This window comes from Neophocaena asiaeorientalis, unplaced genomic scaffold (assembly GCF_003031525.2).
Source record: "Neophocaena asiaeorientalis asiaeorientalis breed wild unplaced genomic scaffold, Neophocaena_asiaeorientalis_V1.1 scaffold196, whole genome shotgun sequence".
NCBI classification, from domain to species: Eukaryota; Metazoa; Chordata; class Mammalia; order Artiodactyla; family Phocoenidae; genus Neophocaena; species Neophocaena asiaeorientalis.
This window is the reverse complement of record NW_020173929.1, coordinates 3,160,612-3,304,790: the sequence shown is the minus strand read 5'-3', so window position 1 is coordinate 3,304,790 and position 144,179 is coordinate 3,160,612. Positions and strand designations below refer to the sequence as shown.

At 38.1% G+C, this 144,179-nt stretch overlaps 2 protein-coding genes across 3 annotated transcripts; one reads left to right on the top strand and one right to left on the bottom strand.

Annotated features, from left to right (window-relative positions):
- Nucleotides 1-37,490: 37,490 nt before the first annotated feature.
- On the bottom strand, nt 37,491-113,495 carry PDHX (pyruvate dehydrogenase complex component X). 2 transcript variants are annotated; one of them, XR_003004124.1, is made up of 12 exons: nt 113,329-113,495; nt 99,388-99,468; nt 78,743-78,843; nt 70,869-71,068; nt 67,977-68,075; nt 60,880-61,054; nt 59,119-59,266; nt 49,441-49,499; nt 46,096-46,254; nt 43,618-43,682; nt 40,137-41,172; nt 37,491-39,053 (listed from the first exon to the last, which is right to left on the bottom strand). XR_003004124.1 is itself a non-coding variant. In XM_024752607.1 (11 exons), exons 1-11 carry the CDS (start codon nt 113,480-113,482, stop codon nt 40,914-40,916), a joined length of 1,500 nt encoding a protein of 499 aa, XP_024608375.1. In that variant the 5' UTR covers nt 113,483-113,495; the 3' UTR covers nt 40,037-40,913. The 2 variants fall into 2 exon arrangements, 1 of the variants encoding a protein (XP_024608375.1); XM_024752607.1 differs by lacking the exon at nt 37,491-39,053 and having other exon boundaries at nt 40,037-41,172.
- A 154-nt stretch (nt 113,496-113,649) lies between these two features.
- On the top strand, nt 113,650-132,269 carry APIP (APAF1 interacting protein). Its single transcript, XM_024752603.1, has 7 exons — nt 113,650-113,908; nt 120,911-121,011; nt 125,685-125,733; nt 126,930-127,047; nt 128,490-128,625; nt 130,813-130,980; nt 131,591-132,269. Exons 1-7 carry the CDS (start codon nt 113,852-113,854, stop codon nt 131,688-131,690), a joined length of 729 nt encoding a protein of 242 aa, XP_024608371.1. The 5' UTR covers nt 113,650-113,851; the 3' UTR covers nt 131,691-132,269.
- The last annotated feature ends 11,910 nt before the right edge of the window (nt 132,270-144,179 follow it).

Here is a 144,179-nt window from a genome sequence, read left to right as displayed (position 1 = left end):
ACCACCATCATAGAGATGGCTATGCCAACATAGATGACTCTTAAGGTCTTGACATGAGTGTGTAGACAGAAAATGTCTAGGACTGAACCTTTGGTCCTATCATTAGGATATTGAGGGAATGAGAAGGGTCAGGTGATGAGGTAAGGAAAGTCAGCAGAAGGAAGCATTCCAAGGAGCGGATGCTCAACTGGGTTGATAAAGAAGAGGCTAGAAAATTATGTCTTGAATTTCAAGGTCATCAGTAACTCTGATAAAACAATTTCATTTAAGAAGTGGGGATGGAAGCCAGAATGAGTTGAAGATGAAATAGAAGATACAGGACAGAGTATGTTGGAGCTTTTCAAGAATTTTGGCTAAGAAGAGCAGAACCGGTGGAGGACTGTTAAGTTAATGAAGGATGGGAGTTTTTCTCTTTGTTTTTTAAGGTAAATACTATTACATTATATCTATGTAGTGATGGGAATAACATGGTAGAAGAGAGATACATTAGAAATATAGAAAGGAGATGAGTAAAGTATCCTTGATAAAATGAGAGAGGACAGAAAGAGTGGCCCTTGGTTAGATGAGACACTTTGTGCTCTGAAACAGGAAGTTTGGAGAAGAGGGACAGCATGTAGACAGGATTGTAGCTTTTATGTTATGTTAGGGAAATAAAGGTTGTGCATGTCTGGCCACTTTTATTAGTGAAGTTTGGGGGGAGGGACCCCAGAAATAAGGAAAGGAAGACAGTGTGTTTTGAATACTAAATAGTCACCTTGGAAACTGGGAAGGCCAGACTTCTATTCAAAAAGTGGATTACTAGATATCTTTTAAAATTGTGATCATAAATTTATAGTGAAACCAGTGAACTGCATTCTTTGATTTTTCTCCTGCAATGTCCAATTGTTCACATATAAGCATAGAGAAGACAGAAGATAGAAAGCTGGATTAGTTAAGGAGTTTGAGTTGTGTCAGGTGAATAGGACAAAGGATGAGACAAGGAAGTTTGAGAGTATTTGCAAGAGAGATTAAAATGGTGGGCCATGAAATCTAAGCTAGGATAAGATGGGATGTGAATAAAGGGAAGAGCTGCTGAGTAGGGAGGGGGTGGTGGGGAATAAAACATTTGTCTCTGAGATAAAGTATGATATCTCAGGTAGAGGAGGTGAGATGGAAGGTAAGAGGTGATGGTCAGAAAGAGTGATATTGACAGATTTCAGAGGTGGTATACTCCCTGGTGATGACAGTGAAAAGATGGGTGGGTGGCTGAGGTGGGATGGAGGGGTGGTCATTGGTCATGAGGGATTCAAGGAACCAAGGAACTAGGAACAGGGTAACTGTCCACCTGAAAGTTGCGTCGCTGAGATTAACAATGGGATTTGACTTAGAGAGGAAGGCAGAGGTTTACATCCTCAGAAAACAAGGCATGGCCAGCATTGAGGGCAGAAATACTGAGAGACAGACAGAGAGACAGAGAAAGGCAAAGAGAGAAAGAGAGGGACAGAGAGAGAGAAAATAGCACGACAGCATACATCTTAAAGGGACAGGTGGGAGGGCTTCCCTGGTGGCACAGTGGTTAAGAATCCAAAAAAAAAAAAGAAAGAATCCGCCTGCCAATGCAGGGGACACGGGTTCGAGCCCTGTCCAGGAAGATCCCGCATGCCGCAAAGCAACTAAGCTTATGAGCCACAACTACTGAGCCCGCGTACCGCAACTGCTGAAGGCCACTAACCTAGAGCCGGTGCTCCGCAGCAAGGGAAGCCACCACAATGAGAAGCCCGCGCACCACAATGAAGAGTAGCCCCAGCTCAACGCAACTAGAGAAAAGCCTGCGCGCAGCAACCAGGACCCAATGCAGCCAAAAGTAAAATAAAAATTTTGAAAAAGGACAGGTGGGAACAACGGGATGCTTCCTTCCCTCTTTGACCTGAAGTATGAGGGGTGTAAGTGAACAAAATCTCTGGGTGAGAGACCTGGAGGTGAGTGGTGGACTCACAGACTGCCAGTCCCAGTAGGGTAACAAGTGTTCAGAGAAAAGCTTGCGCCACCTTCAAGCCCCATCTGCACACAGCAAAATCTGTTACACAATATGAGGTCCAAGCCTGCATGGTCAAAGCTTCTTCACTCCCATCTCCCCCCCACCCCCCAATTCCAGTGCAGAGGGAGGATTTTCAAAAGTTTGAAGACTAAAGATAACCAGAGAGCAAGCCAATTAAATGTCACGACTGGTTTAAACAAAAACCCACACTTAGCACCAATGTGGATTAGGTGGAGGCTGCTTTTATGAAATCCACATTGTTTTAAGAGCATGCCCACAACCCAACCCCCCCGTCCAGCATTCAGGTTCAAAACATACTTTTAAGTTTTGTTTTAAATACTCTAGACTCAAAATGCCTTATAGGCATTGTCAGAAAAAGTGAAGTTGTCCAATTAACCTCATGTTCTTTGTGGCCTTTTATATCTGATCCTCATCCTTACATATTATGAACACCCCAAACCTGTTCAGGGCAGTGGTCCAAGATAAGGGATAACACTGTAATAACGGTTAACATTTAGTGAATGCTGCCTCCATCTCAGGCATTGTGCTAGGTAATATACTTCCATTATTGCATTTAATGTTCACAAAACCTTTATGGGTTTTTAATCCCATTTTACAAATGGGGAAAATAAGACACTGAAAAGGTAAGTGGCTTGTCCAAGGTCACCAGCCATAAGGGGTAGAGATGAGAAAGTCTGGAGAGTTCGCACTTTTAACCAGCTGGCTACACTCCCACATACTGGAAATACACTGTGCTTGACGTTCAGAGCAGACATCACTGGTCAATTACAGAACAATCCCACCAAGCTTGATCCCTAATCCATTGCTCTAGTAGCTCCTATCAGTTGATAAATGTTGGCAATCTCTCTGCTGAAGTGATAGGAAATCTCTCTGCTCTTCCCTCCATAGACCCTTCTCCTTTGCTCGCTCCTATTCTCTTTGAACCTTGTCTTTGCCTTGCTCCCAAGTTTGCATCGACTTTGACTTTGGTCCTTTGCACTTAGCGTATGGTCTTGGTCTCTTTCAAGTCTGACTCAGGCTGAGACTTGCCCCCAGGTCCCTCTTGCCCTTTGTCTGGTTCCTCTTCATCCCCACCCCATAATGAGCTGTCTCAGCTATTTGGTCAGGGTTGGATGAGGCATCTGAGGGGCAATACGAATGACAGAAGAGGAGAAGTCTCTGCAGATTCATCCTCCAAATCCTGAGCTCTGAGCCCACTATAAAAATTTCTGCGTGAACCATGTAGATACAGAGCTTTAGCCATGGTGTCACATTCTGAAGATCCTACAGTTGGAAATATACCACTGAATTACACTGTCCATGTTTTTTTAAATGACCCCAACTTCCCCCCCACCCAGTTTTAGTCAACTGAATCAGAAACATATTTTAATTTTGGAGGAAAAACTTAGATATTTGTTGTGCATCAAAAATGCTCATTGGGAGGACTTCCCTGATGGTCCAGCGGTTAAGACTCTGTGCTTCCACTGCAGGGGGTGTGGGCTCGATCCCTGGTCGGGGAACTAAGATCCCACATGCCGCGCGGTGCAGCCAAAAAAACACACAATAAAATAAAAAACTAACTGGGGGCTTGAAAAGTAGTGGCTCCTAACCAGCCCGTGTAATGCTGGAAAATCATTTAGCCTTTGTGAGGTGTGTTTGATCTGTAAAGGGTGACAATTAAATGTTGGACCTCTCGGGTCCCTTTCAGACACAGCAGTGTGTGGCAATGTAGCCTATGTTTCAGAGGCTGTTGCTGTCTGCTTTGCAGGGCTACTAACTGCTGGCAGTGTCTCCCCAGTTACTCCCAAAAGTCACCAGGAGGTGCCCCACAAGTACACGTTCTGTCAGTTTCCACAGGTCAGATGACACTCTTTCCTCTTCTGAACCTGCCTTCTATTCGCCCTCTCTAGTGCTATTGCCTCTGTTGTTCCCTGAGTTGCTGCATCTGTGGGGTGTAAAGTCTATCGCCCATCACCACCATCACAGCCATGGGGTATTGATGTCCTTGTGATGCCAAAGCTCTTTCAGGATTTGTACACTCCTGTGTTGAGACCTGAAGCAAGACTACCAAACTCCACCACTGACATCTGAACCCTGGGAGCACTTGCTAAGAGGCATTGTCAAGTCACTGTGAAAATTTTGGAGACACCACTTAAATTCTGGACAGCGTGTCAGACTCTTCTCTGTTTCCACAAAGAATATCACGAGTTGGTTGAACACCCAAGACCCACAAAATATAGGACTGATCTAATCCGTCCCTGGAAGCCATTGAGACAAACCCATTATCTGAGAAGCCATGACAAGTTATACTTAGAAGCCCAGTGAGTCACAGCTCATGGGAGTTAGCTCAGAAGCTCTCACTCATAAAATGACACACCAGTCTGACGTCTGCTGAGGCTCATCCCAGGTGTCAGAATTCAGCCTCATACAAGGACCAAGGGAATACATTAGAGACGAGTAATATTCATGGAGCACAAGGACTTCATGCTGGGCCCGGCCTCACTATGAAGACAGGGCATCAGACACAGGAAGTCCAAAAAAGTGATAACAATTTTTACTAGGAAAAAATTTCCCTTCACCACACACAGTTTCTCTTTAATTTTTCTTAAGGTGGTACAGTTGCTAATTTCAGCCCTTTACATACTTTCCCAGCAGTGAATTTAATTTATGACTTTACTGTACATCCTTTCAGGCCCAGTGGACTCAGAAAGAATATGAACTTTAAAATCCCAGCTCCCTTACCTACTTGCTGGCTGTGTGACCATGAACAAGACTGTCAACTTTCTAAACCTTAATCCCCTTATTTATAAAATGAAGTTTTTAAGAGGATCAAAAAACAATATCTTTTAATGCAAAGCACCTGGCTCAGGATCCTACATATGATGGGTGTTCAATCAGTGTCACTTTCCTTCCTTCCCAGTAGAAGTTATCAGATGATACAAGCTTCAGGTCTTCTGCCAGGCACAGAACACACCCTTCAAAGTGTTAATGCCATTTCATTTCAGCAGACACCTTGTCTCAGGAAAGCCATTAGAAACCCCCAAAGTACTATATTTTTCTCCTGGTAAGTAGCTCACTTCCCACAACTTCCCACAACTTTATATTAAGTGAGCCCAACAAATGAGTCACACTAGTTACAGAAGCAAATTTGGGAGCCACACCCAAAACACAGGCATTTTGACTTTTCACAAGAAGCTGTCAGTACCACCGAAAAGAGGGCTCAGGGGACCCACAGTTAGGAAACCCCAAATTCCCAGGCTACTTCTGAATTCATATGCAAACCAAAACCCTTAGTTCCTCATTTATTTTTTTTTTTTTTTGGTGAATTTCTATCCACGGTATTTAATGACAGCTGAGAGTCACTGAACAATATTCAAATTTCTGCTGAATTTTCTGCTTTGTAGCGGGGTGGTGTGAGGGGTACAGGGGGATATATCAAGATGGCCCAATCACTTTTTAAATGAGCAATACCAAATTAACTTAAAACAACCTCCTACTTACTGGGCCCTTATTTACGTTTTGGTAGAGTAGAAAGTGATTATTTACTTTTTGAAAACATCTACCATTGCATTTAAAGTATGATTTTGATATTCATGAAAAATTTCAAGAGTTTATCCATTGTGTGAAAGTATAATGATTTGTATAAAAGTAAAAAAAAGAAAAAAAAAGATAAAGGAAGCCTGTCATTTGTCAAGGACATAGGTGATGAATAAATTTGCACTTGAGATATAAGTACTCCAAAACTGTAGAAAGCAAGGGTATGGTGATTGGATTTAAACTACCTGTGTCTTGCAGAAATCCTATCCAAGGAATTAACATAAAATTGGTGTAGAACTATTGAAAGCCCTCTTCCAAAATCCAGAGTACATGGGCCTCCTGCTGAAGACAAGCTCACAACATCAAAAGCAGTAAAATGAAAAACTACGTGAGTAAATAAGCTACCATAGGAGTCATAAGGCACCATAAACAAAAAGTTAGCCTCCTAGGAGCTGGACCTAGTAGAACAATCTAAAAGAGACAACAAAGCAAGTATGTTTCAAACAATTAAGAAGTTTTAAGAAGTGCAGGGGAGGACGAACTATGATCCAAAGTAAAAGAAAAGGACAGTAAAATAAGATACATTGACAAAGAACAGAAAGGAAATGCAGTCAATAAAATAAAGAATTAATAGAAGGCTAGACAAAGCTGCTGAGAAAATTAGTGAATTGTGAGATAAAACCGAGGAAACTGCTTAGACTGTATCACAGAGAACAGGTGGCAAATACAAATGAACAGATAGAAAATACGGAGGGCAGATATAAAATCGGGCTGCTATGTTGTACAGTTCTAAAGGTTACTCTTCACAAGGTGTCCAACATAAATGGTGTTGCTTGAATTTTTACATGTCATCCTTTATTTGATAGGAATTCAAGAAGATAAGACTAGAGAATACAGGATAAAGTGATAATTTGAAAAAGATAATAAATAAGAAATTTCCAAAATTGAAGAAAATCACAAGTTCTCAGTTCTCAGACAGAACAAGTACAGAAGAGTCCTGGATAGTATAAATAAAAATAAATTCACACCTAAACAATTTGCGAGGAAAATGAAAAACACCAAAGACAATGAAAAACAACCAGAAATAAAAAAGATTACTTGAAAAGTAATGAACAATCAAAATGACAATACTTTTTATCAGCAACAATGCATGCCATAGAACAATGAAATCATTATCTTTAAAGTGCTGAGGCAACAGTTCTGTCATTTAAAAATTCTAAACCAAGATATGTTTTCATTCAACAATAAAGTATGATTTATTCACGCAAAGGAAGCTCACAATGGAGAGAGCCTCATAATACATTCTTAAATAGAAAATAAACAAAAGCAAAAGGTGCTTTTGTGTTAGGAAGGAGGAAAAGTAAATATATACTTCAATTCATAGTAATGGTATATAAAACACTGGAGCACTATCCAAGGAATAAATATAATTGGTTACCTGTGGAGGAATGTAGGAACTGAATTGATGAGGATAAAAGTGAGAGCAAACTTCTCACTGATTATACCACTGATTACCCCTTTAACATTTTTGTTTAATGGGCAAATTCCTAAAACACAAAACCTACCAAGACTGAATCATGAAGAAATAGAAAATCCGAACAGACTTATAATAACTAGAAAGGAGACTGAATTCGTGACAAAAAACCTCTTAAAGAGAAGTCCAGGACCAGATGATTTCATTGGTAAATTCTACAAAACACTGAAAGAAGAATTAACATTAATCTTTCTCAAACTCTTCCAAAAACCATAAAAGGAGGAAACACTTTCAAACTCATTTGTGGACAGCATTATTCTGATATCAAAACTAGACAAATCACTATAAGAAAAGAAAACTACAGAGCAATATCCCTGGTGAATACTGATATAAAAGTCCTCAACAAAATACGAGGAGACAGAATTCAACAGCATGTTACAAGGATTTTACACTAGGACCAGTGGGATTTATTTTTGGAGTGTAAAGGTGGTTCAACACATGAAAAACAATGAATGTAATCCATCACACCAACAGAATAAAGGAAAAAATCCACATGATCATTTCAAATGATGTAGAGAAAACCTTTGACAAAATTCAGCACACTTTCATGATAAAGAAAACATTCTCAAGGAAGTAGGAACAGAAAAAAACTACTTCAACATAATAAGGGCCATATATAAAAATCCCACAGATAGCAACATACTAAATGGTGAAAGACTAAAAGTTTTTCTTGTAAGGTCTGCAACAAGACAAGGATGCCCACTTTTGCCACTTTTATTTGACATAATACTAGAAGTCCTGGCTAGAGCAATTGAACAAGAAAAAGAAATAAAAGGCATCCAAACTGGAAAGGAAGAAGTAAAATTATCTCTATTTGCAGATGACATGATCTTTTATGTAAAACCCCTGAAAATCACACACACACAGACACACAACTGTTAGAACTAACAAACAAATTCAGCAAAGTTGCAGGATACAAAATCAACACACATCTCTGGTCACCAAGATGGCAGAGTAGGAAGACAGTGAGCTCACCTACTCCCATGGGCCCACCAAAATTACAACTATTTACAGAGCACTATCTATGAAAATGACCTACAGAAAAAAAACTAGCAGAAAAGATCTTCCACAACTAAAAATATAAAAAGGAACAACAATGAGATGGGTAGGAGGGGCAGAGATGCAATATAGTCAACACCCATACTCTCAGGTAGGCAAACCACAAATGAGAGGATAATTACAATTGCAGAGGTTCTCCTCAAGGAGTGAGGGGTCTGAGTCCCACGTTGGACTCCCCAGCCCAGGACTCATGCACCAGGAATATAAGGTCCCAGAACATTTGGCTTTGAAGGCCAGTGGGAATTATTTTCAGTAGAGCCAGAGGGCTGTGGGAAACAGACTCCACTCTTAAAGGCACACACAAAATCTGACATGCTCTGAAACCAAGGGCAGAAGTAATTTGAAAGGAGCCTTAGTCAGACTGACCTGCTGATCTTGGGGAGCCTCAAGAAGGGGTAGGAGGCAACTGGGACTCCCACTGGGGACATGGATGCTGGCGGCAGCCATTTTTGAGAGTTCATTTTAGTGAGAACACTAGTACTGGTAAGCACCATTTTGGAATCCTCCCTGTAGCTTATTAGCACTAGGACCTGGCCTTGCCCACCAGCCAGTAGGCACAAGTCCTGAGACACCCCAGGCCAAGCAGCTAGCCAGGCAGGGAAACAGTCCCATCCATGAGCAGGCCAGTTTCCATAGGACCCCTGAGCCCCCAACAACCCCGTGGACATGGCCGCACCAACCAGTGGGCTGACACCAGCTCCAGGATGCTCAGGACCCCACAGTCAGCATGTCAGGAATTGGCCCCGCATACCAGCAGGATGATACTAGCTTCAGGACCTCCAGACTTGCAGCCAGCTACCCCAGGACCCGGCTCTGCCTATCAGTGGGCCAGAACTAGCCCCAAGACCCCTAGTGCTCCACAGACCTGCCCAACAATGAGCTGGCCTCAGGACCAGGACTCCCAGGGCCATGCAGCCAGCTGTGCCAGGACTTGGCCCAACCCATCAGAAGCAGGCAGCCTCTGCATTAGGCAGGGACTAGCAACCAGCCAGACCAGGGGCCAGTCACACCTACCAGCATGCCCACAGTAGTCAGTCCACCACAACAGAAGGGTCATGCAGTCCACTTAGAGGGCATTCTTAGCGCATATAGCTCTGGTGACCAAAGGGGAGTGCATTGATGGGTCCCATATAATATCTTCTACATAAAGCCACCTCTCCAAGATTATGAAGTGTAACCAACCTACCAAATACATAGAAATAAAAACAGAGAATTAGGCAAAATGAGGCAACAGCTGAATATGTTCCAAATCGAGGAACAAGATAAAATCACAGAAGAAGAACTAAGTGAAGTGGAGATAAGTAATCTTCCCAATAGAGTTCAAGGTAACAATCATAAAGATGCTTTACAAACTTGGGAGAAGAATGGATGAACCCAGTGACAAGTTTAACAAAAAGAAAATATAAAGAAGAACGAAACAGAGCTGAAGCATACAGCAACAAATAAAAATACACTAGAAGGAATCAGCAGTAGAATACAGAGGAACAAATCAGAAAACTGGAAGTGAGAGTAGTGGAAATCACTCAAGCTGAACAGCACAAAGAAAAAAGAATTAAAAAAAATTTGAACAGCTTATGAGACCTCTGGGACAACATCAAGCATACTAACATTCACATTATAGGGGTCTCCAGAAGGATAAGAGAGAAAAAGGGAAGAGAACAAATTTGAAGACATAATAGTTGAAAAGTTCCCTCACCTGGGAAAGGAAACAGACATCCATGTCCAGGAAGCACAGAGAATCCCAAACAGGATCAACCCAAAGAGGACCACACCAAGATGCATTGTAATTAAAATGAGAAAAATGAAAGAGAGAATCTTAAAAGCAGCAAGGGAAAAGTAACTAGTTATGTATAAGGGAACTCCCATAACACTATCAGCTAGCTGGCTTTTCAGCAGAAACTCTGCAGGCCAGAAGGGAGTGGCACAATATATTTATAGTGATGAAAGGAAAAAAACCCTGCAACTAAAAATACTCTACCCGGCAAGGCTATCATTCAGATTTTATGGAAAGATCAAGTTTTACAGACAAGCAAAATTTAAAAGAGTTCAGCACCACCAAATCAGCTTTACAAGAAGTGTTAAAGGGATTTCTCTAAGAAGAAAAGAAAAAGCCACAACTAGATATATGAAAATTACAAAAGGAAAAATCTCATTGGTAAAGGCAAATATACAGTAAGGGTAGTAGACAAACCACTTATAAAGCTAGTAGGCAGGTTAAAAGGCAAAAGTAGTAAAATCATCTATATCCACAATAAGTAGTTAAGGGATACACACACACAAAATATGTAAAACATGATATCAAAAACATTACATGTGGGGGTGAGGGGAGTGAAAATGCAAGGTTGTTAAAATGTGTTCAAACTTAAGAGATCAACAACTTAAAACGCACACACCTCATGGTAACACAAATCAAAAATCTATAATAGATACACAGACAAAAAAGAGAAAGGAATCCAAACATAAAGCTAAAGATAGTAATCAAATCTAAAGGGAAGAGAGCAAAAGATGAAGAAACAGAAAAGAACTACAAAAACCACCTCAAAACAAATAACAAAATGGCAAGAAGTATATATCTATCAATGATAACTTTAAATGTAAATGAACTAAATGCTACAATAAAAAGGCATAGAGTGGCTGAATGGATACAAAAGCAAGATCCATCTATATGTTGTCTGCAAGAGAGTCACTTCAGATCTAAAGACACACAAAGACTGAAAGTGAGGAAGGGGATGGAAAAAGGTATTCCATGCAAATGGCAACAAAAATAAAGATGGGATAGCAATACTTATCTCAGACAAAGTAGACTTTAAAACAAAGACTGTAACAAGAGACAAAGAAGGACATTTCATAATTATCAAGGGATCAATCCAAGAAGAAGAAATAACAATTGTAAATATATATGCACCCAACATAGAAACTTCTAAATACATAAAGCAAATATTTACAGACATAAAAGGAGAAACTGACAGTAACACAATATAATAAGGGACTTTAACGCCCCACTTATATCAATGGACAGATCATCCAGACATAAAATTAATAAGGCAACCCTGGCCTTAAACAACACATTAGAGCAGATGAACTTAATAGATACATAGAGAACATTCCATCCCAAAGCAGCAGAATACACATTCTTTTCAAGTGCACATGGAACATTCTCCAGGATAGATCACATGCTAGGACACAAAACAAGCCTCAGTAAATTTAAGAAAATTGAAATCATATCAAGCATCTTTTCTGACCACAAAACTGTGAGACTAAAAATCAACTACAGGAAAAAAACTTCAAAAACACAAACACATAGAAGCTAAACAAAATGCTACTACTAAACAATCAATGGGTCACTGAATAAATCAAAGACAAAATAAAAAAATACTTGGAGACAAATGAAAATAAAAACACAATGATACAAAATCTGTGGGGCACAAGAAAAGTTCTAAAAGGGAAGTTTATAGTGATGCAAGCCTGCCTCAGGAAACAAGAAAAATGTCAAACAAAAGAAATGAGTGGAAGAAGAACAACAAGCAGGAAAAAATTAAGTGGGAAACAATGATTTAAAACAAATCATGATCTTGACACATCTGAGATCCCGTTTCAGAAGATGCTGCCAAAACATAGAGGTCAGAGAGGTTTTGTGCCAGTATAAGGGTGACTTGGAGCAAGAGGTTGAGGAGAAAATGGTCCAAGTAACAATCCTGCTGACCCAGAGAATGACCAACAGCCCATCCCCATCTGCAGGGTGACTTGACTGTACAGCATTTGAGGCTACACTGAGAGGAGTTTTGATTTTCCTTTTTTTTTTTCTAAGAAAAAATAATTTTCAGGAAAAGTATTCTTCTGATAACTTTCATCACTGAACTTAATAATTGACTTTAAAATTTCAAATAGAAGAAGTAATAAGGACTTCTAGGTTTGGGTGGAGAACCCATAATGTGAACTTACCATTAAAATAACCATGAAGAGAATAATACTCAGCAATTTCAGATTGGAGGTTACCTGGGATGGGATGGAGTGGGAAAGAACCTGTCTATACCTAAGACTCCAACTGACTCAGTTGTTATTTTTAAAGTGTTCTGTAAAAGGATGATCCTTCACACTTTTTTTGCTTGGAATATTTCATAACTTTTTACTTTTTTGAGGATTAATTTATGTGCAGTAAAGAACAAAAATCTTAGCTGTCCAAATTGGTGAATTTTTATATAAGTATACTTCAGTGTAATCCACTCATATCAAAATATAGAACATTTCCAACTCCAAAAAAAGGGGAAAAATACCCCCAAATCACTCACAAAAATCAGTTTCATTTCTATATACTAAAAAGGAATTTCAAAGGAAATGAGAACAATTCCATTTACAACAGCATCTAAAAGAATAAAATACTTAGGAATAAACTTAACCAAGGAGGCAAAAGATTTATACACTGAAAATTACAAAATGTTGCTGAAAGAAATAAAAAAACACCAAAAAGTGGAAAGACATTCAGTGTTCACAGATTAGAAGACTTAACATTGTTAAGATGTAAATACCATCCAAAGTGATCTATAGGTGCAATGCAATCGCTCTCAAAATCCCAATGATGTATTTTCCAGAAATAGAAAAATCCATCTTAAAATTCATATGGAATCTCAAAGGACCCTGGAGAGCCGAAACAAACTTGAAAGAGAAGAACAATACTGGAGGCCTCACAATTCCTGATTTCAAACTCAGTGATCAATAGTGTGGTTCAGGCATACAGACAGACATTTGACTAGTTTAGTAGAATAGAGAGCCCAGAAACACTCACATATATGGTCAAATGATTTTTGACAAGGGTGCCCAGACCACATAGGGGGAGAAGGACAGTGGTTTCAATCCATGGTGCTGGGAAAACTGGATTTCCACATGCAAAAGAATGAAGTTGGACCTTATCTTACACCACCTGCAAAAAAATAACTCAAAGACCTAAATATAAGAGCAAACTGTAAAACTCTTAGAACAAAACATAAAAGAAAAGCTTCCTGACATTGGATTTGGCCATGATTTCTTAGATATAACATTAAAGGCACAGACAACTCAGGAAAACATAAATAAATTGAACTACATCCAAATTTAAAACTTCTGTGCATCAAAGGATACAATCAACAGAGAAGGCAACCCACTGAATGGGAGACAATATTTGCAAGTCATATATCTGATAAGGTGTTAAGATGCAGAATATACAAAAAATGTCCATGATTCAATAACAAAGAGACAAACAACCCAATTAAAAGAATAGGCAGAGGACTTGAATAGACATTTCTCTAAAGAAGATATAAAAACTGCCAACAAGTACATGAAAAGATGCTCAAAATCACTAATCAAAAAAAAATCACTAATCATTGGGGAAATGCAAATCAAAACCACAATGAGATACCACTTCACATCCATGAGGATGCTGCTACAAAAACAAAACAAAATAGAAAAGAGCAACTGTTGGCAAGGATGTGGAGACATTGTAACCCTGTGTGCTTTTGGTGGGAATGTAAAGTGGTGCAGTCACTATGGAAGCTGACATGGCAGTTCCTCAAAAAGTTAAAAACAGAATTACCATATGATCTAGCAATTTCACTTCTGGGTATATACCTAAAACAATTGAAAGCAGAGAGTCAAGGAGATATTTGTACACCTATGTTCATAGCAACATTATTATCAACATTCAAAAGATGGAAGCAATGTGTCTATGGATGAATGAATCGATAATGAAAATGTGGTATATACATGCAATAGAATATTATTCCGTCTTAACAAGGAAGGAAATTCTGACACATGCTACAACATGGATGAACCTTGAGGACATTATGCTAAGTGAAATAATCATACAGTCATAAAAGAACAAATACTGTATGATTCCAGTTATATGAGATACTTTGAGTACTCAGAATGTATTGAGACATAAAGCAGAATGATGGTTGCAAAGGGCTGGAGGAAGGGGAGAATATGGAGTTGTTCAATCAGTACAGAGTTTCAGTTTTGCACAATGAAGAGCTCTGAAGATGGATGGTGGTGATAGTTGCACAACAATGAGAATGTACTTAATACCACGGAACAGTATGCTTAAAAATGGTTAAAACGGAAAATTTTATGCTATGTGTATTTTACCATCACTTGCAAAATTATCCAAGTATTTTCCACAGAAAAGTAATTCAAGAAGTAGAGATTAAACTAAAAGGTCAAAATAAAGTATTTATACACATATGGAAAAATTTTGTTTGTTCTTATTCAAAAGCATTTAATAATCGCCGAAAAAAAAAAAAAAAAAAAAAAAAAAAAAAAAAAAAAAAGTATTTATACACATATGGAAAAATTTTGTTTGCTTTTATTCAAAAGCATTTAATAAAGAACATCTTTGAAAATTTACAACATGGCATAGGAAATAGATGTTCCTTGTAGAGAATTCAAAAAATATGGGCAAACAAAAATGAGAAAATACATTAAAAAATTACCCATAGTGCCATCCAAAGGTAACTTAACTATGGCTAACATTTTGGTGTATATCCATTAAATATATATATACACACACACACGTCTGTGTGCATGCACACACACATATGTCATATACATATGTATATGCATACTATTGAGTAGGCAGCTGGTTCAGCATCTCCCGGGAGCCTTTGAAAATGCGGCTTCCTGCATTTTCTCCATCACTCATGGAGATTTGGGATCAGTGTTTGTTTAAAATATTCCAGGTGATGCCCACACTCTGGTTTGTAGGATCTACTTTAAGACAAACTTTTCTTTTCAGACAAGAAAACAGAGTCAATGGAACCGACCTTTTCTTTTTTTCTGCTGGGTGTTCTACATGACTACGGTCCTTCATCAAGTGTCTTGCTTCAGAAGTGCCCTGGTTATCCCATTGCCTTTGCTCCCTTTTGAGGACTGCTTTCAGGATGCATAGTATTCTTTTAACTGCCCTCAAAAGTAGGATGACAACATATTTTAGAGAGGAGAAAGGAGTGTTAAAATAATTTGTTACATATTTTTGAAATATTTATTGACTGAGAAAAGTTTTGTTATATTGATAGAATGACAACTCCTGTTCAAAAATATTTTCAAAAATTATTTCTAATAAACTGAAAGTAACATGTACCCATGTATATTTATGCAAAAACTTTAAATGTCTAAATATTGATTATATGACCATTAAAAATAATAATTACAATAGTTATTCTTGGTACATATCCTTGTTCTTCAATCAGTTTCTTAGTGATTTTTATCCTTTAAAATATATATTTTTTATTGAAGTATAGTTGATTTATATTATATTATTCTCAGGAGTATTGCATGTGGGATCTTCCCGGAACTTGGCACGAACCCGTGTCCCCTGCATCGGCAGACGGACTCTCAACCACTGCGCCACCAGGGAAGCCCCTATCTTTGTATTTTATTAATGTTTTATACCTAGAAGTTTGTACCTCTTGACCCCCTTCCTCTGTCTTGCCCCTCCCCCCAACTCCTCTCCCCTCTGGTAACCACTAGTTTGTTCTCTATCTGTGAGTGTTTCTGTTTTGTTATATTCATTCGTTCGTTTTACTTTTTAGATTTCACATATAAGTGAAAATACAGAGTATTTGTCTTTCTCTGTCTGGCTTATTTCACTAAGCATAATACCCTCCAGGTCCATTCATGTTGCTGCAGATGGCAAAATTTTGTTCTTTTTTATGGCTGAGCAATATTCACAGAAAAACTGAGCAGAAGGTGTAGAGACTGCCCTTATACCTCCTGCCCCCCACCACATGCACACATCTCCCATTATCAACATCTCCCACCAGAGTGGTACATGTATTGCATTGACACATTGTTACCACCCAGAGTCTATAGTTTATATTAGAGTCCATTCTTGGAGGCATACATTCAATGAGTTTGGACAAATGTGTAATGACATGTATCCACCATCATAGTATCAGGCAGAGTATTTTCACTGCCCTAAAAATCTTCTGTGCTCTGCTTACTCGTTCTTAGCCATTTTAAACTCTAAAACGGTGTCACCGGTATTTTTCCAAAGAATTTTTCAGTATATTTCTTTTTAAAAATATTTATTTATTTACTTATTTGTTTGTTTTTGGCTGCTTCAGGTCTTAGTTGCGGCATGCAGGATATTCCCTTGCAGCGTGCGGGCTCTTCATTGATTTGTGGTGCGTGGGCTTCTCGGGCTTCTCCCTAGATGTGGCGTGCAGGCTCCAGAGTGCATGGGCTCTGTAGTTGCGGCACGTGGGCTCTCTAGTTGTGGTACGCGGGCTCAGTAGTTGCCCTGAGGCATGTGGGATTTTAGTTCCCTGACCAGGGATCGAACCTGTGTCCCCTGCATTGGAAGGAGGCTTCTTAACCACTGGACCACCAGGGAAGCCCCTTCAGTATATTTCTATTTTTGCCCGGATTTTTTCATAAGATTTTTGAGATCTTCAAATTGTAATTTATGGTTAATTTGAAATTCTTGACATATTCAGCTGAGTCATTTGTAGTAAAAAAAATATTTTTAATTGAGAAAATAACTTATAGATGCTGGTAAGAGCAAGGTGATTTTTGCTGGATGAAGGATATTCTCAAAAATATTTTTCTATATTGAAAGAACTAAATATTTCAGCCTAAATATTTCAGATACTATCTTTCAGCTTCCATTTGGAGTAACTTTTTTTGACAACTATTTTTAAAGACAAAATTTACTGTAAAGATTGCCTGTATTTATTATTATTTTTAATGCTTCATCAGATTTAAATGGTGAAAAATCATAGGTTTTTTTTTTACTTTTACTTCATTCTGGCACAGAATACCAATTTATCTAATAAAAAAAAACAGAAGCCCCATCAAATTATTCTTCCTACATGTTGAGACATTCCAAACTCAATTACCAATTTTCCAAATCAAATCTCATATACTGTTTGAGTGATCATTAGTTTATTTGTTTAGTTCCATCTTTGCTTTAATAAGAAAATATTTCAGGATCTTCTTGTTTGCAAGCTTTGCTTTTATTCATGGCAGTTCTCCAAAAGTTTCAAAAGTTGCACTTTGGGAGCTTTCCATTTATTGCATACTTTAAAGATTTCCAACTGATTTTAAATTGAGTTCAATCAAATTTTAGAGCTGTTATTTTTAAACAAACAAAAATTCAATACATTATAGGGCACAGGCTGATTTGTAAAATAAAAATTCAAAGACTTAAAAATGTTTTAAATCTGATTGATTACGAGCAGCAAGGGGATAAAGCTCATATAACTGTGCCAACGTGTTGGAGTTTCTTAAATTTCAACATTAACCTTGTCACAAAACGTTTGGTAGTTTAGCTGTTGTGGGTGTGTACGTGTGTGCATAAAGTTTGACAATTACAGCTTTTTTTTTAATTGGTAAAATACTGTGACTTGTTTGTACAAAATTATGGCTTATGTGTTCACTCAACCAATTTTGAGTTCAATTTGGCTCCACAGGCTGTTTTCACTCAGTAAGAACAGTTTTTACTATATGGCTATGCTTCACCAAAATTTGCTTTTATATTATTAATGGAAAAGCAAATAAGTTTATCCTCGTTGTTAAGCATTTTAATTGAATTTACAGTAACATTCAAAAAATCCTCAAGTGTTTCCCTTTGGACAGGATGAACTTCCAAAGCTTCCCTTGGACTCCATGAATTGGATTTTAAAAAGAAATCCAATATCAGAAAATAACTGAACTGATTTTCTATCTGAAGTATCAAGTGACAGTGGTAAAACTGGAATTACTTAACTGTTTGCAAAGTTCTCCATTTTTTCCCTTCTCAGTTGCCCAATACTTTACTTTTCAAATGTGCACAAGAAATCTGAAAGTGAAAACAAGTAAAATTAATTTAGGACAATATTCCATTGATCTAAGTGACAATGCTATGCTTCGTAAAGTGACTTGTAAACGCACGTCCTGTAGCTGCAGTCGTATCTATGGACACATTCTTTAAATACCCACTTAGCATTAAGCAGATGCTGATGCGTCTTCTGCGGCAGATTTGTGCCTTCTGGTTTTCAAGTGGTTGGTGATATGGCTATGACACCCTAATGAAAAGGGATCTTACCCTTGGTAGTGAGGGATTTGATAGTAAATGCCAAGCATATTTTGTGCACGTTGCACTTTCATCATCATTTGTCTTGAGATACAGAAGCTTAGTATTTAATTGTTCACTAAATGTATACTTTTAGTTTAGTTATAGATAGCTAGTGGGAAGCAGCCGCATAGCACAGGGAAATGAGTTTGGTGTGACCGCCTGGAGGGGTGGGATAGGGAGGGTGGGAGGGAGATGCAAGAGGGAGGGGATATGGGAACATATGTATATGTATATGTATAGCTGATACACTTTGTTATACACCATTGTAAAGCAATTATACTCCAATAAAGATGTTAAAAAAAAAATCGGCTCATTGTTGCCCAGAAGATTTATTGCAAAATAAAAGTATTATCAAACACTAAGAGAGTTGCAGATTTGCACTCCCTGATTAATGACAAAAACCACTGCGCCAGACTGTTTTGACTCCTCCCTATGTACTCTCCAGTAGGATTGGGCAGTGTCTGTTTCCTGCACGCATTCCATAAATGCCTAACTTAGGATTTCCATTTTCCTCTGATCCCAGTGAATGGTGGCCCGGCACTATCATCAGTTTCACAGACTGTGGCAAGACCCACAACTAGCTGCTACGTCAAGTGTCCAGCCGGGGTGGCAGCAGCAGCAAATGAGTGTCTCACCACACTGGAGACCAGAAGGAAGTTAATTGTCCCTACACTCTTCTATCTGAGCTCATTAGTAAGAGTGTTAGTTATGCTGAGTGGAAGCATGATCCCACTTGCATAAAATTCTACAAAAGGCAAAACTAACCTATGGTAGAAAAAAGATGACAGCATTTGTTGCCCTGGGGAGTGAGGACAGGGGCGATTGGGAAGAGGCATGAGGAAACTTCCTGGGGTGATAGTAATATACTGTAGCCTGGTAGGTTTGGATTAAACAGCTGTATGCATTTGTCAAATCTCAGTGAATGCCCACATAAGATTTGTGCATTTCATTGTATATAAATTTTACCTCAAAGTAACAAGTTAAAAATATGCATGATGTAATATTTAGGGTGATATGTATTGACATTTGTAATTTACAAAATAAGATGGATTGATGGATGGAGAGAAGAATAGATATACATGGGATAAACTAAGCCTAACAAAAAAGGTTAATGGTAGAACCTAGGTGGTGGATACAGAGTGTTCACTAGGAAATTATTTCAACTGTACTGTTTGTTTGAAAATGTTCATAACAAAATGGGGGGAAAACAGCCTACATGTGTGCAGTGCTCAAGAGGGTAGAAAGGGCCACTCTTTTCTGTTTAACCATATCTGTACCCACAGATAACAATTCTCATTGTTAATACTGTTTTTGAATATGTGTAGACATCAGTATAATTATAGGTAATATTACTGTGACTACAAGTACAGTGGCAGGACCAGTGTGGGCAGATAAGAACCTGTGATATCTTTTCATTTTGTAAATGAATATCTTATGGTAAATCAAGTTTTCGTTACCTCTGTGTGTGTAACACACACACACACACACACACACACACACACACACACACATATATATATATCTCTGCCTGTTCCTCCTGAAGCTTCCACTCCTCAAAGCCTTCCTTGGGGAGGAAGATTTGTTTAGACTCTTTCCATTGCAGAAGCTGCAGGACAGCCAGAAGTCACTCCTGGCCATCGCAGTAGCTATTGTCACAGGTGCACTGTGTTCTTCATTTGCAAAGGGAGCAATGAAGCCTGAGACATTCCAGCACTAGAAACGGTCTAGCTGTCACATGTAGGGGCATATTTATATTTCTTTTTCTCTTGACACTTAAACATTTCTTGTATTTTTTCTCCTTTTAAACTAGTTATATAGGCTTGTTACAGGGAAATTTGAAAACATAGAAAAGTTAAATCAAATAAAAATCATCTAAAATATCACCTTCAAGAGAAAATGAGTCACTATGAACATTCTGGTTTGTATATTCTTCTAGCCTTAATTGCATTTATACACTTTTTTTTTAGACAAAGTGGAATTATAGTAAAGCTTTGATTTTGTAAAAATATCTTGAATGTGTACAAGAAGTGTTTCTCCAACTGCTCTTTCTGTTGTCACTTTTCCTAGAGATTAAAATCTCAAAGTAGATGTATTAATTTAGCAGAGGGAGAGTTGAGATGTCTCATTAAAACTTGGACAAACTCCCTCTGTCGTAGCTTATTTATCTAAGTAGCTTTCTTAAAATCAACAGCTCCCACTAACAAGACATGCACATTAATGTCCCACAGCCAAATACACTGAGAAGCGGCTACTCCTTCTTTATATTTTGCACGTACCACAAACATTGGCTGAGATGTGTCAGCTGCTCTGAAGGGCAAGATTAGAAAATTAAACTTCATTTATAACTTCCACGAACCAAAAGAAAACAATCAAAGCAACAACCATCCGTGTTACATTGAACTTGGAAGGGAGCATAAATAAGATATGCCTTGCTTTTAACAAAAGCTGCTGGAATCTGGAAGAATCTTTCCTAGCCAAGGATCGCCTTTGAGGTTCACTCCAAACACCAGGCAACCACTAAGGACAGCTGGTCTCATAATTTTGAGTGTTTAAAGTGGAGCAATTCCAGTTCATGAGTGCTAAATATAATTTGTGAAAAAAATACATGCATCACTGGCATGATACTCGAAGCTTAACGAGATCTCTTTGCTCCCTTAGTGTATTGTTAGCTGATTGCTCTTAGTTATTAGGTCAGAAGAGACATACAGGGAGAATACTTTGGAGGAGTACACAGAACCAGGTGATTTAATTATTCCTAACATTTCTCTTTTCTTGGTAGCTAATTAGCAAACATTCCTTTCTCTTCCTTATCTCTTTTGAGGTCATATCAGCAATTATCTGCTCTCCAGTTTATGCAAAACTACCTGAATAACTCAATGCAGAAGAGCTTATCAGCTTTCTTCCATTTCCTTTTGCTCAAGAATGATTAGCCATGAAATATTTCAAACATACAGAAAAATAGAGAGGTAAATAAAGCCACCTGGATTTAACAGAGGTTAACACTCCACTGTACATACTTAATATATTTTTAATAAAACCCTTCAGTCATCACTGCCACATTTACAAGAATATTTGGTTTTTTGCTATAACATGTCTTAAGAACACATCTTTGGTTGTAAATCTCTGACATACCTCTCTGAAGTGGTTGCATAGCTGTCAGCTCCATGGTCTTTATTGTTCCACTGTGGTCCACTCCACAGGGCAGGGGTGAGACAAAGTGGTCTGGTGGTTGCAGCACGGCTTTGGGGCCATACAGATCCAAGTTCCAATCCCTGCCAACTAGCCGAGAGGATGTGGACAAGTGTCTGTACCTAGTCTCTCATTTGTAAAGTAGGAATAACAATGCCGACTTTGTAGAGATGTTGGGAGGTGATGTACTAAAGCCTTAGAAGAGTACCCAGCACACGGTAAGTAGCTGTTATCAGGTTATCTGTTGTATGTACCGAACAATCCTTATAAAGCTTGGGTCCATATCCAACTGAAACTGTATTTACCAGGAACCAGCCAACCACTATCCAGATAATTAACCACTCCTTATTTGGAGACTAATACATGTCACCTTGGTATGTGAGGCCAGATTTAGCCCAGTGAAATGGCAGTCTTTTTTTTTAATGGCTCGGGGTGACTTTTTCCCATGCTTTTGATTTCAAAAACATAATGGAATTTTATAGTTTGATAGCACTTACCTTTATGTAAAGTCAAATTACCCCACGAGATAAGGGAGCAGTTGGTTATAAAAGCAAGATGCCTTGTGACCACAGACATTATTTGGCTGTCTTTATTTCTGTAAGCATCTCCTTCTTTTTGTATCCTTAGGTTTATCTATTATTTGTCATTCAAGCAAATTGCCTTTAAAAAACCCCCACATTTTTAAACTCAGTTTCTCAACCATGGCTGAGGCTCAAACTCACCTGTGTTTAATAAAATCAATCAGGCTTCCCTGGTGGCGCAGTGGTTGAGAGTCTGCCTGCCGATGCAGGGGACACGGGTTCATGCCCCGGTCCGGGAAGATCCCACATGCCGCGAAGCGGCTGGGCCCCTAAGCCATGGCCGCTGGGCCTGCGCGTCCTGCAACAGGAGAGGCCTGCATACCGCAAAACAAACAAACAAAAAAAATCCAATCAATCAGCCTATCTATCTCTCTATGTATTTATCTACCTATCTATCTATCTACCTACCTACCTATCTATCCCAAGGCCCCCACCCAAGACAGACTGGGACTCTCTGGAACTGGGAGTGATGTGGTTGGGCAGAATAAGGGTGGGCAGGATTAATGTTGCACTCAAGTGAGGTTGTTGTAGACCCAGAATTGAGAATCACACTGGGTTAACTTCTTGAAATGGTATCTATCTGAAGAGCAGTATTAGATTTTGGAATTAATCGGAAAGTTCTTCTTCTTTTTTTTCCCTCCAATAGCTTTGCAAGCAGGATGCTGCCATTCTGAGTCTTCTGTTGCAAATTATGTCTTCCATAGGAATGAAGTATACACATGGTCCATCCAAGCACAATGTAAATCAAAACACATGTCTACCTCTGGAACAAAAGCATTTGGACCATCTAACTGGATTCCACTGGAATGAGTCTGTGCGACACCACGCTGAAGTAATTGAAAACCACCCCCCTAAAGAAAGTTACGTGAAGGATAGCCAAAATACAAAAAAAAGATAGGATTTAACTCAATTAAAAAAATTTTTTTAAATTGTACAATGCATGCACCACATCCTTTTGCAAACAAAACCACACCAAATGTCAGAAACGGGCCTAAGAGTACACTGTTCTCCAGACATGAATGTATTACCTAGTCCTGCCAATACTCACCTTCCCTCTCCCCTTTCTTTATTCCCATGAGCTACATGCTCTGATGTAATCAGGCAGAAAAGTGCATCTGAAGATGAAGACCATTAAGAAATCACCCTTCTCTTTATTTATTACAGTTTCCATGGCAAGAGCAAAATAAAAGACAACTGTGTTTCAAAGCAACAACAATAAAGGAAGCAACATCTCTCTCAGGCAGGCACATCTTTAAGTAAAAGTTATACTGTCCAGTGTGAGACGATGCCATGTGCCCTTCCCCAAACTAAGAGGCATGATTCCTCATGGCGCTGGCCACGTGTAGACACAAACTCCAGAGACCAAGAACCCACTGCTAGAAGGTGCTGACTTTTATATTTTCTTTCGGGATCCTGTTGCTAAGTTTCTCTTTCAACTGACTTCCAGATATCAGACGTGAAATCTCTGGGGCTTTCCAGGCCACCTAATTCAAAGTAATTAGGAACCTGAGTAGGGTCAGAATGCTGGCTGACTTCTTTCAACAAACAGGGACCTAGAATTTGGGCTACTGAGATATTTAGCCAGTTCTATCTCTCTGGACAGAGTCAGCAGGTAAAATGTTTTCTAATGCTTGAGGCAGGCAACTCCAAATCTAGATGCCCTCTCCCTCTAAGAAATCGGGACCGCCAGACTCATTAGTAACATAGTGGTATACTCCCTCACTGCAGCCTCATCCTTATTTTGTCACCTTGGCCTTGTATTCAAGCACCTTGGCCCATGTCAACTGCAGCAAGTTGCTTTCCCCTTCAATAAAGGCTCCAGATATATGGTCATTAGTTTCCCCAACCATCTAACCCAATGACAGTATTCTCCTTGATTAGCTTCCAAGACCCCCCCCCATCCTACCCCCCCACCCCACCCCAGAAGAAAGTGGAAAATTAGGCATAGAGAGAATGGTGAAAGCAGTAGTTTCTAATAGCTTGCTCTTTTTTTTTTTTTTTTTAAAGGGAGGAAATTCCCTTTGTGGATTTACTTAGAGCAAAAATGGTATCTTGGCTTTGGACTTGCCCCTACATTCATTCATGTTGGTACTTTTTATTTAGTTTTGATAGTAGATAGGTTCCCCCTGCCTAAAAACCCAAAGGAAAAAAACCCAATTCTTTAATTTACTCACATCCTGCTGGGCTTTCTCAGGCTAATCATTTTCATACCAGCTTCACCTTCAACTGCAACATCCTAGTTTGAAGGAAAGGGGGAGAAGGTCTACTGGGAGGTTGCCCCAACCTCAGAGGGAAAGAGGGAACCCTATATGCCTCTTCCTGGGAGCCAACACCAGGGCTGCCCTAGGCTATTTCAAAAGGTCAGCAGGCTCAGTTCCAGAAGAAAACACTACACTTACTTCCCAAGCTGCCAGGGCTCAGAGAGGCATAAAGAATTAATTAAGTAAATTAACAGACAAAATCTGGTAACTGCCAGTTCCTGAAAACCCGAGAGATAAACGGTAAGTTATCCTCACCCTGCAGGTGGGTGAAGAGACTATCTTGATACAACAAAAATAAAGGAACGCTGTGCTCTGCAGTCTTGGAGAGGAACTCTCCTCCTGTCCTTGGGGGTAACCCCTTGTCCCTGGCTCTGGGAGACCACTTGACCAGCAAGGTTGACAGCTCCCCACACACAAAAAAAGCATAACCCTTGTAACCACTTGCAACTTGGGCCTGTGGACTAGTTTTATTTAGAGGGGGATTTTTCATTCTTTTTTTCCTATCATGGCAGTTCACACTGTGCTTCATCCTGCTCTTTATATTGAGGTTCAGTCACACTGAAATGGACACTAAGGTGGTCAAGAAGCCACAAACGGGGGAAGGGGGAAGACGAGGCAGTAAAGAGGGCCATAATGCCTACTTTGACTGATTGATAAGGATAGTCACGATCTTGGGAGAGGGATGGTGAGGATTTTGTGTAGGTAATATGTGAGACAGGACTATAAAATAAAGACACTGAGTTTACTGCCTGGATGCCAAACTGAATATGTATATGGACCACAGGTCTTTTTATTTTAAGCCCCGGCTGGCAAATCCACTTCCCGCTCCTCCTATGCAGCCCACCTTGGTCCCTATGCAGCCATCAGTTCCTACCAAAGCAGAGTTCCAAGGCCCTCTAAGTATGGGAGTCCTGGCCACTGGCTGTTTGTAATTTTGCCCTCTGAAATCTTTGTGTCTCCTGAGTTTGCACCTTGACTCTGGCATTATATTCTTAAACTATAAAGTCCTCCCCTTTACGCCCATTCAGAAAGCCTAAGCAAACAAGACTAGTTAGTCTGAGAAATAGCCAGTTTACTCTATGGAAGTCTGATCCTCTCACTGCCCAAGAGCCATGGACCACTAAAAAGATGCCTCGGATGTCAGAGAGCCCAAATGCCAGTCCTCCCTCTATCCCTAACAGCCATTTGACTTTAGGAAAGGCCCGTCTTTTCTTTGGATTTAAGTTTTCTCCTTTATTAAAAAAGAGAAGCTGTTTAGACAATCAGCCCTATCTCTTTCAGCTATAAATTCTATGTTTTGCAATGGCAAGGCTGAAGATCTGAGAATCTGTGCCTGCCAGAAGGGCTTAAAAATGATAGTACCTAACATTCAAGTACTTTACATATATTAACTCATTTAATCCTCTTTAGAACCCTATGAGGAAGGTATTATAATGATGACCCCAATTTTTCAGATGGGGTAAAAGTCAGAGAGGTCGAGCAGCTTGCCCTGTGTTACACAGTAGTGGTGGAGTGGGGGTAGGAACTCGGGCAGTCTGGCTCTAAGGTAAGTGCTTATAACCATGGATACACGATAACTGGCAGATTGGAGGACTCAGCTTCCCTCTTCTTCGCTTGCTTAGGTGAGAAAGGAAGTGTGAGAATCACAGTTTACCTCAACAGCATGTACAAAGAGCCAGGACAAAAGGTAGAGGGTGCCCTCTCTACCACCTGCTGGATTCCCCTGCATTATTTAGCGCACACATTACCATAGACAAACACAAGCACTTCCTGGCAATGGTGTAAATTAGGGTGATTCTGGCAGCGAAGCCTAAAATCATTAAAAAGTAAACTGATCAGCCTGGGATCTCTTTGCCACCTACTGACCTATCAGTGCATTGATGTGGTTTGGGGGAAACAGTCAAATGATTAGATGAGGGAACACAAGAGGCCAGGCAAAGAGAGCTACTTTCCAGACTAGTTTAGAAAAAAGAGCTGTCTCCAGGGGTCTTCCAAACAAAGCCACTGAGGTCCTAACTGCCCTATTCTGGACTCCTAGCTTTAGCCTCCCCAAAGGCAAGTGCCTTTCACTGAGCCCAACACCAGTCCAGCAAGATCTTTGCCGAGGAAAAGCCAACATGCTTGATCATTTTTAAAGTAGGTCCGGTAAGAAGCGTAAGACTCTCTACCAGTAAGACTCTCTACCAGGAAAGTTCTTGTCAATTCACTGCAGAAAGGTAGTGATGAGAATTTATCCTATCTTGATTCTAAGCTCATAGGTGAGGGCCCAAGATCCTGAATTGGGCCTCTTTTCAATGCTTAATTGCTATAGAACAGTTTCGTTAAATGGAGTGTTGTTTATTTCTGTGCCCTTGGGGTTTTTCCATAATTAATCCTTTTGGAGCAGGGTGGGGCTGGGCTGGGAACAACACAATATAACTCTGGTTGCAGCTGTCCTTATGCAACCCAGCACATCCACAAGTTAAACACTACCTTTTGGGGGAAACCAACACAACTATGCTGTTTTATGCAGCTTCAGGCTGCTAGTGGTCATTGATAGGTACTATCACCAACTTGGAAAAAGTCCTATATATTGATACTTTCTGTGACCTTATCAACCAAATGGCCATGTGGCATACATGCTATCATACTGAATAAAATACCTTTCTTCTCCTGAGCTAAAAGTACACCGTAATAAGAAGCTGTAGGTTCTTTGCTACCATGTCATTGATTTACCTCCTGTACTTTGTCAACCCAGGAGAGCTATGAATCACTCTTCCCTTTCCAGCTAACGAAACAGGTTCCTTTTGATACAATCTCTTCTTAATCTAGATTTATTTGTTCTGAATCCTGATGCATTCTTAGAGCATTACTTCTTATCAAAGGTGGCTCTCCCTCAGTGTTTAATGATAATTTTTATTTCAAGCTCTTCCTGACTAGTGTGTTTGCCCTTTCTCAGGGCTTTCTACTCCTAGGAATACCTGAGTCACATTGCCAGCACTCATTAATCACAGGCGGGGGTCACTCCCACGGCTCACTGAACAGTGTTAAAATTCTGATGTCTTTTAGGAGTTGGGCTCAGAGATAATCTCTTATCTTTATTCTTTCTTTCCTCTCTTCATATTCATTAATTTTAATTTCCAGGTACGCAACAGGACATTTATTCATTCAGCCACTAGTTGAGGAATTACCACGTGTCTGGCACTTCTGCCTGGGTGTTGGAGATAGTTAAAAAAAACATGGTCTGCTTTTAGGAAGCTCACAATATGGTGAATAAGAAAGGTCATGATTAGACAAAGTAAGAAGGGCTCTAAGGAAAGATCCACAAGGCATTTATAGGTGTGCAGAGAACTGTTTGACTCCACCTGGAAGATCCCAGAATACATCCAAGAGCCAAGAAGTGATGCTTGCCTGAACTTTACTTTAAAAGGCAAGTAGTGGGGCTTTCCTGGTGGCGCAGTGGTTGGGAGTCCGCCTGCCGGTGCAGGGGACACGGGTTCGTGCCCCGGTCCGGGAGGATCCCACATGCCGTGGAGCAGCTGGGCCCGTGAGCCATGGCCGCTGAGCCTGCGCGTCCGGAGCCTGTGCTCCGCAACGGGAGAGGCCACAGCGGCGAGAGGCCCGCGTACCGCCAAAAAAAAAAAAAAAAAAAAAAGGCAAGTAGTGGTCATTTCGGGGGAATGCAAAAAACAGATGGATCTATGTGGATGCAGCAGAGGGACATAATTAAGGGAGAAGCTGGAGAGTCATGGCCAGATCATGAAGGGCTTTGTCCCTTAGGCTAAGAAATTTCAACTTTATCTTAAAAAGGAGCCACGGAAGGAAAGGGACAGCAGGATTGTAATACAGAATGGTATCATGAAAGGACAATATCCCTGCTAAGTTCATGATAAGATTCTGTGTCCCCATTTGCTTCATCTGGCATTGCTTCTTGGCCCCAGGGACAGCATACAGAGCATGTGGAGACTAGTCAGGACTTACCACCAGTTCATGGCATCAGTCTACCTCTCCAAGAGACTTATAGCAATGACCTTCCTCAGGCTCTCAGGGAGAGCTGTGCTTGTTCTGTAGTCTGGTCTGCAGAGGATTACAGAATAGTGATTATCCTGGAAGCCTTCCTGGAACAAGATCTCTTTGCATAAGGTCATGAAATGAGGGATCCAGGATCCATGAAATGAGGTTGTAGATGGGAAGATAGGGGATGCACAGTGGCAGAGACACAAGTCAGCAAGCCCCACGTGTGACATGTGAAATACAGAGGGGTAGGGGAAGAGGTAGGAAACGTGGTGAAAGGGACCAGATCTCTTGGTTCCCTTTGTCCCACGACCACATTGCTGCACAGAACATTACACATTTCCAAGTTGGAGCAGCTAAGGTAGAAGGAAATAGAGTAAATGGTCTCAGCACAAATGTGAGGCACCAGCAAATCAGTAAAACCAATCACAGTTTGCTTGCTTTTGTTTCCAATCTCTGTTCTCCATGCCCAAGAGCAGCCTGCCTGTCATTATCAGGTTAGACATCCTCCCTTTGAAATTATGCATTCACAGATCTTAAGGAAGCTTTTAGATAGAAATGTCATTACTTAAAAAAAATGTAATGCCCTAATCATCTCCTATTTTCGCTTCTATCTGTAGCATAGCTCATGTGCACTAATGTACTTAAGGCTCACCAGAGGACTTGGGAACTGATGAGGAAAACATTTGACTCCTAATGGTCCCGGACACATCACGCCCCCCACCCCTGGACACTGGCTTTTTAAATTGTCCATGAGAAGTTCTGGGTAAAGTGAATTAATAAATAACAGAATTATATGAGTACATGCAATTTTAGGTTTATCTGACTTCATGCACTGGCCTCCCTGCTCCACAACCCATAATCTTTTCCCTCATATATATGTTTTATGATGGATTTTTCAAGAATTTAAAAGAAAAGTTTAAAACTTTCACTCAAGCTAAGGTTCCTTAATTTTCATTAGTAATTTCATTGGCCAGGATGTGTTACAGGGACAAAAGCAGTTTCAAAATTGATGGCTCAGTCTCGTTGCCTGCAAATAACTCTCAGCCTAGCAAAGAAGAAGGTTTTGGTGTTGTGACTGTCTCCAAAGATACACTTATGCTAGTATGTAATTCCCCTATTCTCCCCCTTACCCCCACCCCGCCCCAATTGGACCATATTTTCTATTTCCCAGCTATAAGAAAACAGGTTCTGGATACTGTACAATGAACATAGGTTCAGTATGCTTAATGCTATAGTATTTCCACAAATATATACATTAGCGAGGATTTTGTAAGCACCGTTTAAAATTATCTGAAGGGTATTTTCTAGGTGACTTTCTCCTTTTCATAAAGCAAAAGCCCTTTTGAAACAATGACATCATTCCCTACTTCATGTGTTCTAATTTCAGGTTTTCATGAATTAATTTCAAAAAAGTGATGGAGGCCACGATTGTTTTACATTTGTTTGAGCAGGCTCCACGCCAACACAAGAGCCAATCACACTTTGCTGTTAAGCTTTACTAAACAAAGACATGAAAATGGGGGCTACTGAGACAGAACTTCCCCATGAGTCAGCAGCCAGCCAAAGATCTCATGGTTCCAACTAATGAGCCCACGGCCTTTCATATCTAGTTCTGCTTTTTGAGTATCTTTTAAGAGTCTAATTTCTGGTCAGGAACTGAGAAAGCGGGCTAGAATTCTACTTCTGTAGGATCCGAAGTGGTGCTAGCCAAGATACCCCGTGTTAACAGGGGAAGAAAAAGTGGCTGATCCCCAGAATCTCAAAAAAGAAAACTCGCTTTCCTCAGACCCCATTCTCCTCTCTCCCCGCTGAGGTTCCAAAGGGAAACAATACATGAGCAGAGAGCAAGGCCAGGCAAAGAAAGACATACTGTTAACAGGACTCCTGACTCAAGGCTCCCCTGGCGAGCTGGCTTGAACTATAAGCACTCTTGACAGAGGGACAGTTCTTAAATGTAGTCGCACATCAGTGTCACCCGGGGAGGTTTGGTTTTGTTCTGAACTGCAATTTCAAGTCTCATCTCAGACTTATTTCCAGGGGTGGGGGCCAGGATTCCGTATTTTAAACAGCATGGCGTATTGGCATGTCTTCTCCTGCCCCATCACCACTGGCATTAGGGGGCCACTAATCTGAGTTGGAAGGTGTAAGGCCAGTAATGTGCTGAAACTGGCTTGTACCAGCTCACAAAAGCTGACTGGAATTTTCAGGAATTTTGCAAACCCTTATCAAAAGTTAATTATATAAGCTTACTATTAAATAAATTATATCAAAAACAAAGCTAATATGCAAAGCTCATCATGTCCTAATCACTTAACTACATTTTACTATTATCTATGTTCTTGAGGTATTTACATCTGTTGTATATGCACTGGTGGGAAATGCTATATAATGGTGCATGGCCATGCATCTCTTCCCAACTCCATGTTCAGTGACAACACATTGGTTGCTTCAGATCAGAACACTTATATCATGGAAATCGGCAAACGCTAAAAAATTGGGGCTCGATTTATTGTTGTCTATAGACTTAAAGTGATGGAAAAATATAAATAATGCAGATTAAACTTTAAAATACGTCATGCCTGTAGCTGGCACATTGTGAATAGCACAAAATTTGAGGAAATGTTCTTTAAATACTTGAAAACTGTCTGATTTTAGAAAGGATGCTACTCTCTTCATTAACAAACAAGCGAAATTCCAAAATATGACATCTTTGTTGTTTTAACTATCATCTTACTCTTTCATGTAAAGAAAAACATCAACCAGCATTCATGTCAGGAACCAGACTTATTCATCAACTGCAATCATAGCTTGGCTACAGATACAAGGCTTCCATAAAATCAATGAAAGCATTCTTTGAGAATTGGTGACCTATAAAACATTTACAATAGAGTATTGTACATTCTATTGTGTGTGAACTGTATATTCTATTGAATTCTTACTGTATTTATAATATACTGTTTAATAGTATTGTATATTCCATTAAATTTGCAAATTGTATAAATTATTTTTTGTATATCAGTAGCATTTCTAATAGACTTACATTTGATTATATATGTATATACATTTGTTTTCCAGAGAGCTGGTTGTTAAAACATTTACCAGCACACCACTGCCTAACCCAAGAACAAAAACAGGTTGAACAGCTTCTATGCCTTCTATCCTATAGGTCCACGCCCTTATCTCAGCTCTTGAGTTTACCATTCCCCTGTCAAGAAAAACACAAAGAATTGTACAAGAACACAAATCAAAAGGAAAAGAGATTTTCCTGAAGATGCAAAGCAGATAAGTGAATCCGCCTAATCCAGCCTTTCCTAAGGAGGCTGCCTTCCAAGTAGGGACGGCTTTAGGCTGATCTGACCACACATGCCATGTGGAAAGAATAAGAGAATCCTAACAGGTGGCAGGCAGTCTTGGCACCATAGCCTAATAAATGTCCTCCCCCTTGAATCCACATCAATGGCTCCTTGGGAGCAGAGACGTGGGTAGAGGTGTCAAAGTAGCGAACAAGGAGTTTGATCTTTTGTCAAATTTGGAACATGTTTGGGGTACATAAGGGTCAGTGAGCATCTCCACCTTTCACCAAGCAAAGTGTACACGAATATTGTCATTGCTTATGATTTAAACATATCTTTCTAAAGGTGAAATAAAATGCAATTACCAAGCCAAGATGTATAGAAATTTAAAAAATTCTCTTGTGTGGTAATCTTGTTGTTTGAAACTTTAGGCCACTGCCAATAGCCAACACTAACTACTAAGGAGTTTCCTTCGGTGCTGGAAAAAAAAAATTGCAATGAAACTTTAAAGGTTTCTTTTAACAAAATTTGTCCCTAATCAAATCAGATCTCTGACTGTCCATGTTACTGGTGTGTCCTAGTCCATGAATCTATCCAATATTATGAGTACTTTTACATTTGTCACAGTCTTATCCCCCCTCCAACTTCTTAATTTTTCTTTAAAAACAAAAGAAGCAGAAGTCCACCGAATATCTGTTATTTTTATCTGAGTACCATGTGGTAGAAACTGCTACTGAAGAGTCATCCTCCAATTAAAGTGTAATTTTTCAATTATGAAAAAACACAACTGATGCAGATAAGGAGTCTTCCGGTAAACTCCTTTTGAATGTCTTATGGTATTGCAAATATAAATGCACAAAAAGACTTCTCTAACCTCTTAATAAAAGGTGAGTCAATGCTACCGTCATAAAAATGTTCACATATTTACCCACCATAAAAGGGAAACTGGCCTCAGAACATCTTAGAGAAAACACAAGGTTATGGGCTAGTCCTGACAAATGCTAATACTTCTACTTAATCGGTATGTTCTTGAAACTTAGGCACAGAACTGCTCCAACAAGATTCCTCAGGTCCTTAAAAAAGGAATGTGTTTGGTGAAGGTTAAACTGACACATTTAGAAGCTGAGACAGGTGAAGAGTGGGAGAAACCCAATCAGCCTGGCATCCTACAAGGTATGAGCCTTGTGTTATATTTTACAAACTAATAACTGCATTGGTGGTAGTAAGGATGAGGGTGGAGGAGCAATACACTTCAAAGAAAAACATATTCAAGACACTTGCAAAACAATCTGGGGAAAATCGAGGAGATATTTCTACTTACCAAGCTCTGGTATCTGTATAGAAAGAAAATGTACTTTCAACCACAGAGACATTTATTAAATTAAAATTTATTAGACATTTCTTTTTCCATAGCTCGTTATCTCATAGCAAAACTAAAGAACTTTTTGGTCATCACCCAATAACTTGCCCTCTAAGTGAGAACACTGAGGTGTTTTCCTGTTGGACCCTTAATTATTAATCCACACCAGTTACCACCTCTTTGTGAATCGGAAGGTTAAAGGAATATATCATTCATTAATATTAAAATCTAGAGGACATTAAGATTTCTGAGGCTTTAGCTACGGACTTATTTCTGTAATATTCTTATTTCTATAGTCCTGTAGCAGGTGATACCGAGAAGTTCAGCAAGGTGTTTTCACTACATTAATAGAGAGGCATTTCCCCAACTCGTAAGTCTTTTTAATGTGCTAACCTCCAGGATTTCCTTTTAAATTGATGTTTTTAAAAGAAGAATCTCTTGTGAGGCTCTGGGACCAATCTGCTTGTCTGAATCCTGTCATTGCCGCTTGTTAGCTGTGTAATCTTAGACAAGTTACTTAACATGTCTTTTGTGAAATGCTGGTAATACTAATACCTATCTTACAAGGTTATGATGAAAACTTCTGAGTTAATAATACATATATAAAACATGGAGAACAGTGCCTGAAACACACTAAGTTAGCTATTACTATTGTATTATTATATTTTCATGGTCAGCATATGTATAGTTTGAAGAAAAGGTCTGTATCTACTTAGTGGGAATGAAGTTAACTAGGTAACTAGAAAATTATATTGAAATATCTACCTAGAAAATAAGAGTACTGTAGAGAATGTCTCAAACGATCCTTTTAAAACATTATTTTACCGGTTTTTCCATTTTTAAGGCTTTTTAGGAAGCTATTCCTCCCAATATTTTCCAAAGTCGTGATGACTCATTCAGGAAACAAAACATACAAAAGCCCTGTGACCCCACTGAATATTAAGTTTCCAATTTTGCCTAATTCATAGGCTCATATACTCTCACCTGCAAGGAATAATGACTTTAAGCATTCTCTGAAAAATGACTGAAATTTTAAAAGGACAGAGTTTGCTCTCAGGAACACTTACATCTATATATCTTAGCATCTATTTCCATTCTTCTTAAGTTGCATCAAAGCATAGGTATAAAGAGAATACCTGGAAACTCATCATGATATTCTAATTAGTATTTAATTAACAGGTTGAGATGATACATTCTTATTAATTCATCAATAATTAATAGATGATTTGGCGTCAAAATGGAATGCCCACAAATTATTTACTAAGTAATGAAACCTAGTTAACGGTGGTGGCTGTGTAGCACGGCAAAAGCTACATGTGCTCACTGCCGAGTAAAGTTGGCTTCCACTTCACAAGCACTTGTTCTCAACTAATGCATTTAAAGAACAAACTAGCTTGATATTTAGCATTAGAAATACCGAATGGTAAAAGTTAAACTTGATTTTTACCTGCTCCTATGTTTTTGCTCAGCTGGAGAACTCAAAAGATAGGATCCTGATTCTCTGAAAATAAATTCGACTGATGGTCCCTTGAGAAGCAAAACAATGGGCGTGAAGATTTACCTAAAGAAGTGGCTGTCCTGGCAGATGACTTATTCTATTAATAAAATGCGTTTGCACACACAAGACACCTTCAAAAAAGTCGGGCCTGGAGAAGAGGTAGGAGGAGTGGAGGCATGAAACACATTTCCATCATACAAAGCGTGACCATTTCTTCCAAACTCAGCCTCTTTCTTTAGGCATGATGAGCTGGCAAAGAATATTTTCTTTGCGAGCAGTAGGGTGTAAAGCTCTCTCTGCCCATGCAACTTGCCACTAGGTAGCTTTCCTCCCAACTAAGTTTCTAAGCTTTGCTGGGATTAAAGTTATTATAGTAATAGGTACAGGTACTGAGTCAAGGTCATGGAAAATGAACTGCTGAGCTTGTATAACAAGTGCTAAATATTTGGTTACTAAAATTAGAGAAACCAGAAACCGTAAGGAGCTGGTCATAACCAATAATGTAAAAACCTGGTTCAAATGTTACCTCCTCTGTGACACTGGCCTCTCAGCCCAGGTCCTATGCACAGACTCTGATTACTGCAACTCTGGATTGCATTTCATTTATCTGTAGTTTAAGCTGCTTGAGAGTAAGGGCCATTACTATGAATCCTCAGTGCCGACACACAGTAGATGCTCACCATTGTTGAATGAATAATATCTCAACATCTTCTTTTGTTTCACATTTTAGTCAATGTTTCACCTAACAGGGGAATTTATTTGAAATAACTCCTACCCACAAAGTAGATCTAACATAGACTGCTATCCCTTACTAAGATGTCTTATCATTTGGAGTTATTCCAAATTACAAGATCGCATTTTATTTCCCAGCCTATCTGGCTGGGTTGTTGTGCCAGCCACTAATTAATTTCTCAGATTCAACTGTACCCTTCAATGCCTGCTCTGAACTTCTGCACTAATCGATGATTCTTCTAAGCATTTCTCCTTTACAGCAAGCACAGTAAGTTTCTCAGAAGGCGCCTGGGAGACACTGCCAAATTCTAGCTGCTGCCGGACTGCTCAGTGGGCGTAGAACACCCAGTGATGCTTTGCCCCTGCCTTATGCCCAGAATGGCAGCCCCAGCTCAGCCTGATGACTACCTTCCCACATGGCTCTCCCCACACAAACAGCAGGTACTCCAGGCCTCCCACCCGCAGTGGCACTGTGACCCTCTCAGCGAGGCTGACCCGCGCCCTGGAGGGTGGCTTCATAGTTCCCTGGCGAGTGCAGACAGATCTGTCCTGGGCAATGCAATGAACTTCTCCAACACCCAGTGGGCTGCAAATACTGGATGCTGACTGATAAGGTGGTCAATATAGAAGGCTTGACCCTGAGATACAGTTGTCAATATAGAAGCCTGGAGCTTCCAAAATAAAAACTGAGGTAATTAATTACCTTTGGCTCTGAACTCGGACCAAAGATATTTATTAAAGTAAAATGTCCTATATCATGTTTTTTATCCTTAGAGAAACTAAGCCCCTATTTTTTTTTTAAGCTTCTATTTTCCTAAGCCTTCTATTTGGAGATAGAAGTTACAACCCTTAACTTCAGCATTGCAGGTTAATAGTTGTCCATAATGAAAACAAAAATTCCTCAGCACTTTCTGCATCAATCACCAGAAAGGCACAAAGCGAACTACTACACTACAGAGAAATATGAATTAAGAGTGGCCATGTAGGGAGGGCTTCCCTGGTGGCGCAGTGGTTGAGAGTCCGCCTGCCAGTGCAGGGGACGCGGGTTCGTGCCCCGGTCCGGGAGGATCCCACGTGCCGCGAAGCGGCTGGGCCCGTGAGCCATGGCCGCTGGGCCTGCGCGTCCGGAGCCTGTGCTCCGCAATGGGAGAGGCCACAGCAGTGAGGCCCGCGTACCGCAAAAAAGAGTGGCCATGTAGTAGACACATTTTATTATTGAAGAACAGGACCTTCCAATTACTGCAAGTAGAATATGCTATCTGTTAGTACAGAACTATACCTGCAGCAATAACACAACTTAGAAAGTTATATACTGCAGTGTGGTGAGCTTGAATTTTGGCACTTACAAAGACCTAGGTTCAAATCCCAGTTGTGGCGCTTCTGAGCTGTGTGCCTTTGGCCAAATAACATAATCCCTGAGTTTCTTTCCTTATCCTGTCTTGTGATGATGGTTATAAAGTAAGATATACCTACCTTATAAAATTGAGAAGATTAAACAAGGTAAGCAAACATTAGTGTGATTAATTTTCCCTCCTGTTTCCTCATTTTATAGGTAAGAGAAAATTGAGGCACAGAGATAAAGTTTTTACCAAAAGCACAGTAGTTTACAGATAAAGTTGAAACTAGGCTTAAAATACTCTTGACTTAAGCATGCAAACTTGGGAAATGAAGTATGTACTAAAGACCAGTAGCTCCATTCGATAAGGATAGTAATTTACTAAGTAAATAATAAATTATAGCTGCCTGATAAATGCCATAAGTGTAGAACAAGTGCAATTTATGTGATTAAAAATTTAACATATTCATATAATACTTTATGCTTTATAAAGTGCTATGACTAATATAATCTGACCACAGTAGCCTTATCTTTAAAAGACCTATTTTTTTAGTTATAGTAGTAATTTCATAGACTAAGAAATTTCAGAAAAAATAAATTACTTTAGGTGTGAATAAAGGAAAATCATGACTAAATAATGATTTTGCTATAATTTCTCAACTTTTAATAAAAGCCCAAGTTTCTCTTAACTGTATATATCATATATAGAAGAGGTTAAATTAGAGGTTTAAAAAGTAGCCACTTTGCTAGGAAGAATAAGGTTGCTTGGATTTGTTGCAAAAAATATAAGTAAGTAAATGTGAAAGTAAACTTTGTATGGTCAAAGAAATAAAAGACTGCCACTAACAGAGGCAAATGGTTTTTCAAAATACATCTTTGTACCCTACAATTTCAATTCAATGGTGTCTTCAATAATACAAGTCTAGACAAACCACACCTTCCTTCAGTCCTCCCCGGCCCCATCTCTTGAAATCAACAGACACTAGAAAATAAATTTTAAAAATCCACAAAACTATTTCAAATGATTTTATTAGAAAACTGCTGTGTTTCCCATTTACAAAAAGTTTAAATGTTTCCTGAAATATACCACTTGCTGTACATAACTTATCAGAATCTTAACCTTTTGTACACTGGTGATGGGGGCCATGGAGGGTGGTGTTTTGGACCGGGAAACTGCATCACTGTTGCTGCATTATCCTGATAGCACACACCCACCCCACATATTCATAATATACACAGCAAATGAACAAGTTAATCGCAAGTTATGTCGAATATTCTTAAGCTTCTCCCTTCTTTAAAGCCCCTGACCTGGTACAGAATCTAACCAATGGACACTTTCATTATAGCAAAAGCTTCCAGCTGGTCCTGCTGATGGCCGTCCTCTCCATTTTGACCTACCTTGCATATTGTGGCCAGATTAACCTGAAAGTAATTCTGCCCTGTTACTTCCTTTTTCAAAAGTCAACAAAAGTTTCCCATTAATAACGTCACCATTTAAAATAATGGTTAATTCTTACCAGCAATACGCTTGGTTCTTTCATTTCCTCACTTCACCTGAGAAAAAGTCCACCATGATGCAATGAGTAATAAGGACAAATTTTCCTTGAAAACTGAGAATTGTCAGTTTTATTTTTCTCCCACACTCTAACTACAATATATTAACTCACAGCACCACCTACCTTTCAATAAAAGGTTAGGAAACTAGTTTTACTTTTAGCATAATGCCCAAATATCTGGCCTGTACAATTTAGTGTGAAATTAAGTCTAAAATGCAGGAAGGAAAAAAAAAAATCTGAAAATTAGAAGTTCCATCTGACATGTATATAAAACACTTATACCAGTATGTATCAATTTCTTAGTAATGTTTCAAACAAAGGAGTCTGGCCAGCAGTATACTGAAGATTTTAATCTGCCACAAAATAGACAGTGAACAAACTGTGCCTCAGGATGTTAACTCGAAGTCGCAATCAGGGAGAAGCAGGGCCGTTCTGACTTATAAATTCTAATATTCATTGATATTTTCATGCCCAAGCGTTAACTAGAATGTGTGTTGCCTTTTCCTTAGAAGTCCTCCCAACATTTTGGTCATTTTCCTTGTTTAAATAAGAAAAAAAAAAAAGGTATAAAATTTCATTTTCATATGCTCTCAGTGTGATCCCTATCAGTACTACAAGTAAGTATAAATTTCTAACGTGGAAGACAGCCTGCTCATACAGCACACAGTTCATCCTCTGTTTAAGGATCCCAGTCAAGACACCATACCCCTTTCTCAAATCAGTGTTATTCTCACGCTGCAACAGAACTATTTTTAGAAATGACGATTTTCTTACATAAACCTAAGCAGTATAGAAATATTATAGAAAATATTTTTTGGTCAGAATGAACGGGCATTTGTACCAACAGCTGAGAAGTCAAACCATGAAAAGTCAAACCATGAGAAGCAACTGATTATATGAAAAGCCTGGCTGTGATGTCCATGAAGAATTAAAATGTCTTGAATTTACAGAGCATTTCTCCTGTGCAGTCCATGTCAGCTCTGTAAGGCAGGCAGGGGCGGGTATCACCACCCATTTCACCTACAGGGAAACAGATGCACTACAGTTTAAGCGTGTCAGTCCATTGGAAAAACAGAACTCCAAGCCAAGGGTGATTTACAGCTGTCTCACGTTCTATTCCTCAGATTTAAAAATTAGAAAAGAAAACTAATAATTTCAGTTAAAACTGATTGAAAATAATGTAACTCATGAAAGTTATTTTGAAAACAGCATTTGGTTACAATTTTCAGTAATATGACAAAAGTTTTGAAGACTATTTTTAAAGAATAGCTTGTCAAAACTAATTGGATTAAGCAACTTCTTAGCAATTGATATACTGGGGCTCTAATTATTTCAGAAAGCTCTTTTGTTAGAGCGTAAGTAGTTCATCATGTCATAGCATACAACTTGTACCACATAGGCTTTCTTCTGGTGATTCTCATCAGCAGAGAGTAACACGGCTCTGTGACTAGTTAATTAAATCACCATCCAATTCCAGTTACAGTCAGCTTGTCAGTCGTAGCAGAGTTGTCAAAAGAGAGAAATAAGCTCTTCTAACCTTTACAACAATTAGTCAAATTTTCATATTATCAATGGAATAAAAAGGATAGTTCTCACCTGCTTCACAGGCCTTCTATTCTTTCTGAAGTTTTACATTTCACATCCATTTCTTCCTAACGTCATATTACAGCTGACCCTTGAACAGCGAGTTTGGACTGTGCATGTCCACTTACACGTGGAGTTTTTCCAGTAAATACCTAGTATAGTACTACCTGATCCCCGGTTGACTGAATCCCCAGATGCAGAACCATGGATATGAGAACCAACTGTAAACCTAAACGCAGATTTTCAACTGCTTGGGATCAGCTCCCCTCACCCTCACAAGGGTTAACTGCGATTTCAAATGCCTTCTCTCCTCCTGTAGAATCCCTTTGAAGCTATTCCAGGGAAATTACTAATATGCGTCCAGGTACTAAACTTCTGTGACATGTAAGATACAACAGAAATTTTTATACCTTCTCATATTTTATTGCACTGTATAAACTTGATTAAAATGCACTAAGTAACAACATGTGTTTAAATCAACACTAATTAAAATGTTAGGCAGGAAATAGCATAACTTACTTTAATATATCCCAACTCAGTATGAAGGTGAGCAGTTTATTTCCGAAGGTTTAGATATTTTCACTGTAGTTCATCATCAAAGCAAACAAAATATTTTGGTCTCTTTCTTCACCTTTGATTCTTTTTAATTCTTCTTCTTTAGTTCACAGTGTCATAGAAGTGTAAAATGAGACTGATAGAAACCACTCTAAAACATATGGCTTTATATACATAAAAAATTCAATAATGTTGCCACAACCCCTAATACAGAGTGATTCTTATTTATCTGCTAGTATCCAGAATAAACTTCTGTACATACTAAATTGTTCAAGTATATCTAGAGCAGTGTTTATAAAAGTGACGTCCCACTGCTACATTAATGGGCATCTCTTTGAAGACCACTTCTAATTTCAACACAATTAAGGTAGAGTTCTAAAATTTTTTGCTTTTACAACTTATCATACATCCTCAAATATTCTAAAATGCTCCAATGAGCCAAATATCTAATTTAATTTACATCTAGCTGAACATCCCTTTTGTACAGCACCAGTGGTTAAATTAAAAATGCATCTGACTAACCAAATGTTCTCTTCCTTCCATTAGTTACAGCTTGTTATTTATTTATATAACTCTGAACCCAAACTGAAAATGAAGACAACTCAGGTCAAATTCTTTCACCCTAAATAAACATTTCATTCACTTTACACTTAAATACCTAATTGTTTTCCTATAGTGTATGTTTCTCAGTAACAATGATACAATTAACTAAGCCAAAGACCAACTTCTCATCTTTGAGGATTAGGCAAGTCGGATAGGATTCTCCAGGTTTGCTTTAAAACTTTCCAGAAACCTGGTAGCCAGTTCATCATCTACCACTCGGCTGTCACTGGACATTGTGACCGTTATGAGCTGGTGTTGCTGCAGTTTGGCATTACCCTCTTCATCCTGAGTGAGCTTCAGAACAGGTCGGAATCTCCCAACAGCCAAAATGCAGGCCTGAGGAGGGTTGATCACTGCAGTAAATTCATCGATGCCAAACATCCCCAAATTGGAAATACTAGGGGAAAACAAAAAGCTCTGAAGATGGCATGTCCTTAATCAAAGAACCCTTTCCCTGAGTCATATATTTTTACTTTATTAAAAAACTGTGCCACAGAACCTCATTCCAAGTTACTCAAAGACCAAAGAAAGAATACCATTTACAGTAGGATCAAAAAAACAAGTATCAACACACAAATATTGTATCTAATGTAAACATTTATTCAGCATTGAACTCGAAGTCCTAGGCAGAGGAATATGGCAAGGAAAAGAAATAGAAGGTATGAAGACTAGAAAAAAGAAATAAAACTTTATTATTCACAGATGAACTGATTGTGTACAAAGAAAATCTAAGCCTCTATAGATAAACTACTAAGATTAATAAATGGATTTAGCGTAGTCACTAGATAATAAGTCAATATAAAAATTTATATCTATATGCAAGTTGCTTTCATTAGAAAATAATACCATTTACAATAGTATACAAAATATCTAGGACTAAATCTAATGTAACATATATAAGACCTCTAAATAAAAAATTATAAAACACAACTGAAAGAAATCAAAGAACAAGTAAACAATGGTTTATACCATGCTCATTCACTGAAGACTCAACGCTATAAGGATGTCAATTCTCCTTAAACTTAAATTGATCAAACAATTCAATGCAATCCCAATAAAAATCTGAGCAAGATTAGTGTGTGTGTGTGTGTGTGTGTGTATGAAAAATGACAAGTTGATTCTAAAATTTATTTGGAAGTACAAAGCCAGGAAAGACAATCTTGATGGTGAACAAATTTGGAAGACTTTCATTATCATATATCAAAAGTTATAGTTTGCTGGTATTAAGCAAGGGAAGGACAAACAGGTCAATTGAAAAGGAGAGAGAATACAGAAAAGGACCAAACACACTTGGTTACCTTCTCAATGCTACAGAGAAGTAGTAATCTTTTCAATAATTGAGGCTTAGTCCATTAATTATCCACAAAGGGGAAAAAAAGAGAATCGTGACCTTTACTTCCATATCAAAGACAAAAATCTAATTTCAGATGAATTGCAACCTACATGTGAGAAGTTACAAAGCTTCTGAAGATAACACAGAAGAATAACTTCATGACTCTGGGATAGACAATAATTCCTAGCAGAAAACAAAGAGTACTAACTATAAAGAAAAATACTGATAAATAGGATTTTATTAAAATTCAGAACTTCTGTTCATTAAAAAACACCATCAAGAAAGTTTCAAAGGCAAGGTACAAAGTGGGAAAGGTATTTCAAATAATATATATCCTATAAAAGTCTGTGTATCAGGAAAAAGGAACTACTATAAAGCATTTTTAAAAATAGACACAAGACTTCAACAGGTATTTTATCCGATGAGTTACCAGATACCCAAATGGCTGACAGATAAATGAAAACAGTATTCAACGTCATTAATTTGCATTTCTCTGACCACAAAGAGTACCACTACACACACCAAGATTCATTAAAATTTAAAACCTAATACTATTAAGAGTTAACAAGAATATGAAGCAACGGGAATTCTTCATACACTGTTGATGGAAGAAAAAAATGGTAGAACCATTTTGGAAAACTATCTGGCAGGATCTACCAAAGCTATAAACCCAGCAATTCTACTTTCAGGTCTATACAACAAAAATACGTACATATAGTCACCATAAGACACTAACAAAAATGTTCACGAGCACCAAACTGTAAACAACACAAATGCCCAACAGTGAAACGGACACTAGCATATATACAGCATACTACAGAATACTATAACGCAATAACAAATAAATGACTGCTTCACACAACAACATGCATGGTTCACCTCACAGACATTAATGTTGAGCGAAAGAAGTCAGACACTGAAAAATATGTATTTATGTAAAGATCAAAGTTGGCAAAACAAGAACTCCGGTGATAATTTTCAGAATCATGGCTACCCTCAAGGGGGTGAGAATTAGGAAGGGTAAAGGGAGGCTTATGGGATGCAGATAATGTTTATTATCTTGCTTTGGTTGGTTACACAGCTTTCTTCACTTTATAAAACATTGCAGCTACACTCTGTGTACTGTACTGTAAGTTATAAACAAAAATAGAGCTGATAATAACTCAAGAGTCTATGTGTTAATATTTTACCCCAAAGGACCTTAAAATAAATCACAAGTAGAAAAAAAATAGTTGACGTTTATAAATCTATTGTATGTCAGACCCTGAATGTCATTCTATGAACATCTAAATGGGTTAACTAGCTAACCCTAATGGCTTCCTACTAGCTTTGATTCATATCAAAGGCTAACTGTCTGAAGAACATTTTCACATATTCTCTTGTCTAAATAAAGTATGATATTTAGCTTAAATTTTTAAAGAAATGCTTCAGAAAATAAATGAAAACAGGTTAACAAGGACTTCATAAGTCTTATGTCTGATGCTACAAATAATTAAGTTTAAATTTTACCTAAAAGATCCTCCTTGGTATTCTTCAGGTAACAATTTTCCATCTCTAGCTTTCTTTGATAGAGCCTGAGAAAAATACAAACAGAGCATGACAACCAACACTACATTATATGGCTGATTTTGTCACTTAAAAATATGTTTATAGGGTACACTCTCATCCTTGATATGCCTTGACCTGACTTTATAAGAGACTATATATATATACGTATGTGTATATATATATATATATATATATATGTTTTTTAAATTATATATATAAAATGTTCTCTAACACACTTAAAAAAATAAGTAAGTTAGAGCACAGATAATCCAAGAAGCTATACACATGTGAATCAGAACTCTAGAAAAATCATTTCCCTTTAAAAATTCTTCAAATATTGGAATTACCTTGTACATTATGCAGAATGTTTCAGTGGTTTTTATATATACAGTGAAATTTTCCATTTTGCCTATAAAATTTTTTCTTGTAAGACAAAGTATTAGAAGAGCCTTTCTTGTTACTCTAGTAGCTTTTAAATAAATTATTCAACGGCAACGATCTCACAACCAACGCATCGATTTTCATTTCAGTGTTTGCTTCTTTTTCACCCATAACATATATATAACTTCAAACAGTTGTTAAAAACAACAGAGAATTTTATAGTCACTTTTCAGTATTATATGCATCTTCTGTACTGTTAGTCTTTGCAACTGATTTTTAAATGCCTGTTTAACATTCTAAATACTGCACCTGCCACAATTTAGTCATTTTCCTAGTGTTGTAATTTGGTTCATTTGTTTCTTTTGAATTCCTTCATATAAATTCTCAGAAATGGAATTACAAAGCCCTAGAAAATGAACTTTTTTTTTGGTTCTTGATCCTATAGCTAAAACATTTCCTGTGAGCTAGTCTACCCTGATACAAGGAATGTAAAAATGTAGTAATTTCATTACACCCTTGACAAAACTGATGTCTAAAAACTTAGAGGGAAAGACAGACAACACTCTGAGAGCTATATGAGGAAAAGTAGTTGAATTTCCCTCTACTTGCAATTAACCACACATCTTAATTTTTATTTTTCAATGCTTCAAAAGCAAGGGGACAGAGACTGAGTCTTTACATACGAAAAATTAATGAAGAATTACTTTATGAGGGGGACAATAGAGATAAGCTACTGTCATTGGGTAGATGATATAAATCTGGGGTTTACTTAATATTCTATACTGTATAGCTAACAAAAGGTACAATTACAATCCCCACTGAAAACTACTTAATTTTGAACCATAGATGATTTAATTTTTGAAAAATAAAACATTCTTTAAAAATCAAAAAGACGATCTCAACATATCACTGTGACTTACTGCCAAATGAATCAATTACAGATTTATATTATTTGGATATAGCTACTTACAAAACTATTTAGATCCAGAATGAAAAAAATAAGAGATGAATTTAGACTTGTATAGTCCTTGGAATATCAGAAGTAGAGAGGACAATCTACAAATGCATTTCTCCTGCCTTAAGCAATATAACAGCTTCACATGATCTGAACAAGCACATATCACATGAACTTTAAAAGGCATTTCTCTAAAGGCAGATGATCATAACACATCCTGAGGAGTTACCAGGCTACAACAAATAAAAAACATATTCATTAAAAAAAAAATAGATGATAAGCACACGTAATAAATACACTTTAAGAAAATCTCTATAGACCCAAAACATCAGCAGGATATTCCTGTCAACGAATTCCTAAGAGTGTGGAATAAGAATAGATTCTGATGAGGATCATTGGTTTTGAAAGTAACTAATTCTCACTGGTATTTCCTGGGAGTGTGAACGTAAAAATCAAAGCTCATGTTTCCTGAACCATCCAGTTGACAAGACATAATACAAGCTGACTAGCAAATACTTCTAAAATATATCACATGCCTTACTAATTTATTCAACAAATGTACTGGGTACTAAGGAGCTAAACTTTGCCTCTGCCTCTTAAAACTGTTGAAGCTGGCCTACTGCCTGCGTTCCGCCTATTCAATGTGATGTTTTTGGTGAGAGCTGACTCTTCCATATTGGACCCCAGGAAAAAGAAAGCGTTTTCGCTTCTGGAATACCAAGTACTTCTAGTGGTCTCGATTGTAGAGAGGAAATGAATAAACTTTTAAGAATAAAATGCTGTGAAAAGTGAGGTCTGTCCATTACCACTTTGATAGAGATATAGTTTCAGCTTTAATCTTAAAATTTATCTAAAATACCATCTTTAGAGTTGCATTATAGACTCTGGGAAACAAAGCAGCCAACTTGAACACAGCTGGCCTTAACCTGTACGCATGTTATTTCTGAATTTTTAAATGTTAAATGTTCTTAAAATGGGTTGTACCTGGATAAAAGCTTAAAAGTCTACATACGTAATTGATAAGCACATGGAAATACCAAAAATATACATTACGTGCATGCACACACACCTATCTCACAGCGTGGCAGAGTATGCTAACCTACCTTCACAGAGTCAGCAATCTCTGGCAGACCCTTAGCAGCAACATCTTTGATGACTGGTGTAATTAACCCTTTATCTGTGGCCACAGCCACTGAAATGTCAATAAAGGGCAGTTGCTTTGGGCTCTCTCCATCCCAGCTTACATTAACACTCGGCATTTGCTAGAAAGCAGAAGTAGAGAAAAATGTTGCTAAAGAAGTAGCTTTAGACCAAGGTTCCAAGGTTGTTATGGAAAAATAACTAACATTATTATGTAGTTTTGAAAGGGAATATAGCTAGACTGAAGGAAATAAATAAAACTTCGATTTGAAAAAAGTGGTTTGGACCTCTATATTAAATATCTTTTATGTTTGGGAAGAATAATTAAACATACCATCCTTTTTGAAGCAAGCCTGAGGAAATTCTGATGATGTACGCATGTTTTGATCTCTTTATATCATGGTTAAGAAAAGGGCTTCCTTTGTTAAACCTAATTGCTAGGAAGTATTTAACGTTTGTTAACCTTCCTGTCTCATATGATGACCGACATAATCTTGAGGAGAAGAGGGGAGGGCAGAGGGGTAGTGACATCCAACCACATTACTTCTATGGCATGAGGAAGCCTGACTTTCTAGTGCAGCCCCGGGAAATATTAGCAGGCTCTTAATAAATGACTTCCCTATTTAAGAGAGATTTCCTAGGCTTCATAAACATATGCTATATACTATATATGAGCATGTATATATTTAATATACATACAACTACACTGAGGATGAAAAAAACCAGGAGATGACTAAATGCCTGGAAACAGTGTGTATTGATAATGTTGCCAGACATCACTGGAGAAAATGATGCTGAAAAACAGATATCAAAAACTAATTTCTCTTCTCAAAAATTCATTGCTTTCTGCAGAGTAAGACCCAAGCCTCCCAGCATGTCATTTAAGCATGGCAATCCACAATTTGATTCCATCCAATCTAATTTCACTCCTGACCACTCCCCTAAGATGAATTTCCACTTTACTCAGGCTTCTCATTCTTATGCTACACTCATTTCTATTTCACCACTGTTCAACTGCAATTTTCACTTCTTCTTTCAAGGCTCAACTCTTTCATTCAACAATGCCACTGTGTCAAAATAATAAAGTCCCAATCTCCCAGAAGATTTTAAATTCTTCATGGACAATGAAGTAAAAGAAGAAAACAAAACAAACAAACCCTCACAAATGAAGAACGTCTGGCAAATAAATTTAATTAGAAAGTTATGTAACGAAAACCTCTAGGATAAAGCCTAAGTTGTATTCAAAGGAAAATTCATCTTAAACTTTCTTATTAATAAAAAATAATTATAATGAATTACACATTCAAGTTTTCTAACAAGGTATTTCTAACCAAAATAAACTTAGGGAAAAGAAGGAGGGAACACATAATGAAACAATATAAAAGGAGTGATAAAGCAAATATGCAAGTGAGACAGAGTTCAGAATAAACCCAGGCATTGAGGACATTAAAATAATCATGAGAAACAAATTCAAATAACTCTAGGCTAATAAGTTTGGAAATCCAGGTGAGATGAATGATTTCCTGGGAATATGTAAATTTCTAAAATTGATTCAAGAAAAAGCTGAAAACCAAACAGCTTGATAATTATAGGGGAAAAAAATGGGAAAGCTGCCAAGGCCCCTTCCTCAAAATAGAACTAGGCTCCGATATTTTTACTGGTGATTCTATAAAACTTCAAGAAACACAAATCTTTGTAATACTGAAACAAGCACAGAGAAAGGAAAGGGAAAAACACAACCAAATTCATTTTATGAAGCAAATGATTTAGAAAAAAGAAAAGTCTGAAAAAGCGAGCACACAATTTAAATTACAATTACTTATGGTTTCTGATACAAAATTATAAAATGAAATCTTAAATAGTTAATGGACCACTAGAGACTCACTTGAAGAAGGCAAGAATGATTCATAATTAGAAGATTGTTAATATAAATCAAAATATTATTTGGTCAAAAGAGAAAAAGCATACGAACACTGAGATACCAAACGACTGAAAAGGCATGCCTTTAAAATTCTCTATAGTTGTACTCTCCAAGAACTACAAATGAACTCCTTATAAAAATACTTTAAATACAGCACTTAGTAAGCAGTGATGCAGAAAATAGCGTAGTTATAGAAAGAATGCATGACAGCAAATGGTGCTGAGCAGGGATTCAGGAAGCCTGGGCTTTGGATTTACATCTCCAGTCGGACACCTCGCTGAACTGCAGGCTCTGACGTTCACCTGCTTCTTGCCACCCCACTGGGACACTATGAGGTTTCCTGAACTTAATTTGTCCAAAACTGAAGTCTAAATTCCCTGCCTCAAACCTGCTCCTCTCCCAGTCTTAGCACATGGGAAATTCCATTCCTCCCACTGCTTGGACCAAAACCCTTGTCCTTCTTTCTCTCACATTCCACATCCAATCCACCAGCAAACCCTGGTGGTTCTGCCTTTGAAACGTAACCACTTCCACCCTTGCCTCTCCGCAAGCTGTGTTCCACACAACCGCCACAGCAGGCTCTCCTTTTTCTTTTTAAAGTTTTAAGTCAGATCATGTTAATCCTTCGCTCAAAACCCTCCAAAGACTTCCTTCTCATTTGTAATAAAATTCCTCCTCCTTCCCATGGTCACCAAGGCCTTGTGTACTTTGGGACCCCCTTAGCCCCTCTCCCTCTTCTTTTATGTTTAATCTCATCTCTTACCCTCCTACTCTCACTAATCCACTCCAGGCACACTTCATCCCCAGCACCATGTCTCTGGGTGACACGATCCACTCCTCACAGCCTCTGTGTTTGCTTTTCCCTCTGCCTGGAGCATCTTCTACCACATCTCTACATGGTTTTCTCCCTCTCTTTCCACGGGCTTTGTCTCAGTTATCATCCTGCCAGAGAAGCCTTCCTTGGCTAACTTTTGAAAATAACACCTCTAGTTCTTCTGTTCCCTTAACCTGCTTTCTTTTTCTCCTCAGCACTTTCACTATCTGACATATATATTTGTTTGCCTCTCCCAACTAGAATATAAGCCCCATGAGAGCAGAAAATATGTAGGCTTTTGCTCACTACTATATCTCTAGTATTTAGCAGATTCTAGGGGATCAATTAGTATTTGTGGAATAAATGGTCTTTATTCTGCTGTAATTAGTCGTAAGCCTTTGTGATTCTCAGTTTCTCCATCTGCAAAACTGAGTGAGATTAAATAACAGAATATTTTTAGCATTAAAATTGTAAAATTTTTGTCACTTAAAAATAAGAGTTCTATTTATTATATAAAATCCCAAGATGTGAGACTACTTTGGAAGCCAAAATTATTTGGGGTTTGCTACTTACTTTAAGGGTAACAGCTGCTGCCTTGATGATAAAATCGTTTACTGATACTTTGATGTCATCTGAAAGAAAAACAAGTGTATTAAAATTAATGTTCATAATAAAACTTTTAAATTAACCATTATGATTTCAAACTTTTAAATTATGGACTGCACTGACAAACAATGATAAAAAATATTACAGGTTTTGTTCGCTTAGTCATGGTTCCTCTGAGTAGAAAAACTTGCATTATATGAGGTCCTGGATTAATATTAACCATGAATATAAAAGTTTTCTCCTGATCCTGATTTAAACTGCTCAGATAGCATACACAAGAACTTAAAAGACACATGACAACCATAATCAGAGAGAAAAGATCCAAGTCCCATGTCTTGAAAAAGACAAATTGTCTGTCCATGGCATATATAGTCAGGAAGTTTACAAGATGATTCATTTTTTTTCCATATCCTTTTCAAACGTCCATATTCTGTGTATTCTTTATAATACATGGATTATATTAGAACAGTGGTAGCTGTAGTCACTTTAAAGAAACACATTTTAAATAGCGTTCAGAGCGGGGATGTTCAGAAATTTCTTTTTACTAACAAAGTGTACAATGAAAAAATTTAAGATCACTGCATTAAATAAGAGCTGCTTTTTAACTTAACAAAACAGGATATAGCAAATGCCAAAGATGACGCAATGCTGGCGTGGGTCTTAATGCAATGAATAAAATGAGGTTCTCTGTCTAGTTTTATGGTGAATCCATTTAAATCAATTTCCTTCCAGTATAATGTTTTAAGATAAAGCTGGGGTCCCCTCCCTTCCCAAAGAGCTGATCTTAATGAAAGCATTTGGTTTATACCTCTGCTTTTCCCAGTGCGTGTGAAAGTGTTGAAAATGTAAACTACATTTGATTCTTTATTGCAACGGCTTCTATAAAAAGACTTTAAGATGGTATCTAGTCAGTTGATGGTATGTGGTAGGATACACAAATCCTGTTACTCTACTACGGTGGAATTTTACATGAATGATATCTCATTCCAAAGGCATGCTAAGATTTCAGAAAGGGATTAGATGTATTACCATAAACCTAAATACTGTCAAACTGTCATGGTAACTGTCAGCTGCTCTTCTAATACACAGCTCTTACAATTCAGATTTCCAGAAACAAACATTTTTGTTTGTTTAAAACTCCTTTGGGAGCAGAAAAACAAACGGATTTCCAGTGCTTAGAGACTTAATGATACCCACATACAGAAAATTTGGTCTGCATAAATTCAAATATGCAGACAGAATATTTTATGAACACACTGTGCTTACCTCTCATGCCTCCCTCTGCCTCCTTCTCACTTTACCTACTATCCATAGGCGTCCACAGTGAAGACTTCCCAAACCATTTACCAGCTGATGGTTTCCAAATCTACTGCCCAAGTCCATAGTCCTCACTTAAAATTCCCTGCCCTCATCATACTACTACATTTGACCACTTTCTTCATCTTGAAACATGTTCTGTTTCTGACTTCTGTGTCACAGACTCTCCTGGTTTTATTCCACTCTCTGCTTACTTACTTTCAGTCCCTTTCTCTCAATGTTGACATCTCCCCAGGTGAGAACTTTCAGTTTGATACCATTTATATGATAATGATTCCTCCAAATTCTATCTTGAATCCTGGTGTATCTGGAGCTTCAGACTCATACACCCTCTTTCTCACATGACATTTTCTACTTACTTGCCTGATAGGCATCTCAAATCTAATATGTGCAAAGGAGATTTTTTTCAAGTTCCTTTATTTTAAAATAAAATATAAAACATACAGAAAAGCTTTTTTGTTTTTTTTTTGTGGACATTTTCAAACATACAGAAAGACCATTGGTAATATTTATTAAGAAGAGAGTAAGAAATACATTGTGAGGGAATATCAAATATTCTCCTTTGCATACTGTTACAAAACAAAGTGTGGAACATACTTATAGAATGTTATATACTATAACCTTAAATGTGGGCCCTTTGAAGACTCATCAAAAAAATCCCTAATTGAAAGGACATACCAAACCTGGCCCATGCAAAGATACTACACTAATCCATACCTCTAACGAAATAGTACTGTTTCCTGCCTCATGAGAGGAAGGAATCAGGAAAATTATTCCCACAATAACCTCTATATCATAACTAGCAAGTATGATTTGAAACCTGTAAGGGGAGCTTTCAGAGTTAACTTTTTGAACATTGATCACTCTAAAACAGCTTTCCATTTAGTTCCTTGGACTATTAAAATCTGTCAGGTTTGAAAGCCTGTACCTATACTGATTTTTCAGTTCTGCTTTCACTTAGGATATAGAAAGCCACAAGAGAAAGTTGTGCCCATCCAAATAGGGTGGGAGGAAAAGTAACATAAACTACAAAATCATAACTTTCTTGAGCTTATTAGGGAGCTGAGGTTACATCTAAGCTTTACAATTATGTCTAACATTTATAATTAGAGTTCCAAGGAGAAAACACATGAAGCAGAAGGTATAGTTAAAAATAACTGTATCTGGGAGTTTTCCAAAATTAATGAAAGACAACAAACCACAAATCCAAGAAGCTGAGAGAAACCCAGACAGGATAAATGCAATAGGGAAAAAACAAAAAACAAAAAATGTTAGGCATACAATAGTCAAGCTGCTATTGGAGAAAATCTTGAAGGCAACCAGAGAGAAAGAAAACATTATATACAGGGAAACACAGATTAAGAATGGCAGCAGATATTCTGCAAGTCAGAAGATAATGGAATGGTATCTTTAAGTAAAAATACTGGGGGAAAAAAACCTATTTACTCAAAATTCTATACCCAACAAAAGTATCTTTCAAAAATGAAGGAGACACACCCATTAGAATGACTACTATCAAAATCACAGAAATAACAAGTGTTAGTGAGGATACAGAGCAACTGGGACCCTGATTTGCACTGATGATAAGAATGTAAAATGATGCAGCCACAACAGAAAATAGTATGTGAGTTCCTCAAAAAGTTAGGGTTAGAATTACCATATGATTCAGCAGTAACACTTCTGGGGATACAACCACAAGATCTGAAAGTAGAGATGCAAAGAGATATCTGTATATCCATGTTCACAGAAGCATATTCATAAAAATCAAAAGATGGAAGCAACCAACTGTCCATTGACAGATAAATGAATACATAGAATGTGGTATATACATAAAATGGAATATCATTCAGTCTTAAAATGGATGAAAATTCTAACATATGCTCATTGTGAATGAACCTTGAGAACAATATGCTAAGTGAAATAAGCCTGTCACAAAAGGACAAGTACTGTATGAGTCCACTCAAATGAGATACAGAGTGGTCAAATTCATACAGACAGAGAGTAAAATAGTGGCTGCTAGAGGCTGAGGGGAAAGGGGAACAGGGAGTTACTGTTTAACAGGTGTAGTCTTCAGTTTTACACAGTGAAGAGTTTTGTGAACATGCATGGTGGCAATGGCTGCACAACAGTATGAATGTACTTAATACCACAGAACTGTAAACGTAAAAATGGTTAAGATGGTAAATTTTATGTTATGTATATTTCACCGGAATTCATAATTCAAGGGATGGAAAAAAATGAAGGAGAAATAGACTTTTCCAGACAAAAACTGAAAGAATTTTTTGCCAGCCAACCTGTATCACAAGAAACATTAAGAAAGTTCTTCAGGCAGAAGTATGATAGCAGATAGCTAGCACTCTGGTTCTGTACAAAGAAATGAAGAATGATGAAACTGGTAAAAATACATACAAGTATAAAAAGACATTTTTTTCCCTCATTTTTAAAACTTTAAAATATAGTTGATTTGCTAAAGTAAAAGAAAATTATACATATATTCTGCTGACATCATATGTAGAAGTAAAGCATAAGAATAACAGCATAAAGGATGAGGGAGGGAATACAGGCATACTGTAAGGTGCTTACATTATACATGAGGTGGTGCAATAAAAATATGAAGGTAGATGTGATAAAGAATTATACTGTAAACCCTAAAGGAACCACAAAAATAAACAAACATGAATAAATAAATAATGAGAGGAGAGAGAGTAAAAAGAAATAAAATAGAATCATAAATAATCCAAAATGAGATAAGAAACAGGAAGAATGATGGGACAAAAACAAAGGACAATAAATGGTACAAAAGAAAATTTTACAAAGGAAAAACAAAGAACAAATCATTAAATGTGAATAGTTTAAATCTTAATAAAAAGAAACCACAGGATTGGATTAAAAAAGTGAGAACCAATTATATGCTGTCTGCAAGGAACCATCTAAATACAGGCATACCTCATTTTATCGTGCTTTGCTTTACTGCCCTTTGCAGATATTGTGATGGGGTTTTTTTGTTTTTGTTTTTTTTTTAACAAATTGAAGGTTTGTGGCAACACTGCTTCAAGGAAGTCTACTGGTGCCATTTTCCCAACAGCATTTGCTCGCTTCATGTCTCTGTCATATTTTGGTGATTCTCTCAAAATTTCAAACTTTTTCATTATTACTATATTTGTTATGGTGATCTGAGATCAGTGATCTTTGACGTTACTATTGTAATTGTTTTGGGGTGCCACGAACCACACACATAGAAGGTGAACTTAATCGATAAATATTTGCGTGTGTTCTGACTGTTCCACTGACTGGCTGTTCCCCTGTCTCCCTTTCCTCAGGTCTCTTTACTCCCTGAGATTCACAATGTTGAAATTAGGCCAATTAATAACCATACAATGGCCTCTAAGTGTTCAAGTGAAAGGAAGAGTCACACATCTCTCACTTTAAATCAAGAGCAAAAAGTGATCAAGCTTCGTGAAGAAGGCATGTTGAAAGACAAGGTAGGCTGAAAGCTAGGCCTCTAGTACTAAACAATTAGCCAAGTTGCAAATGAATGCAAAGGAAAAGTTCTTGAAGGAAATTAAAAGTGCTGCTCCAGAGAACACATAAATGATAACAAAGCAAAACAGCCTTATTGCTGATAGGAAGAAAGTCTGAGTAGTCTGGATAGAAGATCAAACCAGCCACAACATTCCCTTAAGCCAAAGCCCGATCGAGAGCGAGGCCCTAACTCTTCAATTCTGTGAAGGCTGAGAGAGGTGAGGAAGCTGCAGAGGAAAGTTTGAAGCCAGCAGAGGTTGGTTCATGAGGTTTAAGGAAAGAGCCATCTCTATAACATAAAAGTGCAGGGTGAAGCAGTAAGTGCTGGAAAAGAAGCTGTAGCAAGTTATCCAGAGGATCTAGCTAAGAACATTAAGGAAGATGGCTACATTAAACCACAGATTTCCAATGTAGATGAAACAGCCTTCTATTGAAAGATGTCATCTAGGACTTCATAGCTAGAGAAAGTCAGTGCTGGCCTCAAAACTTCAAAGGATAGGCTGACTCTCCGGTTAGGCAGCTGGTGACTTTAAGTTGAAGCCAGGGCTCATTCACCATTCCGAAAATCCTAGGGCCCTTAAGAATTATGCTAAATCTACTCTGTCTGTGCTCTATATATAAATGGAACAAAAAAGCCTGTATGACAGCATACAGTTTACATACTGTTTACAAAACAGTTTACTGAATATTTTAAGCTCCCGGTGGAGACCTACTGCTCAGAAAAAAAGATTCATCTTAAAATATGATTGCTCGCTGACAATGCACCACGTCACCCAAGAGCTCTGACGGAGATGTACAACAAGATCAATGTTGTTTTCATGCCTGCTAACAATCCATTATGCAGCCCGCGGATCAAACATAATTTCGACTTTCAAGTCCTTGTAAGAAACATTTCATAAGGCTACAGCTGCCATATATAGTGATTCCTCTGATGGACTTGGGCAAAGTAGGTTGAAAAACTTTGGAAAGGATTCACTATTCTAGCTGCCATTAAGAACATTTGTAATTCATGGAAAGAGGTCAAAATATCAACATTAGCAGGAGTTTGGAAGCTGATTCCAATCCTCATGAATGACTTTGAGGGGTTCAAGACTTCAGTGGAGGAAATAACTGCAGATGTGGAAGAAACAGCAAGAAAACTAGAAGTAGAACCTGAAGATATGACTGAATTGCTGCAATCTCATGATAAAACTTGAACAGACGAGGAGTTGCTTCTTACTGATAAGGAAGGAAAGTGGTTTCTTGAGATGGAATCTACTGGTGAAGATGCTGTGAAGACTGTAGAAATGACAACAAAGGATTCAGAATATTACATAAACTTAGTTGATAAGCAGCAGCAGGGTTTGAGAAGATTGACTCCGCTTTTGAAAGAAGCTCCACTGTGGACAAAATGCTATCAAACAGCATCGCTGCTACATAGAGTCGTTTGTGAGAGGAGAGTCAGTCAATCAATGTAGCAAACTTCACTGCTGTCTTATTCTTTTAAAAATGCCCACAGCCACCCCACCCTTCAGCAACTCCCACCCTGATCAGTCCACAGCACTCAACATCAAGGCAAGACCCTCCACCAGCTGAAGGCTCAGATGGTGGTTAGCATTTTTAGCAATAAAGCATTGTTAGACATAATGCTGCTGCACACTTAACAGACTATAGTATAGTGTAACATTACTTTTACATGCACGGGAAAACCCCCCCAAAAAAAGTGTGACTTGCTTTATTGAAATATTTGCTTTATTGTGGTGGTCTGGAACTGAACTCATGATATCTGTGAGGCATAAAGATACACATACATTCAGAGTAAAAAGATCTAAAAAGACATAATATAAAAACACTAATCAGAGAAATCTGGAATGCCTATACAAATATCAGGCAAAGGAGGTTTGAGGATAAGGAATATTATACCAGGAACAAACAGGACATAACATGATGGGTCTATTCACCAAGAAAACATAAAAATCCTAAATGTGTATATGCCTAATAACAGACCTTCAAAATACACGAAGCAAAAACTGATAAAAACTAAGAGGGGAAACAGAGAAATTTACAATTATAATTAAGGATTTTAACACTTGTCTTTCAAGAATTAATAAAACAAAGAGACAGGAAATCAGTAAGTTTACAGAAGGTAAGAACAATAGTATCAACCAACTTCACCTAACCAACATTCATAAAACACTCCTCAAAAGTAGGACACACATTCTTTTCAAGGACACTAACCTTTGTGCTCCATTGCCTGTGCTTAGTTGTGCTGGCTCTGCACCTTTGTAAAAGAATATTGCCTAAAGCCTGAAATATACATAATAGCCCTTTCTCAATGCTCTGCAGGCAGAGGCTTGAACTTTAAAGGTGTAACACTTTTCCATTCACATAGAGATAAAAAGTTGCAGAGCAGAAAGCAATTGCCTTATTGGAGGTTTACAGGAACATTTTGACCAGACCCACCCTGGCACTGTAAGAACAAAGGATTCCAGCACATCCCCTACCCTTTTAGTATAAAAGAAGCCTGAATTCTAACTCGGGTAAGATGGTTCTTTGGGACACAGTCTGCCATCTTCTTGGTCTGCTGACTTTCTGAATAAAGTGCTATTACTTGCCCTAACATCTCGTCTCTCAATTTACTGGCGTGTTGTGCAGTGAGCAGTATGAGCTTGGACCAGGTAACATTATGACTATAAAATAAATCTCAACAAACTTAAAAAGATTTAAATCATACAAAGTGTCTTCTCTAAACACAGTGGAGTTAAACTAGAAATCATAAAAGAAAGAAAAGTGAAAAGTCCCTAAATATTTGGAAATTATACTTATACTTCTAAATAACTGATTAATCAAAAAAGAAATCACAAGGGAAATTTGAAAACATCTTGAACTGAGTAGGAAGGAAAATAAAACATGCCAAAATTTATGGGATACAGCTGAAGCACTGCTTAAACTTAAAAGTATCATATGCTTACGTTAGAAATAAAGTTTATTATATTATATTGACATCGATTTTCACCTTAAGAAACTAGGGAAAAAAAGGGCAAACTAAACCCAAAGCAAATAGAAAAAATGAAATAATAAAGATGAGAGTAAAAATCAATAAAAACAAAATTATAGAAATAGAAAAAGTTAGTAAAATCAAATAACTGATTCTTTAAAGAGATCAATAAAATTGATAAACCTCTTGCCAGACTGACCAAGAAAGTTAGAAGACAAACCACTAATATAAAAAATGGTAATCTCATCTCCTTTACAGTCATCCCTCCGTATCCGAGGGGAACTGGTTTCAGGACACCCCTTGGATACCAAAATCCGAGAATGTTCAAGTCCCTTGCATGAAATGGTGTAGTATTTGCATATAACCTACATGCATCCTCCCGTAAACTTTAAATCTCTAGAATACTAGTAATAGTTAATATGATGTAAATGCTATGTAAATAGTTACCAGTGCATGGCAAATTCAAGTTCTGCTTTTTGGAGCTTTCAGGAATTAAAAAAAAATATGGTTGGTTTAATTCACAGATGCAGAAGCTGTGAATATGAACGGCCAACTGTATACATAGATGTTAAAAGTATAATAAGGTAATATGATCAACTTAATGCCAATAAATTTGATAACTTAGAAGACATAAACAAATTCCTTGAAAAACGCAAGCTACCAAAGGTCATTCAGGAAAAAATAATAACTCTTAATCTATTTTAAAAGTTGAATTTGTAGTTAAAAATCCCCATAAAGAAAATGGCGGTCCTAAAAAGCTTCATTGGTAAATTCTACCGAACAATTAAAAAACAAGTAAAACCAATTCTACTCAAACTCTTCCAGAAAATAAAGGAGTAAGAAACATTTCCCAACTTATTCTGTGATAACAAACCCAGTAAAAAAAAAAAAAAAAAACTCAATAAAAGAAAAACGACAGACTAGTATTTCTCATGTACACAGGTGTAAAGATTCTTAGCTAAATTTTAGAAAATGGGATCAAGCAATATATGAGAAAAGTTATAATGATTAAATGAATTTTAATCTCACTCACTAATGAGGACTCACTCATGTAAACAAGGGTGATTCAACATTTGAAATCAACCAATGTAATTCATCATATTAACAAGGAAAGAAAAGGTTACTTCAAAAGATACACAAAAAGTATTTGAAAAAACTTAACATCCATTCATGCTTAAAATTCTTGGCAAATTAGGAATACAAATTTCTTCAACACGAAGAAGGGAATCTTCCAAAAAATCAACAGCTAACGTTAAAGACTGAATGCTTTCACCCAAGATCAAGAACAAGGCAGGAATGTTTGCTTTTATCACATACTGATCACTGTAACAGAGGTCCTAGACAGTGCAATAAGGCAAGAAAATGAAATAAAGCCATACAGATTGGAAAGAAAAAAATAAAACATCAGATCATTCTAAAAATTTATATGTCTCTCAGCAACCTTAGTTTTAATAGATTTGGAGAAGGAACATTACAAATTTAATAACATGAAAGTACATTTTGAAGAGGAACTAAAAGTTAAAATGTATAAAGAGTCATATCTAAGATATATTTACAATCTAAAACATTCTTAAATCAGTTTTGGATTTTATACTTTCTAAAATGTTAAGAACTGCTTCTTCAGATATCGTACCAAAAAGTATGACGTATTCAATACTATGTAACCAATTTATTATAGGAAAAGAGAACCAATTCTCTTCTAGGGCTAAAATATGCCCAGATGATGAAACTGATGGAAAAAGCTACACAATGTGCATTTCATAAATAAAAGATCTCATAATAGTTAGTTTAGCATGTGTATTACATTAAATAAACTCAACTTTACTAACCTCTGACCAGATTTTGCCTAACTTTTAAAACAGCTCCAAGGTCACAGTCAGTAGTAGCATATGCATGAGGTACAGTACGTTTAGATTCAGTTAACCTCTTGGCAATAACTCTTCTAATATTGCTAGTAGGGATTTCAGTGAACGTGCCCTGCAAAGAATAACATGTTCGTTAAACCATAAATAGAATTGGAAAAAACAAGCAAACAAACTGTAACTGAAATCCAGTCTCAATGACCTAACTTATGAAAATAAAAATTAATACAGTAAAACTGTTATGAAAAATTCTTAGTATAAGAAGAAATATAAGAAATCTGAGGAATTTTAACTTTATAGTATATGACTGTAGAAAAAAAGCAGAAAAATTCATGTTTCAGTTGTGAATGGAACATCTATGTTACCATGTTTAAGATGATTAAAAAGAAATGTACCAAATCATGAATAAACCCCTCATGGGTGTGCTTATTGAGATATCACCTACAAGCCTGTAAGTAGCTTCTGTTACAAACATCACTTCTTAATAAAACTCAAGGCAATCAATAAATCAACAACTACAGGCAATTTTTACTTGTAAAAATGGCACACATGAGAAAAAGGTAATTCAAAATACTAGATAATCTGCCAAATTATTTCTATTTTGGTTTGTAATTAAAAAATCACATGAGCATCTTATTTCCAAGAAACTCATAAAGTATGAATGGGATAATAAAATCTTCCTGTAACTTTACTGTAGCTTTTCCATTCTGTTCCTTGAACTGCTAACAAAAACATGATGGACCTTAAATTATGTCTAATTCCTTCTTTGTCCTTCACTCCATTCTGGGGCTGGATTACAATCACTTACGATAATACAAATTAGCCAAAAGTACAGCTGACTTCTTTTTTTATAAATGCTTTCTGTGGGAATTAAACATCTTATGTTAGCAAAATACTTGATCAAATAAAATAAATGCTGTCTACATACTGTAAGAATTTTAAAGGTTTATCTTTCAAATTTGAATAACTTACTTTTTAAAGAAATAAGATTTTATTACTCATAAACTTTTGTGTATGTAGTCACGAATCATTAATGTACATTTAAAAAATCTGTTTCTCGTGAAACTTGTACTGTTTTTAATTCTTTTAAAATACTATATTGGAATATATTTCTCCATCAGAAAAAGCAGTGTAGGTTTATTTATTTATTTTTTTCAGTGCCCATTCAGCTTTAAACAAACCTGATTATCTTGCATTTCTTCTGATGGGAAGCAAATGACATAAAAGGTACTAAGAAAGGGAGACAGAGAGGCAAAATGGAGTAATTTGAAAACAAAAAAGGGCTATTACATGTATCCAAGAAGTAAAGAATGATTAGCTATACAATCTCTATAGTTCTTCACAGTAAGACTATCAACTCCCTTAGTCAAAAAATAAAACGTATGCACAAAAGGGAGCTGGTATCAGCTACCAATTATTAGTATCACACCCAAGAAAAAAAAGACATGAAAAGTATCACGATTATACAGCATATACATGGCACTGACACTGTGGAACTTGTGGCAAATTTAAATTGAATCATAATTCTATTTGGAAGTTATTAGCACTGTACAAACAAATCTGGTTTATGGAAATGTGCAAAACAAAACATTTAGAGAATTTTTGTCTTCATCACTTTGAGCTACTACTATATGGACTGGTAAAAGAACTCATGAAACATAGAGTAATGGTTCTTATTTTCTCTCTCGCTTAAATCTGAAAAATAAAAATCTACTCAGATGACATTACCGCTACATTAGGCTGTCCAGGAGTTGATACTGGAGGGATCATTGGCCGGGGATAAGATGGCCTGGCTGTGGCCTGTGGGGGTAAAGACGCTGTGGGAATGGTTGGCAGGGCTGGGGTGGGTCTGGATTCAGTGATCTTGCCCATCTGTTTCAACTGGACCAGTTTAAGAGCATCCCTGGAGATAAGAAGGGAGTTAGATAACCATGATTAGCAACCAGGAATATAAGAACGTTCAGAAAATGGAGGCCAGATGTGAAGGGAAAATAAAGAAATATACTGATGGCAAGGCTATAATGCAAAACGATTTGAGCTAGACAAGAAAATCTTGTCTCTTACCTGTTCTACTGATTCATATTTGTCCAATGGCTACAATATTTGCACATTTTAAAAATAAAACAACAAACAGATTTTATCAAAGTATTGGGTGTAGACAGTTATTTTTTAAAGGAAAATCAGTCTTTCTTTCTGGGGGCAGTGTCTTTTGGTAGATGAGCAATTCATAAATTAAGCTATACCCCCATTCATGGTATTTGTGAAATAATTTTCATATAGCATTCAGAAAGTGTCAAGCTTACTGTACCTATGACTTTCATTAGAATATTTACTAAAGCATTGTTTATCCTGGTGCAAATTAAGCTTGTTTATGGCCAGGAAATCATACCTCAAATGCTATCAGCACAATCTAATGTAATAAACCTAAGCCATAGCAGCATTTAGAATGAAAAATAACTAAACAAGTAACAGACTTGCCTTTGTATTATTCTGCAAAACAAAGGTGTCTTTGTTTATTAAAAGGATATAATTAGACTACTATTCAAACTCTCAATCCATTCGAAGTTACAGTGGTATAAAGTCATGTACTTCCTTAAACAAAACAGCTTTTTCAAAAATTTTAATCTGACAATTCTAAAGTACTTAAAAATGTTTTAAATCTAAAAATTTTTTTAAATGAAAAAGGTTTTACATAGTCTAAAAACAACTTCAGGGTAACACAAATCTAAAGGCAAATTATATTTTTAAAATTTCTTAAACACAGTTAATGATTTGATATTATCACATACTAGGCAGAACTCTGAGATGGCCCCAATATTCCTGTTCCTGGTGTACATACCCCATATAATCTCTCTTGAGTGTGGGTGGGCCTGTGAATATGACAGATGTCACTGCCATGATTAGGTTACATTACATGACAAAGGTGATGGATTTTGTAGACATAATTAAGGTCCCAAAGCAGCTGACACTGAGTTAATCAAAAGGCAAACTATCCCGAAAGGGTCAGACATATCAGGTAAGTTCTTTAAAAGGAACAGGGAATTCCTAAAAGAAGAAATTTGAATGGCGATTCTCCTGCTTGCTCTGGAGAAGCAAACAGGCGTTTATGAACTGTCTATGGAGGTGACCTCGTGGCAAAGACCTGAAGGAGGCCTCCAGGAGGTGACAGCAATCCTTGGATGACAGCAAGCAAGAAAACAGGGCTCGTCAGACTCCTACTACCCCAAGGAACTGAATTCTGCCGACAACCATGTGAACCTGGAAGAGGGCTCCAACCTTCAGATGAGACCCTAGCCCTGGCTGACACCTTGATTTCAGCCTTGTGAGACCATGAGCTGGAAACCCAGTCATGCTGGACCAGGACTTCTGACCCACAGCACTGCTAGATAATAAGTGGGTGTTGTTTTAAGCTACTAAGTTTGTTGCAATTTGTCATGCAGCAATAGAAAATTGACACAGGCAGGAATGCTCTAGCTTGGGGAGGCATCATGGGAGGGATCTCCCAATGTGTACTGGTACATTTTTAAGGAAGGAGAGTCTATGGTTTTTATATCAGGTCCAGAAAGGGATACATGAACTTAACATTAAGTGCAAGTAAGTTACTTGTTTCAAAATTAAAGAGCTGACATTTAAGATAAGAGGTCAGACTGACAAAGAAATCTTAAAGGTTGTATCATCCTTGATCTTTAAGTACTGAAAGAGGGAATAGAAGTGGAAAAGTGAGTCTCTTGTGTATGTACTGTGGTTATGTTAATGTAATCTTACACCAGCCATGTGAGGGAGGTATTATTACTCCCACTTTATAAATGAGTAAGTAGGTTCAAAGAGGTTAAATTCCATTTCTAAGTCAGTAGTTCTCAAGCACCTACTCTACTCTAGGTGTTGAAAATATAATGTTAAAACACTTCCCAACAAGGAGTGTTATTCTATAGGAGAGTCATACATTAAGCAAGTAAACAAATGAACAGATAGTGAAGAAAATAAAGCAGAGTAATGAGATTGAGAGCCATGAGTGAGAGGAGGTGTTACTTTAAAACAGGGCGGTCAGGGAAGGACTGAAGAAATAATATTTCTGTGGACGGACATGAAGGACCAAGTCTCAAGAACAGCTGGGAAAAGCATGTTTCTAGGCAGAGAACAGCAAGTGTAAAGGCAGGGAAATTAGGGCTTCTAAGAACAGAAGGAAGCCCAGCGTAGAAGGAGGGCAGTGAACAAAGTGGAGAGGGTTTAAAGGTGAAGCTGAAGAGGTAGGCAGCTAGGAGCTGCCAGGGCTGGGACCAAACCTGGGTATGGCCAACTCCAAAGCCTGTGTATTTCCTACTACCTTTCTAATACCTGTGCAGAGTATGCCAATTAAACTAGGCAGAGTCGGAACAATTTTTTCTCAGAAGAAAAGGCTAGAATAGAAAGAATTAAATGAGCATATCTCAGATTAACAGCAATTCTGTGATTGAATGAAGAATAGTTATCTACCCAGTCTGAAGTAGCTAAAAGTAGGACCTCCAGACAAAGGCCCTTCACCTACCACACAAAAAGTAACAGGGACATAACTAGAGGCAAGCCTGGTTCTCCAAGGGTGAGGCACAAACCTGATGGTAATGGCAGAAAGACTGAGTGTCCTGGGGAATGAGCTTATGTGCTCTTAAGGCTTTTTAACAGCAAGCTTACTCCTATTTGGAAGTTAATTTTAAATTTACTTATGACATTTATAACCCAAAGCACCATTTTTCCAGTTAATTGTTATAACATTTACATGTGAAGTAAATGACTGCCCTACAATTCCTGGGGATTTATGTCATGAGTCAAAACCTTGGCCACATAGATAAAAGTGTGAGCATTGATATAAGATAAGGCCTTTTGTTTTAGAAAAATGCCTTTAACAAAAGATATTTCGCGTTTAAGAGCTGTTACAAGCCACAGTCTAACATTACTAGTCCCCTTTCACCATATAAGGTAACTAAATACACCTCTCTAACAAAATCTATTATTAATCTGGGTTTTAAAGTTTAGCATCAGAATGGCATATACAAAACACATTGATTTCTTTATACAGGGATCATTAGTGTACCCGCAGTAATCGGTTAAAAACAAACAAACCAACAAACAACAACAACAGAAAACAATGAACACTTGAGGAGACTAAAAAAATCTAAAATAATGCCTGAATACATTCTACTTTAAAAAAGGTTGGTCACACTAAATAGACATATTCTTATTTCACTATCAGCATTACTATTACTTACTATTTTTATCAAGAAAAGGCAGTTTAGGTTCATCCCTAAAAGTAAGTAGGAGTCATCAATCATAAACAAGCAGAAAAGCAATTCTGGCCATGGGCTCACAGTAAACTTTTATTGCTGATTTTACACTTATAAACCTCATAAAGTATGAATTTTAATTATTGTTTAATAACAGCCAATAATTTAGTTTCTGTAATGCAGAGAAAGATTTTTAATGATTTCTGTCCATTAAGTAATTAATCAGTCTAAGCTTGAAGAATCAGGTAGATATTAAAAGCTATAAAAATTAGAGAAAAACTGATACACCATTCACTTCTGCTTTGGGCATTCACTTAAGGCAGAACCTTCTCTACCAGATCCCTTAAGTCATTTGAGTGTGCTACGAATTAGTTTTAAAAAGAAGTATCACTGAAAACATACTAGACATGACTGTCATGCCTACTATATTTGTGATGCTGTGATACGAACACAAACATTAGCTACAAGTATGACTTCAGACGTAGATATGCCAAAGAAGTTAGGCTATAGGCCAAGAACCTCCAACAGTGTCCCTGGCACTTGTTTTCCTAAAACAGTTACATGTACAGGCAAAGCAAAGTCTACATGCTTTTGCACAACATATACTCTGAGCAATATGCTTGCTTTCATGCAACATTAAAATAGCAACCATGACACTTATGGTTTTCTTCATAAATACAATGGGTCAGAGACACCTCCTCAGTTCTTGCAACTGACTTTTCTCTTCTACTTGCACTTTCAGTTGACAAGGTAAGAAGGAAGGATGTCTCTCATTATTTCAAGAACGTGTGCTAAGGTATTTGGGGCACAGCTTATGCTGAAGGCTGCAATTTGTCAGTCTTACCAGAAGATGACATTTCTGTAGATGACACGAGGACAAATTTTTTTTCCAAAGCTCACCTCAGTGTTTAACTTGAAACAAGGTATCTTTAGTAGTATACAAAGTAAATATTCTCAATAATGCATGCTTTAAGGATCCATTTTCCTCATGATATCTTTTGTAATATGTCACATTTTAAAGACCGAAGGGTGACCCTCTTATAGTAGGGAGTTAAAGGGCAGGGAAAGGACTGGGTAATAGGCAGACAAAGATAGCAAAGATATCAAAATCATAACTCTGTAATAGTGCTTCCTTAGGGTATCCAACAAGATAACACCATTCTGTCCTCCTTAGGAGATGTCAGACTACTATGATAACTTTCAACTTGGGTTTAAAAAAGATACTTGTTCATCGTATATGTATTAAGCACATACGGAAAGAGAAGGGAAAGAAAAAACTCTACTTCTTTACCCCACTGCCGTCACACCACTGATTTGCCCTCTAAACGGTCACTAATCACCAACTTCAAGAGCCTTTTCTCAGAGCCCTTCCTCCTTGACTTATATCCATCTCCTAGGTATCCTCCAACACAGAAATTTTTGCCTTCTAAAATGTTTACCTACTGATGATCTCAACTGTAACTATCACTTTATTATCTATCAAACCTACCTCTCTAGTACCAAACTATCTCCCAAGATGCATCTTCACCTCACTGATTCTAATATCTGGATTGTCAGCACTGACAATAAGCTTCAAACCAAACACATTAGTTATTCCACAAAGACAAATACTTCTGCAAATCCCTTATGTCTATTTATGGGGCCAAAATGTCATCACCTGGAACAGAATCCCAGGTTCTTCCCTTGACTCATTGCTATCCTGGTCTGTGCTCTACATTCTATCCTTTACAGGCTTCTGGATTTTCTCCTTATAATGCTGTATCCATCAGTGATCTCTCTTTTAGGTTCCTACCCACATTTGAGTATTCATTCTCTCTTAGCTAGACTACTTTATGAGCCTATTAATTTATCTCCTTACCTCAATTTTTTTTTTTGCTCCAATTTATCTTTCACAAATTTGCAAAATTGATCTTTCTAAGTTACATCTATGGTTATTTTACATTTCACCAAATCTTCAACAATTAATGAATTAAATATAGACTCTTTATCTTATCCCTCAGATATATATCGGTAAGTCTACCATGTTATAAAGAAAGTTGTTTTCTCCCATTTTTACAGACAGAGACTTTTTCATAAGGTATGGACTGGTAGAAGATTAACAAAATTAAGATACAAGTAGTATATACTAAATAAGGATTAATGTGGGGAAAAAACTAGGCTTAACTACGTATCAGGATTCTTTATTTTAATTTTTTATGGCTAAGTGAAACTTTTAAGTCTTTTAATTAAAAATCCACAGTCCAGGATGTTGCCTTTCAGCCAGGGGTCAGAACAGCTGATTTCCAACTCATGTGAGTATGTTGGCACAAACTTCACACTATATAAGAAAACCACACACACCTGTCTGATTAACAAATCAGCAAGGCTGAAGTACAGATAAATGAGGATATCTAAGAATTAAAGTGTATTGCTTTCATTAAAAGAAATATCCAACAATAAACCAATGCTTTAATGAAGAGTAAAATAATCCAATGAAAAGAAAGAAAAGTCACCTGGTCTGCCACTTAATAATTTCATGACTTTGCTCTACCTCACCTCGTAAAAATTTCTGCCCAATACTACTGATCAATTTTATCAATAGTAGATAAACAGGGAATAAGCATATTGCTTTAAAACATTAACTCAATTTGAAAATTTAATATTACTCTAGTAGAAATGTGGCAGACACCACTATAGCAATTTCACATTAGCTCATATGCCTATTTGATTAACCTCTGTCTTCCTCACCAGACTAATTTTCAATAGAGCAGGGGTCATCTGTTTTAACATATTCTTGAAAGACACAAAAGTTAAACGAATAGAAACACATAGTGTTCTTGAACAGGAAGACTCAACATCATAAAGATTTCACTTCTCCCAAAGTTAATTTAAAATGTGCTACAATCCCAATAAAAAGAACATAGTCTTTTCCTGCCCAACCCCACCAGTAGGGCTAGACAAATTGTTTAAAATTCATTTGGAAGAATAGTAAAATAAAAATAAACCAAGAAAACTGGTTTACTGAAAAAGAAGAGAAAGGATAGCTCTATCAGATTTTAAAGCTTACTATAAAATATTTCTAATTAGGAGTGTGGTCCTAAAAAAGTGAGGTACTAATTCACGGACAGACTGAGAAACAGAATAGAAAAGAAAATCCAAAATGAGACCCAACTGCCTATGGAAATTGCTTTGATCGTACACGTGAGCAAAATCCAAATGGGTTAAGAATGAATTTTTTTCTTAAACTATGCTTCAGAAATTTAAATGTGATTGCATGATTATTTCATACAAACTTAAAAACAATATAAAGATTCACCATTTTGCACTCTAATTTTCTCCATTTATCATCATTTCTAAGGTTCTGGCTTAGTTATCAAATTAGAACTATTTTTCAGTAACGCTGCAATTATTCAAAAAACAACCCTTGCATAAAATACATTTTATGCTGACAAAAGCAATTAAAAGTACAAAAGAACAGTGTATTTCCTTTTAAATCTTAACACTAAATTAGCCCTTCTTTAAATACTTTCAGAAAAAGATGATCATGATAAATAATGGAACTGGTTATTACAAAAAGCACACACATACTCTTTAGTGAATATCCCCCGAGGGCCAGTGGCTGTGCCCTGGTTAGCATCCAGTGCGTGTTTTTCCAGAATATTGCGGGCAGCTGGACTTAAACGGAACCTAAAGAAAACATGAAAATTAATGGAACCAATGAACACTTATATTTGATTCAAATATATCTAAATGTCCACAGTTTTGCTGAGAATTAGAAAAATTAAAACATAATAAAGCTAAAATGACTCCCATAGATAGTGACAGTCAAATAAATTAATCTGTACTAACCTGGTTTATTTTACTATGAAAACATTTTCATACAAATTTAACTAGTTATTATTTCAAAACACTTTTAATAAGAATAAATATTCATAGGGAGAAAGCTTCTATTTTGACGAATCACTTTTCACATGGCTCCTCACCACATAACATACATCAATAAGAAACTATGTTGCTCCTTCATGGTTTTTTTTTATTATAGTAAAATGTATGTAAAATTTACCATTTTAAGCATTTTTAGGTGTTATAATTGAGTGGGATTAAGTACAATTACAATGTTGTACAACCATCACCACCACCCATCTCCAGAACTTTATCATTCTCCCAAAATGAAGCTCTGTACCAATTAAACAGTAACTCCCCATCCCTCCCAGCCCCTGGCAACCATCATTCTACTCTCTATCCTTACTAATTTGACTACTCTAGGTAACTCATATAAATGAAATCATTCATCATTTGTCCTTTTGTGATTGGTTTATTTTACCTAGCATATCTTCAAGGTTCGTCCATGTTACAGTATGTGTCAGCATTTCCTTCCTTTTTAAGACTAACATTCCATTGTATATATATAGCACATTTTAGACATACGGGATGTTTCCATCTTTTGGCAATTGTGAATGCTGCTGCTATGAGCATGGGTATATAAATATCTCTTCAAGACCCTGCTTTTAATTCTTTTGAGTATATCCAGAAAAGGAAGTGCTGGATAATATGGTAATTCTATTTTTAATATTTTGAGGCACTGCAATTCTGTTTTCCAGAGTGACTGCACCATTTTACATTCCCACCAACAGTGCACAGAAATACTAATTTCTCTATATCCTCAGCAACACTTGTTATTTTCTGTTTTGCGTTTTTTTTTTCTTGTTTTTAGATAACAGCCACTTTAATTAGTGCAAAGTGATATCTCATTGTGGTTTTGATTTGCAGTTCCCTAACATCTTTTTATGTGTTTACTGATCATATGTACATCTTCTTTGGAAGAAATGCACACTCGAGTCCTCTGCCCACTTAAATTGGGTTGTTTTGTTGTTGTTGTTGAATTACATCTTAACATATTTTTTCAAGTCCTTAGTATTTACATGCAAGCATTTTTACTTTATATATAAAGAAGAGAGGCAAACACAATTATGTTGATTCTACAGACAAGGAAGCTGAGACACACACCAATAGGTCACATGAATAAGTGTCTACTCTTCAAATAAGACCTTTAAGCCTAATAGCAAACACAAATAACTACACAGTCATATTTTTAAAAATGAGTAAAATGGGCTAGATCCAGAAGTTTATAACTCCGAAAAGGAGAGGAACAAATGTGGCATTTTCTGCATTTCTGGGAAACAGCTCTAGTTGATATGGGCTCAATGGTACCAAATCTTCAGATTTTTCAAGAGTCAGTTTCCAGATGCGCAGGCTCAGTGGCCATGGCTCACGGGCCCAGCCGCTCCGCGGCATGTGGGATCTTCCCAGACCAGGGCACGAACCCGTGTCCCCTGCATCGGCAGGAGGACTCTCAACCACTGCGTCACTAGGGAAGCCCTGAAATTTTAGGTTTTAATGTAAGATTAGCTAGTAACAAACCAACTGAAAAAAATTTTTTAAATCACTACATGGGCCAACACTGTTCAGGTTCACAGGTCAGCTGTTTTTAAACTACACCATGGGGTTTCAGACCCATGTAAATTTCTAACGCTGGATATTAACAAAATCACAAAGTATACTACCTTTGCAAAAGGGAAAAGAGCATTAAGTACCAAGCATCCATGAGCCTACCTTGTGATTTTCATGGAAAATAGAGGAGTCAAGGCAATGGAGTCAGAAATACTGTGTATGATAATGGAAAGTTAAAACTCAGTACTTCAAACACACTGGCAACTTCTTCTAACAAGAACTGACAATGGTAAACGACTGGAAAAAAATATAAAAATGAAAGCATCTGCATTTTTATTTACGCTCAAAAGCATTCTTAATAGGACCATTTTTCTAAAAAGAACTTTTTTTACAAAAAAAAGGAATTTCATATAATTATAGAGAATATTAAAATAAATAAATAAAACATAATTTTCAGAGTCCATCGATTAAAGTTATGGAAAGCTAAAGTGAAACGATGTTTACTAAGTATATCTGTTGTTACAGAACAACTGGACAAAATCGAGCTCTAATACATGTCAGAAACTCAAATGCAGGGTAGTTAGAAAAGGAAGGCATGTTAAAATGCTAATTTCATTTTATATCAGCTATACATTTGAAACTGTAATTCACATTACAGCAATTAGGATTCCACAAATGAGAACACAATATGAAGTTTGGTACACTGAATTCCATTCTGGAATCCTAAAACCTAACTCAAGCTCAGTGGGGACACAGGCTGTTTGTCTTTTTCTCTACAAGGTGTACAGGGCCTTCACAGTACCTGGAATATAGTAGGTATTCAATACTATTTGTCTGTGGAATAAACAATGATGGTAAAATAATCATTCCTAGACCTCAGTTTCCTAAGAGAAAAAAAGGGAAGAGCAGCAACTTCCTACTTAATGTACAAAGGAGTTTTAAAAAGGATAATGATTAAAATACTCAAAAAGTTGCTGTAACTTTTTTTTTTTTTTTTTTAAATAACATCATTCAAATAAACATACTCACTGTAGTTTTCCCGGTGTGTGTTCCTTTTTGACAGGGGCAGAAATCTGTGGTTCTGGTGAAGGGCAAGGCACTGATGGTTTTGAAGCTGGTGACGAAGGACCTATATCTTTGGGAATTTCAACATGTTTCCAATCTTCTCCTTCTTCAACTAGCAAACCAATTAGTGAACCTAGCCGTATATTTTTAGATCCTTCTGCAACCTATATTTTAAAAAGAAAAAAATTGCAGAGATGGAAAGACTCATGACTTCATGAAGTAAGTTTATTCCTTGGATAATTCTGTACCAGTTAGAAATCTCTCTTAACATGAGCTAAAATCTACACCTGAGCTAGCCTGCCTCCGCCTTTCATGTGCCTTGCCTACCTTCCCGCACTTACCCCTTTCTTCACTACTCTCCTCCTTCCAGTTACTGATTCTACCTCCTGAAAAAAAAACAAAAAACCAAAAATCTAGAATCTCTTCTCTTTCCGACAGGCTTCAAATATATAAGAGCTACCATTACCATCTTCCTCTTGATGTCATTCAGTACAAATCCAAAACAGGAGTTGGAGTAACATATCTTAACTATTGGTCTTTCCCAGACAGTTTCCACAATGGCTTAGAGAATTCCAAGATTTCATAAGGGATTAATTCCTTCAAATAAGTCATATTTATGAAAATTAATTTAAAGTAAGATCTTTTCAGTAAACTTAGTCTCTGGAAAAAAGGACGTCCCATTGTATAGACAGAATTGGTTGACTACTGTGGTTAATAATGTTAAATATACTTTCCACATTTCTCTATATTTAATTTCTTCCCTGTATGTATATTTGCAAGACCTAAGAAATAAAATAAAAACTTCATGAATTTTCTGTAAGTACATAAGAAACATGGTGGTGTCTCAGCTGACCACTTTTTCATAGATATTGCCAACTAAAAACATACATAAGATCGAAGATGATTTTTTTAAACTCAAATATATTTTAAGCATTTCAGCAGCATTAATTTATAAAGAAAGAGTTGATTCTTATTTACTTATTACAAGAAGTCCCTAGAGAACCTTCAGATGATAATATAAGTTCAGTACTGGAAGAAAATGTCATTCCTTCAAAGTTTTCTATTGTTCCCTTTCAATTACTTTAAATAAGGTTCATTAGAGATGTAATCTAATGAATAATAGAATGACAGACTGCAGGACAGTCACTAGTATAGTAATTATAAGTAAAAGCATAACTCTTAGAATGGGTTTGACATTTTCTAAGTAACAGTAATTTTCATGGTTATTAATATGTGCACTATTAAAATAATAAGGCATAAATTCTGAGAGTTAGGAAGCTTTCTAAGTTTACTAACTACTGATGGAGAAGAACAGTAAATATACGAAAGAAATGGGTATGTAAAACTAAATAAGGATGTTTAATGAATTGTGGCTGAGGAAAGAAAAATGCTAAACAACCCAAGAACAGTTTGTTTAGTTGTTCATCACATACTAAAAAGTTTCACTTCTGTGGACTGCTCATTTTTCTTTACTAGTCAAAAAGATGAGTTAAGATTACTAATGGGTTAATACTTTTTCTTCTTCTGAAAATGTCTATTTACCTGCTTATGAACTGCTAACTCAAAATCACAAAGTAAAATGATCAATTTTCTTAAAAAATTGATAGAAGAAAGCATTAAGTGATATGAAGTACACTTGATGTTAATTCCTATCAAAACTGAACCAGAAATAGGATCAATATCCAAGTTCAAAGAATCTCACTCAAATAAAAAGCATTATTTAAAAAAAGGAAAGTTTTATTTTAAAAATATCAATAGGTTTCTAAAACCTGAATCAGATACTATGTAGAATCTGAAACTGACACCTCACCTTGTTTCATTTACTACAATAAATCATATAAATGATTCCGTATATACCCTACTTATTGACACCTTCACAAGTGGGCAATAATGAGCATTTAGTATCATTTCCATTTTTACCATATCTAAGTATCAAGTAAATTTTATTTTTAACTACTCAATATTTTTCCATTAAAAAATGACACGATGAAACATGAAATCCAAATACCATGAATAATGATATACTACCACACAACCTGAACATATTAATAGAAGTTATAAGAAAATAATGCCTATTATAGTTCCATTTAAAGTCATTAAAATCACTATACAAATTTAAAATCACTTCTCTTTCTATTCCCTTAGTGCAATAAGAGATCTTTTAGAGGCGTGCTAGTTTCCTGTAGATATTTGCTTATGTTGCGGTCAGCAAATATTTAAAATTTGTGTAGACTCAGTAACAGAAGAATATGCTCTTTTCAAACCTGTGCTGAGAAACCAAATGAGCCTTTGTTACTGCTCCCTCTAAGATAGCACTGTGGATGCGCTTTGCTCCACTACAGCATCTGGAGCTTTGTGACACCTCAGAGGCCCAGGTCTTTTCCCAGGCATTTGACTTACTTGATCGAAATTCTCCCTTACTCTTGTGTCACTGATTTAATATTAAATGCAAGATTTTTTACACTTAGTTCTGCTAAAACAGCCCATTAATGCTCAAATATTCGATCTGGAGTCTGTCATTTAAACTACTAGCCTTCCCTCGCAGTTTTCTATAGGCTCCCTGGGCTTCAATGCTGGCTCTGCTACTTACTAGTTATGTGACCTTGGTGAGGTTTCTTTATCTCACCATGCCTGTTTCTTCATCTGTAAAATGGAAATAATAATAGTAACTACTTCACAGAATTATCATAAGAAATAAATGAGTTATATACAAGACACTCAGAATAGTACCAGACATCTAGTGAGTACCACATAAATTGGAAAGATGCTATTATTATGATTGCGGTGGTGTTTTCCTCCAAGTTATTTTTAAAACAAAAATATACTCAACATGGATCAAGACTGAACTACAGAGGACTGTCCCCATTTGGAAGGGCTGGAAATTCATATCGAAAGGCCCAGCATGAGGCTGGGTAAACAGCGACATGTGAGACATTGAGACAAACTATTTCTGCGACAAACTATTTCTCAATATACATATACCTATAGAGTCTGAATTCTATCCCTAGGCCCAGACCCCTGGTATGAGTCCTCTTTACCAGAGACATCCCCCAAAGCTGAAATGTATTATCTGCAAATGTGCTAAATACAGCCCCCTTAATAAGCTCCAGTGTACCCAAGGATATGAGATGCTAAAGACACAAAATATCTACAGCAGTATTTCGCAACAGAGAAATTGTTTGAGAGGGTTCATTCCATTAAAGGTGCTGGTAAATACTGTCTGCTTTGATTCTGGCATTAAAAAATAATCAGTAAGTTAAGAAATTATTTAAATATTTTTCTTCTTTAAAACAGAACAGTTTGAGAGCTGCTAAGTGAGTACTGAAGGAACATGCACAATGGTTAGTGGAGATAAGCTGAGTAACATGACTGGCTTAGTTGGTTTGCAAACAGTACAGATCTTCCATCATAGCTTGAACCATTATACAGTTTTAACTTGTTTTTATTCTTTAATATATATATTTAACTTATATACACTATGAACTTTGGTTTAAAAGGAAGACACATAGAAACAATGAAGCAGAAAACAAATCAATGACAAGCTAAAATGCAGAGGGGAGGAGAGACATCCACTAAGTCCTTGAATACCAGTTTGCCTGGTACTCAAGTGCTGGGCACCGTTCTAGCACAGTATTAACTCATTTAATTCTCTTAAAAACCTTATGAAGTGCTATTATTATTCCCATTTACATATAAGGAAACTGAGGCAGAGAAAGGTTAAATAACTTGCTCAAGGTCACAGGGCTAGTTAGCAAGGAGCCAATGCAGTGTGACACTAGAGACAACATTCAATATGATCAGTACCCAATCTGTAAATTATATTCGCTCAATCAAAATGATCATACAGCACCTCAAGACACTGCTACTATTTTTACAAAGAAGCTTAGAAAGGAAGAGTAGATTATAAATGATTTAGCTTTTAATTCATAGGGAACATAGACTCATTTACTACTTCAATGTCATTTACCCATTTCAGTATTAAAAAAATTAGAACTGAGAGTATCTCCCAATTAGTAGAATTTGCTCTGAGCTTTGAGAGGGTATTTTCTCAGTTAAAAATATTATGGTCTACAGAGTGGAATCAACTGAAGGTCTTACAATTTCAAATTTCAACCATTAACTTTCAAACTACAAAATGCAATGCTGAAGGAGACTGCAGGCAATTTAATAAAAAATAATGGAGGGGAGGAGGGAATCTAACAAAAAAATAAAACCTTATTGAAAAAATCCATTCTTTCGAAAACATCAGGGACACAGTACTGGAGTGAGAAACAAGAAATTGATTGAATTTGATGAACAATACCAAAAATAATTATGATCTGTTGTTTTTGTAATATTCAGATGATCAATAAAGAGTTTTTTAAAAATCTGTTTTAATATCCATGGCTGGTAGGTTTCAGAAAGAATTCTGTTTTTGAAAATTGTTTTGAAGAGTAACGGCCTACCAATAAAATAAAACTCTATCAATGAATGCATTGCCAGTCAATAAACTAAAATTTTCTAAAATTATGTAAGTTTAAATATTTTTTTAATTATATAAGTTTAAATAATCCTAACATCCTACGCCCTCCTCACCCTCAAAAGTATCCTGACTTGTACGACAAATTATATAGTAACCCTAAATACATTTGAAGCCAAACTACACAATCTCTAATAAACTCTCCAAAAATGTCATCCTAATATTCGATTATATTACCATGTAAAACACCTGCTATCCAATTTGCTGAATAAATTTAAGACTAAACTTATGAACTGATATATGTGTAATAATGTAAGGTTTTTGCATGACAACTTACTAGTGATTAAATGAGAATTTAACAACTCTCCAATTAACTTAATTGGAAATAAATCATAAAATTACATGGATACCAATTATTCTTTATTAATATTATTAAGAGCTTCTAAGCTTTTTTTCTGGCTCTAATTGAAATGTAATAATATTATTTTACATTTAAAATGGAATTCAGAGGTAAAAATTATGAGTACAAAGAAAAGAATAAGATTGGGAGGAGAGAGAGAGTATAAAAACCTCTCACAGACTATGGAAATAAATCCCTATGAATAGCAAAATAGGTTATAATTCCTAATCTTTCAAAATGTGGGCAAACTAAAAACTAGAGTTTTATATCATCACTTGCCTTTTAAGAAGCTCAATTATCCAACTCCTTGATGCTGAAAGTAAAAATCTCTTATATGTATCCCTTTAAAAATCATTTATTATGTGTGCTAAAATATGAGGATTATTCCACATTGAAAGACAAAGTTGTAACTTGCTAGTGGGGTGGTTGAGAATGGAGTGGGGTGAAAGGCTAAAAAAAAAAGACAAAAACAAAACACTATCAGTAAAACCACCATAATTTTTTTCTCCATTTTTTCCCCATAAAATTGCACACATTGTGACATGAATATACTCCTATTCCTATTATCCAAAATGCATGTGGAATAATAATAAAGCACAAAGCCCTAAACTACATACAGTCTTTGGCAAGGAAATAGCTCTCTGTGCCGCTAAAGCTGCTGTCAATCACACCCCCCACACCGCTTCAGAGCTCTGGGGCCAGATGAACAGTCACCACTGACCTATGACATCATTAATAATCTGAAATGCATTACTAAGTACCTGAGTGGAAAATGCTGTCAATTCTGGAAGACTTTCACAGCCAAACAATCCAGAACTGGGGCCAAAAACACAGCTTGCCAAAAGCACACACAATAAAATGTAGTTGCGTTTATTACATATGGTAATTCAAACAACCTTTTTCCATTTCAAAATGCTGCATAAATTAGTGAAAGAAACTACTTTTGGTATGAACATTTATTTTTTCCTAGTTATTAAGGTACAGAAATTTTAGCCTTCCACTCACATTTCCTCCTAGGAAGTATATGTTCAACAATGTGTTTTAACATGGCTATTAATATTGAAGATGACAAGGAAGTTTGACAAATTAGAATGTAAAAAATAAAATATCAAGTATGACATCCCAAGGTATGGTCTTTGAATAGAATGTATGAAGGAAGGCATTATATGCATGGTCAAAGCAGAGGTGAGCTGGTAGCCCAGAATTAAAACCACATCAACAATGGACTACTAACAGACGTGCAGTTTATCTGTACAAATCAAACTACAGAGGCACAAATGGATGCTTAGTGTCTAGTCAAATATACAGACTGAAATGGGGGCTTATGGTCCCCAAGACTGAATGAATAACTGTAATAATAATGGGAACAGTGATATTTATTGACACCTGGTGGGTGACAGGTCTTGTGATGAGTGTATATGCATTACCTCACTCAATCTCTACTACTACCCCATGACCTAGGTATTATAGTTATCTCCACTTTATTACGAAGGTTAAAGAATTTGCCAATCATGACATAACTAGTAACCCGCAGAACTTATTAGCTATATGAATCAGGCAGCAGTGTGACTCCAGAGCTTACAATCTTAGCTGTCATACCAAGCTGTCTATTAAATGTCCTACATGTTAAGAAACAAACATGCTCCATCAGTGAGTATACCATGTAACCTTAAACAGGCTTTAATCATTTCATTTTACTTTACTTTTCACATAAATTCTAATATTCCCTTATAAAAGTAACATGCCTATTATAGAAAATTTAGAATATAGAGAAAAACAGAAAAAAGCAGAGCAGGAGAATCACTTAGTTCCACTACCCAAAGACACATACTCAAATTTTTCTAACACTTCTTTCTAATCTTTTCTGTATTTATGTTTTTAAAGTTCTACAAGATTGTAATCACTGTCCACACACAATTGTAAAAGCATTTTTCCAAAATTTTTTTGAATTTTTGTTAACTTATAAAGAAATCACATTTTTTTCCTAGAAACAATTTTTCATTGGCTATATGATATTCCGTATTTCCTTCCATTAATTAAGTAACCTCTCTTGTATTGCTACACATTTTGGTTGAAGGGTTGTACTAACTTCAGCTTGTAATAATGCCACCAAAGTATCCAAGTTACAGCTTCATATTTTTAATTAGTTATAAAGCAAAGTCTGTTCAGAGAAGAGCCTTGAAAATTACTGCAATGTATTAAAATTTAGATCTAAAAGGAAATTACTTTGGTTTTGCTAGCCCCACAAGTATATTTCCTTTTGCTCATGAAACAGAAAATATGCTATCAAAAGATAAGATTGTCAACTACACTCAAGTATATGAAATATTCCATACACATATCTTTTTATATAATTGTATTTTTAAATAATTATAAAAATGTAAAGGATGAATAAAACTGCAAGAAAGAGTAAGAAGTAGACCAGGACACTGAGCGTGGCTATGAAACCCACAAGCAAGACTATGCATAGGACGACTTCAAATAGTCTCATCTAGAGAAAGGAGCTGAGCAGACAGTCACTTTATACACTTTCTAGGTTTCGGAGTCCTGGGGATAGATGAAGACAGGGTTTCTTGCTTTCATGAGATTAGAGTAAAACATTTCTTTTTAAAAATTTTACCAACTATAAACTTGGAAATTACTAGCTCTAAGCTTTAACCTATTGCTTTCTTTGTCTTCAGATTCCACCTCAAATAGACTTCTCTCATCCCTCAGGCCAGAATGCTTCTCATTTTCCACTAGGGAACCCAAAACACTGAGTATCTTTATCATGGTTGAAATAGTTCTATGTTGTTTGATCATTACTGGCTACTATTAGACCTTAACACTAAAATATTTTAAACATCTGAATTTAAAATGTATTATGTATACTGTAACACTATAAACAAAGAGGTAAAAATAAACAGTAACTCAATTTCAAGGAACTTTAACATTTAAGAAATCTTCATCCTGTTGAAGACAATCAAAATAAAAACTTACCACTATTTTGGCCAAGATGCCATCATCACTTGCATCTAAGGTAACCACAGCTTTGTCAGTCTCTATTTCACATAAGGCATCTCCAGTACTCACAGCTTCACCTACAAAACAAGACTGGGTTTGTTTTGTTTTTTAAAATATGAATATTAGTTATGTGAGATGGTGTGTGTAAAGTGTATAAAACATGATAATAAGTACCAAAACACTCAATAGCTATTTCTGGGCTGTGGAATTAAAAGTAATTCTCATATTGCGTGTGTGTTTCTGTGGTGTATATGTGTATGCTTTGTTGCATTTTCCAAAAGCTCAATAATGGACCTAAATTATATCTGTTATAATAAAAAAGTGATTATAGAGATTATTAAGCAAACATTAAAAATGAAATCGCATTTTATAGAGAATAGAAAGGGATGCGTATCTTCCTCCAAACAAATCAATTCCAGACCCCGTATTTCTTCCTTTTTAATATATTTTGATTATTATTCCTTAAGACAGTTTTACAATTAATAACACCTCTGGGTTAACACTGTACGCGAGTTCAGAAACCCTGTCTGCACCACAGAGCACAAATGAATAAAAACATATTAAGCATAAAGAGAGAAAATCAAAGACATAGCTAAGGTCAAGTAAGAAACACCTCTGTGCAACAGAAACAGTATAGATATTCAAAAATGCTGAGCAGGACCTGACTTGCTGGTTTCTGGAGCTAAAAGCAGGTTGTGGGGAGGAAGGGTGAAGTACAGTAGTTTCCTTTGGAGCAAAGGGAACTAAAAGTGGCCTGCTGAAGCAGGGGACTCAAATCGATTCTCTGCTTAAAGCTAGGGCTGGTTGCAACCAAAACCTTTGACTAGAACTATGGCTTTGTATCAGAAATGAGGGTCTAAGAAGGTAGGGGACAAAAACACTACCTCAATACCAGAACAGAGTCAAGCCACCCTCTGGTTCCATTACTTTATCTGCCAATATCCCAAATATCAATAGCAAAATCCCTGGATTGAGGGGCGGGGAAAGGGAGACTCAGGGGACAGGTGGGAAGACATCGAAACTAAAACAGAAACATTCCACTCAAAAGTAAATTGCAAAACAAAGTTCCAAAACATGAAGAAATTTAATGCTAAGAAAGAAAACCACAAAAATCAGTAATTGGAACAGAAATTTATTTCAGATGCAATCCATTTAGTGCAACCCACCAAAGATTTTAAAATAAGTATCTTAAGGATGTTCCGAAATAGAAATGAAGGTATAAGATCCATCATAAGAACAAGAGATAAAAAAGAAAAATAATGTACAGACATAAAGCACCATCAGGTTGAAAGAAAAAAAAACTAATTAGAAATCTTGGAAATGAAAGATACAATTAATGAAATAACAAGAAACAATCAATGGGATATATTCTACAGTCGACATAGTGGAAGAATGATTTAGTAAATTAAAGATAGCTTCAATGAACTACCCGGAACTTAATATGGGCAGACAAAACGACAAGTAGAAAAGAGCAGTTAAGGGACATAAATTGAGGCTGCAGTGTTTGTCCAATGGAGTTCCAAGGGAAGAGATGGGAGAGAATAGTGGACAAGCAATACTTGAAGAGATAATTGCTGAGAATTTCCCAGAGTTAAAAAGAGATATATATCCTCAAATTGAAAGAGCACTGAAAGAGTTTAGAGTGTGGTTATCTACAGTGTATTGACTAGGAGGGGGCACAGGGAGCCTTGGAACTTGCTGGAAATATTCTGTATCTTGACTAGGTATTAGTAACCTGGATATATGTGTATGTAAAAATTAATTGAGCTTACACTTTGTGCAGGTAATACCTTGATAAAAAGAATTAAACAGAAAAAAAGAGTATTACACTGTATAAACATGACTCCACGTCATACACTGTATAGAAATTACATACTTTCAACAATTGAAACACAATCTTAAAAGCTATCAGAGGGAAAAAAATAGATTACCTCAATGGAATGACAGACTGAGAGCACACTTCTCAGCAGCTGCAATAGGGGTCAGAAGACAACGGAGTAATATCTTCAAAAAGCTGAGGAAAAATAACTGTCTAGAATTTTATATGCAGCCAAACCATCATTCAAGAACGAAGGAAAAGTTCAGACATAAAAGCTAATAAAATTTACCACTTACTGATGAGCTCTTACAAAATGCAGTTTATCAAAAAGAAAGGTAGACACAGAGGGGACCCATGGGCTACACAAAACAAGTTACCATAGAAACTGATAAAGTGTTAACATTTAATCATTTAAAAGGTAATTTCTGAGGGGTTAAAAATGTTTACAACTCAAACATTAAAAAAAACAGTAAGACAGATAAGGATATTTTTAGGTGATAAAACATGCTAAGAACTTGGATACAGATAGGAGGAGAAAATACTGGATAACTCTAGACTGCACTGGCAAAATATAATTAAATATGTATCATAAAAACTTAATGGTGTATACCAAAAAATATAAAAATGGAAACATAACCTACAGCATTCATAAAAGCAGGAAATATAGAAAATAACAAAAACTATTATCCAATTGAAGGCAGATGCATGAAAAGAAAAAAGCAAAGGATAAAAACAGAAAACAAAAATGGTAGAAGTCCAAACACATCAGTAATTACAATTAACATAAATGGATTAAAACCACCGACTAAAAGAGATATCAAAATGAATAAAAAAATAAAATCTAGTTAAATGTTGCTTATAAGAGACAGACATAAACAAAAACAGAATAAAAAGTAAGATATAGAAAAACGTGAAGCATACAAATACACCCCCTCACATACACACCAAAAACAGCTGGTACAGCAATATGAATAGGCACACTCAATAAAAGAACATGAAGGAAAATCTAAAGCGCTGACCTAACAAATATGCTCTAAAAGTTCACTGTACTGAAACTCCTTCACTGTATATCAAGATTTTCACACAGATGGTTATACTATATCTCAGTTAAAATAGTTCAGAACCACCAATACAAACTATTTTAATGAAATAAACTTATCTGTTAGATATTTATCAAACACCTGAAAGGTGCTCAGTCTAACCCCAAAGAGATTTTCCTACTCAACCAATATTTATTGAAAATGTATTAGAGCACTGAGGATACAGCAGTGGGAGGAAAAAAGTGGTTAAGATTTCTGACCTCAAGAAGCATCCTCACTATCTTGTGATAAATTAATTGGAAATAACTGTGGAATTAGGTGAAGTCAGGATGGTATGGGAACACTCAGCAGGGGTATCTAATTCAGTTTTTGAAAGGTGAGAGCAGCCTTCCTTAAAAAAAAAAAAAAAAAGACATCTAGTCTGAGCCTGAAAAGATGAGGAGACAATCAAGTAAAGGGGCAAGTGATCCAGGCAGAAGGCACAACACACCCAAAACTCTCAAGGCGAAAGAAAACAGGAAACTTCGGAGGATCTGGCTAATACTACCTGAGAGAAGTGATGAGAGATTAGGCTGGTGAGGTAAGCAGGAATCCCACCCCAAAAGGAAACTTGTCTGTCATACAGAGAAAGCTACGGTGCCAGATTATACAATCTCACATCACTTCTTTATATGACAGATGTCCTAGGGCAGTTAAGACAGATTATATTTCAAAAGGAAAGGAATCACACCCTAATATGTTTCTGCTGTAACCATGGAAAAAACAATTGAACCAGGCAACCTAGCAATTAAATACTTCTTTTAGACACCTAGAAAAGAAATTCTGCCCATAGAAAAACAATAAAATAATGTTTTATCACTTGTGCTTGCCTATTTCAAATGCCAAACACCCTTTGAGAACGATTCACAAATTCTACCTCAGCCATAGATCAACCTAGATGATTTTGTTCCTATTCCTGAATTCCTATAGTAATTGTAATTAATTTGAAATGAATCACAAATTGTACTATGAAATGTTATGTTAACTTCTATTAATTACTTTTTTAAAAATTGGTTTTCTTCTATTTACCAAACTATGAGCTTCTTCATAATAGGAAGAGGACACAGTTTAAGTGTTTTACATTCTACCTCATTCCCTAGGACTCCAGCTATTGCCTCATACATAATGAGTTTGAGATTAAAACGCTTCAGAAAAAAACTGCAATAACATCACAAGTCCTCATTTCCTCATAAGGTATACATCAAACTGTCTTTTATGTTTCTTTCAGTTCTAACATTTGATTTGTAGCATGTTTCTGACATTTAAAAACTTAGGTATCCTGTTTCCTTTTTATTTTGTTTTAATTAAAGGTACACCTATTCACAAAACATATATATATTAGCTATATGAGAATCCTGAGAGAGAGATAAAATGTAAAGAAACATAGAGAAAAGCATCTATTGTGTGGTGAACCTTCCCCAGGAACCACAGCAAGGTTTAAAACATTGTATTATTATATAAGGCACATTACCCCTAATATCACAAAACTAGGGTTATATCTGTCAATAATCAAACATAATATGAATGCCAAAGAAAAATTTCGAGACAAATAACGAGCCATGAAGATTCCAAATAAACTCAGTTTCAGCCCTGGTCAACAATTTAGTGCTGTAACTTGGAAAACCTGCAAGGCACAGTAGTTACAAGGAGCTCTTCCAACTCAGACACAGGTTTATTCCAAGCTCTGACACTTACTGGTAATCCTGACCAAGTTACTTAATCTCTCTGACTCTAAGGAAAGTTTTGAATGTGCAGCTATTATAAAAAAAATCATGGAACTGCAAATGTTAACTTTTCACAAACCCCTTCAAATAACACTTCACAACATCTTTAGATTAAAAAGTTATGTATGTTATTAATAACCATTAAGAACCAAGACTCATTCTAGCTCCCTACTCCATACGCCATCATTTCAGACAGATCATTCAACATACATTAGTATATAAGGCATTTACAAGTAAGCACTGGGTATAAACAAAACAATAAGATAGGGTTCTGTTCACAACAAGTTCAGAGTCTAGAGGAGAAGACTTAAGAAGCTAGCACAGAGCATCATGGCTGGTGTGAGGTGACAGATGGCTCCTCAGCTGCCACGTTGAGGGCTGACTGGTTGTAGAAGGAGATGGCAGCCTTGCCGTGTTCCTGCGTGTCCCTGTGCCATCTCCTCGTGGTGCGTGTCAGCAGCCGAGGTGGAGCGGGCCCGGAGCGAGAGTGCGGGCCCCAGGAGGGGCCAGAGCAGAGGCCCGCCCGGGGGCCGCTCCCCAGCACCGAAGCCAGCATCGTCGTCATCCTGTGCCTTTGTCCAGGTGGGCAGCCGCCAGAGCTGAGGGCTGGAGTATACAGAGGCTTCCCTTTCTCTTGCAAATTCTGGGTATGACGTGTAGTCTTGATCAAACACAGTTAATGGGGATGTTTATCAACTAAACACATCCTATGACTTTCACAAAATAATCCTGTTCTGCCGAAAGTTAAGAATAAAAGTCTTTATTTAAAAGGTGTGTGTGGTGGTAATGGTGGGAGGCCAAGTCACAGCTACATGAACATTAAAGAAAGAAACCTCTTCTCAGTGCTAAGGTAAACCATAATGACACCTATGATTAGAGACAAAGATAATTCAATCGTATATCAACAAATATTTACCGGCTGCCCCTATGCGCATGACACTGTGCAAGACCCTATGGCAAAAATAATGATAAAATAAGACAGAGTCTGACTGAGGAAGAGCACAAACAAGCAGGCAATGCCAATCTCATCCAGTCAGTGCCTACGGCAGCGTGGAGGATAGAGAAGGGGGCCCTAGTCAGTGTTTGCCAACTCTTCATCACACACGAAAAGATATTACTTGCATGGCCCAAGACCCCAGGCAACCCGGCTCCTAGGGCATCCTGCTCTGAGGACTCAAGGCAGGAGTAGTTGTTTGAGAAGGAAACTGCTAGGCAAAGTTAACCTCCCTTACATCCTTCTGGCTCTTAAATTTCACTGCATTACCCATTTCAAGTGCCCAACACACGTGTGGCTCGTGGTTACTACACTGGACAGTGCAGACATGGAACATTTCCATCACTACAGGAAGCTCTATTGAATAATACTGTAATCTCACCAATTCCACTCACCAGTTCTATAATTATGACATAATAGAAATATTAACAATAAACGTAAAAAAGCATAATGACGGAATGCTATTCAGCACTAAAGGAATGAACTGTTGATACATGCTATAACATGGATGAACTGCAAAATCATGCTAAATCAAAGAAGCCAGTCACAAAAGACTTCATAATACATGATTCTATTTACATTAAATGCCCAGAAAAGGCAAATTTTTAGAGATAGAACGCAGATCAAGATAGGGATAAGAGAAAGAAGTGACTGCAATCAAGCACTAGGGAGTTTTGGGGGTGATATAAACGTTCTAAAGTTGTATTTTGGTGATGGCTGAAGAACTCTATATATTCACTAAAAAATCACTGAATTGAGCACTTAAAATAGGTGACTGTTAATAGTGTGTAAATTATACCTCAAAAGCTGTTAAAATAGTAGTGTACTGAAAAAACACTGAAGTTATTTGTGAAATGCACACTTCAGAAGTTTTCCAGAAGTTTTCCATTTTAGCATCCAAACATGTATACAAATCCCCAGAAATAACAGAAACCAAAGCCTCATCTACAATAGAAGCCAGAGACCCATTTAACTCTAGTAGCACCTGGTGATAACAATTCAAATAGTGAACAACACCTTTAAGACAGTTTTACTTCTGAATTTTACACACTGTATTAATTATACAATCTAAGATTTACACAAAATTGTTTTAAATATTCAAGATTCCCAGTCACATGAAAAAAGGAAAGCCCACATAAAATGACAGTCTCTGAAGGATAACAAACACCAAGGGCAGCAGCAGTAACATGGCTAATGAAGCAAGTTCTACGCCTGTTCCAGACAATGTGTGGCCAAGTACCTCATGTAACTATCTCAGTCTAATTTTGTTCCAGTGTTTCAGGATAAGCTCTTAAATATCGCAAGAAAGAAAATAATGTTTTTCATACCCTCAAATATTCTCTCACAAAAGGGTGGAACAAGAATATTTTCTTCCTTTTTGTTATTTTAACAGATATGACCTTACAACTGATGAAGAAACAATCTATATACACTTTAATTAAACTAAAAATAATCTGACACAAACTTCCCCCACCAAATAACAAGCTTGTGATAAAAATGTGGAATGTGGCTCAATTCACCTTTCAGGTTTTGAAACTGTACATGTTACCTGGCACTTTTGAACTGTTTTCTCTACTAAGTTAATAATTCATATTCTTTACTTAATCCTCTCAGACTGAAATTAAGTATTCTAATATTCATTACAAAACTACTTTTCTAACATTCATTAGATCAACGAAGATGGGAATAATTTACATGCTATATTATTGCATGTTTCCATGTGATGAGACAGACAGGTTATCAAGAGGACGTGACCACTTAGCTGGGCAAGAGTAACTGGAGGTCCCTCACCCCCTCCCCATCCGTGAAATGTGTGCTCCGCTTGCCTTCCCAGTGCTGGAAGCTGCCAAGGACATAGCCTTGAGATAGTACTGTGGTGCTGAGACCACCTGGACAGTATATGTGATCAAGCCCAGTTAAGGCCTCCTCCCATGAAAGTCCCTTTGCTTAATTAAACTTGCCACCTACCAACCTGGAGCCTCTTTCTTCCATCGCTCCCTACCCTCCATGTATGAGGCCGATTTCAGATTACACCCAGGAAGCTCCTGAGGAGGTTGTGATACAACACTATGACTTCAAAAAAGAAAAGGAAACTGAGTTATCACAGAATTCTAAAGTCAAGGATATATCTTAGAAATCATCTAATTCAACTCACTCCCAGATATTTCATGACAGAGTGGGAACCCCAAAGGACAAACCTAGACTAGAGTTCTTTTCACTGCACCCTTATTGCCTTGGCTTAAAACAGACACACACACACACACACATACATTATTAACAGTTGTGAATTACAGAGTCTCAGATTTTCAAGAAACCGTAAAGGTTTGTAAGACCGAACTGCCATCCACTAAAGGTTATCAGATCATTAGCATTAGCTTAAAAATAAACTAGATTCAAAATTAGATACAACACTACTCATTTTCATGAAAAAAATTCAATCCCCTTGATGTTTGAAGGTCTAAACTCAGTTTTAAATAACAGTGACCATACAATAAAGATCTCAAGATAAAAATTTTTAAAAACATAGCTAATAAGAAAAAAAGGTATATAAAAAGCTTTCTTAGGGGGCTTCCCTGGTGGCGCAGTGGTTGAGAGTCCACCTGCCGATGCAGGGGACACGGGTTCGTGCCCCAGTCTGGGAAGATCCCACATGCCGCGGAGCGGCTGGGCCCGTGAGCCGTGGCCGCTGAGCCTGTGCGTCTGGAGCCTGTGCTCCGCAACGGGAGAGGCCACACAGTGAGAGGCCCACATACCTCATCCCCAAAAAAAAAAAAAAAAAAAAAAAAGTTTTCTTGTAGAATATAAAGGTTTTTAATACATAACGACTGAACCAAGTTATGTACCAAGCACCAAACAAACTTAGACATATATAGTCATACCCATGTGTAACAATACATAAATGTTAAACAACTAAATTACGAGGGACTTCCCTGGTGGTCCAGTAGTTAATTAAGACTCCCAATGCAGGGGGCCCAGGTTCGATCCCTGGTCAGGGAAGTACATCCTGCAACTAAGAGCCTGCATGCTGCAACTAAAAGATTCCCACATGCCGCGACTAAAGATCCCACACGCCACTACAAAGATGCCGTGTGGTGCACTAAGACCCAGCGCAGCCAAATAAATAAATAAATATTTTTTTAAAAATCTTAAAAAAAGAACTAAATTATGCTCAAAAAAATCACAAAGGTGATGAACTAAAAACGAAGCCAGTGAATTACAGAGAACCAACGATTTAGATTGCTCTCAATTACTTATGTGTACTGGTAAACAACATTTCTCCTGAGTTGGCAGAACACAGAATTTTAAAAGCAACCTTCAAGGAAACAGGCTCCAGGGGCTTAAAGTACACCCTGGCTTGTCCTGCATGAAAATAGCACAAGTAATCAAAAGGAAGAAGAACAGAATGATGAAACCATTTGTCTCCTGGCTCTGCATTATACTCACCATATCCTAATGGGTGTGAATAACTTATCAGGCTGCCAGCGAGCCAGAAGTCTGAGATAAATGTGGTCCAAAGAATCCTCCTATCTACTTGCCTATCAAGGTCTCAAAGTGTGAAGAAATTTAATCATTTTATAATAATCCGAAAAGGCTGGTCTGTGTCTGAATCATTCTTTAATGACACCAACACTCTGTCATACTGGATATGGAAATAGCCAAAGCTCTGTAATTCATCAGGAAAAAAACTTAAAAATAGATTCCAACTGACTGCATTATTTATACAGGTGAAACTTTCTTAGATACTGATAATTATTTTAGAAGATGGCAGCAGCCATGCAGAGCCGATTGCTCAAAATGCTTCCTAATGAAGCACTGTCTCTTTCATTTATATGACATATGTCTTTCTCAAATTCTAGAAAACTCTGCCATTTTTTGGTTGAATATTAACCTCTTCCTCATTCTCTCTTTTTTCTCCCTCTGGAATTCTTCCTATTGGGTTAGTAGAGGATTCTCATTTTATTCTTCGTGTCTTAGCTTCTCTTTTATATTCTCTACTGCTTTATCTATTGCTACTGCATGCAGGCTAACAGGTTGGACTTCACGAATCCTTTGGTAAGACACGTCTAATCACACCTTAACCCAACCTTGAGTTTTTCATTTTCTAATTTTAGAGACAACATTTTTCATTCCTAGAAGTTCTATTTGTTCTTTTCAAACCTGTCTGGACTTTTTGGATAGTGTTTGTCTTTTTTCATATTTTCAATTCCTTCTCTTACACGTTTTGTCGTTTCAAACATATGTTTTTATGTATCTAGTAATTCCAATTAGCTGAAGTTCCTGGAGGTCTAATCCTGTTGCTTGTTATGCCTAATAACGTTTGCCCCTAAAAGGCAGCTTCCATGTCAATTATTAAATTTGGAACTGTGAATCTGTGGTTAAGTGGGACTTTATCTGGGAATCTTGTGTGAGTTGGATTAGAGACTATGTTCTTCCAGAATAATGGCTTCTGCCAAGTAACCAAGGAAGATTATCAGCCCAGGACCACTTTACCTCTACGTATGGGTTCCCAGAAAATGCAAATACCACAAATCTGAACCCCAAAGCCTCATGAAGAAATGCCGATGAGAGAACATTTTCAACAAGGTAAGCATTTTTATTCCAAGACAAATAAATATATTTGTCTGTTAGCCATTTTATGGCATTAAATTCCATCTATAGGGTGGTGACTCTAAAATGTCTATCAAGTCAGACTTCACTCCTAAACTTTAACTCCTATAACCAACTGTCTATTGAACACATTCCCTTGAATATCTAATAAGGAACTCAAACTTTACCACATCCAAACCTGAACCTAATTCTTTTTCTTCTCCAGCTTTTCTTTTTATATATACAGCAAGTTCTTATTAGTCATCCATTTTATACACATCAGTGTATACATGTCAGTCCTAATTGCCCAATTCATCCCACCACCACCACCACCCCCCGCTGCTTTCCCCTCTTGGTGTCCATACGTTTGTTCTCTACATCTGTTTCTCAATTTCTACTCTGCAAATCGGTTCATCTGTACCGTTTTCCTAGGTTCCACATATATGCATTAATATGCAATATTTGTTTTTCTCTTTGACTCACTTCACTCTGTATGACAGTCTCTAGATTCATCCACGTCTCTACAAATGACCCAATTTCGTTCCTTTTTATGGATGAGCAATATTCCATTGTACATATGTACCACATCTTCTTTATCCATTCATCTGTCGATGGGCATTTAGGTTGCTTCCATGACCTGGCTATTGTAAATAGTGCTGCAATGAACATTGGGGTGCATGTGTCTTTTTGAATTATGGTTTTCGCTGGGTATATGCCCAGTAGTGGGATTGCTGGGTCATATGGTAATTCGATTTTTAGTTCTTTAAGGAACCTCCATACTGTTCTCCATAGTGGCTGTATGAATTTACATTCTCAACAACAGTGCAAGAGGGTTCCCTTTTCTCCACACCCTCTCCAGCATTTGTTATTTGCAGATTTTCTGATGATGGCCATTCTAACTGGCGTGAGGTGATACCTCCTTGTAGTTTTTTTTTTTTTTTTTTTTGCGGTAAGCGGACCTCTCACTGTCGTGGCCTCTCCCGCCGCGGAGCACAGGCTCCGGACGCACAGGCCCAGTGGCCATGGCCCACAGGCCAAGCCGCTCCGCAGCATGCGGGATCCTCCCGGACCGGGGCACGAACCTGTGTCCCCTGCATCGGCAGGCGGACTCTCAACCACTGCGCCACCAGGGAAGCCCCCTCATTGTACTTTAGATTTGCATTTCTCTAGTGATGTTGAGCAACATTTAATGTGCTTCTTGACCATCTGTATGTCCTCTTTGGAGAAATGTCTATTTAGGTCTTCTGCCCATTTTTTGACTGGGTTGTTTGTTTTCTGAATATTAAGCCACATGAGCTGTTTATGTATTTTGGAGATTAACCCTTTGTCCGTTGATTCATTTGCAAGTATTTTTTCCCATTCTGAGGGGTGTCTTTTCGTCTTGTTTGTAGTTTTATATTTTCTCCCATTCTGAGGGTTGTCTTTTGGTCTTGTTTATGGTTTCCTTTGCTGTGCAAAATTTTTAAATTTTCATTACGTCCCATTTGTTTATTTTTGTTTTTATTTCCATTACTCTAGGAGGTGGATCAAAAGATCTTGCTGTGATTTATGTCAAAGAGTGTTCTTCCTACGTTTTCCTCTAAGAGCTTTATAGTGTCCGGTCTTACGTTTAGGTCTCTAATCAATTTTGAGTTTTTGTGTATGGTGTTAGGGAGTGTTCTCATTTCATTCTTTTACATGTAGCTGTCCAGTTTTCCCAGCAACACTTACTGTCTTTTCTCCATTGTATATCCTTGCGTCCTTTGTCATAGATTGAATTGAGTCTGGCTAATAGTTTATCAATTTTGTTTATCTTATCAAAGAACCTGCTTTTAGTTTAGTTGATCTTTGCTACTGTTTTCTTTGTTTCTATTTCATTTATTTCTGCTCTGATCTTTATGATTTCTTTCCTTCTGCTAATTTTGGGTTTTGTTTGTTCTTCTTTCTCTAGTTCCTTTAGGTGTAAGGTTAGATTGTTTATTTGAGATTTTTCTTGTTTCTCGAGGTAGGCTTGTACAGCTATAAACTTCCCTCTTAGAACTTCTTTTGCTGCATCCCACAGCTTTTGTGTCATCATGTTTTCATTATCATTTGTCTCTAGGTATTTGATTTCCTCTTTGATTTCTTCAGTGATCTCTTAGTTATTTAGTAACATATTGTTTAGCCTCCACGTGTTTGTGTTTTTTACATTTTTTACCTCGTAACTGATTTCTAATCTCATATCATTGCGGTCAGAAAAGATGTTTGATACGATTTCAATTTTCTTAAATTTACTGAGGTTTGATTTGTGACCCAGGATGTGATCTATCCTGGAGAATGTTCCGTGCGCACTTGAAAAGAGAGTGTAATTTGCTGTTCTTGGATGGAATGTCCTATAAATATCAATTAAATCTATCTGGTCTATTGTGTCATTTAAAGCTTGTGTTTCTTATTAATTTTCTGTTTGGATGATCTGTCCATATAATGCGAATGTTGTTGCGTTTAATGTTGTCCCAGAAGTCTTTTAGGCTGTCTTCATTACTTTCCATTCTTTTTTCTTTATTCTGTTCCACAGCAGTGAATTCCACCATTCTGTCTTCCAGGTCATTTATCCGTTCTTCTGCCTCAGTGATTCTGCTATTGATTCCTTCTAGTGTATTTTTCATTTCAGTTATTGCACTGTTCATCTTTGTTTGTTTGTTCTTTATTTCTTCTAGGTCTTTGTTAAACATTTCTTGCATCTTCTCGATCTTTGCCTCCATTCTTTTTCTGAGGTCCTGGATCATCTTCACTATCATTATTCTGAATTCTTTTTCTGGAAGGTTGCCTATCTCCACTTCAATTAGTTGTTTTTCTGGGGTTTTATCTTGTTCCTTCATCTGGTACATAGCCCTCTGCCTTTTCACCTTGTCTCTCTGTGAATGTGGTTTTTGTTCCACAGGCTGCAGAATTTGAGTTCTTCTTTCTTCTGCTGTCTGCCCTCTGGTGGATGAGGCTAAGAGGCTTTTGCAAGTTTCCTCCTGAACCTAATTTTCAATTTCCCCACCTGCCCCCCAAAAAACACCACTGTTTCCCAATCTCAGTTATTCCACCCTTCCAGCTCAGGCCCAGCGGGGCATGTAGTCAACTCCTGCTCACCGTTCTGGATATTGCTGGATTTGGTGATTCCTCTTTCCTGTGTTTAAGCTCAACTTACATTTAAAAAATCTGTCTTATAATTTTATACCCCGAAGTGAGCAGAACCCTGACCGCATCTGTTTAGATGGTCATACTGACTAGAAGTCCTCAGGACTGGCCTTTCCAATGTGAGCCTGTAAAGGGAACTACTTAAATTGCCTACAGTTAGCTCTTGATACCAGAGCACTCCTAGGGCCTGTTCCATTCAGTGCAAGGCTACTGTCAGGGCTCAAGAAAGCACGTAAAGACCACTTCCTACAAAATAACCATGAGTGTTGTTACCTCTTGGCTTTAGGATAAGGACACTCACAGACTGATAAACTGCAGCTTGATATTCAAGATCATTCCTATAACCTATCTTATTTCACATCCACCATGCCCTTAATGCAGCCAGAACTACCTACGGTTGCCAAAATACATGTCATGACATCTCACTTCCAAGATTTTGACAAATTGTTTACATTACTTATAATGTCCTTCTCTTTTTTTTTTAAAAAAAGCCCATGTATTATGTAAGGACCAACTCAAATAGTACCTCATCTGTAAAGCCTGCTTGATGCCTGTCACATCTCCTGCTCTTGCCTTACTCTCCCCTCTGCCAATATATTTACTGATCAGCCATTTACAGTGCTGCTGGGTCTGTTCTATTGATTATTAATATGCTAGTCATAACCACAAAAGGAAACATCAAAACTCAGACATGTTCACCACTAAGGAACAGAATTAAGTTGTGCTTCCAATCAGAGGTGGTACATAGCACATCAAGGACCAGTCATGGTCATCTGGATAGCCTCATTGTGCCATACCTCCTATCCTCTATATTGGCCCATTCCACAGTCCCAAACTCCTGCTGTGAGGCCCATTCTGTAATTTCTCTTGTTGAGTTTCCTAGCGCCCCAGCCCTGCCCACCCCACCTGCAAGAACTGAGACCTTCTCTCAAACTCCCAAGCTACTAAATACTTGCAGCCTTTTTCCCAACGCCCAACATTTGTCCTCACTGCCATGAACGGCTCATCTCCTAGAATCACAGCATAACTCTGTTAGACTCTGAACTCTTACTCACTGCCTAAGTTCTCTCTATACAATTTTTTTAAACATCTTTATTGGAGTATAATTGCTTTACAACGTTGTGTTAGTTTCTGCTATATAACAAAGTGAATCAGCTATATGCATACATATATCCCCATATCCCCTCCCTCTTGCATCTCCCTCCCACTCTCCCTATCCCACCCCTCTAGGTGGTCGCAAAGCTGATCTCCCTGTGCTATGCGGTTGCTTCCCACTAGCTATCTATTTTACATTTGGTAGTGTATATATGTCAATGCTACTCTCTCACTTCGTCCCAGCTTACCCTTCCCCCTCCCCGTGTCCTCAGTTCCATTCTCTATGTCTGCGTCTTTATTCCTGTCCTCCCCCTAGGTTCATCAGAATCACTTTTTTTTTTTGTTTTTTAGATTCTATATATATGTGTTAGCATATGGTTTTTATTTTTCTCTTTTTGACTTACTTTACTCTGCATGACAGTCTCTAGGTCCATCCACCTCACTACAAATAACTCAATTTTGTTTCTTTTTATGGCTGAGTAATATTCCATTGTATATATGTGCCACAACTTCTTTATCCATTCATCTGCCAATGGACACTTAAGTTGCTTCTATGTCCTGGCTATTGTAAATAGTGCTGCAATGAACATTGTGGTACATGTCTCTCTTTTTTTTTTAAGAAGATGTTGGGGGTAGGAATTTATTAATTAATTAATTTATTTTTGCTGCGTTGGGTCTTAGTTTCTGTGCGAGGGCTTCCTCCAGTTGTGGCAAGCGGGGGCCACTCTTCATCGTGGTGCGCGGGCCTCTCACTGTTGTGGCCTCTCTCGTTGCGGAGCACAGGCTCCAGACGTGCAGGCTCAGCAGCCGTGGCTCACGGGCCCAGCCACTCCGCGGCACGCGGGATCCCCCCAGACCAGGGCTCGAACCCGTGTCCCCCGCACTAGCAGGCAGACTCTCAACCACTGCGCCACCAGGGAAGCCCCATGTCTCTTTTTGAACTATAGTTTTCTCAGGGTATATGCCCAGCAGTGGGGTTACTGGGTCATATGGTAGTTCTATTTTAAGTTTTCTAAGGAACCTCCATATTGTTCTCCATAGTGGCTGTATCAATTTACATTCCCACAAACAGTGCAAGAGGGTTCCCTTTTCTCCACACCCTCTCCAGCATTTATTGTTTGTAGATTTTTTGATGATGGCCATTCTGACCGGTGTGAGATGATACCTCACTGTAGTTTTGATTTGCATTTCTCTAATGATTAGTGATGCTGAACAGCCTTTCATGTGTTTGTTGGCAATCTGTACCTTCTTTGGAGAGATGTCTATTTAGGTCTTCTGCCCATTTGGGGATTGGGTTGTTTGTTTTTTTGATATTGAGCCGTTTGAGCTGCTTGTGTATTTTGGAGATTAATCCTTTGTCAGTTGCTTCGTTTGCAAATATTTTCTCCCATTCTGAGGGTTGTCTTTTCATCTTGTTTATGGTTTCCTTTACTGTGCAAAAGCTTTTAATCTATACAATTTTATGAGCGCTAGCCTGGACCACTCAATACCAAGATTTGCCTGGATGACCTCCCATGCCCACTGAATCACATACAGAGACCCCAGAAGTCCTTGCCAGGGCTAGTCTCTGGAATCAGTCAAATCCTCCCAGACCATTTCTCACGCTGAAGCATAATAATGGCTATGGGGCACTCATCTGGTCAATTTCTCTGTGCATCTGTCCAATGAGCCCTAATAAGGGACTGGAGATTCATCTACCCAAAAGTTTAACATGTTGCAGAATGAGTAAAGCATAGGGAGATGGCTAAAAGAATCTATCCCACAGTCAGTACCTGGTTACTCTACAGACACATATGGCAATGACCAGAGGAAGGAAAAAGGAAAAGAAAGCAGCTGCCAGAAAAATAAAAAGTCTCCTTCTCCAGCTTCCTTCACAGTAATTTTTCCTCTGTCCTCCTTCTGCACCATGAGTGCTGTAGCATCCTTATCTCTTTGGCCTTCATATGCTTAGTCTTATTTTTTAAGCACCATACCAAGTATTAAAATCTGGGAAAATAATTATTTACAATAGCCAAGGTATGGAAACAACCTACGTGCCCATCAATGGATAAATGGATAAAGATGTGAGATATAGGGCTTCCCTGGTGGCGCAGTGGTTGAGAGTCTGCCTGCCAATGCAGGGGACATGGTTTCGTGCCCTGGTCCGGGAAGATCCCACATGCCACGGAACGGCTAGGCCCGTGAGCCATGGCCGCTGAGCCTGCGCGTCCGGAGCCTGTGCTCCGCAACGGGAGAGGCCACAACAGTGAGAGGCCCGTGCACTGCCAAAAAAAAAAAAGATGTGAGATATATGCATATATATAATGGAATACTACTCAGCCACAAAAAAGATGAAAATTTCGCTATTTGCAACAACATGGATGGACCTTGAGGGTATTATGCTAGATGAAATAAGTCAAAGAAAGACAAATACTGTAGAATTTCATGATATGTAGAATATAAAAAACAAAACAAAAGAAATGAACAAAGCAAACCAAGTGGGAACAAACACGTAGCTACAGAGAACACAGTAGTGGTTACCAGAGCAGAAGGGCCAGGGGAAGGAGGGGAGGACAAAATGGGCAAAGAAGATCAACTGTATGGTGACAGACGGAAACTAAGTTTTTGGTGGTGAGCATGCTGTAGCATATACAGAAGTAGAAATATAACGTTGTACACGTGAAACAGACAATGGTATAAACCAATGTTACCTCAGTAAAAAAATAAATTTAAAAAAATCTGGCAAAATGGTTGCTATAAACAATAGATTAATATAGCTTTGTAGGTAGTATTGTAGCAAGTATTTTCTTAGTAACAGCAAGATTCAAATTCACTTGGAGCTTATAAAAAGCTGAGGAAAGAGTAGTTTCTCACTCCAAGTTATATCCCAAAGACTACTGACTGGACAACTTTAGAAAATATACATTAGTACAGAAAGTTCAAACACATACAAAAGTTATAAGGAAAGTTAATGAACCAACTTTTACAACTATTACAACTGTCAACTGACTCATGAATACTTATACTCTTATCCTCCCACCAGAGGTATTGTGAAGGTAAGGCCAGACGTACTATCATTTCATATATAAATATTTCAACTCATATCTCTTATAGATAAGATTTTAAAAATTATTAGCATAGTATCATTAAACCTCTAAAATGATTAATTCCTTAATCTAATTAAACATATAATTTTCAAATTCCCCAAATGTTTTATTTGCTTGAATCATCAACAAAGTAAGTTCCCTACATTGGAACCGGTCTCTTAAATCTCCTTGAAGCTATAGGTTCCTCTACCTCCTTCCTTTCCCCATCTTCCCATCCCTTGACATTTATTTGTTGACGAAACTGGCCTGTAGAAATCCCCACAGTCTGGGTTATGCTGATATACTCCTCATGGTGTCATTAGATACATGCCTTTTCCCCCTATATTTCCTGGAAATTGGTAGCAAGAACTACAGGCTTGATCAATTCAGCTCAATTTTCTGGCAAGACAACCTTATAGCTGGTGGTACTATCTGGTTTTCTCTCTTACTGTGATATTAGCAACCACTGATGGTCACTGGCTATATCCCTTAATTCATTAGAGACTGCAAAATTGTGATACAGTGACATTCTATCATTCCTCCATCTTTTAAGAGTTGGGATATGCCAATAATTAGAAACTTATCATCACCTACTACTTGGTTGCTCTAAGCTACAGTTCATATAGGAAAGGCAGGGAAAAATACTTGAGTCTTTCCACCTATTACCAGTTTTCAAAATGAGTTAATTTACTAGCATCCCCCAAAAGCAGACCAACTATTAGTATTTTTCTTTAGTATTATTGTGAGCTTCAAATTTAAATATATTTAATGTGTTTCAATACACTGTAGATATTATTCTTACTGATCCTCAAATTGTCCCATTTTTGGCTCCTGAGTCCTTTAGGACGCCCTCAGGAGTTTTTGATAACTGTTTTCCTTTCTAAATTGACAAGATGTTCCAAGCTCATCTTGTACATTTCCTGCCCCAGACCTGGAAGTAGCTATTTTCCAAGGAGCTTTGGTTTACTTTAGTAGGAAATGACATTAGATGCTATAGTCTCACTGTTAGGGGTGCTCATTGCTAGTGGGTTTGTCATTTTTCCAGGCCCTGCCATGAAAAAGAGCTAGAAAATTTACCATCACAGGATCTTTCCTTAACCTTAGCTATCTTTCAGCTGTTTTTCCTTTAAACCACACTCAAATGCTGGATTCCCAATAATATCACCTTAATCACTCATTTGCTTTATCCCATAATTTTAAAAAACCTTAGAATAACAATACCAACATAACCACTATAATACTATTACTCTAAACAGTTTAAGATATTTTTAGAGATGTCATTGTCCTTTAATTACAATCTAGTAGCAATAGATAGTCAAGTTTGTTGACATCTGAAATAGCCCCTCCCTGCATGGTTGTTATATCAGCAACTCAATATATAATTAGGTTCTCCTATTTCAATTGGTTTCCATTTTTAGGGATCTTTTAAAATTAAATTCTGTGTTAAAATTATGCAAAATATGTATATGGTTCCAAGTTAAGGAGACAAAACAAGATGTATTCAGAGAAGTCTAGCTTCTGCTCCTCTCTCCACCCACCACACTGTTTCCTCCATCACACTACAAATAACCATTTTTTTGTTAAGTTTCTGTTTTATCCTTTTTTAAAAAAAATTTCCAAATATTAGTATTCCCATCCCTTTCTTCAATGAATGATACACACTATATCTATTAGTCACCACCCTGCTTTTTTCCCCTGAAAGTCACTCTACAATAGTAAAAAGAGACACTCTTCCTTCCTTTCTATAGTTGTGGATATAGTATATGTTATTCATCAAATTGTGTACTGACCAACAGATGGATTGTTTCTAACTTTTGCTATTACAAACACTGCTGCAATAAATAGCCTCATATGTGCAACTTTTCTTATTTTTGCCTTGAGATAGGATCCCTAGAAATAGAACTGCCTGGCAAAAGGGTAAATATAAATGTAAGTTTTCTAGGTATTGACAAGTTCTCTCACCTAGGTCTTATACCATTTTGCATTTCCTACAGCAATGTTTGAGAGTGCCTGCTTCCCCCCATTCCCTCCACAGTCTCATCAACAGAATAACTTGTCAAACTTTTTAATTTCTGTCAATATGATTGGTAAGAAATGATATATCAGTGTAGTATTAATCTACATATTTATTAGTACAAATATTAAATAGCTTTTCATATGTTAGAGGCAATTTGCAGTTCTTTTTCTGCAAACCATCTGTTCTTATATCTTGCTGAGTTGATAGTTTTCTTATTCTCTATTTTTTAGAAATACTAACCCTTTGTGATTAAAAACTGCAAATACCCTTCTCCAATTTGTCATCTTTTTTACTTTATTTATTATGTTTTCAGCTATAATAAAGTTATTATTTTTACCATAAAATTTATCTATATTTCCCTTATTGCATCTGGATTTTGAGTTGTAGTTAGGGTGTTTATCCACTTCCAGGTTCAGAGGAATTCACCAGCCTTTTTCCTAGTACTTGTCTGGTTTCATTTTTGTATATTAAGTGACTGATTCACTTGTAATTTATTATTGGGATAGTACAAAGACTAAATCTAATATCGTCTTCCTTCATTATTTAAACACTAAATATTCATGTCTACTTCCTCATTTTCCATTCAGTTCTGTTAGTCTGTCTTTTTAAGCACCAATACCACAGTTTTTATTATAAAGGCTTAATAACATGTTTCAATATCTAGTAGGTCTACAGCTCTCCTCTGCTGCTCTTCTTTAATGAGAGTTTTTCTTATTATTCTTACTTATCTATTCTTTCCAATGAAATTTATAATCAGCTTGCCTAGTTACAGGAAGCACACACAAAGAATCATTATAAAGTCACAAGTTAACTTTAGGGGATTGACAAATTTATGATGTTGAAACTAAAAGCTAAGAATAAGAACTAAAACTTGGAAAAAAGCATTAAAATAGTTTACCATTCTCTGCTTGTGAAAAGATACAGGCTGAACCCAGAAAACCTTTGCTACATTACCATGAGAAATTTTTATTTAAACAATTAAGATTAATAAGCAAAGGAACCAATCATTTCATGTATATCATGTATTGTGTAAACCACCTGATTAGGAAAACACCAAAATGATCAAATAACACAGGTATTAGAAATGCATTGCTCACCTTCCTTTTTCAGCCATTTCACAATGTTCCCTTCTTCCATTGTAGGAGACAGTGATGGCATTAGTATCGTAATAGGATCAGCTGAAATTGAAAAAAGGAAAGATTAAACACAAAAAATAATGCACCTCATGAGGCAGCAACAACAAGTTCAAGTAAATTAATATCTAATTCAATTTGAGAAAAAAAATATTCCACAGTCTGAAAGACACAAAACTGGTCAAACTAAGTGTTCAGTAATCTTTTCTGGAATATTTTCAACTCCTTTTTCATAGTTCCCCAAGCCCTCTATGCATATTTTCAAGCCAGGTGCTTACAAGATTAAAAAAAAGAAAAGCTGATTTATGTTTCATCTTCTCCTTCCCCTTTTGTTGCTGCAAAAAAATATTTACAAGTAGAATGACCAAAGGAAAAGACAGAAAAAAAAACAAAAAAACTAAAGTCCTGATAACCTGCAACAGAAGAATTATTAGACTTACAACAGAATAATCAAGATTAAACTTTAGAAACTGGTTGTGTTTTTACTTTAATCTAATATTACACTATTCAGAAATCAAAGGTTCTTGCTAAGTGTGAAAAGCAGAGGTTTGCTTTGTTAAGAATGATAGGGTAAGTGAACTTAAGTAGTTAAATTAATCTCAGATTGTGTTTCATACCACAGTTCAGCTAGGGATCCAAAACGATAGACTCAAACCAGGGTGACCTCTCAATAAAGCATAGCCACTTTTTCCTTAGGTATCAAAAAAGGAGACACGCTATATATTTGGCCAGATGTGCTTCCCGATAATTCCACTGTCCAGGACCATACTTAAAGAGTGCACAGCTGTTAGATTACAATTTACATAAAGTTTATACTAATAAAATAGTTCACAGAGTGCTCCAGTTCTTATTTAGCAGTAGCCATAGTAACAAATTACATTGCCTGAAATCTTCCACAAAACCTATTCTCTCCTCAGATTATTCAACTCTCTGACCCAAAAAAGCAAAATACACCACATCTGACATAATTCAAATGTGGAAAAGGGTAGAATAGGGCTTTTTTTCCCCATTGATGTTTTAGGGTTAAAAATAAGGGAATCGATATCAAAAAAACAAACAACCCAATCAAAAAATGGGCAGAAGACTTAAATAGACATTTCTCCAAAGAAGATATACAGATTGCCAACAAACACATGAAAGGATGCTGAACATCACCAATCATTAGAGAAATGCAAATCAAAACCCGGTGAGGTATCACCTCACACTGGTCAGAATGGCCATCATCAAAATATCTACAAACAATAAATATTGGAGAGGGTATGGAGAAAAGGGAACCCTCTTGCACTGTTGGTGGGAATGTAAATTGATGCAGCCACTACGCAGAACAGTATGGAGGTTCCTTAAAAAACTAAAAATAGAACTACCATACGACCCAGCAATCCCACTACTGGGCATATACCCTGAGAAAACCATAGTTCAAAAAGAGACATGTACCACAATGTTCAATGCAGCACTATTTACAAATAGCCAGGACATGGAAGCAACCTAAGTGTCCATCGACAGATGAATGGATAAAGAAGATGTGGCACATATATACAATGGGATACTACTCAGCCATAAAAAGAAACGAAATTGAGTTATTTGTGGTGAGGTGGATGGACCTAGAGACTGTCATACAGAGTGAAGTAAGTCAGAAAGAGAAAAACAAAAACCGTATGCTAACATGTATATGGAATCTAAAAAAAAAAAAGGTTCTGATGAACCTAGGGGCAGGACAGGAATAAAGATGCAGACGTAGAGAATGGACTTAAGGACATGGGGGTGGGGGGCAGGGTAAGCTGGGAGGAAGTGAGACATCAGCATTGACATATATATAAAATAGATAGCTTGTGGGAAGCAGCCCCATAACACAGGGAGATCAGATCGGTGCTTTGTGACCACCTAGAAGGGTGGGATAGGGAGAGTGGGAGGGAGGCTCAAGAGGGAGGAGATATGGGGATATATGTATACATACAGCTGATTCACTTTGTTATATAGCAGAAACTAACACAACTGTAAAGCAATTATATACTCCAATAAAGATGTGTTAAAAAAAAATAAGGGGGGCTTCCCTGGTGGCGCAGTGGTTGAGAGTCTGCCTGCTAATGCAAGGGACACAGGTTCGAGCCCTGGTCTGGGAGGATTCCACATGCCGTAGAGCAACTAGGCCCGTGACCCACAACTACTGAGCCTGCGCGTCTGGAGCCTGTGCTCCGCAACAAGAGAGGCCGCGATAGTGAGAGGCCCGCGCACCGCGATGAAGAGTGGCCCCCGCTTGCCACAACTAGAGAAGGCCCTCGCACAGAAACGAAGACCCAATACAGCAAAAATAAAAAAACAAATTAATTAATAAATTCCTACCCCCAACATCTTCTTTAAAAAAAAAATAATAAGGGAATTGAATGCTAATGTTAAATGTAGTTAAATATTTCCTTTGGGGAACTGAACTAATGTTATTGTAATTTCAAATGGAGAGTTCCTATGGCTTCATGGTAAAGAAGTGCCATTTCTGAAGCATTTGGAAGGAAGCTTTTATCCTCCCGTCACTGTTCATTCACTCCCCTCTAAAGGACTGGGAAAAGGATCCAGGCAAATACAACTGCCTCAGCCTTTTCCTCATTTTAAGACCTGTCTGCCTATAGGGAACCTGTATTTTCCTTTCAGTTCTATGCACTAGGCATAAATGGACCTGCCTTTCAAAGGCAGATAGTAAGCCCACCTCTCTCTATTCCTGCCATCAGGGCCCAGTGGGTGCTGGGAAGCAATTCAGGATGTGTGTTTGCTTTGTATACACAAACTGTCTCTCTCAAACAAAAGCCCAAAGTCTAAACAGGGGTTGTACTGAGGAGTCCAACTGCAGAAGGCCACAGATATAAGTCACATTTTCCAATACAACAAAACCATCAACATTAAAACTGTTACTCTGATCTCCATCTGTCTGGTTTTTGCCTTCTCAATTGGTACCAATCTACAAGGATAGAAATGTAGAATCATCACTCTCAATACCCCAACAATGATAGAGCCTGAACCAAATTCTAAGTCAACACGCCCATTTCATCAATGAGAAAACTACAATCCACTGATTAAGGGATTTGAATTCTGCCTAACTCTCAAGGCTGTCCTCTCCTACACTGTACCACTGCTCATCGTTAATTGATTATCCTTACCAATATGGATTATCACCTAATTAATCATTGGTTATTTATAGCCTATTCATCCAGAAATTCAAACAGAACCAGACATATCAAATCCATGTGAGCATTCTTCACGTGTCCAATCAAGCAGCCTAACAATCCCTCTCTATCAAAAAGTTCAAGCCTGGCGCTACGAGATGCAATATTTCAAAATCATATACACAGTAAATTTATACATCAAATAGAGTTCCACTACAAAGAAGCAAAATAAATGAACTTCTATGATTCTATGTCCAGATTCCAATTTATGACAAATATCAACTCAGTTCTCTCAAAACAAAGTCTCTCTTCAATATTTTTATACCTTGGTTCTAGTTGCCATGATACAATTAATATTTATTTCATGCTTCTCCCTCCTATTACAATCTCTCACCTACGAGACCGTCACATTTTTCCTGACATTAAGTACTTCATTATGAAACTTTTTGCGTTTTATGAATTACCACATCAAGAATCTTAAAATTTTTCATATTTAAAAAATAAAAAGAACATAATCACTCCTCATACAGCCACCCTTCATAGATGAGTTGAAACCGCTTCTCTGAATGACAATAAAATATAAAAATTCTGTAATAGATCATTATCCTTACTCTGAAATGAAGGTGACAAAAACCAAAGAAAGACATTTTGGACGTTTCCATTATTCGGTACTATCTTGATTGCTTATACTGACTTACATGGAGAGTACAACGTGCAGTGTGTTTTCTGCTAAATCTAACTAACCTATCCTCAGATGCTCATGCTAGAAAATTATTTTTAAAAGGAAGCATTAATTTACTAATAATAATGCATATTTCATTCTAGTATATCCTCTTTCAACCTGAACATTATATACATCTTTTCCAAATATTTTTTTTTCCAGTGGGAAAGTAATTATATAATCATAATATCAGTTTTGAATGACAGGGCTGCATATAACTAATATCTGGCCTTTATGGCTGCCATCAATTCTACTGAACATAGTGTGGGCTTTTCTAGATTCCTTGGAATTTTAACCTACACATAATGTTGTTTAATTTCATTAGGAATTATACGGAGCTTCCCTTCTCATTCCAATAAGCAGTACATTCTACTTTTTTCCTGTCAAACTGAGGAGGCCTTGAAATGGGCCCCAATTACAGTTCCTACTCATAACTGGACACAACTATAAGAATAAAGGAAATGCAGTTTTTTACTCCACTGGTCATACAGGTTATTTCAATTAGTACTCAAAAAATACCCCAAATTTTGTTAGACTTTAACCCTTTTGTAGTCATTTTAGTGTTCTATTTCTTTTCATCAAGCTAACAAAGTATACCTAATGGCTTATAAAGTCTGCCCTTCTAGAGCAGTTAAAAAACATATTTAAAAACTTGTAAGGTAACTACCGTAATGTACGTTGTTCCAGTTTATATTTAAATATACTTATTTTAACAGCAGAGTCTCACAAATCCGTCACAACTGTCTTAATCTCTTTTTTTATTGCCTCAATATAATGACACAATAAGCTGAAATTTTTCACTCAGTATATTGCTGCTTTACCTTCCTTCTCAGGCACATGAGCAAATGATCAATCACTGAATCTTACAGCAAACTACACTAATCTAATTTCTTGTTCTCTAGAGGATTTCTTTTATCTCAAAACACTTGTACTTCAGCAAAACCTATAAAAGCTTTAAACTGATGATCTATACATCAATTCTAAAAGGTTTCCAGATTAAAAAAAAAAGATTAATATAAGCAAACTCTTAAAATACAAATGCAGAACAAATAGCTTTGTGGCTAATAATGAAGCAGATCTAAGCCCCATTACTCTGACTGAATTAAGGAAATTCCACAATTTACTTATGGTACTGCTTGGACGTCATGCTCTAGTCCATTTATACATCCAAACACAAAAATCATGAAATGAAGACAGATAAATTGAAGAAATAAATTACCCTGTACTTTTTTAGTGCAGCTCTCTGTTCCTTATATTAATTTGCTTCTTTTTTAATAGGAAGAGATGCTGCTCATTTAATCACCTCTCTTTTCCAATGCAAGAACTCATTAAATAAAATTGACCTTTAAAATTTCTGCTTAAATAAAACAATTCTGCCACCTGCAGGCTGGATGAAATAAAGCCATAAGACGTAAAGGTAATTTCAAAATCAATACCAGGGCATAGAATAATATTAATACTGCAGTTTTGAATAAAGGTAAAGCAATTTTTGTTTTTTGTTTTGTTTTTTGTTTTTGCGGTACGCGGGCCTCTCACTGTTGTGGCCTCTCCCGCTGCAGAGCAACAGGCTCTGGACGCGCAGGCTCAGTGGCCATGGCTCACGGGCTCAGCCGCTCCACAGCATGTGGGATCCTCCCGGACCGGGGCACGAACCCGTGTCTCCTGCATCGGCAGGCGGACTCTCAACCACTGCGCCACCAGGGAAGCCCAGCAATTTTTTAAAAGATAAGTGCTTGTCATATGGGTCTTCTTTGTTCAAATACTTATTTTGGCATAAGAATAGATTGAAAATGTCACAAATACTTACTTTGGTATAAGAATAGATTGAAAATGTCACAAATACTTATTTTGGTATAAGAATACATTGAAAATGTCAATGAACAACAATAGAAAATGTATGCGTAATAGTTTGTGAGAAAATATCATTTAGAGTAATACATGTAATGAAAGACGCCCACAAACAGTATATATGGCATAATCCAATTTCTACCTGCTTAGCTTGTATGTACACAAAGACTGAAAGGATATACTCCAAAATGACAATAGTACCTATCTCTAGTTGATGGTTTTTATTATACCTGCTTTTTATTTCTTTGTTTCTTGTTACTTTTAAACAAAAACCCACAAGAACAGGGAGAAAAGAAGGAACAATAGAACACAATTTTGGAAGCAGAAAAGTAAATAATGTAGATAGAAATAATTGACTAGAAAGCTGAATGCTAAACTAGAAGTGGAGAAAGCTGAGATAATCAACCTGGTTTATACAAGAATTTCCCAAAGGCCCAAGAACTGGCAGTACTGAGGACCTCTGGAAACACTGGGGGCGGTGGGGTGGGAGGTTTGGGTAAATGCTATTTAAGTGCTGGGTAACACCACCCTCATTCAGCCGAAGACTGGAGGTTGTTTCCTCTGCAGAGGTAAAAGAGAAGACCTTCGGAACAGAGGTTGAACCTACACACCTGGAGATACTGTATATAGAAATTGCAAAAGTAAGTTAACTGAGAGATCAGCTGAAGTGACTGACAATAACAGAAATTGTGCTAAAAAGCTATTAGATGGTGTGGGATGAATCAGTAATAGTTACAGAGAAAACTGAAGAAAAAATTTTAAAGGCAACGACTTGAAAAAAAGCAAAAAGAAAGAAAGGTAACAATCATAATATGGGACGATATAGGACAATTCTCAGTTAAGCATTATTTGTTTGGTGTAAGCACTGAATATAGATTTAATTAAGAATTGCAAAATAACTACATTGGGTGAATGGTGGAAAGAAAACGGGGATGACTGATCAGAAGTCATACACAGATAATATACAACATATATAATATATAACATAAAATAGAGAGGTGAACAAATGTCAGAGGACACTTAGAAGCAACAAGAGACAAAACTTGTTGCTTCTAAGGAGGAAGATGACTGGGGGAGCAGGGAGAGATGGGTCAGAGACCCATCGTATTGTTATAAGCCTTTTAGTACCATTTGACTATTTAAACTATATGCATGCACGACTGTGTTAAAATATTTTATTATTTAATAAAATGACTTTTTTTTTTTTTTTACCTTAAGCAGCAGCACACCACTGTGATTTAGAGAACAGGCCCTGGAGCCAAACTGCCTAGGTTCAAATTATCAATCCAGCACCTACAAGTTACCTAGTCATTCTGTGCTCTGATTGCCTCTTCTGTAAAATAAAGAGTTTGGTAAGGTCTAAACAAGGTTACACATGCCAAGTCATTACGATGGAGTCTGGCAAAAAGTAAGTCTCAAAACTGTTAGCTGTTTATTATTAATAGGCAGCCCAGAAATGGTTAAGGGTAGACTCTGAAGGCAGCCAGACAGTTGGCTAGATGTATCACAATATCCTACTTTACAATTTCTTCCTCAGTAATGAGCCATGGATTCACAGGTTCCTTTCACCTTCATAATCTAAACATGAAGGTTTCCTTTCTACTCTTTACCTTATCCAGCCTTGTCCTCATTGCTAAAGTACACTAACTCTTGAACTCTCTTTTAACTGTACTGCACATTTGAAAACCAAACTCTCATTAATGTCACTGGCAAATGTTTTACTTTCTGTGGTACTGTCATATTGACTACCAAAGCTAAAGGGTAAAATTAGGCATTCAACAAATGCTTTCTGAGCTCCTGCTATCCTAGCCTCAGACCCACATAAGACCAGAATCTTGACCTCAAAGGATTATAGTTTAAATGGGAAGTCAAGACAAATACACAAGTACTAGAGGGTAGCATATAAACGTGCTGTGAGAATGCCAAAGAGCTGAGAGTCGAGATTCTAGCTGTTCAAAAATGGAAATCTTCATTTGTGTGCTAGTACCACTTTATACTCATTAGAATGGCTATTATCAAAAAATAACCAGAAAACAAGGTGTTGGCAAGACGTGGAGAAATTAGAGCCCTTGTGCACTGTTGGTGGAAAAGTAAAACAATGCGGCTTCTGTGGAAAAACAACCCAATGGTTCCTCAAAAAATTAAACATTGAATGACCATTTATTTGATCAGGCAACCTCACTTCTGGGTATACACCCAAAATAACTGAAAGCGGGAACTCGAACAGGTGTTGCACAGCCATGTTCACGGCAGCATTATTCACAATGGCCAAAAGGTGGAAACAGACCAAGTGTCCATGGATAGATGAATGCATAGACAAAATATTGTGGTATATACATCCAATAAAATGTGATTCGGCCTTAAAAAGGGATGAGATTCAGATATCTGCAACAACATGGATGAAACTTGAAGACATTATGCTAAGTGAAATAAGCCAGACACAAAAAGACAAATATTTTATGATTCTGCTTTTATGAGGTACCTAGAAGAGGCAAATTCACAGGGAAAGTAGAAGAGTGGTTACCAGGGGCTAGGGAGAGGGGAGAATGGGGAGTTGTTGTTTAATGGGTACAGAGTTTCAGTTTGGGATTATGAAAAAGTTCTGGAGACAGTGGTAATAGCTGCACACAATGTGAGCACTCTTAATGCCCTAGAACTAAACACTTAAAAATAGTTAAAATGGTAGATTTTATATATATTTTACAATAAAAATAACTTTTAATTTAAAAAATCTGCTGAGCAAATAAAACAAGGTGAGGGACCAGCAGAGATATTCCAGGTGAGGGAAACATCATATGCTAATAAAGAGGTGGGAATTACAGTTTAGTTTGGCTAAAGAGTAGAATGTAATGAAAATGAAAAGTAGGCCATGTAAGTTAAAAAAAGTATGTTGGGACTACTGACTTATGGTAGGTAGCCATAGTACCTTCTAGTACACTCTAATACCTAGTTAATGGGTTTGACATTATTTAAATAGCAATGGAAAGACATGAAAAAAATTTCGAGTGAGTAAAATAAATAACCACAATAAAAAAATTGAACTTGTTTACAGTTCCACAGACATGGCTATGTTCACAAAGCTCTAATTTACAAAAAAGAAAAGAAAAACTGCACATGCTTTGACACGGTCACAACTATAAACCCTGCAGAAAAGCTAAAATAATGGGATTTTAAATACAAAGTGAAGATACCCATGAACATGTTACCTGTTCTCCTTTACTGACTTAGAACACTTGTCCTGAGAGACTGAAAAGGCATGTTAAGGACCAGATCCTTCTAAGAAAAGAAAGGAAAGTAAGGGGACCCAGTTGCAGTAGAGGAACTATTTTATTGTTTGATCAGAGAAGGCGTCCTCTGACAAAGTGAGTAGAGCTGAATGGAGGAAGCCATGCAAATCTCTGAAAGAGAGCCTTCGAAACTGAGGAAACAGCAAGCACAAGAATGAGCAGAGGGCTTCCCTGGTGGTGCAGTAGTTGAGAATCCGCCTGCCAATGCAGGGGACTCAGGTTTGAGCCCTGGTCCGGGATGATCCCACATGCCGCAGAGCTGCTAAGCCTGTGCGCCACAACTACTGAGCCCGAACTCTACAGCCCACAAGCCACAATTACTGAGCCCACGTGCTACAACTACTGAAGCCCACGCACCTAGAGCCCATGCTCCACAACAAGAGAAGCCACCGCAATGAGAAGCCTGCACACTGCAATGAAGAGTAGCTCCTGCTTGCCGCAACTAGAGAAAGCCCACGTGCAGCAACGAAGACCCAATGCAGCCAAAAATAAATAAATTAAAAATATTAAAAAAGAACATAGAAAAAATAAATTGTATGTTTACCCACATAAGAAAAATAAATTAAAAATAATTTTTTTAAGTTAAAAAAAAAAAAGAATGTGCAGGGAGCATGCTTGGTATGTTCAGAACTCACCAAGGGAGCCTGTGTGCTGGAGTGGAGTGAGTGTGAGGTGAGGCATGGTCAGAGCTGAACTCAGAGAGGTGGAGGATTCATATCATATTGTGCTTTGTAAACCACAGTTAAGGACTTCAGATTTCATTCTGAGTTTAATGAGGAGCTCTTGGAGGGTTTTCAGCAGAGGAGTAACATGATCTGATTTATAATTTAAAAGCAGCACTCTGAAAGCTGCATGGAGAATGGCCGGCACTGGGCCAAGGGTGGTGGTAGAGACATCTATGGGGACACTCCTGCAATAATCTAGATTAGAGGTGGTGGTAGCTTGCACCAGTCTAGTTGGTAGCAGAAGTGGTGAGGAGTGGTCAGATTACATTTAAAAGGTAGAGTCAACAAGAATTTCTGATAGTTTGGATGTGGCATATGAAAGTCAGGAGTCAAGGATGACTCGAGTTAGGAGTACAAGTAAAAAAACCCCAAAATCCAAATTAGATGCCATAGCTCCAAAAGGAACATTTTTCTTTCTATAAAAAGTGCCCCAGGGGCTTCCCTGGTGGCGCAGTGGTTGAGAGTCCGCCTGCTGATGCAGGGGACACGGGTTCATGCCCCGGTCCGGGAAGATCCCACGTGCCGCAGAGCGGCTTGGCCCGTGAGCCATGGCTGCTGAGCCTGTGTGTCCGGAGCCTGTGCTCCGCAATGGGAGAGGCCACAACAGTGAGAGGCCCGCGTACCGGGAAAAAAAAAAAAAAAAAAAGTGTCCCAGAAGCCTACATATAGACTTGATTCCTATTCAGCTATTCAAATGTAGACAGAAAAATCCCATTAAAAATCAGGTCAGTTATAAAGAGCCTGTGCTTACTCTTGTGCAAAGCACTGGCCTAGGGAAACAACCCAAGGAAACTACATTTGATTCTTCCAAGTGTAGAAACTACAATTGCTCTCTTCCCCTCTCTTAGCATGAGACCTACCATACAGACACACACAAGCCAGGACTTGATCGTATCAGTGCTAAAGCTGAGGCATCAATATAAAGTGTAATGACTGATGGGTAATTCAGGTGGGTTGGGGAGGCATCTCCCATCTGCCCTTCCAGATCTATTCATCAACCCTCCCCCATACTACTATATGGGCTACATCAACAGGCCTCCTTGCTTTGGCCTCCAGTTGGGTTCTGCCAATGAGCAGAATACACAGGAGACTGAAAGGAGAGAGAAGAGTGAGGTCAGGACATTTTTTTCGCCAGCCCCCTCCTTGAAGGGTTGCCTGGCCTGGCTGGATCCTTTAACTGAAGGGCACAGCTCCATTAGAGGTCCTCCCACAGGCTCCCTCCTCCCCAGTTCCAGGAAGTGCTCGCTTCCCATGCCTCTTCAAGCCAAGGGGTGGTCACAGCACCTTACTCAAAACAGCCCATTAGGGCTTCCCTGGTGGCACAGTGGTTGGGAGTCCGCCTGCCGATGCAGGGGACACGGGTTCGTGCCCCGGTCCGGGAGGATCCCACATGCTGCGGAGGGTGTGGGCCCATAAGCCATGGCCGCTGAGCCTGCGCGTCCGGAGCCTGTGCTCCGCAACGGGAGAGGCCGCAACAGTGAAAGGCCTGCCTACCGCAGAAAAAAAATACAAAAAAACAGCCCATTAGTACAGCACCATCTCTACACCCTAAATTCACAAAAATAGTCACTTATAAAACTCTCCTCAAATTACCCATTTCTAGAGTGTCATCGATTCCCTTGCCAGGAGCCTGTAAAAAGATTTAAGAGGGTGGCATTGAAGTAATAAGAAAAATTTCAAACCACAAGGAAGGTCACTCCATTTGAAGGAACAATATGAGAAAAGAAAGGAAAGAGAAGTACAGATGTTTAGGTAAAGGTGAATGATCGGATGAGCCTAAATGCACAAACTTAACCCAAACCCAGATATGAATCAAAATTTCCAGATAACTGCCTTTGTTGTAGTCACCTGTGTAAATGTATCAAGAGTCATTTGTTTTTAGTTCAAACCCCTATATTAAAATGCACCTTTCTTGTTCTCAGATATGGCAAATACCCTTGCAAAGTAGCACAATTATTTTCTGTAGGAAATGACCAAAATGTTCATGGTAATAGCCTGGAGACTAGGTAGCATTTATAGATAAATTACAGGGAGATCTACAAGTTCCCTAGAATCACATACAAAATTTTGCATGTATGCATTTTTCTGAAGAAGTGGTATAGCTTTTATCAGTTTTCAAATAGGTTTATGCCTCTCTAAAAATCAGTGCTAGTAGATTCCCAAAGAAACTCGCCTGGATTTAAATTTACCAACCTTAATTCTGCCCTAGAAATGTTTCATTAACACAAGAAAGGCCTTGATTGAAGAAAAGTATCCAGTAGATCACCAGCTATAGTAAATGTATTCCTTACCAAGTACAAAAAATAAAGAGCCACCATACACTCCATTTTGTTTACAGAATCTGTTGATTCCTTCATACACTTAGCACTGAATGATACATTTATAAAGACCCTGCTGGAACTGTAAGGTATGTCAGAATGGCTGCAGAACTATTTTCTCTGGATGAAATAAACCAAACACTTCAGAAGAGGTTTCAGCTTGCAATATCGGTCTTCTTGGTATTAAACTATAAAATTTAAATTCTACATGAATCCCAGTTTATTCTGCAATCTTGGAACAAGGGCAAAAAGAAATCACCACTCAAGAGTGTAGGAAAAGAATGAACACATGCATAAGAGTTTGGGGATTTACACATTTTTTCATAAAGGGAAATGATGCTCAAGACAACAATAATGTGTATTTAAGAGTATATCATCTTAGAAACTTACAGCGAGGTCAGTGACATATACTTTAACTCTTAAATGGTCTTACCATCCTTTATACACAGTCTGGAATTTTAGTACCTTATTTAAAATAATGCTATCATGACGATTGCTGAAATACCATTTCACAATGTAGATATTACCAGAATATATCACTTATTAAAAAAAAAAGTCTCATCACTGGATCTTAAAATCTCAGTGAAATCATCTTAACATTAACTTCATGTAACATTTTTCTGAGCCTCAAGTAGCTCAGAATATGTAGGCAATGCCTACTGCACCTAATTTTTCATATTACAATTCATCCTGTGGAGTGACTGAATGATGCGCAGGTAATAATACACTCAGTACCTGCCCGCCACCCATGTGAAGAAAAATAATGCCGGGCACACTATATTACATAGTATTAAACACCGTAAGAATTATGTTAATTGTGTCAATACCACTCTTTAATGACAACTTTCTATAATAAATTTTGTGAACAAAGAAGAATTTCAATGACTATCCAGCTCTACAAGGGTTAATTCATAACCCACTCAAGTTGCCCAGCCACAGTGCGACCTGAGAGTAATTCAGGATGAAGCACTCTGCTCTGGATAAACAGGCCCTTAGATAGTTCGAAGCATCTCTCAGGAAGAATTTCAATGACCCTGGATTCTTACATCTCCCTATTCATAGAAATATACTAAAACCATTAACATGAGATATCTGTTCTTTGTGATTAGCAGTAATCTTTTACCAAGATATATGCTTGACTGTATGTATTTCCTAGACAAAAAAATTCATATACAATCTGGCTTCCCCCCTACCTCTGCAGAGCAGTTCCTCGGAGCTGAGTGGCTGTCTCCCGTTCTATAATCGTCAGTAAGCCGCTGAATAAAACTTAAACTCACAACTCTTATGTTGTATGTCTTTAAGTCGACATCTTCTTGGTAAGATTCCCCTCCTAAATTTTCACTCTTTCAGGCTCATGTTTTGGTTAAACATTCTTCCTGACCTATGTCTAATGGCTGGACATTTACAAATTGGCTCCTTTACCACAGTCGTCGCGTGGAGCAACCCAAGTGGCCTCGAAGGTCTCGCAATAGAAACAGGTCAGGAGAATGAATAAAAACGGCTAACGGTGACGTTTAAATCTCAACAAACTTGGTCAACCTAACAACTCTAAAGAAACCTGAAATGTGACTGGGAAAAGGCCCGAGAGATGCCTCACAACCCAAATTCCAAGGCAAGGTCACGGAGAAGCCATATCACCCAGGCGGCCAGCGACGGAATCAAGTTCTCCTAGTTTGCCCAAAAGCCCTTTGCGGCATGCAGTAGGCCACGTCAGCAGACTCCTCCCCGAGAAAAAGCCAAGGGAACAGTGAGCCCCTGGCAACTCACACCCAGATGCAGGCCTTCAATCAAAAAGCTCCAGCCCCAGGCCCATTGCTCAGATACACAGAAGCTGAGCGAGCCCCAGCCACTCACCTCGCAGCCACTGCGTGCTGTGAAACCATCTCCAACTAGCTCCACGGCCGGCAGACCACCCAGCAGCCCCCTTAACCAGCCCTGGGCTTCCGCAGAAGCCCAAGAGGCAACGCAGCAACCGCTGATCACAGCCTAGCCTCCAGGAGGCCGCCATCTTCCCGGCCTTCTCCCGGGCTGCCCTCTGCACAGCCTGATCGCCCAGTCATCAAGGCCCTCTCAGGACCCGCCTCCCACCCTGTTGGACACGCCCCCTGGACGCCAGCCGCCCCTCTGAGCCTTGGAATCAAGCTCTTCTAGCCCCGCCTCCAACAGCTTGGCCCCGCCTCCCGGTCAGGCGGCTCCGCGGTTGGGTCTCCAGGCAGGGAGGCCCTCCCAGACCCGCCTTTCGCCTTGTCCGCCCCGCCCCCGGGGTGCCCTCAGGGCCGCCTGATTGCAGTTCGGCCCTTGCCGCGTCAACCCAGGCGGAGCGCCAGAAGCAAAGCTGTGAGAAGGTTGGAGGGCTCAGGTACCCCTCGTCCGGGCCATGTCTAGCTGTCACGCTCCGGAGGGAGACTGTTGCTCACTGCAGTGTCGCGCGCAGGTAGGGGCGGGGCATTGTATTCCCAGGAGGCGAGGCAACGGCGCGGCGCGGCGGCGGAAGCGGGGTGCAGGTCGGGTGGGGCTTCAGGCGGGTCCGAACGCGACCCCCGCGCGCCGCCGCTCCCGTTCCTCGTGCAGACCTGAGGCCCCGGGCCCCGAGGCGGGCCTCCTTCCAGCGCTGGGATTCTTTGATGGCGGGGGTTGGGCACCAAACGTTGAAAAGGGAAAAATAACGGAGGAGAGCGTCGGGCGTCTTTCGTGTGTGTTTCAAAACAACTTAACATGAAGACAGGCCAAGCTGGGAAACGTGAAGCTCTGGAGTGGAAATGAAGCTAAGACTGTGCTCTCGAGCTTCTTTTCTGCGCCCTGGCGACCAGCCCGACGTTTGCCGCCTAGTAGATACTCGGAAACGTACTCCGAGCCAGATCTGCGGACTGTAGCCGGCACTTTTCATCTGCACAGTTGCTCTTCGCCTGTCTCGGTTTAGATTGATTATGGGATGATCGTAAAAAGGATTTTTCCTTAAGCAGAAGTCAAAGGAAAATCCACCCTCAGGCTGCTCATAACTTTTCATTCACTTCTGCGCACTAAGAATTTTGTGGAACACCCACGTGCTCAGGGTGGTGATTAAGACAATGGCCTGGGGTCTGGAGGAGAGCTAGACGAATAAACAATTACAATGTGAGAAGCCTTGCTTAAGAGACAGGGAAAGTCCTTATTCCTCCTGTTATTCTTTTTCGGGGCTGAACGCCCCAATTAAAAAGTAGTAACATGACATTTTATTGGGAAATACTTGTCAACCACTATCTTGTGCAAATAAGTGGCTTAACACAGATTAGCAAAGTCCCTTGTTTGTTTCCTTTTTCCCACTTATTACAGCTTATTTATTTTTTCCTCTTTTCACTGCCAACTAAAATTGTCGTACACTATCTGCCTCTACAAGGTTTAGGTCACTATCTACTGGAGTGGTTGACCTTCAACACACCCTGAAAGGAGTTCAGAGAGGAGGTAGGAATGAGATATTCGAGGAAGAACAGGACTTCAGATAGTTATTTTTAAGAGAACATATTATGAGCCCAATTTCTTGCATCTTATATCTAGAAAAGCACTAAAAGGATTAATGGAGACATCTCCTCGTGACCAGCGGCAGACTTCTTGTGATTAACAGCATCCATCTGCCAAAATGTGTGCTTGATTCCATGTAACCCCCCTTCACTAAAATCACGTCTCTACTGACCTCCCCCCCCACCCCACTGCTTTGGAGCAGTTCCTCTGAGCTGAGAGGCTCCCTCCCGGGTTATTTTGCCCCCAATTAAACTTAACTGTCACATTGTGCATTTTTTTTCAGTCAACATCGTTTTTTTTTAAACTACCCCCTAGAGTATAAACTCCTTTAGTGCAGAGACTTTGTCTTGTTGGCTGAATTCCCAGGAAGTGCTTGGTACATAGACACTCAAGGAATACTTATGACTGGTATCACTACCCACTTAGCTACTCAGCCAACCGAAACTTAGAATTCCTCTAAGCCTTCCTTTTTTTCAGTCTTCTCACCCAAAGCCCACCCTTTCTTTTTAACTTCTTAATTATCTTCCAAATCCATCTCCACCATCACCACCTTACAATTTCATTTTGAAATTATTTCCACATCCTTCTTCTGGTCTGGTCTTTTCCTTCCTTCGTTGTCATGCTTCAGCCTCTTCTCTTTATTGCCACTGTAGACACGTTTCAAAAACAAAGTATGATCCTATCATCTTCTACTTAGAACTACTCAGCAGTTATCAGCCATCTATAGCATAGATGGTTGGTCCTTAGATGAAAGGTCCTTACAGTCTTTTTCCCTCCCCCCTCCATCCCATAGAACCTAATTCCGGTTCCAACTACTCAGAGTTCTCTCTGACTGAAATGCCCTTTCTCCTCTTCACCTACCTGCATACTTGGCCATCCTTCATTAAAACTTAGCTCAGCATCCCTTCCTCTATGAAGCTTTTCCCAACTCCTGCCCCCTCCCACCAGTAGCTTCTGTTCCCATAATGCCCTGGACCATCTTGTTTTAATATTGCTTTGTCGTTTCACAGCTGTTAACTTCTTTACTAGAGTTTGAGCCCTCAAGGGTAAGGATTTTCTCTTATTCGTATTTATTTATTCAGGGCCTTCAGTAAAGGTTTGTTGAATGAATGAATGAGAGGGCTATATAATAGACACCAAAAAAAGGTACACAGTGCAAATGCCATGGCACAGAGTTTGAGGAAGTATCACCTCCTGCGGAGAAGATGAGAGAAGGAATCATAGGGGAAGTGGGTAGGAAGCCTGGTGTAAAGGCTGACAAGCAAGAGTTTGACAGCTAGAGGTGGGATAATTGGAGATCCAGCATGAGCAATAACAGTGCAAAGAGAAAAAGATGTATTCTTGGCTGGCAAGAAAATGTGTCTTAGTCATCTATTGCTGCACAGCTAGTATCCCAAAACTTAGGCTTAATGCACAATCATTGTCTCACACAGTTTCTGATGATTAGGAATCCAGGAGAGTTTAGCTCAGGGTTCTGGCTCAAGGTTTCTCATGAGTTGGCAGTCAAGCTGTCAGCTGGAGCTTCAGGTATCTCGAAGCTTGACTGCAGCTGGGATCTGCTTCCAAGCTCACAAAGTTATTGGCAGGCCTCTGATCCTCACATTTTATTGGCTGGAGGCCTCAGTTCTTCACTCTACGGCCTTCTGCATAGGCTGAGTACCCTTGTAACATGGCAGCTGGATTCCCCCAGAGCAGGTGATCCAAGAGAGAGCAACCAAGACAGAGGCTGTAGGCTTTAGTAACCTGCCATCAGAAGTGACATACTGTCACATCTTAGTCTGTCTTCACACAGACCAGCCTGGTACAATGTGGGATGGAACTCTACATGAGGATGTGAATACCAGAAAGCAGGGAGAGCCATCCTGGAGGTTGATTACCACAACTAGGTTGACTAGAACTGAGAGATGTATGTAAAAAAGTGAAAGAAAATATGTGAAAAGTTAAATTGGAGCAAGAAAGCAGATGGACTTAAATAAGAGACCCAGGGGGTGATATTTGAACATTAAATGATTTGAGGAAGGGAGTCCAGTGATCAAAGTAATGTTATTATTTTAGTACTAATAATAGAGTGAAGGGTAAGCCGGAGAAGAAGAAAAAGGAGATATTGTAGGCAAGGAGACCAAATAGGAAAAGGTAACTTTAATCCTCCCCAAATATGTGTCCGTGAGAGCTTTTACTCAATTCTTGCAAAATAAGAAAAATAAGGACGATGGTAAAGTGAATTTCACAAAATTAATTGCATTCATTTAAAGGACTATGTTTCATTCCAACATTATCCTTCCTACTTTTTTTATGTTAAAAATGCACTTTCCTTTTTGAAAAATGTGATAATGGATGATTAAATATAACCAATGTCATTAACTGGTAACCTTATGTCAGTCCCTAAAATTTTAAAAGCAGCAACAAAAACTACCGGTCTTGAAATTCAGAAGTCTAAGAATCACTGATCCAGATTATTAAAATAAGGAGACTGATAGCTAGAAAGGGTCACAGGCTCGCTGTAGTGGGGGTCAAAGCTAAAGCCAGCCTCTTTGTCTTCTGATTTCTAGTCAGTGCTTAACTGGTAAGAAGACTTTTTGTTTTTTGTGTTTTTTGCGGTATGCAGGCCTCTCCCTGTTGTGGCCTCTCCCGTTGCGGAGCACAGGCTCCGGACACGCAGGCTCAGCGGCCATGGCTCACAGGCCTAGCCATTCCAAGGCATGTGGGATCTTCTCGGACAGGGGCACGAACCCTTATCCCCTGAATCGGCAGGCCGACTCTCAACCACTGCGCCACCAGGGAGGCCCTGTAAGAAGAGTTTTTAAGTGTAGTGAAGGTAGGAGGGAGAAATAGGGCTTTGAGTGGAGGTGAAGTTGCAGAGAAAACCAGTATGCAACGAGGAGAATGAATCAGAAGTGCAGAAGGGAACAAAGACCAGAGACAGAGAAAATGCTGACACTTTGACTGTGCCTGTATACAGTCCATTCTTAGGCCAGTGCGAGAAAAAATTCGAGACTGAAATGATCAAAAAAGACTACTAGGTGTCTTGGGGCTATCTTCACGCTATTTTACAGGTCTGTGAATTGTAGAATGCTGACAGTAATGCAGATGATTATTTTTCATAGAAAGGCAAGTCGTCTTATAGAGATTCACCTTATTGCTGCAGCGGGTATTGTCCAGTTTTTCTATATCATTTATTTGTAAATCCAGGATTCCTGATTATTTTTATGTGTGTGTGTTTTGAATTCTCTTTGGACACCGTTGTATCATCTTTTTGGTTCCCTCATTTAATTGATGGGCTAAATACATTTGACGCGTGTTCATTTTAATGTTTGTAAGAGTCCCTTGGGAAAACCTCTATCTGGGGAATAATGCCTCTATTATGCTTGAATTGAAAGAAAAGGTGGGGGAAGGGATTAGAGCCATTGTTGGCTGTGAGCAGGTATCTCAGTGACATTGGAGGCTGATTTACTTAAAATAACTAAATTGAAAAATTGGGGAAATGAAGTATTGATTCAAAAACTGTTTAGGCTTTAGTGTTTTGAAAGTATATACAAAATACTGTTCAATGTTTCTTCCTCACTGTATGGAACCTCTACTGTAAGAAGTTGATTGTAATCCATCTTTAGATATGTCTTTCAAAATTCTTATTCTAACAGACCTAACAGTAACAGACAAGTAATTTTGACATTCAGGGAAGAGCTAAATACTAACTAAACCTTTTCTTTCTTGTGAATTCTTATTAAAATACATATTTTAATTTTTACTTTTCTTATTATTCTGGATGACTTAAATGACTGCATTTTTACTAAATATATCTCGGTTGGTTCCTGCTGCTAAGTGATTATTTTTCTTGAAATTGTAATTTTGTGGGTTTGAGCCATTGAATGAAACTTTATTAACAACAGCTGCCTTACCATTGTTATTCCTGTAGCATGAAGCAGGCCAATTGTTCTAATACCTCAGTACTGGAAAGACAAAAGGGAAAGGGGAGGCCCTTAATAACAGACTGTTTTCTATAATGTTTGCAACGTGCCCTGCAAGTTGATGGTTAAGGATTGGAAAACTGCAGGAGTCTTCTCATTAGCTGTAATTTAATATGTAATTAAAATATCACTTATATCCCTAAAAAAGGAAATAGCAAATTATACAGGGCATGGGTAATTTTGGCTAGATTTCATAAGGAAAGATGTAAGAAAGACCAATATAACTTTATTTTTAATTTTAATTCAGGAATTTTTAACTCGTTAAAATGGGAAGGAAACGAATGTTGACTGTGTCACACATTGTGCTTCATGCTTTGTATCCATTATATCTCATTTTAATCCTCATAATGTTCTTATTTAATGGATGAGTAAACTGAGGCCCAAGGTCACGTAAGCAATAAATGGTGTAATATAGATTTGCCTTTGTGTCCATTAACTCCTAAGCCTGTGTTCAATCAGAAATTTTAAAAAATGTCAACATTCCCATGTTTTTAATTTTATATATTTAAGTCTACTCCATCAAATGATCATTCGTAGTATTTATCTAAAATAAAATGTGTATGTAAAATATTAACAGTGAATTTGGGAAAATATCATAATTTCAGAAATCCAATTAAATAGCTGAAAATTTAGTCTGTTCAATAATAATCCCTCTTTGGACTCAAAGATGTTTTTTTCCCCTTTACCCAGTGCCAAGATTTATATATGCAGGTTTGCTAGCTGTGCTTCTCTGCACAGTGTGACTACTTCTTGTTCACTTTCACCTGGAGGGTATAGCCCCTTGGGGTCCCATGTGTATGCAGGGATTTTCTATTAGATGCCCTATTCTGAGCACACCCAAGGTTTTATCTTGTGTTTCTAGTGACATGAATAGCTATCAAAATTGAAGAGGTCACCAGAGATTTGCAAATACCTTCAGGGAAATTAGGGCTTTGGATCTCACTTCCCTCCCAGGTAGACTCACTCTTGTTTCTTTTATGGCTGTGAAACCTTATTTTCTTGCCAGCTCAGCAGTATATTTTGAAATATTGTTTGAATGACTTATTCAGCAGTTTTACTTGTTTTCAAGGTAAGGTTGTATATTATACTGCCAAAATGGAATTCATTGTATTTCTTTATTACAGTTTTTGTTTTCATTAATTTTAGCTTTAAAAAAGAGGAGGAAACGCCTTGTTTTGTTTTCTAAAGAAGTAATCATTAGACATTTAAAAGTAAGGCTTTTATTTCAACTAGATTTATCGTACTGATCATTTCACCATTTATACAAATATGGAATCATTATATCGTACACCTGAAACTAATATAATGTTCTATGTCAATTATACCTCAGTATAAATAAATAAATAAATAAGGCTCAGTGTTTATCCCAACATATATCTTCATAGGATTGGGCCTAGAAAGTATTATGATTGTTTCTGAGTGCTTTTTATATTATTTTCTTGACTTTATAATTCCATAATAAGTATATATTGCTTTTGTAATAAGAGAAAACAATACAATTGCTATGAAACAAAGGACATTTTTAGAATAAAAATAAAATTGAACCAACACAGATAATAAACAAATAACTATCATAGTATATCATGTATATCATACCTTAATTGAATAAGATGTTATGTGTAAAGAAATTTTCTGGACAGACTGAAGCATGTCCCTTTCAGCACTAGATCCTATTTTATTTCAGCCATTTCAGTAGATACTTTGTAATATAATCTGGGCATTTCTCCACCTTGTTCTTGCAACCTGTTCCATAATATTAGACTGAATAATTCCTGGTTGCAAAATAATATAGTAGATCCACATTCCAAACATTAAAAACAAAATATATTTTGTAATAATTTTCTCCCTCACCGTACCTCTCTATGGTAGATTTTCTTAAACTTGCTTAAATTGGTTTCTTAATAGAGATATCATCTAGAATAGTCATTTGATAAAATAATGTCTATTTTAGAAATCATTATCTTCTTTTTAAGGACAAGGAACATCCAAAATACTTGATCCCAGAGCTCTGCAAACAGTTTTACCATTTGGGCTGGGTCACTGGGACTGGAGGAGGAATCAGCTTGAAGCACGGGTAAGTTTCTGGCTGATTTCATTTCTGAGAATTCTCCATATAAGTAGACCACAGAGAGCCTAACATGTATTATGTACAAAGAACAACCAATGATCAGTTTTATGATACTGAAGGTATTTAGTTTCTAAATAGAGAAATAGGTATTTGCATAACTGAATGGAATAAGTGTACAGATGTTGCAGATATAATAAATATCTAAGGATTTAAGAACCATAATTTCTAATCAGAATAATTTGGTCCCCAGTCCATGGAGTACCAAAGTTAAATAACATGTTGCTGGGTATGTTCATATGTCTGGAACTACCAAGGGTCCCCTCTGGATAGACAGGATTTGTTTCAAAGGTTCAGATACATATCTTAAAGTCACTTAAATATAGATTACTAACCACCTAAAATTCTAAAAATTACATTTTTTTGAGTCCAAAAAAGGCAATATGCCTTTCTAAATGCATGTATCATTATTAATGGACATAGCACCTGCAGGTCCATGTTGTTCACAGGACAAAACAAGAGGTACTGGCCTTGAAACAGAAGGAATGAATAGTAGGTAATTGTTCTTTAGACTTACTCACTGTCTTTCCTTTAAGAGGGTGAAGAAATACGTAACCTACTGACAATGAAAATAGAGGTTGTGGAATCTCACTCTCTTAAGTGTTTCTGGAACAGGATTAATGTATTTGCTCCTGAAATATTTTGGGAATAATATTGTCTGGAGGCTGAATGTTAAAACTGAGTAACTTGGGGCTTCCCTGGTGGCACAATGGTTGAGAGTCCGCCTGCCGATGCAGGGGAAACAGGTTCGTGCCCCGGTCTGGGAGGATCCCACATGCCGCAGAGCGGCTGGGCCTGTGAGCCATGGCAAAAAAAAAAAACAAAAAACTGAGCAACTTGATTTATTTCTTTATCCTAATTCACTTTCTTTAACAAAATTGGATTACTACAATATTTATGTAATGTTGAATTGTTTAGAAAAGAACGGAATGTAAAATGTAATCAGAACATTTTGAACAAAGGGGATTTTATGGCATACCACAAGATGATGCCATTGAAATTTCGTCTGCTTCAAATTACCAAGAAATTCATGAAATATTAATTAAACTGTGGGAAATGACAGGAGAGCCCTTAGTCAACAAATGTCACAGTTCATGTATAGGGAGGCTCTCAGTCTGGAAACGTTCTGTTCCACATGGTATCAACACATGGGACGTCCGTCATGTGCGTCCTCTCTTACCATCAACCCAGTGCTAATGTGTCAATCAGTATTTTGCAGGTTTTCAAGTTATTTTGCCAAAACTTTCAAGTTGATCTGTTCACAGCAAAGTCCTATAATAACAACACTTGTTGTTGTTTCATTTATTCATTTAGGAGTTGAGTCCTGGTAATTTGGTTTCTCACCTGTATTACTTATAATAAATTATATTCTAAACATTGCCTTTAGTTAACTGCTTTTTTTTTGCATTTGCAGAAATAGTTTGTATATGTACAAAAGAGAGCTTTCTACCAAACTGAGTTAAAATAACTTTTCCAACTGGCTCAAAAAAAACAGCTAAATTACAAATAGAATGCAGGTAAGGGACCATTGCAGATCTCAAGAGGGAATATTTTTGATCATAAAGACATAAAAGACTATGTTCTTAGTAAAACTAAAATTCTTTGTAGAACCATGCACTAAAATTATGTGTGGTCACCCTAAAACACTCACTGGCACCTCTTAAAATTAATTGGCTTTATGGCACTACAGTCAATTTATAGGGAAGTTGCATTGTGTTCGTAAAATGCTTTTTCCTCAGCTTCTTAATTGGTGAGGAGCCTCCTGGAGGTCACAGGTGAAAACAGCCACAGTTTTATGGCACTGTATTTGGAATCTTACTAAATTTTTGCTTTACAGAGTAGAATGGCTAATTTGTAGTAACATGTTGAATTTTCTCCCTAATATTTAAATGACTTCATAGACCCATATCAATAATTTTATCAGCAGTATTATTCTCATGTTAGTGAAAGTTTGGTTTTCTTTATCTGATGCTTAGAGCGAATAAATTTGGAATGAAGCACAAACCCAATAGATTGTGTTTCCAGAATAATTCTAGCAATAAGCCCTTTGGGAAATATGAAATTATTTACTGATTCCAAGGTTTGGCTACTATCAGTTTAGCTTATGCTACTGGTGTATGGTGCCAAAAATGTATATAATCAAAGGTAGCTTGGGCTTCCCTGGTGGCGCAGTGGTTGGGAGTCCGCCTGCCGATGCGGGGGATGCGGGTTCGTGCCCCAGTCTGGGAGGGTCCCGCGTGCCGCGGAGCGGCTGGGCCCGTGAGCCATGGCCGCTGAGCCTGTGCGTCTGGAGCCTGTGCTCCGCAGCGGGAGGGGCCACAGCAGTGAGAGGCCCGCGTACCGCAAAAAAAAAAAAAAAAGATAGCTTAAGACACATATAACAGTTAAATCAGAAGGAAGAAATGGAGGACCAAGGAAATAACAGTAATCAAGGCAATTCCAGGATACTAAGCAGCCATTGTACTTAGGCTGGTTTCCTGTCTTTCACAGCATTATATTTTTATGTGTCAGAGACGCTAATCCTGTTGTATGCTGTTAGAATTAAAATTAATAAACCTATATTGTAGACAAGATAATTGAATCATAGTAAGGGTTAAAGGATTTATTTTAAGTAAATAAAAGTAGAACATGTATTATAAACTCTTGTGTTTTGTTCATCTGCTCACCACATTGTGAAAGAGCAGGGAGTATGGAGAAAATAAATTCTAAAACTTAATACCTTGAAACTCAAAATGCTTTTGTTTGTGGCTTACAGTACCAAGTAAATACTTCACTTTTAGTCTTTGGCATGTTTCCCTCCTAAAATAAAGGCTCTGTCATCTTTGTATTAATATTTTTATCCACGTATCTCCTTCTTTGTAGGTATACTGTTTTCTAAAACCTAGTTAGCTAATCTTTTAATTACTCAAAGTTGATCAAAGTCTAAACTGATTTCCATTTTATAAAGACAGTAATAAAAATAGGTTTAGCATACCAGGGAATTTCCTAGTGGTCCAATGGTTAGGACTCCACAATTTCACTGCTTAGGGCACAGGTTCAATCCCTGGTCGGGGAGCTAAGATCCCACAAGCCATGCGGCATGGCCAAAAAAAAAAAAAGAAAAGACATTTAGCATACCAAATTATTTGAACAAACTGAATAAAATCCCTGGATTTTCCCACTTCGTAGGTGGAGTTTATTTACCAGCAGACTGTTTCAAACTTTATTTGAGTCTGTTCCCAGGACTGCATAAATATCTCCGCACACAAGAAGACCTACAAGTCCACTTACCAGCGGAGGTGACTGGACTAGGTACCACACATGATTCTAGAGTCTCTTTCATGTTACATGAGGACAAAAGATTTGGATCCCTGGTATTTATAAGGGGCCGTTTTAACGGTAATGATCCCTATGCATTACCACTGGTTCCAGAGGAATGCCACTTTATGGTTTTCTTATGCAACAAAGTTCTAAAGCAATAGGTACTTTGTGAAAATGAATGCTTGAACAAAGCTTACTCTGCTTTGGATTTCACTCCCATTATCAGGCATTTATTTTCTAGACCTTAATTTACCAGTAGATCCTTAAAGGAACTTTCTTAAATCTTTTTCAGTTCCAAGTCTATAGGTTTATTAGTAACCCCAACTTTGACAGCTCAATTCAATATAGGCAGTCATCCTCATTTTCACTGGGAAACAGTTAATATTTATTCGTGTCCCTACATCCATGCCTCAGTGGCAGAAGCTGGAGCGTGCAGGTGCTGGTATTTCCTTCATTTGTATTATGTGGCAGTTCTTTAACGGCCTCTGTCAGCAACTGAAACTGATACATGAGCCAAAGGACCTTCGTTGAGGGTGGAGAGAATTTAGAGAAGATTTTAGATTAATTTCCGGAGCAAGTTTGAAAGCCCCTTGTGGTAAGTGGTAGTGTTATAGCATCTCCCTTAGCACAGTGTGCTGTGTAACACAGAGATCTCCAGATGTAGCCATGCCTTTTATATTTCTAACTTTCTGCAATTGTTCTGGCTTTGTTACCAAATATTTTCACAAGATAGAAGTGTTTTTCAATTAGGAAGCATATACTGTTCCACCCAAAAAGTAGCCCAGTGTTAATGCTGTAATTTAACAAACCATCCAGCAGAGGTCTCTGAGCGTCATGTTTTATAATAAGAGCATTTCAAACAATAAAATTAACCCTGATTTCTTGCAAGCAGAGATCTACTCCAAGTGAGCATATTTCCCCTGATTGGACTTTAGAATAACTGTGTTCCATGTATAGTAAGATAAACTCTGCTTATTCATGCTTAAAGATGCTAAAGACTTATGTTTTCAGATTTGTATTTCCCCTAACCAGATAAAAGCCTGGTTACCATTGATTTTGTACCATAAAAGGAAATAAAGAAATATATATGAAAATGTAACAAAAGCAACTATCAACATTTTACTGTGTCACTAGCATTATAAAGAAATTAATTTGGTATTCTTTCTATACAGCCTACACCATTAATTAAATAAAGCAGCTATTTGTATGACTTGATTTATAAAGATCATTAATGATTGGACTGCAAGGGGTACACTTTTCTTTTTGCAAAAGCAGAACGTTAGAGTTAAATAAATACCAATTTCTGTATTTTGTGTTACCAGCAATGAAATCTACATTGCTCCTTCAGGAGTGCAAAAGGAACGCATTCAGGTATGGTAAAGGGATACTTCTTAAACCCAAATGTCTGTTCTTCTCTACTTGATTATTGTTTTGTGAAATGGAATTAATATTAAAAGAAATTTTAGTTTTGAAGGGAGGTTATATTGTGATGATTTAAATAACTAATCAACAAACATTTGTTAAGTAACTATTAAATTTTTTTAAGGTGGTAAGTATCCTGCTTGCAATCAGGTGTTTTGAATTCTCATTCAGCCTCTAGAGGGCAAAAGTGAATAGTGCAATCTTAAGTCATCATAAAAAATGATTCTAACTTTGCAGCGTTATAACACCATCTTTATCAGGCTAATAGGGTAATCAGATTGGTGGTCTCAAATGGACCAAACTGATTCATATTTAATAATGGCAAAGCTCTTTCAATTTAAAGTTATAAAACTTTGTATCAACATTTTGAGAAGACCCATTCTGTATTAATGCTAGAATAAACCCAGAATAGAGTTAAAACAAGCACATAATACTTAATTCTGTCTAAGGCATAGTGCTTCATTAATAAAACATTTATATTGTAGTTTGTAGTAAACCCTGGTAAACGAAAGTTACAAGTCAGAGATATGCATGTATTACTAGGAAAAACCTGTGGATCTACATAATTCCTTAGAACTTTAAAAATAGAGTACGTCATCGAGATTAACATTTCTGAGTACCAGTTAAGTTTCTCAAGGGATAAGAAAATTTTACTCTGTATTTTTCCTCTTATATTATGAAATGTGAAAAAAATTATAACACCCATTCTAAAATGATGATTATATATAGTCTCTCTGAAATATAGTTGTGAAATTACATGGCAAAGCTGAGAAACTAAGTTGATGAAATGACATCAACATCATTACATGCATATTAAATTTTCCATATCACTTTTTTCTTCAAATTCTAAAGGTAGATTTTTTTAACTTTCTTGAGATGATTTTTATTAGTAGAAAACATTTTTTTATTTTTCAAAATGGCTAAAAAATTTTGAGAGAGAAACTATAATTATATAAATATTTAAAATATGAGTTAAATATGTATATATATTAGCACTGTTTATATATACTATATATAAATGGAATTGTGTATATGTGTGTGTGTGTATATATATATATATACACACACACACACACACAAGAAAGGGGACATTTCTAATTGATATTGTATAAGCCTTCTTTTCTTCTTTTTCCCCCTCTAAATAGCCTGAAGACATGTTTGTTTGTGACATCAATGAACAGGACATAAGTGGACCTCCACCATATAAGAATCTTAAAAAAAGCCAGTGTACCCCTCTTTTCATGAATGCTTACACAATGCGAGGTAGGCAGAAAATGTATTCAACGTAAAGAATGTTTGCAGAGTAGCTCCTGTAAATAATGGCAATTGTTGTAGTTCACAGTTCTTGAATACCCGCTATGTGCAAGGACTTTAAATATGTTAACTCATTCAGTCCTCACATCAGCCTCTGTGGGAGGTCCATTATTACCTCATTTTATATATGAGAGGACAGAGGCTCTGGGAAGATTTCCCCAAAATAAACAGCCAGTGAGTATTGGGGCCAGAATTCCAACCTAGATCAATATGATTCCACTAGACTGTCAAGTTAGCCAACTAAATATTATATTCACAATCCGATTCCTACTCTTAGTTCACAGTTATATCTCTGGGAACTTGTAGTAGAAGTTAATCAAAATACAAACGAGGGAAAATCATGCCCTTTTCTTCACTTCAGTAGGAGTGATCCTCTTTTTTGAAAAATTTACTTTATGATAAAAATAGGACTCTTACTTTAATTCCCAGAAATTGTGATAGAAAACCAACCTGGAAAGGTTGAACCTAGAGGACAATGTAAAAATAGGAAAGTATAACTGAAGTACTGGCTCAGCTTTGCAATGAAGTCATTAGGACCATGCTTTAGTATAGCCCCTGAATAAAATCAATATAGAGTTAGTAATCGTGCCATGTGCTGTTCCCAGACATTATCAGCTACTACTGAAAGGATGAAACTTCAGCAACAGATTCTAACAGCATGAAGAATCTTTCCTAGCAAAAAGCTAAATAAACTTCCCATTGCAAAAGTAGCCATTACTGAGTTTTATAGCATACAAATTCTTTTTTAGGTAAATCCCTTGCATCTATATCTTAAAATTCCTACCATCCCCTTACGTTACTAAGATATGGCCTACACTGTGAAGCATATCTTGATGATTAAGGGACAGACTAAACTGGGTTCAAATCCAAGTTCTTCAACTACTGTCTAGTTGGACAACGTAGTTAAATAACCATGGACAAATTCTTTAACATCTCTGAGCCTCATGTCCTTGACCATTAAATGGGGGAGATGGTTGTTGTGATGATACGAAGCGATAACATCTATAAAGGGGATTTGCCCAGTGCCTGGCGCATAGGAATCCCTAATTGAGTGGTAGTAGTAGTATGATTATGGTCTCCACAGTCATTTTAGTTGTACTTCAGACCACGTAAAGGATATTTCTTGAGCATGTATGAAGTATCGTGCGTTGTCCTGATGCTGGATAAAGCTTAATTTTTTTCCTTGTGCTTTCTGACTTCTCTATCAGTAGTTCTCTTTCCTCTCTTCCTTTCTCTCCTCCTACCCGCTGCCAACTTATTATTCCATGCCAAGAAAAACGAGTCCAAAGCCATATACAAATAAGTGTGCGTGTTTATGTGTATATATTTTTTTCTTTAAAAGGTGCAGTTTAGTTCTCACTGAGCGTGTAACTGTATTCTTCCCCCTCCAGGAGCAGGTGCCGTGATTCATACCCACTCTAAAGCTGCTGTCATGGCCACCCTTCTTTTCCCAGGAAGGGAGTTTAAAATTACACATCAAGAGATGATCAAAGGAATAAAGAAATGTATCTCGGGAGGGTATTACAGGTATTTTCCCCTATTTTTTGCTTAAATTATTTGAACAGGGCTTCCCTGGTGGTAAAAAAAAAAAAAAAAAAAAGAATAATTTGAACAGTATTTCTCCTTCTTGTAATAAACAGGATACTGATCTTTTTATGTATTTAATGAGATGTTGTAGATCTGTGTTAGATAGTACCCCCCTTAATATTATACTTCCAGATCTATTCTCAGTGACACAAATCAGATGCCTCCCCTCCTTTTCCCCATCCCCAACCCAGCCTTGGTAAATTATTGCCAACATGAATAATTAAATGTTTGTCAGAGTAAAATGCAAAAATCCTGGCTTTGAAGCTCCCCAAGAGCAAGCTCTCCTCACCTTCACTTTGTCTTCAGGAAGTTTCAGCTCTGACTAAATCTTATGCTTCATTTTGATCTCATGTAGTATTTCTGGAATATTTTCATTTTTAAAAAAGTTTTATAATTATTTTAATTAAGTAGATCTCTATACGTTTATAATTTTTCAGTGTGGAAACCACACTGAAGCCACAACAGGGAGAGGCCTAAGTACCACAAAAAAAAAAAAAAAAAAAGGCAGAAGAACGTGTGAGACGGTGGGTAGAGGAGCGGAGCACAATAGAGAGCCTTTGGAATTTTGTGGAAAAACAAATGCCATGAATGAAAAGATGTCATTTGTTATGCATCACAACGTATACACTTTATATATTATTTTGAATGTCTCAGAATTTAAAGAGTACAAAGTTTTTTGACATGCTTTTGCAATTCTGTTTGAACCTGGCTGGGAAATCAGTAACAGGGTCATTATCACAGCTCAGGGGCAGTGATACTTCATCAGTATTCGGGGAGAATCCTAAGTGTCCAGTCAAAAGAAGGGGCAATAAAAGGTGGATGAGTAAGAAAGAATGGAGTTTTTACATTTTCTATTCTACTTTTTAAATTTTTAAGTCCATCTTAAAAAAAGTTATAATAACTTTCAAATGCCTAATTCTTATCGGGGGAGGTTACCATGTTAACTATAATTGTTGTACCTTTTGGATGCAACATGCCTATGGTAGAGTGAAAAGAATTCTGTTTGATGGTCCAAGGACTACCCTGGCTCTGTTCCTCAGGTCTCATTTTGCTGTGAATTATTTTGCACCTGGGGATATTTCTGACTGTTCGGTATATGGTAGAGGAAAATATAAGTTTGTGGTTCTCCTGGGACTCGCAATTTATTCCTTCCACATTTAAGGACTTTTATAATTACCTCTATTTTACTTAAGTGAAGTAATGGGCAGCCTCGTACTGTTCGATGATAATGGTTGGCCAGGTTCTTCATCACATGACAGCTACTCAGTCTGTACCTTCCCTGAAGTAGTAACTTCTGATAATATATGGATAGAACTTATTTTGGTTAAGTTTAGCCATCACAGAGGTAGTTGAAAAGCAGATGTAACATTAACAAGGCAAGAGAAATTCATGTTAAAAGGAAAACATGTCTGAGTTTTGATTGGTTGTAAATGACCTCACAAATAGACATAGTTTTACCAGTAACAAGCTATTTGCTTAAATATTACTGCAGAAACAAAAATGAAAAATGCATATTCTGATTTCATCACATGTACTTACTAAAAATAAGGTAAAGAAGTTCTAATGTCGCAGATTTGAGAACGTTCTGAAAATATTGTCATACCTTTAATAGTTAGCTCCAAAAGGTTTTTGCTATCCCAGGGCCATAAACCACACCTGCATTTATTTATTTGTCTATCCAAGACACTTTTGGGTCCTGCAGAGATAGAACAGAATGATTTTGTATCGTTGGGAAATTCCTGCTTTAATAAGTATTTCAATTGTTAATCCTTCCTATGCTTCTAATTCTGAAATTTATCATTTCTCATCTCCTGTTAAAACTACTGTGATTCTCTGTCCTTCAGGGAAATACTTGTATGATCTTGATAATTTCTTTGTTAGGTTTTGGTATCCTGTACAGATTTCTGCCACTTATACTTAGGATTGGAACAATGCCTGCCAAATTCCCAAAGCGTCTCTTGATACCGTTGTTTATACAAGATACATAGAATAACATGCAAAATCTTGTTCCTAATTTGGAGTGGCTTTTCAGATATAAAGAGAACGTCTAACTTGTTATTTGAAAAAAATATAAATTTTTTTTTTTGTTTTAAAAAGGAAAGCAAATGGCTTGTTTTGTCTTAATAGATATGATGATATGTTAGTAGTACCCATTATTGAGAATACACCTGAGGAGAAAGACCTCGAAGAGCGAATGGCCCGAGCAATGAATGATTACCCAGACTCCTGTGCAGTACTAGTCAGACGGCATGGAGTCTACGTCTGGGGAGAGACGTGGGAGAAGGCTAAAAGCATGTAAGTGTACGCCGAAACCAAAGAATGTCTGGGGCAAGTCACCACACTCTAAAAGAGAATGAAATGTGTTTTATGATTGAAAACGGAGTATGGTTCTTTTGTGTGTTACTGGTCAAATTGGTTTAAATTTAAATAGTTTATCATTAATTATTGCTAGATATTTTATTTGTGTTATATATTCTTTTGTTAAGAAATATTTTTCAGATGAGCTGTTATTTGGCAAGGCACTATGCTCTTTGATACAAAGAAGGAGATACAGATCTTGTTCTCTGAGTTGAGGGCTAGAATAAAGCTAACCCAAGTTGCATTAAGATTTGCTGTATTTATTTCAAAAAATGGCACATAATAAAAAATTTAAATTTACATAAGTAGCATATTTTAAACTCCCTTTTATTTCCTGAGAAGTGCATAGTATGGTGGCATGATTCAGTATGATTCCGTGTTTTAATAATGTTGGAGACAAACTAAGAGAAACTTTGCCCAGAATTGAGGAAAGGAAAAAAAAATCTGCTAGGAACAGGGTTAACTTGATGCAGAGGAAAAATGTGATTGTTAGGATTGGAGAACTCTCTTTTCACTGAACACTTTTAGTTCTTTTTTCTTTTAACAGGTGTGAGTGTTATGACTATTTATTTGATGTTGCCGTATCAATGAAGAAGGTAGGACTGGATCCTACACAGCTTCCCGTTGGAGAAAATGGAATTGTATAAGCCAAGTGGAAGTTTATTATACGTAGAGACAAAGCTCATCTTAATTATTACTTAAATGACTCAGGTATTTTTTTTAATGAATTGAAAATTTCCATGAAGCTATTGATTTGTCACTAAATGCTGCAGATCTTCTGACAACTGGATGATATTTGCTTATATTCTTGTATTTTAAATGGCAATACAATGGAATAATTTTATAGTGAATGTTTTTTGTGTTTATTTCTAAACCCCTTAACAGCAAAATATTTTCCTTTAATTTTTTATATATACTCCCAGAGAATTCCTATTACTCTTTAAAGTTGTTAGGATAATAGAATTCATTGGAAAATGTCTACTTAATTACAGAATGAGCATTTTCTTATTTTAATATTGGTATCATAAATTTACATGAAAAGTCAAGGACGTATATATCCCTCAATGTTGATGTCAAAACAATTTTATAGATTTCTCCTATACGCTGTAGTGCTTGCCTATATTGTAACACAGGGCACTCATCTTATATTGGGATCTGTTGTAAAATTCAAATCAAGTGATATTAACTCAAACTCTCCTAGCCAAATAAACTGTGACCAACCCAGAGATGTAATCTGAAAGTGTTTTTTTTTTTTAATGTAGCCAAAAGCAACACCGTCTTGATCTTAAGGTTTTATTTGGTTAATGCTTTTATTTAATTGGGAGAGAAACTAATACACCATCTTCTAAATTATAACCTCATACACCCGCCTCTCGGTTGATCGTCTTGAACCATTTGAGTTCATTTACCCCAGTTCTTTCACTCAAGCAAGTCTTTAACTTCATCCAGACTTCTAGTCCCTTGATCTCACCGTTTGTCATTGTCCATGACTCCTTTCATATCCTTCCTTCCTTATGAAGGAAGCAGCATGAAAAGCCCAGCATTTTCACCACTTTATTGAAAACATCCTAACCCCCTTGTATCTTACCCCCCTCCCCATCATACTCACCTGGCAAAACCCACAGTCCTTGTGAGCCAGTTACTTGGCACCTGTACCAAAGCAGCCAGGCCTGATGGGAAAAAGTACACAACTGTGTTGACTGATCTCACTTCAGATTTATGACCACACCTCTCAGGTGGGCACTCCATGCTGTCAAACAAACGTACTACACTTCCCTAGTAAGTTCGTTTTCCCTGCCTGGTGACCATTTCTCCCCACAGCTTTCTTTATCTGACATCAAATACCCAATCTTCCTCCTCCCATCACTTCTCAGATGGTAACCTCCTCATACTTTCAGAAATAAGTAGATTCATTCCCAAGAACTAACAAATCTTCCCATTTCACATTTCCATCAACCTTCCTGCCTTCAGCTTTCTTTGCCTTTTTCCTTCTGCCGAATTCTAAGTTCATTCTTCCACTTATGCCTTGGATCCAATGTCCGCCGACCTTCTCAAGGGCTTTGCTTTCTGCAAAGATCCCCACATTTATCCCATTTCTTTCTTGCACTGTTAATTTTTTACCCTCTTCCACTGGTATAAAAACATGCTGTAATACCTTTCATGTTAAAATACACACAGAAACCTTGCCTTCAACCACCCTTCAGCTAACTCCAGCGCCTTTAGAGCAAAGCTTTTTGAAATAGTTATCTGCTTTTCTGTCAACTTCTGTTCTCTCCCTTGCTCCTTGACCCACTCCGATCCAGTGGCATCACGGCTACTGAAACTGCTTTACCAAGAATAAGAAACCCCCCGCATCCTTATCCTTTTGAATGCTTCCTTTGCTTTCTTTGCTCTGAGTGAAACCTGTCTCTCCCCTGGGAATACAGTTTCCCCTGAAGCTGTCAGTGGTGGTGGTTTTCACTTCCTCTCTTACCCCTGGCAGTGCGGTGAGTGAATTCCTTGGACACTAAATGTCTTTCCCCTCCTCCTTGTTCCACTGTACTCAGCAAACTGTCAGTCACAGATGATTCCAGCTCTCTTCTGACTCCAAACCCATACCTGTGCACCTTAATATGGCTGAAGGGAAACACAACCACATCAAGGTCAAGTGGGCCTTTGATGCTGCTGGTGAATTTTACTTTGTTACACTGGTTTCTTCATTCCCCTCCTCCCCTCGACAACTGTGTCTCTCTTCAAACTTCAGACACCTCCCTGCATACTCCCTCTTGGCTGATGACCTTGATTGCTATGTCACTGAAAAAAATAGAAACCACCAAGAAAGAACTTGCTTCCTCTTCTGCCTGCATATACTCTCGTGAAGAACTGTCCATGACTCCCACTGAGGCCAGCCTCTCCCCTTAAGCAGTAGATCTCCCAACTCCAAAAACAATTCCCAGTGTCCTGGTGTCTTCCCCACCTTAACTCCGTCCTCCCAGTCGCCCGGGCAGATAATCTTAGCATCCTGCTTGGCGGTTTCTTTCACAGGCTACATCCAGCTAATCAGCAAATCCCATCAGCTTTAACATTGAGACTAGTCTCTAAGCCAGTGGTCCCCAACAGTTTTGGCACCAGGACCGGTTTTGTGGAAGACAATTTTTCCATGGACGGGGGCGGCAGGAGGTCGGGTTGTGGGAGATGGTTCAGGCTGCTGTAATGCGAGCGATGGGGCGCGGCACATGACGCTTCCATCGCTCGCCCACTGCTCACCGCCTGCTGCGTGGCCCAGTTGCTAACAGGCTGCGGACTGGAACCTGGGTTGGGGACCCCTGCTCTAAACTTCTCACTGCATTCACTTACCACCTGGCCCAAGGCCCACCATTTCTCACCTAAATTAGAGCAATTGCCTCTAAACTAATTTCCCTGCTTCGGCCTTTGCTCCCCACTCTCATCCCTGGTCCCAGCAGTGTCTGCTCAACCCAGGAGCCTGCACGGCACTCCTCTTGCTCAAAACCCAGGCTTCCTGTCTCACGATGAAGGCTCCGATCCCCTCTCGCCTCATTCAGTCACCCTCCTCCTCACCTACTCTGCCGCAGCTGCTCTGGCATCCTCCCGAGTCTTTACAACTTTCCAGGCACTTTCACACGTGTTCTTCCCTCTTTAAACCTCTTCCTCCAGACACCTGCCTTGCTCATTCCCTCTGCTCGTTCAGGACTTCACAGATCTCTTCTGTGCTGTCTTCCCTGATTATTTTATTTTTTTATTTTTAATTTTTTTAAATGCTCCGTAACTTCGGAGTCTTTGCCCTTGCTGGGCCCTCTCTCTGGGATGCTCTTCCCATGTGTGGCTCCACGGTTATCTTCTAAAGGTCTTCCTTGTGTGAATTAGATCCTCCTCTGACTGCCAGCGACACAACGAGGAGGGCTTGCCCTCCCAGCACTCTAGGCAAGATTCCATTTGCTAAGTTTGAATCTTTCAAGTAGGGCCCCAGTAAGGGTCCTTCCCCACTCCACACACGCCGCCCGCTCCCCCCAACCCCGGTGTCCTTCAAGTCAACTGAAGGAGACCGAGTGCCGTTCAGAAGCAAAGGGAAGCTTCCTTCCTTGATGTAACAACAGACAGGTGCCAGCTCCCGGTCCAGAGCCTGACTGTGCTTATTTGACATTGCAGCCTCACTCTCTGTTCCCAGAGCGCTCGCCTCTGCTTGCGTTTCCTGTAAAGGGCTCAGAATGAACTAGCATACTATAATTTAATTGTTTATCTTTTTCCCCCCTCACTAGAATGTGAAACCCATGAGGACAGGGATTTTCCTCTGTTTTGTTCACAGGTGTATCTCTAGTCCCTTGAGCAGTATCTAGTCCCTTGAGCAGTATCTAGTACGGAGTTGGTACTCAATAAATATCTGTTCAGTGAAAGGCAAAATGAATGGCAAGTTCTCTGTATTTTATGCGCCTTTACGGTAGCTTCACTGGTGATGACTCCCTCCTTGAAACTTTTCTCTAGGCTTCCATGACCCTGAACTCATGCGATTTTCTACTTACCTCATTGGTCACTTCTGTGGTTCTTGAATACTTTTCGTCTGTCAGATGACTAATTGTCGGAGGGCCTCGGGACTCTCTGCCCTTAACGGTGTTCTCCACCTACACTTTTTTCCCAGGAAATCTCATTCAGCATCATAGCTTTAAACATCTATGTGCCGATGACTCACGGTGCTTTATCTCTAGCCCAGATGTCTCCCTTACATTTCAGACGTATCTCTCCACCTCCTAGCCTCACCCGTTGGATGTCTAATAGGCATCTGAAACGTACCTTGGCCCAAAACAGTGCCACTGATTTTTCTTCTGTGTGAGCCATTATCTGCCCCCTCTCACCCCCAAACATTTTCTGAATGAGTATGCCAAACCTCTTTGAGACAGACCTCTGTCTTGTTCACTACAACCAAGAAAAATGCCTGACACATTGTAAGCACTTCGTAAATATGTGTTTTCTGGGTTCTTGGTGAAGGTTCCTCTACTGGGGAAAAATAGCTTTGGTCACTTCTGCTTAACCTCATTTTCCTCATTCTTAAGATGGAGCTAATGAAAGAGATAAAGTATGTGAAGGAACAAACCGCAGGGCTTGACCCATAGTAGTTATTCAATAAATATTAATTACCTTCCTTTCTATAAGTCCCATTTAATCCTCCTGAGAGGGTTTCGAAGTATTATCCCATTTTTTTAGATGAGGAAATTAAGCTCAGATAGGAATAATAAATACGTAGAATTTAAGAGAAAGGATGTAAACTTCTTACCACAGTGCCTATCATATACTAGAAGTGCATTCAAACTATAAAGTTCCTTTCCTAAACACCCCTCACTTAGCTACCCTCGTGGTAATTGTAATGCAGGTAAGTCATTTAAGCTGTGCTGTAGTACAGCCTGTCTCCGACTGTATTTTTTTTTTTTTTACTACTATACACACCGAAAAGATGAGCAAAACCTGATTTAGAGGTGGGGGGACAGGTAGCTGGTGGAAGTCTGTATCTCCTAGTTAGTTGTTGTTGTCTTTGTTGTTGTTAAAGAAGAATATGATCCCTATAATGTGATTGTTAGAAGCTGAGGTCCAAAGGTGATACACATACCGCTCAGGGAGGGCTTATTCTCAGCGTCTGGCACATGCGTGTTCAGTGAATATTTGTGGAAGGGAGCAACAGACATTCTTTGCATGCCCTTATGACTGTTTTTCTCTCAATTATCCCCACTTCTTTAAATAAGGAGGGGAAAGGTGGGTTATGAATGAAAGATTAAACTGGTAAGAGATCTAAATCAAACACTTTTATTTCATTAAGTACAGGACATTCCATTCACTCCCAGACTGAATAAGGAATTAACATTTTAGTCAAGAGTATTTTATTTGTTTCTCAAATGATTTTAGAGCCTTTTGGTCCAACCCAGCTCTCTTTTGTGAGAAGCAACTCAAAATACTATAGTTCCCCAAAGAATGTCCCAAACAATCAGAACGGTAAAGTCATAACCTTAAGGAGAGTTTCATCTTATATTTCAACTGGCTCAAATACTTCCCTTTTGATGAAGAAAACTGCCATATCTCATCAGCAATTCCAGTCAAGGTAGTCAGATATGGGACTTATAACATCGATATCACTTTTCAAGAAGCAATAAGAATTCTCCCACCAAAGTTCTTTAAAATAGGACTACAAGACAAACAGAATTTGGTTTTTATTTCATTGCCCTATAATATATAATCACTGAGTCATCACGTTTCAGATGATAACCACTGAACTTCTTTTGTGGTTATAAGATCCCTTTTCATGGAAGGGTTTGTGGCCCGGACTCCTAGAAGTGCTGTCAGCAGATAGCCTTTAGCTGTAAGCCCCATTCAGAGACTGCCCACCCAAGGCCATGCCCTTCCCAGGGCAGCCCACATTCAATGTCTGAGGCAACAGGAGTATAAATGCTTGGCCATTTTAGCCTGATGCTGGACATGTCTGAAGGGAAAATTTAATTCCAGAATTCTTTGTCTGTGGGGTTAGCTGAGGCCATCAGGCCTGGATTACAGCTTGGCTTCTCCCTTCATTCAACCCTGCTTCTGCCCCCTCTCTACCACAGGTAGGGTTACCAACAGTCCCGGTTTTCCAAGGACTGAGGGAGTTCTCAGGATGCTGGATTTTCAGTGCTAAAATAAAAAATGTCCCAGGAAAACCAGGATGAATTTGTCACCCTAAGCACATGTGTTGATCCTGAAGACACCACCTAATAAATATCCTGTACACCAAACTCAGTCTCAGAGTCTGCTTCCCACGATACTCAGCCTGTGACAGTTAGTAGCAAGGGTGATCTGAGAAAGTAGGTATAAGATAGAGTTTTAGAGCTGAATCTCTTACCACCACGTTGGCATTGCTGACCCCATCGAGTGATGGTTGGAGCAAATAGCCCCTGACACAAGGGGACAGTCCAATTGTGAACTTTCACCAATGGTAAAGTAGGATTGCATACCAAGGAAGAGAAAACACTAGCACACACGGTATATCAGACATTTGAAAATTATGGAGGAAATAGTCACCATAACAATGGGACTGGGTGGCTACTGTGATTATTGCTTCAGCGAAAGATAACAAAAGGCTGACAGTGATTAATAGGCAACTGAAAGCCAATGGTGAAAGCCAGAGGGTTTCTTTGGTAGCCAGAAGACTCTCATCTCCTGTAGTAGCAAAACAAAGCAAGCTGAAGAACAGGTCCAGGTTTTAATTATCAGAGTATCTCAGATTCAAAGAATATTCAACTCGCAGTTAAGGCCAGTCTGCCATAACAAGGTCAAGGCTTTTGTTAGGGAAGAATGGGACCTCGACACATTCAGTGGAGAAATCAGTAGTGATGTCCCTGAAAATCTTTAATTCCCAGATACCCGGAATGTTCTGATCCTGAAGAAGTGAACTCTCCTCCCTTTTAGGAGCTGGCGCTCCTCCCTTGCCTCTCGCCCCTCAAGACAGCATCCACCAGGATCTGTCCCTACCTCTCCTCCTGGCCACGAGGCGCATAAGTAGGGTTAAGTCACAGAATAACCCAGCCAGGGTTTTTGCTAGGTCAGGTTAGACAGGAAATGGATGCCCAAGGAGTTGCAACACAGAGCTACAGAGACTAGCAGGAGCCAGCGGAGTTTTGTGGGAATGAATTCCAAGGGTGCTTGACAAAGAAAGCTGGGATGTAAGACTGGTTATGGGAGAGTTGGTTTATTTTGTAGGAGAAGGGGGAATACTCAAGCACTTAACCACTGTTGGGCACAGGGTCTGAGGTAACATTGGTAGCTAGAGACCCAAAGTATCATGGCCTCTCTATTACAGTGGGTTCAGAAGAGCCGGTTACAAACAGACTGTTGATCAGGCTCTGGCTGACTGTGGGCCCATCGTATATTCCAGATGCATAGTTGGAACAGACATAGTTGGGAGATGATACAACCCTCACATTGGATCCTTGGCCTGTGGGGTAAAAACCATCTATCAGAGTAGAGGAGACCAAGTAGAAGCCTTTGAAACTGCTACGTACTCCCATCCTGCTCCTGGCCAAGGTATTAAATAAAAAACAAATTCATATCCTCAGAGGGATGACAGAAATTAATGCCACCCTTAAGGATCTAAAGGAGATGGTAGAGATCCCCATTTCAACTCCACCTAATTCATCCATTGGGACCCCTACAGAAATCAATCATATGTCCTGGAGGATGACAATAGACTATCACAAACCCAACTGCAGCTGCCATGACAGATACGGCATCTTTGCTAAAGAAGATGAACGTGGCCTCAGATACATGTTATGGAGCCATCAATTTCTATATCAGAAAAGAGGATCACAAACCCAGGGCTGTGTTAGCACTCACTCTCAATATATAGTCCAAAGAGAGTTGGACTTTTTTTTTTTTTTTTTTGCGGTGTTCGGGCCTCTCACTGTTGTGGCCTGTGGCCTCTCCCGTTGCGGAGCACAGGCTCTGGACGCGCAGGCTCAGCGGTCATGGCTCACGGGCCCAGCCGCTCCGTGGCATGTGGGATCTTCCCGGACCGGGGCACGAACCCGTGTCCCCTGCATCGGCAGGTGGACTCCCAACCACTGCGCCACCAGGGAAGCCCTGGACTTTCTGTATATCTCACAGAACATCGTGTTGACCCACTACATTGATGACATTATGCTAAATGAGCCAGGTGAGCAAGAACTAGTTAACTAGCATCTGCTCCAGTGCAAGATAAGTCTTATGAAGATTCAGGAGCTTACCACATGAGGAAAAATGCTAAAGGTCCAATGGTCAGAGGCATGCTAGCATATTCCATCCAAAGTGAAAGACAATTTTTTGCATCTTATACCTCCCACTAGGAAGAAGGAAGCACAATGCCTCATAGATCTCTTTGGGTTCTGGAGGCAATGTATTCCACACTTGGGAATACTACTCCAGCACATACACTGGTTGTCTTAGAAGGCTTTGAGTGACACCCAGAGTAGGAAAGAATTCTGCAGCAGCTCCAGCTTGTGGTGGAAGCAGCCCTGCTACTTGGGCCATAGGACCCATAGGACCCTATGATATTTGAGAATTCATGGTGGAAAAAGTTATCATGTGTAGTTTATGGCAAGTCCCAGTGGGAGAATCACTATGCAGGTCCCGGGCTTCTGCAATGGAGGATTATTTGCCTTTTGAAAAACCACAGTGTGCTCCTGGGTGTGTCTCATAGAGACACCAAGGATGATGGTTAATTTTATGTGTCAACTTGGTTAGGGTATGGTGCTCAGAGGGCTGGGAAAACACCAGTCTAAATGTTGCTCTGAAGGTAATTTTTAGATGTGATGAACATTTAAATCAGTAGACTTTGAGTAAAGCAGATGACCCTCCACATAAGGGTGGGCCTCATCCAATCAGTTGAAGGCTTTAAGGGAAAAGACTGAAGTGCTTTAAAGAGAAATTCTGCCTCCAGAGACCTTTGGCCTCAAGATTGCAACACTGGCTTTAGCAGGTGTCTGCAGCTGGCTGGCCTGCATTGCAGATTTTGGACATGACAGCCCCACAATTGTGTGAGCCAGTTCCTTAAAATGAATCTGTCTCTCCATGTCCATATGTGTGTGTGTATATGTATAATGTGTATATACATATATATGTGTATATACATATATGTGTGTGTATGTATACACACACACACACACACACACACACACATTCTATTGGTTCTCTTTCTCTAGAGAACCCTGACTGATACATCAGGTGACCATGAATCCAGAACACCCATCATCATCGTAAGCTGGGTTTCGTCAGACCCACCAAGTCGTCGCTTAGGCACATCCACAGTTCATAAGGTGGCAGTGGCACCCCTGGAGTCAAGCGTGAATTGGGCTAGAGGTCATGAGGCAGTTGCAATAGCAGAGAGCTCAGGCTCTTATACATTTGTTGCTGCACAGGCACTTCTCCCTTATCTCATACCTATGGTCACGTGGTGAGTTACATAACCAGCTGACAGAGGAGGAGAAAGCCTGGGCTTGACTTATGTATGGTTAAGTTAGCATGTGCACACAAGTCAAAATTAGCCACAGACTACACTGTATCCTCACCCAGGGGTAACCTAGAAAGATAGTGGTGAGGTAAAGGTTCTTCCGCTGGGGAGAGTGTCAGGTGATGAATGTGGTCACCCACTTCGCTTGGACAAAAGAAGTGGCTCAAGGTTAAAATATATACAGACTCACTGGCAGTGGCAAATGGCCTGGCTGGCTGTTCAGGTGCCTGAAGCAGAAAGACTGAAAAACTGGGATCAAATTGATCTGAGGTAGAAGCATAAGGAGAGGCCTATGGCAGAGCATGAAGAGTAAAGATTTTTGAATCACATGTTAATGCCAACCACAGGGCACGTACTGTAGAACGGGTATGAGACAATTAAGTGGACAGGACGACTCAGGCAGTAGATGTCATCCAGCTTCTATGTGCTTCTCTGATAGCCCCTCCCACAAGTCATTTGATTAATTATTTCACACTAAACAAATCTTCAGTTGATTGCACCCGTAATAACTAAGGACAGCCACCAACTTTGGCACTCATAGCCAAGTTTTACAGGAATATTTGAGGACTTGTAGCAGGAAGAGGAACCAAGAGTCAGATCTGAAGGCCCTGATAGGATCATGACTCTTCATGGCTATAAGCTCATTGTTCTTCCATGCCTAGACTTGACCTGGCATTAAGTCTCCCTGGGCGCTGAACACAAAGATGCATCTACCCAATGAGTGTGGTGATATTGTCACCCTTAAATGAGCTACAAGTGGCTTCAGATACAGCAATCTTTCTCCATCCATGTCTACTTAGCAAGGACTCCACCCAGCAGCTGCACTGGGGCCTTCCCAAAGGAGCCCAAACCCACATCACTGGCAGGAACCAAGCTTCTATTCTCCCCTGTAGAAAGTGTATAACCCACTACGGTAATACGGCTGCCTCCAATAGTAAACCATGAGAGAGTCCAATTGGTGTGGCTGCCCCAGAAAAGTGTTTAAACCCTCAACGGCTCCACCAAACTCTTACTGCCATTTCATAGCAATGGCAGGAAACTATGGTGAAAATATCCAGTAGGTAGCCGGGATAGGGGTCTAGACATTGGGAAAAAGAATATGGGAGAATTTTCAGCAGATCAATGATTCTTCCATCCATTCATCCATCCATTTATTCAACAATACTTACTGAACATCTACTGTGTGTCAAGCACTCTGCAGGATCCTCGAGATTTTCCAGTGAATAAGACAGATCTTGTCTCTGTCATCCTGGTGTTTAGACTCTGATGGTATCATGGAAGTGTTCATTGAAGCCATGAGTATAGATGATCTTTCCAAGGGTGTGGAGAAACACTAAACTTCGGGGCACATTCTAGAGTGTAAAAGAGAGAAGAGAAACCAGCAAAGGAAATAGAAAAAGAGGAAGTAAGTAGAAAACCAGAAGAGCATAACATTTAGTTTAAGATGTGAGAGTTTCAAAGGGAGAGAAAAGATAAAATATCTGCTGCTAAAAAAAGTGTAGGTAATATTATTAAAAACATGAACTCTAGCCTCAGAGATACATAACTCTGAGTCTTACCTCCACCATTTATTGGTGATGTGCCTTTGGTGGGGATGGAAATGCCTCCTTTAAGGACTGCATAAATGAGATCATGTATGCAAAGTGTCAAGTATACTGCTTAATAAATAGTAGTTTCATTTTTTATTTTGCTTTTTGGGGGCACTTTTGAATTTGGCAAAAAGGAGAATTGGTGCATTCTAGGAAATTTGACTAAAGTCCTTAAGCTTCAAAATTCAATATGTTCTTCCCTTCCAGTGTCTATGTGCTTCAGAGTGAGAATCTCCCACTATGCACCCGTCTGGTAAGGTGTAGGAAGAAGGGCAAGAAAAGGGACATTTGTAATACTAATTTAGGTCCCCCATTCAGTGCCCAAATACCTCAACCTTCTAACTTTGGGGATGTGCTCAGTTGCAGCGCTGGGAATTTAAGCAAAGTAGCCCTCACAACTCAGAACTTGGGGCTGAATGGGACTCTGTCTCTCATAACCAGGGCAGCATACAAATAACTCAAGCATCAGACTCACCTCAATTTAGAAGGCTACAAAATATTTTTCTCTTGCCCTTACTTAGACTTTGGAGGCAGGGATAGTAGCAGGGAACCATTAAGAGAAACAGCAGGGGCAAGTGTAGAAAGAACCAACAAACCTGGATCCAAATGAGGAGATGGCCAAACCTGGGGAAGACTGAAAAATAGAAGGCTAAGGTCAGAGGGTCAAGGAGAAGGCCTCGAGAAGCAGGTACAGACCACTAATTGGAGAAGTTCAGTAGTAAGAAGACAGAGACAGAGAATTCTGGCTGTGCTGTTGTCAAATTCAACCTAAACTTAGACCAATTACTTAAACCAAGTCCTGTTTGATGAGTTGGCTTCTCAAGCAAGCAATCTGTCTCTGTTTTTCAGGGCCTGGCTTTCTCATGTTCCAGAAGCAGAGTGGGTCATAAGCCCTGATGAGATGTCAGTGGAAAGACATCTAGTACGCCCAGCCCGCAGATACTGATCGTAAGTAGAAGATTACAAGGTGGTTAAGAGTAGTTATGGTGCAAGGTCACACTGTCCTCGTTCCAGCTGGGGAAAGATCATTCTTTCTATGCCTTAGCTTAGGCAAATAAACAATCACTAAAAGTTTCTGCAGTGACACCAGGTTTCACGTCAGGTCCTACTCTGGAATGCAGGTATGGCAACATCTAGGTTATTTGTGCGGATTTGGCCTTCTAAATCATTGACATGCTTTGGATTAACTCTAGGGTAAGATCATTTTCTCAAAGAAAGGCTAGACAGTAATGGGCTCCCATCCCAAATCTATTCCAGAGCATCTTCCACTGTGCCCCAGTTGGTCTAACTCCACTGGGGGAGACTGGACCTTCCATTTCTCCTCCTCTCACTTCCAACCCCTGCCCTTGTTTGCTGGAGTGGCTCTACCAGCCCATGTCTACATAGCTGGATTTACCACAGGGTCTGCCTTTTACCTGCTATGTGTGCATATGTGCCAGTCAGGGTGGTGAGGGAAGTTGCCAGAATATTCGCCCCAATGGTGAGAAAGCATCATGACCAAATGTTTGTGGTGATGTCTAGCTGATGGGTTTTAAAGCCCTCTGAAGATT

What these genes read in the sequence shown, in the direction of transcription:
- APIP (XM_024752603.1), top strand. Translation starts at nt 113,852, where the DNA reads ATGTCTAGCTGTCACGCTCCGGAGGGAGACTGTTGCTCACTGCAGTGT. An exon ending in GGAATCAGCTTGAAGCACGG is followed by an intron (nt 121,012 to 125,684) that starts GTAAGTTTCTGG and finishes TTGTGTTACCAG; the next exon opens with CAATGAAATCTACATTGCTC. An exon ending in TGGGAGAAGGCTAAAAGCAT is followed by an intron (nt 130,981 to 131,590) that starts GTAAGTGTACGC and finishes TTCTTTTAACAG; the next exon opens with GTGTGAGTGTTATGACTATT.
- PDHX (XM_024752607.1), bottom strand. Translation starts at nt 113,482, where the DNA reads ATGGCGGCCTCCTGGAGGCTAGGCTGTGATCAGCGGTTGCTGCGTTGC. An exon ending in GAAATGGCTGAAAAAGGAAG is followed by an intron (nt 78,844 to 99,387) that starts GTGAGCAATGCA and finishes CTTGTTTTGTAG; the next exon opens with GTGAAGCTGTGAGTACTGGA. An exon ending in TAGGCAAAATCTGGTCAGAG is followed by an intron (nt 49,500 to 59,118) that starts GTTAGTAAAGTT and finishes TTTTTCTTTCAG; the next exon opens with ATGACATCAAAGTATCAGTA.